Genomic DNA, 118415 nt, shown 5'->3' with positions numbered 1-118415 from the left:
GATGGACGGATAGATAGATGGATAGATAGATAGATAGATAGATAGATAGATAGATAGATAGATAGATAGATAGATAGATAGATAGATAGATAGATAGATAGATAGATAGATAGATAGATAGATAGATAGAGTATACAATGAAACTGTGAGCAGTTCAATAGCAGCATAAGAAAATAAAATATAAAATACATACACATTCATACCCATAAAAACATTCAAATATGTGTTGAATACTATAAATAAATATATAAATAATGGGCAATGATACATGACAGTTATACATAATAAAAAGGAGATACAGTATGTGTTAGTAATAAAAAATGTAGAGAATAAACCAGTGATGCTTCGGAACATAATCCACCTGCACAAGATTCCCAATGTAAAATGAAGATGCATGACACTGCCAGCTTTAAGACATATATAGTATATATCCTGTTCTCTTATATAGTCATAGAGGACTCTTCTGCTCCAAGTCTTATGAGATTTGAAAAGTTCATGTAGGAGCTGTTATTATTACTCAGATGTGACCTTTGGATAGTGATGAAAAGAAAGACTGAGTGTGACGTTGGTTCACAGCCTCATTTACACAAACAACAATTAGAAGCACAATCCTGACATTTAGAGACCACAATCATTTTCAGGTTTATGTAATACTGTGAGAAGGCTTCATCTTTATATATATTATATTGTTTAACCCTTACATACTACTTGGGTCAAATTTGATTCATTTTGAGATTTGACAGTTGTAAAAACATCCCAAATGTCTTTTACTTTGAAATTTGAATAGACCAAAATGCACAAAAATGAAAATATTTTAAAATGTTATACTTTTGTATAGGTGATACACATTTTTGTCCATTGAGGCTGTTCTGGGTCACATTTAACCCGTATCTATTGACATGTGTTTTAGTGAAATGAATAGTTTCATCCATCCATCCTCTTCCGCTTATCCGGGGTCAGGTCTCGGGGGCAGCAGCCTAAGCAGGGAAGCCCAGACTTCCCTCTCCCCAGCCACTTCGTCCAGCTCTTCCCGGGGGATCCCGAGGCGTTCCCAGAAAATGAATAGTTAATAGTTTTAAAAAGATAGTAGTTATGAGGATTTCTTTTTATGATCCAGATTCCATAAAGTTCTTGTTCATTTTCACTTAACATAAAATACATTTCCATCATTATTGCTATGTTATATTTTCATGTCTTAGGTAAAATAGGATATAGACATACAAACATAGACATTCCTGTACAATCTTTTCCACACATTTATAGTCAACAAATGTCATGTTTAGATCCAAACCAACAATAAACTGATCTACTAACAAGTATAGTGTTTGTATCACAGTCTGATATATATATATATATATATATATATATATATATATATATATATATACATATGTGTGATTCCTCTGTGCTGTAGAGCTGATCTTCCTTTATTATGACAGTTGGTCACATTAGTTTGTTTAGAAACTGCTCCAATCACTAATAATTGAGTGATCATAGTGTTGCTATGCTACCTAGTGGTTAATAAACTCCCAACACATTGCACATTGCTTTTTGAATAGTTTTTGGCCAGTTTTGATTATTTATTATTTCTTTCACATGTGATGACAGTGTCGCAAGTCCAGCTGTACATACTATAAATAATAATGTTAATGTAAACAATGGACAGTGACTGGATCAGAAGATAACTAACCCAGACTCAAACACACTGGGTCCAACTTGGGCTAAGCAGTCATTAAAGGTCAATCATATTTCTGATCTACTCAATCAATAATCATAATGTGTGTGTATTCATTTTCATACATACAGTAAATCTTCTGCTGTAGACTTATTTATAGCCACTATTTGTACACTGTGAAAAAGTGTTAATATGAAAAATATATGAATATGTTTCTGGACACAAGACACAAAGTCACAAGTTTCCTATTTCACTATAAAGTCCATCCTCAGTGTATGAGCACTGATGCTTCAAGTCTCCACATCACACTTGTGTAAGTAGATTATTGGACCAGGATTGGCTCCAAACTAGTTATGAGGCCATAAATTATTCTCACAGGCTACCTCCTTTAAAATCAGACTTTGAATGAGCACATGAGAAATGTCCCACTTTAATTTAGTAGGTGAGTGTGAAATTCAGTGTTAAACTGTGTACAGACATCACTCTGCTCAGTGAAGATCAAACAAGAAGAAAAACACCTTTTTGACTTTAATGTTTGGAAAAACACTGGTTTGGGTTAAATATTGCAGGATTCATCAGATTCATCAGAGTTATACTCCAAGTCCATATTGACATTAATATTTAACCATGACAATGATATTCCCCTTTACATTCCCTTTATATTCCCAGTATAACCTTAAAAACAAAACTACCTTTGAGCTGAGGTCAGGAATCTCAGGATTCAATTCAGAATTGGTTCTCCACTGAATAAACAGAGAGGGGGGGTGGGGGGCATATTTAAGCTCTCAACCATTGTGTGGCAGAAAAAAGATGAGGAAAAAAGAGCAGCATAGCCCTTTACATTCTAGAAGGAAAGGATAATGAAGTGGTGCAGGAGAGGAGATAAATGAGACACAGCAGTGAGCAGCATGAAGGAGAACAGAGAGCTGGTCATTGATGATGATTTTGTAGCTAGGATGATAACTGGGATTATCTTACTCATGCGTATACATTTTTATTTCCTAAAAATCAACAGGGGTCAGGACATTTTTTGTTATTCTCCTTTCTGATGCCCAAACTTTTGAACAATAAGTAACAATTTCAATCTCTCTGCCAAAAGTGCACTATGTGATAGACCATCTATGTCCTTAGTCCACTCAACTGAAACCTAACTGGTAGTTAAACTGCCTGATCTGGACTCAGCTCACTGTCTGACTAACAGTAACATAGTAGATAATAAGCAGATTTTTCATGTCAAACAATGAACTGCTTTCATTGGGAAGCATCTTCCAGTCTTTTGCCTTTATGAGAAGAATGAAAGCTTAAAGTCATTTACCCACATACAGGCATTAACTAACGTTATGTGTCCAGCAGTGGAAAGCATCTCTGCTGCACTGTAAATGTAAATGTAAACTGTACTTACATAGAGCTTTTCTAGTCTTTTTGACCACATTCACCCATTCATACACATTCATACACTGATGACAGGAGCTACCATGCAGGGAGCCAACCTGCTCATCAGGAGGAAAATAACATTCATACACAGTTGGCGCAATTTGAGGCTCAGTATCTTGACCAAGAACACACTGACGTGTGGACTGGAGGAGCCGGGAATCGAACCACTGACCACAACCACCTCACTAAAAAAACTATAGTGAAGAAAGCCATTGTTAACCAAAATACTGTACAGCTGCAGAATATGGAGCCACTCATTGTATTCACAGGTTGAAGTTTAGTAAAGTGCTGCAGTGTGTGTTGGTCAACCACTCTCATCTGTTAGTGGTGTTTGCTGCTCCACTGAACTAATGGTCAAGATCAGTCTCTGAGTGATGTTCTGACTCAGTTAATCATTAGACTGAAATCTAATGTGCCTTTTTTGAAGATGAACTATAAGATAACTTTCATTTGCTTGCTGTACTGTACACTTCTTCATTCGCTACTTCACAAGCACATTTTGGGCATTTGTGAATTGATTCTAAATCATAAAACAAATCACTCAGCCCTACTTTAAGTGGATATCATATGGAAACTAATTCAATTTGCAGATATGTTCATTAACAAAGTTTCTTCCCATTGATGATCTATGCAGCATTATGTTTCTTTCAACACATATTTGATAACTGTAAATATGAGGAGACATGGTCGTTATGAGGTCGTTCCTGCATTTTCTGATTAGGGGTCAGTGAATTATTCTCCTGATGATCTTTCTGATTATTAGAATTGTAGCAGGTTACAACACAGCTCTACTGACTTATGTTTAGGCATGCCAGTGTCTCCCATTGTGATTCGTTGTTTCTTAACGATGATCACCTCTGACAGAGCTCCATCATGTGGTGACATGCGCTTAACTCAGCAGCACACATAATAAGGTGTTACTGTTTGTCAGGCTTGTGGTTGTTTGGTATTATTTGAAGGCTGGCAGATCGTTAGACTTCATCTCCCCTCCTTCTTACTGTCAGAACACAGTGGCAGTGGCAGGACTGCTGGTTGTCATGGAAACAGTTGGGTAATTGCTCTCTGTGGGAGGGCATATGTGGAGGTGACGTCTCCAGGGGGGCAGCTGTGTTCTCCCACCTCCACCACCATGGCCCGTCACCACCTGCCCTTTAACGTCCACTGTAAAAGTTCTGATGTGAGAGTCAGGGGCAAAGAGAGATTTTAACTTCCATATGAAATTATTTTCATTGTTAATACTTAATTTATATCTAAATTCCATCCATCTTTGGGGTTAAGTTACTATTGGGGTATGTTTTATTGTGTCTCTGTATATGCTGGTGAGTGGCTTTTGCAATGAGGTTATTCATGCCTCAACCTTTGGGGCTGGTTTGGTGTCATTTATGATTTTTCTTAATTGTAGGAGATGTTTATTTTTATGTACACCACTAAAGGCTTGGCAATATGGGCAGAATCAAATATCACAATATTTTTGACCAAATACTTCGATATCGATCTTTTGACAATATTGTAGGGATGAGCTTTTTGATAAATAATCATCAGTAATGTGAATATAATGACTAAGTAAGGATAATAGGTAATAAAGGTAGATAATAGAACAATCTGTTAAGCTCAGAAAATTACATTTTAATGTAATGCAGCCTTTAAAAGCAGGAAAAGACACTTATTCCATATCACCATATTACCATATTCTAAATCTGAGACGATATCTATAAAATATCACGATATCGATATAATATTGATTTATTGCCCAGCCATAATGCCACTGATCATTTTTGTGCTGCCACCATTTTTTAAAAGTTGTTTTTCTCTCCGTCAATTCATATGCAAATATGAAGGTCTGCCTTTGAAGAATAGTTAGACATTTAGATCAATGGATTCTTCTGTGCACTTCCTGCTTCAGTGTGAGGTCACATGCAGTCAGTGAGGACAGGATTTGGTTTGGTTTGGGTGTGATGCTACTAAACATGTAAACCTCAACAACAAGACTTCAGGAAACTGCGCACAGTCACTGCACACTCATGAACAAACACGTAGTTTCAGCATGTATCTCCCACTACAAAACACCAGCTGTGCACCAGCTATTATCACATTCCTGTTTATGGATTGATAAAATGAGATTGGAAATTGAATTCATGAACTTTAGAGGTGTTGGTAAAGGCACCGTTGCCTTTTATTGGATAAATGATGGGAATAGAGGGGTATGACAACAACAAATGTTCTAGTTTAACAGCATGTAAAGAAAACACACACTACACTACATCATATACAGCTTTCCAAGCAAAGAAACTGCCTACTTTCTTACAGGGCACTGTGATAACACTGAGTTTGTTGGAATGTCCAGTCTGCTATCCCTACGAGCAAGAGCAAGTTTTTACTGATCTACACTGCCCATCTCCCTCCTCACTGTATTTTTAGCTGTCTGCATCCTCACATCCTGCAACCTTTGACTCTGTAAATGGTCAATAGACTGTACTTATATAGCACTTTTCTAGTCTTTTTGACCACTCAAAGCACTTTCACACTACGTGTCACATTCACCCATTTACACACTGATGATAGGAGCTACCACGCAGGGTGCCAACCTGCTCATCAGGAGGGAGACTAACCACTCACACACATTCATACACCTTTGGAGCAGCCATCAGGACCAATATGGGGTTCAGTATCTTGCCCAAGGACACATCGGCATGTGGACTGGAGGAGCCGAAAATCGAACAGCCAATATTCCGATTAGAGTCTGACCGCTCTACCTCCTGAGCCACAGCATATCTGTAATATCAACATGAGGCAGTTTGATTCACAGCCAGCTGTCAAAGACACACTGTATAGACATACAACAAGAATGAATCATAAATCATTGCTAATCAAAGGTTTTATGTATTATGGCTCATTGTCATGGGTTGATAAAAGTTTTGTGAATGCCTTTGGACTTCCTGTGCCTGATTTTAGAGAAACACAACCTGGTTTTCACACATCAGCTGTCTGTAAACACTCAACCAAAACTGCTCAAAGATCTACACTGCAGAAAGATTAAGGAGGACATTCACATCTGAGTTTTTGTATTTCTGATCCATCACTTTCTTAATCTGGGTTGTATATGTATGAGTGGTTCCAGGTGCCAAACTCAACCTACATTTTAAAGTGATTTTTAAAGCCCTTCTAGAAATCCTGTTAGGCCTGTGGAAGCAATGGACTTCTTTTATAAATGGCTGAAGATCTCCCCATCTCCCTGTTAATGTCCTGAATGTACCTGAGTGCTGCCTCAGCTAATGTCCATTTATCAATTATACAGCAAAGTCTATGAATCACGAGTCGTTCACAATATGACGTTATCATAACAAACTGCCCCGAAAAAACATACTGCTCATATACTGCTTAATCTTTTCTAACATAAACACAAACATTTTTAAAAACCTCTTAAATTCATTAATAAATCAAAGCATTGGGACAGAGGTATGGTGGACTTTTCACATGTAGTCCTTTTTTAACAAACCAAACTCCCCTTTAAGTGGACCAACAGAAACCAGACTCAACTCAACTCTGGTCTACTGAGTCCACTGTAGCTCAGACATTTACTGCTTTGGATTATGGGTAGTTTTCACATGAAACAAGATGACTGCAGATATACTGTACTTGTCTTATCCTATTTGAACACAAAAAGCAACCGAAAGCTGTAAAGCAGACAGGCATGTAGCAGAAATTTGCAGTGGCATGACAAACTGATCAGGGAACTTCTGATACTACTAACAACACTTCTGACACTACAGCTCTCACCTGCAAGGTACAGTAGGTATAACCAAAACATTTAAAAAGTGAATTCAGAAATGCATGCAGGTGTCGGAACTTGAGCACCACAGAACTTGGTACAGGATACCTTTGACAGTGGAGCAACACATTGCTGATATTATGGAGGAGACTACTGTTCCATCTCACACCTCTTCAGTATAGGCCTCTCAACTGCCTCCATGGTAGCCCAAGAGTTCCACTTCGTCCAAGTCCCAAAAGGGATTGATTTAAGGGAAATTATTCATGGATTCAGGCATAGATAGTGTTTCCCCAGTGTGTTGCAGCTATTGATGGCACACTTGTGCCCATCATTGCACCACATGTCAACAAAGCAGATTATTACAACCATAAGGGCCATTAGTCCAGTAATACTGCAGTCTGTAGACCAGTGGTGTCCGACCCTGATCCTGGAGAGCTAGCTGCTGAGTTAGCAGCAGAAAGCTCTCAGACGTAGCGTCCATGTTTCTGGTAGAGGTGGTGACTTTGATTGACAGGTGACACTTGGTAGGAGGCAGGGTTTCAGCGGAGTCGGCGGGCACTCCCACAGCGTTTGGGAGCAGAGAAAGAGGCTGAGTTTTACACAACTTTGAAGCCTAATTTCATATATTTGGTGATTTTTTTAATCATTCACATTTAGCAGGGTGGTTAACAACACACTTTTCTGTGGTATGTCAAACTCAGAACACATATTTATTCTTACTTTACACGGACTTTAACGGTTCATTAATCAACCAACACATACCAGCTTTATATCAATCTGAATGAACATATCATTCAATGTTACCCATTACCCATGGTTGCATTTCTCTAAGTTAATAAAACATGATGCTATAAAACATTCAAAATGCAAAATAGGGGTGAGGCGTCTGATTCTCCCCGCAGCGTTTTCCAAGTCTCTCCTCTGCTTCTTACACCAGTCATGTGTGAGTGTAGAACAGTGTGATTTACACACTGCAGTCAGGAGCTCTGGGTGGCTGAGCAGTGAATGCAATAACAATCATCCACAGTACAACAGGCAGGCTGACAGAAATGCTATGGAGACCAGGAGCTGGTTGCAGCAGATATTCATAAGTTCCAATTTGGCCTTGATATAAACATAAGCACGTGCAGATTTATGCAATATGAAACGTCTTATTTACACTTTTATTTCAGCTAAACTTTGATACAGGGATTTATTAAATCTACATTCATTTATTTACATTTTCCTTACATAGGATAGGATTTATTTAAATTACATTTTGTTAAAGTTACACTAATTCATATACTGTTTTTATATTAATGATGACTTTGTGCAATGTGAAGGTGTGGCTTGTTTTCAATAGAATTTGTCTGGTGGTTTACTTTGGCTTAGTTGTAAGCTTAAAATAAAAACAAATAGGTGTAATTTCCCTGCAAGTGTGTGTGCACAGCCTAGGAAATTAATGTTCCAATTGGTTCAAATTTGAACCAATTGAAACTAATAAGTCAATTGTTAATCAAACTCCCATTTAAAATGCATCTCAGATACAATTGGCTGTGATTGTAAAAGGCACATATGACCAGCAATGTCCATCCATCAGTAGTCAGTGTCTTACTGATCAGTATAGACTTTATATTATCCTTTGGGATTTCATCAAACTGTACTATGTGTGCTGAGATTAGAGTGTGGCAGAGTTGATGTTGCTCTGCATGTGTGTTGCCTTCACTGCCTCCCCTCTGTGATACAGCAGCTGCTGAGGCCCCAGGTGTGTTTTTGTTTTACTAAGTTGGCAAACAGCCTGATCTTTGTTGGTAATTTTGCCATCTGTGGCGTCGTCATTTCTATTTATTTGCTTAGTTTACTGATAGATCAAGGGGAATGCGATAGGTGTAGCTGATTTAAGAACACCCTCTGTCTATTGTGTTTATTGAATGTATGAATTTTAAATATTTAATTTTTCCCCACATTGGATCCGAAAGTTCAAATTTCAAATAATAGGGACTTTGCCACCTGTAGCGATGAACCCACAGAGGATTATGACCAATACTGACTGCAGTGCCCATCAGCCCAGCTGTGCCCAGCTGTGCCCAGCATCAAACAGCAGACAGACACAGTTAGATAGCTCTGTATCTGGTGAACATAGTGGAGCATTTAGCAGCTAAGTAACTAGATACCAAAATAGAGCCACAGGAGAGTGAATATTAGAAATAAACACGACTCCAAATGAATCATAATGTTTCTCTGTGTTTGCTGGATATGTAAATTAACACTTTCATATTTTTATATTTATTATCATTTGATCATAGGGACAGTGCTCATCAATCCATAGAAACAAAAACCTGTAAATGAGCCATTGGAGGCCTAAAATGCTCATCATCATCTGTCTCACTCATTTAACTCATGTTTACAGACTATAGGAAAATGACAGGATGATATGAGCATTGAGCAGGACAGAAGGAGAAGTCTTCCCAGAGAGTTGAAGGTGAGACAAAAATACCTCATGAGGAGAAGAAGAGTCAAAACTCGTCCTCCGTCTCGAAGTGATAACTCAGTCGTAACTCAGTCAGATATGATCATTCAGTCTGACTTACACTTCCTGAGGATAACATTATCTCTGATGTCCATCACCAATAAAACTCCATAAATGCATAAACCAGAGAAAACATATGCCATGACTACACTGCAAAAATGAACTGCTAATTCTATGCTTTAAATAGAGACTATTTGACTAAATGTAAACAGATATAGGTCCTCATCTTGTTCTCCTGGTGGTTTTATTATTTCTGCTGTCATGTTGGCTAGAAAGTAGACCTATCAAATAAACACAAACATTCTTTTTCACGCAAAAGTCAAGACTGAGCTGATAAAATGCAGCAGAGCAACCAGAGATCCACTTTAACATACAAGGATGTCACTCTGGATGGGATTTAACAGAAGGAGCAGTGAAAAACAGCCAGTCATTGCAGGTGTAATTATTGTTGGGGATGGGATGAAAATTGAGCCACATGCAGAGACTGGATTAAAATCACTGACCAGCAAGTAATGTTAAAATTACCTCTCCTCCCCTACAGACACACATCCAGTCTCAATGGTGCATAGGACATGATAATAGTTAGCTCCAATCCATACTAGAGAAGCACTCTCTCATCCACACTCTCTATGCACACATATTACACACTGCTGTATTCCTTAAAGGAGCTGCACCACTGTTACAACATTACTCTAAACAGAGGTGTCAAACTCATTTTCATTCAAGGGCCACATACTTTATTAAAAAGATGGAGGGAAGAAAGGACGGAAATAAGAAGGGAAGGAAGGAAAGACAGACAAAAGGAAGGAGGGAAGAAAGGTAGGAAGGACAGACAGAAGGAAAGAAGGAAGGACAGATGGAAAGAAGAAAGGACGGAAGAAACGAAGAAAGGGAAAAAAGAAGGTAGGAAGGACAGATGGAAAGAAGAAAGGAAGGAAGAAAGGGAGGAAGGACAGATGAAAGGAAGGAAGGAACGAAGAAAGCAAAAAAAGGAAGGTAGGGAGGAAGGACAGATGGAAGGAAGAGAGAAAGGAAGGAACGAAGAAAGCAAAAAAAGGACGGTAGGGAGGAAGGACAGATGGAAGGAAGGAAGGAACGAAGAAAGGAAAAAAGGAAGGTAGGGAGGAAGGACAGATGGAAGGAAAGAAGAAAGGACGGAAGAAACGAAGAAAGGAAAAAAAGAAGGTAGGAAGGACCGATGGAAGGACAGATGGAAAGAAGAAAGTAAGGAAGGACAGATGAAAGGAAGAAAGGGAGGAAGGACAGATGGAAGGAAGAAAGGGAGGAAGGACAGATGGAAGGAAGAAAGAAAGGAACAAACGAACGAAGAAAGCAAAAAAGGAAGGTAGGGAGGAAGGACAGATGGAAGGAAGGAACGAACGAAGAAAGGAAGGAAAAAAGGGAGGAAGGACAGATGGAAGGAAGAAAGGAACGAAGGAACGAAGAAAGCAAAAAAAGTAAGGTAGGGAGGAAGGACAGATGGAAGAAAGGAAAAGAACAAAGGAAGGAAAGTGGGCCGGATTCTGGCCCGCGGGCCACATGTTTGACACCCTTGCTCTAAAGAATAAGGAGAGAAAGGATTCTGGGATTTGATGGACTTGTCAATGGCTCAAAACAATTCCACAGTAATGTAAGGTGTGTGTGCTCACACAGTGTGTCAATGAAAACCATTAGCAGCTCATTGATATTAATGATTGCATGACATTTTAGTGGCCATGGGCATAATTCTGCAGTGGTGGTTATAATACATAAAGGGGAAATATTGGACTGTATCCCAACACACCACTATATGGATTATTTGTTCTACTGCTAATAATCACTCATACCAACCATTACTCCTCCCTGCTCAATCATCAGCTTCAGCCTCCACCATTCCCTCTCATTCACTCCATTTCCTGCTTCCACTTGAATGGTGTCTGGCAGTTAGAGTCTAGCCTAGCATGCAGCGGTCACCACTCTGTCACAGTGCTAACACAGTTAGACACACGCTCTTGTTCTAACCACAGTCTTAAACACACAGAGCCTGGAGAACAAAGACAGTCAGACACAGCAAGGACCAAGACCAGGACCAGGACCAGGACCCCGGGTTGTCATTGTTTGGGTTAGCGTGTGTGACGTAATCCCCGAGAGGCTGCCCTGTGGGCGGATCTCCAAAACTCACAACAAGAAAGCAGCAGACACCGGCGGTGCAGCTGAAGTGTTCAAGATGCCGAAGCGCAAATGCACGTTCACAGATGAACTGTGATACAAATTCCCAGTTTACCGACCCGGTCAGGATATGTGGGAGGCTGAGTGCACCGTGTGCAAAGCTACTACATATGTGTCTGTGTCCAATAAAGGTGGCGGGGACCTCACAGCTCATATGGACACAGAAACATAAAAAGGCAGTGCGAGGTGAGAGTAGTTCAGTAGCAAAGTTGACAATTTCAAAGACACTTCTTCCAAAGACGTTCACGCTTAAACCGCTACAACGCTTATTTGTTGAGCAACTGAAACTGCTCTACAGCAAAATATGGAGGATGAAGAAGATAACTAAAGATTTAGTTTTTTGTTTGTTGTGAGGGTACTTTTTATTATTTTACATTACACTGAACATTTAGTGAGAAATATTTAGCTAAAGTTGGATTTTCTAATACAGAAGAGTTATTATTTCATATTATTTATTTATTTATTATTTATTTATTTGTCCACAAAGACTTGAAAAGAGAGCTATTATTTTATTCCAGAGATTTTACATTTATTTTACATTCATATAAATATGTATATATATATTTTTTTTTACAATTGAGGCATAATAAAGAAAGTTCAGTAACCTCTGAATTTCTGTCTTTGAGAGATATTATTTTGTAATAACAAAATATTCTATCCATACATATAAACTTTAAATATATTAAGATTATAAGGAATCTTTGAGTAAACTGCGAGTATCATTTAAGTAGGCTATCTCGTGGCCGGGCCGAGTGTCCTCTTTTTTAGAAATCAAAATATGGTCACCCTAATTATAGTCTGTGTAAAATGAGTTTGACATACCACAGAAAAGTGTGTTGTTAACCCCCCTGCCAAATTTGAATGATTAAAAAAATCACCAAATATGTGAAATAGCACTACATCACGAAGTAGCTGTTTTTTGCAGGCTCAGAAAATCAGGAAAAATGAGAGGCTGAGAAACAGTTTAAGGCTCTATCTCCATAATTCAGTACTGCATAGTTATCAGCCTTTTCCAACATGTATAATATATTTAGAAGTAAATCAATGAATTGACTTTACACAGACTTTAAAGGTAGAGTCAGTGATTCTGAAGAAAGATCGTTCAATTGTTTTTTGTCAAATTCAGAAAATATCTCTTCATGGTCTTCTGTCCATTCTATGTGTGCCTGAACAATAACCCTGTGTTTCTACACAGCTCTGACTCTGTAAACAGGAAACAGACTGAGCAACATAACACTATTCCAGCCAATCAGTAATAGGAGGTGTGTATCATAGACATCGTAGTCTACAATACACGCTTGCTGCCTCTCTTTTATAGCCTACACACGGTGCTCAATTTATGTTCCTCCCCATAAAACTACATTTAATAAATAACTCGGAGCAGAAGACTGAAGTCACTGTTGACTGCTACTGTTTTAGTTATCGTGCCTCTCTTTTCTCTTTTATCCATCCGCTCTCTCAGTTCCATCATGCCCACACCCAAACTCTAGTTCATCACATACTGTTCTGATCCTTACATTTTCATTTTCACACACAAAATGAAAAAATAATTATTTCTTGTAATGTCAGCGCGTTGAACCGTCCTGTTAAAGAAAGGTTCTCTCACACCAGTACAAGTCTCAAACAACAGACCAGCTCTTTCTTCATCCAAACTCCTCACTGACCAGATCAACTGAACATACTGCAAACACAAATGATCAGGTAAGGAAGCCTCACTCTCCTGCACAGTCACTAAACCACAGACAGACCACTGACCTTATCCATCATTTATCCTTCAAGCTACAAGACCCAGCAAGAAAGAAAGATCACTTCATACCCCCGAGTGATCTGATAAACACTTGGATAAACAAGATGAGCTGGCATCAACTTTAATCTCACTGTAAACTGATTCTCAGGACTTGAATAACCAACATAAGAACTGATCACTGGACAAACCAGCATCAGAGTACCAGACTGCTCACAAGTCATCAACAACACACACACAAGATCAGCTGTTTGATTCCCGGCTCCTCCAGTCCACATGTTGATGTGGCCTTGGGCAAGATACTGAACCCCACATTGCTCCTGATACTGCTCCAACGGTGTATGAATGTGTATGAATGATAGTCTCCATCTGATGAGCAGGTTTCTGTGTGATAGCTCCTGTCATCAGTGTGTGAATGGATGAATGTGACAGTTGTAGTGTTGTAGTGGTCAAAAAGACTAGAAATGAGTACAGTCCATTTACCATATATTTACCATTTACATTTACACAGGCACACACCCACACACACTGGACAGCAGGGGACTTGATCACTGTGATTGACACCAGGATGCTTCTTCTGAGCAGGCAGACTGAAACTTTAAATGTCTATTATCTGAGACTCCAGATTGCTGTTTTTTCTTACTTTGTCTTTGTCTTCTTTCTGCCATGCCAGTGGAATGCTGACTCTTTGCTAGTCTGAAAATGTGAAACCTCAAACTCTACAGTCATGAGTTAAGGATCAAGACTAGGAGAACCTAAACCAGGAGCTGACCACCTTATGGATCTCAATCCATAATAAGGGTCTAGTTTCTTCTATCTATGCTGTGATTGTCTCTATAAATCCCTAAATACCAGACCACTTGAGACAAACTTGGGTTGGATGGGATGGAATACATGATGGAGTATATGGACTTATTCAATTTCAGGTCTTATATCGACTCCACATGACTCATAGTAAGTTAGCTGGGATCGATCTAGATGTTGACACTCACCATGCACTCTGGCTCATAAGTTCTGCTTCTGTCCAGTTCTGGAAACATTTTGGAAGACATTTTTTCAGTCTTTTAATGAGATAGTCTTAGTATAGTTGGTATTTACAACTCTACTCATGCCTTGAGTAATAATGTGTACTGTTATCACATTTACAACCTTACTGGCAACACAGTCATTTGTCCATATGGAAACATGCATCCTCTCCTACATAGCAGATGGGTAAAAGACGTGATGCTTCACATCAAACTGGAAAAAATCAATATATATATATATATACTTTCAAAGGCTCTGTGCAGAAGTCTCATAAAGCATGATCTCCCTTTTTATCCTATCATCATACACTACAAACTAGGGCTGTCAACCTTCCTTTTCAATCACATTCGAATTTCATTCATTATTTTTTTAAAAATTCAAATAATATTCAAATTTTTAATGTTAAAATTTAGCCTATTATTATTATGTATTACTATGTAGGTTACCTATACAGTGTAGGGCATGTGGTTGTTATACGTTTTGGCCAGTCGAGCACGTTCCGATGTAACCAATAAACATTTTATACCAAAAGTCAGGTGATATTTTTCTTACTAAGTAAATAAATTTGTGAATTTTAATGAGCATTTTGAGCAACACAGTCATCTCATTTTTCCTCCCAGCTTCTAACAATGAATTAAGCAAAGACTGCATCATGTACACAGGTCAACAGGTGTGCCCGCATGTTACTCGTCGTGGTATAATACTTCATTTGAGTCACACAGTCTGCATATTACCGTCTCTCTGTTTGTTATTTTTACTTTTTTTGACGGAAAATCCAAAACATTTCCATACCGAGCTTCTGTAATGCTCAGGAGTGGTAATCCCCGCCGGTGAATCCTCCTCGCTCACCATCTCTGATGCTGTGTAGGTTATCGTACTAGGGTATTGAAGTAACGTGATAACTCAAGTAACTTAACATGAGATTTTGATTCAGCCAGACTCAGAAAACTTTATATTCATAAGATGTGACAAAAGCTAAGGGCAAGATTCGCTATTAGGCTATGTAGTGTAAAAAAAATAAAAAATCGACTAGTAATTCCTGCATTCGAAGAGTATTGATTTTTTTAATAGTCGAATTATATTTGACTCCCGAAAAATGTTCCAACAGCCCTATTACAAATGTCAGTTCATACTGAGCTAAGTGTTAGTAAGTGTTGAGCTTAAAGAACATCACACATGCATCAGTTTGACTTGGTTTTGAGATACACACAGTGACATGTCTGACCAATCTTCTCCCTCTTTACCTTGCTCCTTCTTTCTCAGGTCTCCTTTTCTAACATGTATCATTATTACTAATGATGATACTTTTTAATCATTTTTATTACTATATTAATATTTGATTCATTTACTCATTTATCTCCTGCCTTATCTGTAACTGTCTCACTCATACTTAGAACATGTCTCTGCATTATAACTTATAATAACTATACGCTGCTGTTATTATTTTTGCCTATCAGGCTGTTACCATTAATTTTACTTATTATTGTGGTTATTATTCCCACAATTGCTGCCAATGGACTTGGTGCTAATTGTAATTTTAATGTATTTATTTCAATATCATTACTCTTCTTATTGTTATTGTAATTTATATGTATTTTATTTCTTCATTATTATTTATTTACTTATTGCTACTTATTATTACGTCTTCATATTATCTATTTATGAAGGCATATTGCATTCACTTGAAAAAAAATTAAAAGCTCTGTTTTTCTGAATTAACAAGATATTTTTTCCTGTTTTTCTGAATATTTTTTTCTGGATTAACGAGATACTTCAAAATCCTGCAGAAGCTCCCTATTCAGAAAAACAGAAAAATGATCTCGTTAATTCAGAAGAACAAAGCCTTTTTTTTTTTCCAAGTGAATGCACTACGCTTCCATGTCTATTTATGTATTGTCACGCAGGGTAGTGTGGGATGGGGAAGTGGGTTGGGGATCATACAGGGCTTGTTGTTATGTTTACTGTACTTCCATACTCTGACATTGTCATCCTGTTGTTTTTACAACCAAAATAATAAGATGATTAAAAATAAACAAGTTCTCCCACACACCTACTGACTGACTGATCTGAAATCAGCGTGATATCTGCAGACTGCTGTCAGCTATCATTAGTTACTATCAGACACAGACAGGAAGAAGAGTTCTCAAGCTGTTTAATCAGTCCAAAAAGTCAAAAACCAGGAAATCCAAATCACAGGGCAGAGGTACAAAATCACTAGGAAATGACTCAGAATCCAAAAGGCCAACCTGGTCAATAACAGTAAGAATATATAGTGAGAGACGAAGACTGGAACGCTGACAGGAATCTGACAAGACGATCTGGCACAGAAGGGAAAGAGCACACCTCATATATACACTGGATAACGAGACACAGGAGGCAATCAACAGAAGGGAAGGAAGCTAGACAAGACAAGACAAAGGAAAACACACACCAAAATAAAACAGGAAGTAGACAAGACACAAAACGTAAACCTACCAAAATATATTACAAAACTACCAGGCCCTGACAGTTACCCAGCAGGTAAAGTCTCCCAGAACTTCAGCTCTGTAACCAGAGATGAAACTTCATCAACCAACACAGACTGAGAGCACAGATCAATGTGCAGAGTCATTTTCAGTCTTTCCTTCTTTTAGATCTAATCCATTAAATTCACTGCAAGATGTTCAGAGCAGCTCAGCACCTGCAGTCACCACAGTCCTGTAAACTGCAGCAGATGAACATGTAGTGAAACTGTAACAGGACTGTCATGACTCAAGACTGCTAACATAGCAGCTAGCATCTATATTACTGTTGAATGAAAATAACCTTTTAGAGTATATCTTAGAAACTCCATTATAAGATTTAGACATTTACACTTTGCACAAATATAAATTCAAATGAATCAAATAAATGTCCTGTTATAGTACTGTTTACATGAGCTTGACCACTATAATTTACATAAAGTACACTGCATGGACCCCAGGAAGAGTAGCTGTTGCCTGGGTAACAGCTAATGGGGATCCAAATAAACTAAACCAAACTGCAGGCCTGCTGAAAACATACAAACATATTGTGAAATCAGACATAATGGGTCCATACATATGTTCCACTGCTCTGTGATAAGGACTACATTCATCTCATCAGATCTAGTTGCATCTTGAACTCATCATAAAATCTAAACACCTTTAACTGATGCTACATTTTGTGTGACTTCATAACTGACAGCCACTGTGCTTTTAGAGCTGGCCCTGCTTCAGGCTACCTTGAATACTGATGAGGAAAACTTTTACCACATGGATTCAGTATATCACCAGTTCCTAATGTATCTGCTCAACCTGAGAGCACTTCCACTGTGCAGGCCAGAGGATTGGTTGGCCTCTCAGGGGAAATCCAAACTGCTCACTGATACGCACACCAGAAGGAACCTTCCTGAACAAATAGAGATGCTATTTGCCAGTGGCAAAGGGCTCCGTTTCCATGACGGCCACAATGTCCACTTATTTTATCTTCCTTCTGCCTGAGAGGGCAGCTGCCTGCAGAATGCTGCAGCCACTGTCCACTGACAAAGACTGAGCCTGAGGATGAAACCAAAGCTAGTGAGCAGCAGTCAAGCTGTGTGCTTGTTACTGACCACTGGATAGAAAGAAAAATAATCCCACAAAGCAACAAACTGCAGTGTTAATGTCTGAGGAAAGTGATTTAGCTGAACATGCTCTCATCATTCCTGGGTTTCAGTACACTATTTGATCTTACTGCAGATAAATCTGTATTTGTGTTTATGGTGGCTGGTAAGAAACAATAAATGAAAGTAATGGAAAGCCAAATATATGTGTTTGAGTTATTTTTGTTTGTTCACTGGAGAGCACTATGACTTCACTGTTGTCAGCACACTAATCTCTGAGTTCATTAAAAGCTTCACAGCTCAGCTGCCCACTGCAGAGCAGAACAGAGACAGTGTTTGTGCATCTGTTATGTGAATTTGTGGTAAGGTACTGCTCTGTGAGTGAAATACATGACTTGAATGAGTACATGTGCAGGACTAAAAAGTGAAAGTCTGTCCACTCACTGAAATTAGCTCACGTGTTTATTGTTTCAACATGCAAATGAGCTAAATAAGCCTGACAGCAGTCATGACAGATATACCTGTGTGTTAGAGTACAGTGTTATAGTCATTCTTCCTAACTGATATAATGCTAAATATATACACAACTCACATTTTAGTTAGTTAGTTAATAGAGTTACAGTCAGTGCACTGGGAACACATGTCTGATAATCACCAGAGAAACTGTGTGAACAGCTGACGGCTGAGACACTGCACCTTTACAGAATGACTCTCTCCTCATCTAATGTCTCATTATCACATAACAAATCAGCTGGCTACACTAAAACAAAACACTACAAATAAACAAGCATGTTGATTTAACATTTCAACCACCGGTTGCAGTCTGCTGACATGAGTAGTGTTTGGAAACTTTTTTTTATAGCTTGCACCATTTCCATAGAAACAAACAAGAGTACTGGTAAATTGATAAACTAGATATTCATATTGGAGATTCATCCAGAGATGCTGAAGGCTCTGGAGATTGTTGGGCTGTCATGGTTGACATGCTTCTTCAATGTCCCATGGAGAGTGCGTGTGCATGTGCATGTGCCTGTTGACTAGCAGACTTGGATGGTGGTTCCCATTTTTAAAAAAAGGGGACCAGAGGGTGTGCTCCAACTATCATGGGATCATATTACTCAGCCTCTCAGGCCAGGGTACTGGATCTTGGATTCAGGAGGAATAATATGGATTCCATCGTGACCATGGAATAGTGGATCAGCTCTTCACACTTGCAGGAATACTTAAGGGGTCATGGGAGTTCACACATCCAGTCTACATGTGCTTTGAGTGGACTTGGAGAAGGTTTATGACCGTGCCACTCAGAGCATCTTGTGGACACTGCTGAGGGAGTGTGGGGTATACCATGGTCACTGCTGCTGTTCAATCCTTACAACCACTGTGAGAGCTGTGTTCTTGGCAGTAAGTCACCTCGTCATCATTGCCATCCCTTGTCACGATGAGCGGCCAGGATGAGAGTCAGCGCCTCCCAATCTGAATCTGCTCTGCTGGAAAAAGGTGGCCTGATCCCTCTGGGTTAATTAGGTATAAGAAGACTGGTAAGTTTGGAGTGGGTACTGGCTATGCACCCTCCTGGCTAGTTAGGTTTATCACCTAGGCCACACCTGGATCAGATGGTTGGGTCCTAATCTAATGACTGATTCCTCCTCTGGAATTACAGGAGCTGGAGGATGACACATGATTCTTCACTTCAATCTGAATTTCTCTCATTAAACTTCAGGGCTACTGTTGGAAAGATTCATATAGCTGTCAGAACAGACGTCCAGTAACATTACCCGACTACAGCACGTAGCTTCACCATCACACCTATGCATCCAAACATTCATCTATGTGTATTCATGTAGAGTCTCTTCTTCTTCCTAGAAGGTTAAGCCTCACTACCTTTGTGAATATCACTACCATATGGAACACTGCAGAATTTCAACAGTGAAAAAAACTGAATTAGATACCCGACCCTTGGTCCAGACAGTTCAGTGATGTCATCATGCATAATTAGTCATGTGATTCAGTTCATTGAACAGTCTAAGATTTGATGTAGATAATACACAGATACTACTGAGTAGATTCATTTAATTATAGTCTTATTTGGAATATTTGTTTGAATTATGGTTGATGTATTTGTGAACTTTGTTAACCATAATAATGATCTGAAGATAAAGGATTTTATTATTTGGGATATTTTCTTATAATGTTTTTGCCATTTCTGTTTATTTCCAGCATATTGGAATGAATTGTGAATCAGTATTCATCATCATCATCATCATCATCATCATTAACTTTATTGTCAGACTCAGGGTCTAGTTTAAAAACACACAGACGATACAGACACAATATATAAAAAAGACATAATATGCATAGAAAATTAAAGCATTGCACTCGCTATAAAAGATATTCATACCAGTGTTTCCATATAGGTGACTGGTAATGTATGGAACTATAGTTTGGATCTGACAACAGACTAACAATGTTGTTCAGGCAACAAATACATTTGTACATCAAACTCCTCAATAAGGCCTTGCATGTGTTGACTTCTACTCTACAGAACACTTGTACTACAGCTCCTGGGTTTCTGGAGAAAAATCCTCATACAGTCATTATACAGTAAGCAGTGTGAAGCTTCTGCATGCTCGCTTATTTAAACTTGGTTCATAAGGAAGCTGTACATACTGCAAGAGTACTATATGCCATGAAGAGCCTTATCTTAACATTGTCTGAGCACATGTGGAATTTCCTTGCCAACATATTAGCTCAGGCACATAATATGTAACGTAATATGTATATATGTCATCATCATCAGAGATGTGATCCGTAATGTAATGATAGGTATTTTGTTTTATTTCAAACACCTAACACTTGTCATCATAGACAAAAACCGGAAAACAAAGCTTTTTGTCCCCTTTCGTTTTCCATATTATGACAGCACATCATATTTCACCTTATGTTCACAACATATATCCAGTAGCTGCTATAACCAGCACTACTGGGAGATACAATGGCCATCAGCATACATCAAATCATGTACCAGGGTGTTGCCAATCATACAGCCAGTTTTGCAGCCTGTTATAAATATAAATCTGCTTTTGTCATCCATCAGCTATCTGAATATGGCTCACCTTGAAGAAAACGACTTCAGAGTTGGCATATGACGAGGTCCACAGTGAAACATCAGGATGGATGATGATATGGGAAGGGTGGAGGGAGGGTGGGGGGTTTGAAGTATCATCTGCAGATTACATTCATTAATTAGTCTTATTGGCCTTTTACTCGCAAAGCTTTTTATTGCTCTTACAGTAACGTAACAAGTGTAACTATCATCAGCTGGAGTACTTCACCTGGTTCACTGTGTAGCCTCTGCTCAACAAAGCGTGCACACACACACACACACACACACACCAAGCACTCAGCCCCGCCCACAGTGAAACAATGAGGAGGAGAGAAAAGTCATCTCCATCATAAATGACAGCAAAATGCAGTAGAAGCGTACACTGAGCTGAATGAAATGAGTACATGTAAATGGGGTAAATAACATAAATAAACATAGTCTCTATTGTGCTTTGCTGTCATTTATGATTTCTGTTGCAGAACTCCAAGAGCCCATTTCTTTTCTAACTTTGAGTTGACATGATCATTAGTTTTGGTCTCTGTGAGGTTAGAGCCAGAGGGTATGTGGATATTATGGTCTGTCTTCTAAAGAAGGAGAGCAGCTTTCATTGCTCTTAAGGACACAGCTTCACAGGCTGCACCCTTCAAAAGGAGTCATCCCCTGAAATAGGCCACAGTCAGCTTGTTCCACAGCAATGATGGCTACATGAGGGTCAGACAATCTGAAGTAATGTACTTTTCAGGTACTACTCAAATATGCAGTTAATAGATTTTGAGTTAAGGGGGCTTCACTGTCTTCACTGGCCGCATTGCTTTGGGCATTTCTGGATCTCCTGCTCTTTATCCATCCATCACCTCACATTCAGCAGTAGCAGCAGGTTTGTACCAGCTACAACACTGGGCCTCCATGGTGGTGTATCCTCAGTGCATATCAGTATGCATGAGGAAATGATACTGGAACAAATGGTAAGTCCACTAATGTACAGTCTGACCCCTTCCTCACACAATGCTGTGCATCAGTGCAGCTTTCACTTCTCTATTCAAAAGCTGCAAAACAACTGCTGTCCCTCAGTTCACCAACGATACTCAAACTAAATAGACTAGAGTCATGAGAGGTGTGCAGATCAGACAGAGAGAGATTCTTGGTCAAATATAGTTACTGTAGATGTTGTTAAACTGGACCTTAATTAAACATATAAATCCAATGTTCCTAATTTGGACTCAAAGCAGACAGAGGGCCTGCTCCTCAAACTGCTACTAGTTCAGGAAGTGGAGAACTGCCTTTTAACAATACTCAAATATGCTTTACAGGAGGAAGACAATTCAAAATGATAAAACTGTACAGAATAAATAAAAGCACAATCAATAAATCAATCAAACATTAAAAGCAGACATATTAAAAGCTTGTATATCATTTGCATCTAAGTCCTTCTAACCAAGGCTGCATGGAGAGATGCAGGGAAGCCATGTGAGGAGAGAAGAAACAAAGAAATCAAGTTTTTAGAGAAATGAGAAGTCCCTGATCACAGCTGGATCAGCTTTCACTCTAATTTAACACAAGTGCACTGCTAATAATAATAAAAGATGAACAGTTATCAATATTTTCATCTGTCCAACAAACACCTGCTCATGGATAAAAAGCTGCATTCTGTATTTATATTCTGCACTGCTCAGAGGTACATCAAACATTTCTACTTGTAGAATGTGTTTATATTATTCATTATTTGTGTCTGTATTTATTGATATTCTGATTGTGAATGCATTATTAATAACCCAGAATATAGATCATTTCCAGTGTTCAAAAGATATATTTCCCTGACTTTAATTTGATCCATAATAAAAGTTAATATGGGAGATAACAGATAATGAAAAGAAAAAAATGATGATTTATGATTCTTTTGTTGTTCAGACTGATTTTTTAACTAGATGATGAATCAGAATCAGCTTTATGACTTATGACTGATAGTTTATTGTATTGTATTGGTTGAGGGTGTCATTGTGTGTGTTGAATTAAAAGAGTGTGGACATCACACCATCAGTACTGAGCTGGTATTAGAGCATATTGTCTCAGCTGCTAATAATCATGATGCTGTATAAAGCTGTTACCATCGTCACATACTCTATTATGTTGGATGAAGCCTGAAATAGTCACTGCATAATATAGAGAGGATTACACAATGTGATAGCAGTTCTATTAGAAACTGAACATCTAAACTATCTGACACATTCTATATCTGACCTGCTCCAAATGATTCACAACTACAAAACTGATCAGGTTAAATTATCAATATCTCTGTTGGTCCTAACTGATCTACACACAGTCCACTCATGTTCACACACAGTCTTTGGATAGAGAGACCACATTAACCACAGAACAGCTTCACTTTTCATTGAAGCAAGGACAGAATTAACATTAATTAGCAACACTTATCTAATCAGCTGTGTTATTTAACAGGAAACAGTGATGGTTGGGTTAAAATGGAAAAGCCTGCGAGGTATATGTTACCTTTGCTTGCTTTCCTAATACATCAACTTAACAGCAGACGGATTCAATTCACTTTCTGGCTGTCTGAGTGCTGCTTTTACCACACTGATGAATCCAGCTTCTCCACAGTAGACTACTTCACATTAGCACTTTCATTTTAGCATTTAGCTCATCCCTACATGATTTACCATCACATCACATTTAACTTAATTAACTACACTTTTTATGATTTGATATGAAACATGTGTAGTTCATGTGGTATGTGTTCTTCACAGCAGACTTGTCATGGAAGGAAAAAGTCAGCTGTTAGAATTGATGATGGCTCTGTTTATTTATTTCAGTCCCAGGACCCTAAAAACTGAAGTAGCTATAGAATTCAACCATCATTCATTTTATTATTTACACCTGTGCTCCTCCTGCCATATCACATGTTTAACTGTTATCTGTGAAAATGTCCATCAGTGCTGAGCTATGAGAGCAAACCTGAGACATCCTGCCTGTCAATAAACAAGCTGCTACAAGAGAAATCTCTAAGACCTCCAGGACTCAAAAATCTGAAAACTGTAAAAAGAGGAGACTTTGTATTTCACAACACTACCAACCACTTCCTGAGCAAGACCACAGGAGACCTCCATCACCACTAGCTGTCATGTTTTCCAGTATGGCTCCTGAACCTGCATCTCCCCGGTGGATGGAGGTGCAAACTAACCAGCAGCATCTCTATCAACAACAAGCAGCAGTCAGTCAGGCAGGCAGGCAGGCAGGCAGGACACAGACAGTAAAGCTGGCCTCTGCACAACACACGTCTGACTTTAGCTGGTGCATCACATGACATGATGGAAGCCAAACCTTAGCCGTGCTTTGACACAATCGCAACCTAGAAAAGACTTGACCAGACGTGGATGCTGGTTCACCGTGATGGGACTCTGCACCTGCCAACAACAGGGCCTCTATGGGCCGTTTCATTCATGTCATCCAATGTGGGCGATCGCGCCTCAGCCCCCCGACACAAAGCCTTGTTACATACCAGCACTGTTGCGTTTCAATCCCGGTATGGGACTTGTTCTCTGAAACGCGCCGTTCTCTTTTCCTCTAACCGCTCCTCAAACAGTCAACAAACCGAGCGGCGACAGCAGCAGCGCGTCCCCGCAGCTCAACAACAACACAGCCGCTACAGAGCAGCTTCCTGCCCCGGTATCACCGAGCTCTGCTGCCGATGGCGGCGGACGCTGTTAGAAGCAAAGAGAGGCTGAGCTCACCTGCTTCCACTGCTGCAGGCTGAAGGTCCGATCCGATGCTGCCACACCGTCCTCCATCTTCCCTATAGCGGTTACTGTGAGTGCATGAGTGTGTGTGTGTGTATGTGTGTGTGTGTGTGTGTGAGTGTTGCCTCCCAGCCCCTCCTTCCTCCCATCACCACCGTCACATCATCACAGGACATAACAAACGGCCTGTCCACTGTTTGAATATTCAAGACATGCACTGGAGCAGTTTGCAGCACTTTGAATCAGTGTCGGGATGGAAAAGGATTCAGATGTATGGAAGTACATCAAAGTCCAAATTTATGACATTAAATTGACAGTGAAATCTTGTTTAAAAATGGTGAAAGTCTCTTCCATGCAGATAAATGCTTACCAAAATTGGACTTAAATGTATGCTAAATTATTGGTCAATAAAGGATAGTATGTCTTCTATTTCTAAACACAGAACATTCTGCTGCATAACCAAAGAATAACCTGTAAAATACCTTCCAATAACACTTAATACACCATGACAATACAGTCAAATTATTTATTTTATTATCATACTATTTAAAACTTTGACCAACACCATTACACATTTACACATTCACAGTTTCATTATTTAATTATATGAAAAACAAGGACAGTTTTTCAGTCACATTTGAAATGACATTGGACTCAAATTGGACTCTTTCACGTCATTGCAAAAAGGCCCTATTATATGAAAGACAGTCTGGGGTAAAAATGTCCTCTAATGACATGATATCATTTTTAAAGCCACTAGTATTTTTGTGTTTTTTATTAACTGCAAATTACTGTCAGTGTTTTCCAAAGACTGTCCTTTTAAGCTTGCATATTTAAACCCACCTGACAACAAAACTGCACCACAATAAATAATAAAAGTCTCTTACTCTTGCAAAGCAATACAGATGAAAGAAGGAATAGTTTTAAGAACTCTTTGTTGGCGGTGCAGTCAGATGAATGTGCTAACAGTCACTTTGTCTGGATGAGTCATTTAATCTATATCATTTCCAAAATAATGAGAAAAGCTCTCGTTTTGTTTGTTGGTCTTGTTGTTTGTTTGTTTTGTTTTATTTGTTTTAATTAATACTATGCAACATAACATTAACATAACAGGAGTTGACAAACAACAGAATAGAACATGTGTGAGCATGACTCATCTAAGTACAGATATAGACGGGGGACAAATTAAAGAAAAAACAACAAAAAGAGTATTATGAAGGTGTTGGACCACCACATGCTGCCAGAACAGTCTAAGAACTCTGCTGGAGGGATGAACACCATTCTTCCAAAAGGTAACTTTGTATTGATTTGAAGTGACTTCTTCCCTAAATATCACAACATCACACATGCTCTCACCCAAGAATGACTCATGTGACAATAACACTTTTCTCCACATCTCTGTAGAACAGTGTCTGTGAGTTTTGCACCACTGAACTGTCAAATGTGCATTCATCATTGTAATGAGGGTTATGCATTGCAACCCTATTATAATATCTGTCTCTGTAATTGCTGACAGACTGTTCTTGCTGACAGTCTGATCGCTTCCAGCATTCACATTCTCAGTCACCTGAGGAAGAGTTGCTCTTCTCTTTCTTACACAGTCATCAAACAGCAGTCTCATGTAGCATAGTCCACTTTTTGTAGGCCAAGACCCCAGCCAGCTGCCAAATCTGCCCATCCCAGCTTCCCTTCTCTCAGTCTGAAGACCACAAGTCCCATAAGTGGTCTTGCTGGCTGACTCTAAGAAATGGATCCTGGTACTTGGATTCCTGAACACAAACAAGCTTTTCCTGGTAAGAAGGTGCTCTCTAAGTGTACCACAGACCAAGCAATGAAGCTGGTGAAAAGGGAGACCCTCAGGACCCCTCAATGCCATGTGATCTTCATTCAGAAATTGCCTACTTCCAGGCCCAGGGACAACTGGAGATCTGAATGGAATCTAACAAAAAACAAGAAATAAACCTGATGTTACTGACCCTCAGGGCAACAACCATATGTTTAGTCAGTTCCCCCTGTTTACTCCACCCACCATCATTCATTAGAACAATTTTGGATTAAATCTGTCATGGCTGCGGTGGTGCATGCAGATGCAGCAGCCAGTTGCTCCCTTTGCTTTGCTACATTTTTTTATTTTAATTTGCTTAAGTGTGTCTTACTTATGAGTGCAGCGGACCTTGAAATGATCACTGCCAACGGTGTCTCCTGAACACCCAGCCAGACCAACTACACCAGTGGTCTCCAACCCTGCCCTGCATACCTAAAACATGCAGGGCAGTAGCTCTCCAGGAGCAGGGTTGAAGACCACTGCATTAGACCAACCGTCACAAGGCTAACCCAGCTAGAACCTAAGGCTATTTCTCTACCCATCTACCTCTGGCTAATTTCTGATTGCGAGAAATTAAAATGAGACTCTTGCATTCACAGCTAATTGGAAACTTAGCATTCTGGGCTTGAGTACCACACTCCACAACTGGGTATCGAAGTTCCTCACAAACAGACCCTAGGGAGTTCAGATTGGTGGTCACACCAGAGCCCCAGGGTTGTGTGCTCAGCCTAGGGGCGATTCTAGGATCAGACCTTTAGGGAGGATCAGCTCCTAGTGAGAAGTTGACACACAATGCCCTGGAAGTGTTCAAACCCCCTGCTAATTTACTCATTTTACTGGATAACATAAATTACTACAAGAAATATGAATTCACAGTTAATCGATCTATAGTGTATAATAATCAGAATAAACAATCACAGATTTCTACAGAGAGGAGCCTAAGATAGTTAATAAACCCTGAGGGAAAGACAATATTAATGACAGAATTATCCAGAGTACATTAAACCTGTTCAAATAAAACCATTTGAACCTGTAGCATAAGTCGTATAAAATAACTTTTAGGAAAAAAAACCCTTTCAGGGGTGCTGTGATCAAATTTAAGGGGGCTTTAGCACCCCCTAAAAGGGTCTAAAATCACCACTGGTCCAGCCCCCTCATATTCACACTGTACACTCACGACTGCAACCCCATGACTTGGAGAGAACTCTGTTGAGAAGTTTGCAGATGACGCCCCCATCATTGGCCGGATTTCAAACAATGATGAGAGTTCATCTCAGAGGGAATCAATAATATTGCAGAATGGTGGGTGCACAGAGCTCAAATGATAATAAAGATAATATCCAGCCCAGTCACAGACCTGTTCACCCTGCTGCTGTCTGGAAAGACATATAGACGTATTTGCTGTCATAGCACCAGAGCAAAACCAGAGCAGCTACTTTCCTCAATTCATCCTCTGCACTCCAATATAAAAAAGTTATTATTTATGAATCCATGTAATTTCTGTTTTTGTGAGTAGCATGACATTTCATTATACAACCTTGTAAAATGATGGTAATAAATACATTTTCCAACTTGAGATGAATCAAAGTGGCATGCAGGTGGTGCATTCCTGTACTAAGTTAATAATAGGCTCAGACTGTTAGAGAGATTCACATACTCTTCACCTTTTGGGTCTAGTGTATAATAAGCTATGCAATCACTGACATGAACCCCTCTACTATGTGCATTTACTGTCAAACAGTAATCCTCCCTTTCACACCACAACTAAATACATGTGTTCTTTAATCTCTCAGGTCTAATGGGACACAGAGAGGGGAACAAGTAAACTGTAGAAATTGAATCTTACTCACAGCTGGATCCCAGACAGTGGAGACAAATTCATCATGGCCTTAAACTCACCTTGCTGCCTTTATATTTTATCTTATTTTAACATGTTTGAAATAAATAAAACAGACTTGACAGGCTCCTTCTGCATTTCCTGCAAATATCACACCTCCAACAGGTAAACATCCTCTTATTTCATTTCTGCAAAACACCAGCTCTACATTCCTTTCTGTTGATCATCATGCAATGTTTCTCACATAGAAGAACATTGTTTTGGTGACGGTGCTGAAACTTTAATCAGAATCATGTTGACCCCAAACTGTCTATTGATTTGATCTGAGCTGACAGATTGCCAAACTTCTCAGACTGAATGTCAAGCTTAGTCTCTGTGCGGAAGCAAAATAATGTCCTTGGGTTCATCCAAACATTAATGTCAAATATGTACGTGAGGGAAAAGCTTTAGGATCATCCACCTCTTGCTGTGAGAATAGATTTTATGATACCTGATGACATCATCCAATGTCAGCATCTATACAGAGAAGAACCCCAAAGCATACATCATAAGTTCCTGAGACACTCAGAAGAAGGAATTTAATGCAAGTAATATGAGAGCAGAAGCTGCATTAACCCTCCTGTCGTCCTCCAGGGTCAAATTGACCCCATCTCTTTTGACTGTTCTTCTTTCCTTCCTTCCTCCCTCTTTCTCTAATTTTTCCTTTGTTCTTCCCCTCCTTCCATACTTCTTTCCTCACTTCCTTCCATACTTGCTCCCTCCCTCCTTCCTTCCTTCCTCCCTCCTTCCCTTCCTTCCTTCCTCCCTCCCTTCCTACTCCTTTCCTTCCTTCCTTACTCCCTCCCTCCTTACTCCTTTCCTTCCTTCCTTCCTTGACCTGAGGACAACAGGAGGGTTAAAGACCTAACCAGTTAAAAAATTTGGAGGTCAATATTTTCAAAAGCTGCACGTACAGCAAATAAAAGGTTATTTATATTATCATGCAGCTCACTGCTGTGTAATGTTTCACGAATGTCAATGAGCAATAAAAATCTTTAACCCGGCTAATACTACATAAACACCCTCAAGTCTTCTGTCAGAGCTTTATACATCAGTGCAGTGGTGCAAAATAAACAGCAGTAAAAAAACACTAGATCCCAGATGAACTTTATTTTCTTAGTAAGCAGATGACAAAACACTGAAAGTGAAGATAAAATACTTATTTATAAGTATTCTTAATTTTACACTTAATTCTATAAATAGAAAATTAATAAGATGCTAGGGATAAATTCATTAAGGACACACTCTCCACTTTAGTCAACCCCAAGAATAAATTAGAAAAAACAGAAGCTACATTATTCTTTTTAAAAGCTTGTTGAACCTTTTAAAATATTTCTGCATAGATAGTCTTGGATTCCAAGTTTGTGGTCTAGGTCTGCAAGGATGTTAAAATACCCCACTATACACTTCTGTTATGTCTACACCCCAATGGTGACCAAAACTAAATAATACATGGCTCAATGACTAGTTTCAAGATTATGATCATGTACACAGTGATTTGAGGTGATACAAGCATCTTACTTCATAACTCTTACATGGTAGTTTCTATGAGAAGCCAAATACAGCATGGTAAAAGGTTACATGGAAGCACAAGGAGAACCTGGAAAAACAATGTCACACATGTTACTGTTACAATGACAGAATGCTTAAATGGCTTTGTGTACTTGTCTGCTTTCACCTGTCTACCTCCTGATCTCACACTGGAAGGTGGTGAAGTTTAGTCAAGATTTGAACCTGTGGCTTGTTGAAATGAAGAATGTATCTTAAAAAGCAGTTAGAAACACTTATGGACATCTGTGCAGTGTCAGGTGGCTTTTATAGTTACAGGTGCAAACTGTGTCCTTCCAATTAGACTAAACCTTCCAGATTGACCTTTTCCTTCACACTGAGAGCAAAAGCATCACTCTCAGTCTGTGCTGTCTTCTATACTATTTCATTCAGCTCCTACATTTCAGTGCTAAATGTTGTCAACTAACCATCTTCATACAAGACAGTTAATACATTGAATCCACTTTGTCTATGAACATCACATGACATTAGCAGTCCATTTAGAAGTGATGATGTAATGGGTGAGATTTTGGCACCTCTGATGAGCTGACTTGTTAAAGCAAATGTAACACATCATGTTTGTCTTTAAAAACATAAGTCAATGTAGGGCAATCCAATCCAACCTCTATATACTGGCACTGCTTTGAGAAACCACTGCTGTAGTGAATATTATATTGTGTCCATGGTTACATAAATATATCGTCTGTGTGATTGTGTGCATTTGTTCACTTGTGTTCTGTAACAACAACCCATAACGTCTTTGAGTAACAAAGATGGATCTTAATTAAAATGTTTTCTAGCCAATCATCTGCTATACAGATAACTTCAGATGAAATAATACCATTTGTCCCTTAATCAATACAGCTGAGGTCATGTAGTGGGAGGAACATTATTGATGGGATGACCTGTGCAGATACAGCATGTTACTTTTAAAAGGAGTGCTACAAATTATTCCTTAACACAAACATTATGTAATGTTATGTAGATTTTGACCTTTTTAATTACCTCTATTTTTTTTTTTTTTAACAAGCTAGTGAAATAAAGCAGCTACGCTTATTATTAACTAGCCAGGTGCAAATAGCAGACATTTCAAAAATAGTTGTAATATTGTTGTTTGTCAGTGATACCCCACATAACATTGACTATTATGATCAAATAGTCCCAAAGTGCAGTTCAGTTTTCACCTGTTGCACACTCCACACCAGTAAGAGATGAAGTAGTTGTGGTAACGTTAGCATGTAGCACCAGTGAATGTGGGGAGGGGGGGCGACTCACTCCCCTCACACTAGATCCTTCTAAGTCAAACATCAGTACCACTAAACTGGTAAAGCTCACATTCTCTGGTTATGTATTTAGTGCTTCAGGTTGGCAGAAAGTAAGACTTGTTAGCTCAGACTTCTCACATAGCAAACAGAACTTACACTCTTAGCTAAGTGACTAGCTTTTTGGCTTTCTGTTGCAAGCTACTGTAACTTAGCACTTTGCTACATAGTAAGGTCTAACTGACTATATACACCAGTGACAGTAGAGGGGAAACTAGGAGCAGCAACCAAAGATCAAGAGAAGAGAAGACAAAGAGAAAATGACATGGTTAATAAACATTAGCTCCTTCAGAATGGAAATCTAAAGAACCTGTGTGGCTGTGCTTCAAACCTGCTGCTGCAACAAGAGACCAGAGGGAATTCCTACTAATTCATCTAAAGCAGAGCTAAAAGAATGCTTAACATTTTGTCAGAAACATATCATCCATGCTATTCCAAGGTTTCATTTAACATGTGCTTCAGATTTATGGAAGTCCATTATGGCCAATATTAAAAACAAACAACAAACATAAAAAAAAGAAAGAAAATGAAAAAAACAATGGATTAATAGTGACTTGAAGTGAGAAAATATAAAAATACAAATCACTCATTTTAGTAAAGATGTTACTGAATTCACTTTTCATTATATTATAGCTGTAGTACTAAAAATGTCCCTTTTTAAATGTGTCCTCTACCTCCAGCCAATTATGTGAGTAAAATACACTATTTAAAAAGAGGGCAATTTTAAAATAAAATATCTATAAAAAGTGAATTCAAATTAAACTGAAAATAAAAATATTAATATATTATTATTATTAATATAATTACTTCACAATGTAATATTGGCCATTTTGGCATTCTATACAATCAGATCCAACAAGTTAGTTTATAAAGAGCTTTTAGTGATTTTAATTATTGTGCTCTGCTCTCACATTTCTCCTCCTGCTGTGGCAGCTTCATTTAGTTCCTTTACTGAAATACTGGCAATAAATAAAAAGCAGTGGGAATTTGACCTGAGACATCGAGACACCTGAAATAAGAGTAGAATCGACTAACGGACATGTAGCGAGCCAGTATGCATTGTGTGTGCAGATTTCCATTCTGAAGGGTTCCTGGCTTAGACCAAGCTCAAGAGAATCCAGATGTTTCTGAGGAAGAACAGCCTTACTACGACCCCACCGTCTCTACTCAAGTGTCAGGAAGCGAGGAAGTTAACTAGCTTTTTGCCCCAGGAGTGGTTTCTAAAGTCATCACTGCATCTTACTACTGGTTAAAGTCAGCACTACAGGTAGGTAAGCTGATCCTAAATCTGTGTCTAAAGGCAACTTCAATGTTGAGAAAGGATGGGGCCCAACTGTACTCGCTCTCAAGGCTGCCGACCGATGACGGTGTCTAACCACTTCCTGTATGCCAAGGCGAAGCGTCTCTGCTCGGGGTTACAGCAGCTGTCCAGGATCCTGCTCACAAAGCTGTGCTCTAAGGGCAGCGTGGGGGGGCAGGCACCTCTCTTTAGACGCTTGCTGTCACGTGAATCTGGCAGAGACGCCCTGTCTACCTCCATATCTTCACCAGCGTGCCTCTGTCTGTTTACAACCTCCTCGTCTTCACAGCCCTGGACGGACGGCTTCTGCAGGCCCGGCTCACTGTCGTTACGGTGGACTGAGTTGCTGCCTCCGTTGGTGCTGTTGCAGTGGTGGTGCTGGTGTTTCCTCCTCCAGTGGTGCCACAGATAGAAGACATGCCGTCTGGAAGGGTGGAGAAATACATCCAGCTTATTCAACTGTACTGGACTAATACAATGTACTATAAAAGAGGAGTCCATATATGTTTAGCCTGAAGGCTTTTTTAACAGACTGGATTAAACTTCTTAGTTCAACAATCCCACATGGTAAATGGTAAATGGACTGTACTTATATAGCGCCTTTCTAGTCTGTGCGACCACTCAAAGCGCTTTACATGACATGTCATATTACCCTTTCACACACATTCATACACTGATGGGTGCCAACCTGCTCATCAGAGGGATCTAACCATTCATTCACATTCACACACCGTTGGCACAGGTATAATAGAGGGTGTCCACATACTTTTACCCATATAGTGTATATTAAACCTAAGGCTACAATCTGAATAGAGATAATAATAATAATAATAATGATAATAATAATAATTGGCCATTTCCCTGACTAGATTATTATAGTTTCATCTAATCAACATGATTAAGGAGGAAGAGTAATAGGACACAAGTCTCATCACATCTCATCTCTGACTATTAACCTTTGCACCTGTCATGATCAACAAAGCACCTTTATGCAGAAAGTTCACACCTTAAAAAGACGTTCATTAACAGCTGTTGTATGCCTCAAAGTAACGAGGTTATTCTAACTACATCTGCAGCTTACTACTACTGTCTCACCTGGAACAACAGCTACAATACTGTGTGTATTTATTGTGAGCAAAAAGCTAAACTTTGAGGCAGACAGACTGTTTCTGTATTGAACATAAAATATCAGTCATGTAAATGAAGCTACAGTATGTGATCTGGCCTTGATGGTGATGTAGGTACAAATAAGTACAACTGTTCTTTATTCCATGTGCATTCAATGCTATTCACTTGACTGCACTGCTTTTGTGGCACAACTTTAAATTCTTTTGTGACTGTGACCTTTTAACAGATGACGGAGTTCACTCTTTTGATACTTCTACTTTTAACTCCTCATTGTTTCTTATCAAGTTTGGTTGTGCTGTACGCTGTAATGATGTTCTATGTCACTGTTTATTTATTATTATTGTTATTATTATTGTTGTGTTAATTGTTTTTTGTACTGTCACAGCAAATCAAATTTCCCCTTGATGGACAATAAAGCTCGGAACTGAACTGAACTGAACTAATAGTCTTTATTCTCAACAGTACATTTCTCAATACAAGTAAAAGCTACTGTAGGAAATATAATGAAGGCACACTACTGCTTGATATAATTCCAATAATACATCTTGTGGCATAAATCTACATCACATGTTGTTCTCTCACTGTTGTGCAGTATGCACATTTAACACAAATACATCCTCTATCTAAAATACAAGGAAGCATCCTGTTTAGTACAGAACACACAGGAGGCTTCAGGGTATTATAACTATTCACATTCTTTACTTAGTAATAGTACAATGTAAAAATTGCATTACAAGCATTAAAATACAAATAAAATGACTGCACTGAAAATATGACTTTAGTATCTCTACTTTATACAGTATTTAAAGATTGTTTATTATATAGAGAATGTAGTGATTATTTATTGAATATATCTTATTTTATATCACTTATACAAGAATACTGTTGTGTCAATTTTGAAATTCCCCATAGGGGGATCAATGAAGTTTACCTTACCCTTATTAATAGATGTATTATCAGTTAATTATAGCTAAAGTATAATAAGATAGATTTATTAATATTTTCAGTGTTATTGGACTAATATTACTGATGTATTGGTGTATAAGTAGCATATTACAGCAGTACAAATATTTCAACCTATTTTGTATTTAAATTAACTGATTTCATAAAAGGCTCAAGAACAGGCTTTTTAGTTCCTAATTCTGGACGAAACCTTGATAAAAAAAAGTTTTCAGGTCTCACCTGTGACTCCAGAGTGTCTCATGTCCAGGAAAGGACTGGATCAGGTCTGTGCACAGCTCCATCTCCTGGTGGAAGAGCTGAAAGACAGCGTTGAGACCGAGCTGCTCCTCCACCTCGTCTGCTGCCTCTGCTCCTGACAGCTCTCCATTAGCCTGGCTGTGGCTGTGATGGTTAGGGCTGCTGCTGCTGCTGAGGAGGAGGACGCTGCTTGACCGGTGCTCGGGTGAACCGCTGTTGGTGGAGCTGTGAGAGAGCTCAGTGATCAGCTCCTTGAGCAAGAACTGGCGGTAATGGAAGCCGCTGTGGTCAGAGACGTGCATGGACACCCATAGACGCATAGAGGACAGCTCGTCATGGAAAACCTGAGAGGAAACACAGAGAACAGGCGATGATGAAGAACAGAAAGCTGCATATCAAGACGTGTGATGATCTGCAACAGATGTCTGAACAGACAGACAGCAACAGATAGCAACATCAGTTCTGTCAGAACGTGTGAGCAGAGCTGATGAGATTCAATAAAAACAAAGAGGAAATATTCAGAGATCTGTTCTTTACATTATAAAAACCATGCAGAGGAACTTCATTACTGCTACCAACCAAAACAACCATTTAAGCTCATTTGTACACAGAGATGGAGGAGAAATTAAACATCTGTAGAGCCACAACCATTTGTCAATTCATCTATTAGTTGATTGACAGAAAATTTAAATTAGCAGACATATCAAATGTTTGTAGCTTCTTAAATGTTGTTATTTATTATAATACACTGATGATCTTTAGGTTTTTGTACTGTTGGTCAGACAAAACAAGACATCATCTTCAACAGAGGGAGACTACAACAGGCATGTTTTACTCTTTTCTGACATTATATAGACTAAACTATTAAATTGATCAATCTAAAAAACAATCCAAAGATAATAACCAATCAATAATACTTATATGAAGCAAGGCTGCAGCAGGATGCACAACTGCATTCCAAATGAACAGCTTATGCTCCTGTGGACTGTCTCTATAGTGATACCTGGCTAGGACTGCATTACTCTGTACACTTGCTTTATGTAATATTACTACTGTTTTTCCCCCTTTTTTATAATGCATCTATTTTGTAAAAGTTATTATTTGTTATTATATTTTTCTCTGTATATCTTTTATGTATTTGGTTGTTACAATTATGTATGTGGTGAATGTTATGTGTGTAATGAATGTATGTGTTTTATATATTAAAACAAACTAGGAAAAAGAGGCTCTGTACACTGAGTGAGGATGAGGAGTGATAGAGCTGCTGCAGCTGAGAACTTCACACATCTGTTCTTAGTATTTTAATTATAAAACTTGTGATACAAGTAAATAAAAAGAAAAAAGGAAAGCTTCTGTTCCGGTGTGTACCTTGATGTTACCCATGGCCATGTGCTGCAGCACCCAGATGCGGTGGGACCAGGCGTTGTAGTTGCTGGGGTAACGAGCGGCAGCGTCAGAGCACACTCTCATCTCTTGGTGGAGTGTTCTGGCCAGATGTTCACTGAGCTGCTGACTCCTGCCTACATCAGCCTGCTCTGCTTCACCCTGCTGCTGCTGCTTCCTGCAGCCTGCAGCAGAGGACTGCCTCAGGATCTTCTGCAGCACCCAGCGCCTGCAGGGACATTATACAACTCCAGTCACCTGACATACGTACTGTTACTGTTACTGCTACACCAGCATCTGTCATTCAACCATCATGATCAAGTGATGCTTCTTGTTCCAGTCAGAGGCAATTTTATATAGAAACATGTCCTGTCCTTGAACACCTCATGACACAAGGTACAAAGTAATGTATACTAGTATAGTAACTGGGGCTGATGGGAAATCAGTCATTACTATAAGAACTAGCTGCTTATGTTGGAGGTGTGTACCTGCAGGAACAATGAATGTTACTATCTGAGAGTGAAAAAGACAACATTGGGTGATATGAGACTCACTAACATATAAGCTAGGCCAGTTAATAACTGGTATTTATTAGATTATTACAATTACAATAACATAGATGGTAGCTGCTACGTTAGACGACGAGGCATCATAAATGATGATGACATTACTTTCACTGCATGTTCACCTGCTGCAGTTTACTGTGGTGACTGCAGGTGGCCAGCTGTTTCTGGATCTCTCATAATGAATTAAAAAGGTCATATCTAAACGACGGAAAGACTGAACATGACTGCACACAGATCTGAACTCTCTGTTGTCTCATACACAAACACAAATAGCAGCAGATCAGTTAGTGAGCAGAACTTTCTGCTGTGTCTGAACCTAAACTAATGAAGCTGGAGGCTATGCAGCATCTGGCAGTCTGCAGCTGTGTGGGAGAACCTGCATTTTTTAAGTTAAAACATTAAAACAAAATAAATGATGCCCTCAGGAATAAGGTTAAGCAAAAGAGAATCTCCAGGGAAATGAAGTCAATGAGTGCTAAAAGATAAAAGACGACATGTGTACAGTAGGTTTTAGAAGAGATGTGTGAGCCTCAGATGCTCTGACAGGACCCTGACTGAGAAAACCTGGTGCTCATTTGTTATTAATGTGGAGTTTGGAACAGTAAGACCTGCCAGAAGTGAGTGTGTAGGGGAGCCTCGTAAACAGATGCAGTTGTCCATCTTAAAAGTGCAGAGCTTAAAAAGTATCCTCTAATTAAAGAAGCTCAGGTAAGTGCCTTAAAGAAGTCCAAGGCTCGACCCCTAACCCACACAGCGACTATAGGACAGTATCGGGTTTTTACCTGCCCCCATCCCAAATCTGCATGGTCAGGTCCAACTGTTTCATTTGTAGAGCTTTGTTGAGGCTTTTGTTGAACAACATAGCCAGAGCTATCAACTTTTCAGAAAACCTTGGAGTGAGATTGGTGGGAGGCTTACAAGAAACTTTCTTGAAGAAAGTTTGGCTTTCATGGTCACAACCATATTTCAAACACATTTTTATTCAATTTGTACTTTACGGACAGAAACATGATCATGTACAGCATGGAAGCTTTTGAAATGTGGGTTGGACAGTCAAATGGGAGAGAGGTCTGTTTTAACAGAGTAGATGTCATTTCCTGTATTGTGGAGCCTTTTAACAGCTGTTTTGACACTTTGAACTCACTAAATGATGGGTGCATTTTATAATTACATCCAGAGGAAGTGTTTGGCCCCACATCACAAATGAGAAGATATTAAAAAGCTAGATATTGAAATTGATGGTTAGTATATTCATATTAAATGAATCTACTGATTTATGACATGGTAAAAGTGAGGAGTCCATGTTCATGCAGCCTGTCTTATATCCGTTATCTTTGATATCAGATCTGGTCATCCCTAATTCAAAACATTCACCTAATTCCAAACCATTTCCAGGCCTGGAAAACTGTTTTTCTAATTTCATAACTTTTCCAGGAATTTCATGACCATGGGAACCCTTTACGGGCCTTGTCATCTACCGGTGCTCAGCAGGAACACCTCATCCATCTGTTTTATTAAGGCTGACTGTCACACTCGGGCCAAGACTAACAATGTTCATGGTCATGGTCCAGAATATATAAACAGAGGTAAGAAAAGTTAGTGGTCTAAAGAAAGTGAGACAGCGCCACAGTCTTACTATGACAGTCTCTTTTTGCTCTACTGTCTAAAAGTCATCTGACAGAAGCTGAAACACTCTATCTATGTAATCAAGCATTCAATATTTTAAAGAGTCATTATTAGAGCTGGACGATTAATTGAATTTTAATCGCAATATCGATTTTGGCCTCCCGCGATTATAAAAACGTAATAATCGACATAAAACGATTATTGTTCCGCCCGGCGCGGCGCACCTGTGACATAAATCCAACGCCCCCGTCTTTCCCAGCAAGTTCTGTGTCTCGCCCCTTATGTTAGACCCGCTGGAGGAACGGTGTGTTTCTGCGCAGATCTGGGAGATTTAAAATGACAGAAAGTGTTTGGTTGACAAGAAGAAAGGTAGGACTGGGACATCTTCAGTGACATCACACAGCTATCAGGACGCTGCGCTCTCACACGCGCTGCACTGAGATAGAGAGAGAGAGACACACACACACACACACACCACACACCACACACCACACACACACACACACACACACACACACACACACACACACACACTCTAGTGCGCGCTCTTGCGCGTTCGCTCCAGACTCCGGGAGATTGTGTGTCATTTGCGGGCGTCAGGGAGCCGCTATCAATATGCAGAGAGTTGGGATGTATGGATTACATAATATATTAATGTCTGTGCGGTGGGATCTATCACTTCTCAGCAGAAATGACAGGTGTGGCGTGAGAGCGTGTGAACTGCTTGACACAGTGGACACCATCATGGTGTCACCATGGAAACACGACCAATTTATTTAATAAGCTCGGCAGTCAGGGGATTTTTGTTTTCGTAGGTTTTGGCTATTTATTTTTATTTATTGTTTTTACATATTGCTATTATTATTTCCATTTATCATTATATTTTTTTTCTTGATTCTAATTTATTTCTGGTTGTGCTGTTCAAATATATTTTAAGTTGAGTTCTGGTGGTTCAATAAATGCTTATGTTTACACATCTATGAAGAATCGTGTTTTATAATCGCGATTTCAATATCGATCAAAATAATCGTGATTATGATTTTTGCCATAATTGTCCAGCCCTACTCATTATCTTAAGTCACTAATGAAGACCATGAATTGTGGTTGAAAGTCCAAGGAAAAGCTAGACATTAAGTTATGTCCAATCAGTTTGCATGTGTGATACTAGCAGGTTTGCTCCAGGTTGAACCTCCTCCATACTTTTACTATCACACACTAGGCCTGGGCGATAGGGACAGAATCAAATATCACTATATTTTTGACCTAATACCTCGATATCGGCATTGCTATAATATTATCGGGATAACTATTGAAGCTATCACTAAACATTTACACAATAAGACTTTTGCTTAATAATCTTCAGTAATGTTGCTATAATGACTAAGTGGATAAAGGCAGATAATAGAACAGCTAGATCAGTCTTTACTTTACTGTAATGCAGTCTTTGAAAACAGGAAAAGACAACACATAATGCCCTATCATGATATTATGATACCCAAAACCTAAGATGATATCTAATCTCATATCACGATATCAATATAACTTGTACTGCCCAGCCATAGCACGCTCTCATGTTGATATTTTACCTGACTGAAGAGAACTGTCAGGAGGAAAATGTTACTTTGAACTACACTAACTACAGAAAGCGGTGGCAGTTTCATATAGTTATTAAGTTAAAACTAATCTGAAGATTGTTTTCTTTTTTTAAAATCACCCTCAAACATATATTTAAATTAATTGATCAAACTGATTGATCACCCATCTCTCATAACTTGTCATTATTAACTGGTCAGTCCAGCTGTTCTACATAGAAAACATGAATCAGCTGTTTGGAAATATGAGAAAGTGAATGAATGACGTGTCTTGTGAGTGTTTAAATATTACAGTAGGGGCTATAATGAATAATGCCAAAGCTAAATCCTGTACACATGTTCTCTAATGGAAATGACAGTGACAGAGTTTGCCCTGCAGTCAGGTCTTACCGGTGGATCCATGTCTCTGGGCTCTTGGGGAACTTGGTGAGGGCCAGCTTGCCCAGGTAGAGGTCTTTCTCTGGGTTAAGAACTCCACATTGTAGCAGCTCCTTTCTGCAATTACAAGCAGCCAAGAATGAGCACAGATGTTTCCCTCAGGACTGTAATGTACTGAGCTGTGATCATATGGAAGCTCTATATATGTTTCATCTCCTCGTCTCCTTCCTTCTCTGTCACTGTCAGCTTTTCACTCCACCTTAGAGTGAAGCCATTTATATCAACTATGAGCACATTTGATGTCTGATGTGTTCAGACAGTCTGTCATAACAACCATAAATCATTAGAAAACAGCTGTTCACAGGTTTCCACTGCAGCACAACTAAACTTTTTCAGCAACTGTTTGGGCCAATGAGCTACTGATGATTGGATGTTTTCAAAATAAAAGGACCAACATATAATTTATCTATTATTTAAAATAATATTTTGGTCCTTTATTTTCTGCTCTACTGAAAACACACCAAAGCGTGACCATGATGTACATACTGAACTGTGAATGTTGTGTACAGTTACACCTCTATCTGTGTGAAATATATGATATATGACATATGCTGTGTGACAATAGAAAAACATCTATCATTTCAGATTATCTTCTAACATTTATTTTAATGTGATGCAAATCTCACTCTTAATGACAATATCATTTGGAGTCTGGTTCATCTTTTTCAAGGATTACATTAACATTACTCATCTTGAATTTCTACACTTACACACACTAGGAGAGTAGTGTGACAATATGACAGCAAAATGTAATAGAAATGTTTACTATGTGATTTATGTACACTGGTTTCATTTCAGTGTGAGAGTCTCTGCTGTCATTTATGATGGTGCTTCTCTCCTCTGCTCAGTGAGGGCAGAGCTCAGCCCTCTGTGTGAGTGTGTGTGCTACACATTGACTATTTTATCATTTAATTTACAGAAAATGTGCTAAATTGTGATATGTATTGATATATATGATTATATTATTACTGTTTCATATTAAATAAAGGTTAATGGAAAACAATTGTTCTAAATATTACATTTGATTTGGGGAATCATGACATGAAGTGTCTTAGAGTGTAACCACCATTTAAGAGGGCATTTTGCTAATAGTGAAGAAGAGCCTGCTGACCTGCTGACACTCACAAGAGTCAAATATGTGTGTAGTTGTGTGGCAGCTGTGTGTCTCTACCTGACATTCCATGCAGTGGTGAAGTCCGGGTTAAGCAGCAACAAAGTGCAGGTGATATCCACTAAAGCTGAGGGACACACACACATCACTACATTACAACATTATTACTGCTCTGTTTATATCACTCTGTCATCTACAGTGTTGATCACATTGTGCAGCAGCAGAGGAAAAGTCACATCATACTACTCCACTTCCATCACAGTTTGTTCATTATTACACTAGATTAGGTATGTTAACCTCTATAGGGTACCATGTTGTTTTCCTGTGTTGCTCTGTGTAAAATGATGCAGCTGAACCAAAAGAAGCTTTAATTAACATGATGTTGGAATAAACAGCCTGACTGATGTTTCTCTATCCTATCCCTGCTTTTAAACTCCCCACATCCTGCTCATCATGAGAAAGAAAAGCCTGCTGCCAGGACACTTTGTACAGATTTATTCTGGTCTACAATCTCCCAAAATAACATTATGTGCTCATCTTGCTGTAACCTTCAGGACTGATGGATGTAGGTAGATGTAGAGCGGGTTCAGTTACCTTCCCTGTCCAGCCAGTGCTTGCGCTGGCGGTAGAGCAGCAGTTTGTTGTGGACATATGGCAGAAGGAACTTGACACACCAGCTCTCAACACCCAGCTTGTTCTCAACCAGCACGATGGGGCTGCGGTTGTAGCGTGCCTCTGGACAGGGGATCACACCGATCTCATCACTGAGGGAATGGACAGAGAGAACGAGGGCCAAGGGAAGCTTTCATTAATCATGTAGGACACACACACACACGCACGCACACACACACACACACACACACACACACACACACACACACACACACACACACACACACACACACACACACACACACACACACACACACACACACACGGTGATGCTTCTCTTGTTGTTTCCAGTTACATTACTTTCACTCAGCTGGCTCTGTACTCAGGGTCATAGTGTGACTTGTGTCAGGTTATATCAATCATTCATAAATGTGGCACAGTATGTGGACACAGGTAGTGATGGCTTGTCTAACCCTGGAGAAACTAACATATAGTGTGAAAAAGAAAGACTTGAGAAAGACTCACTTGTGGAATCCTTATATACACTTTTTGGAAACTCAATTTAATTTAATTTTGCCAGATTGGGGGATAATGTATTCACTTAATTTGTTCAATGTTGATGTTAAAATTAATATGAAAATCTCAATAAAATAACAACAACAACAACAACAACTGTGGCAGTCCAGCTTGGTCTTCTACTGTAATGGACTCGTTTTTTACTAGAACTAGAAGACAACCTAATTGTTGGAGAATTTTTGTTACAGTGTTAATAAAAAAATAATATTTACAAGCAGACACACTTGCATGATCTATCTTGCATTGCTGTAATGTTTCATAAAGCCTTACTCACCTCACTGGCACTTTTTCTATTTAATTCAATATGTCACTTTCTACAGACATATACACAGTACAAGCCAGTGTTATCTACTTGTGAATGTGTCAGAATTTTGATGCAGGCTGTTTTGGGTCTCTAAAGCTTTACATTGCAAGACAAGTTAGACTTTATTGATAGAATAAAATATACAATAAACAATGTTCCTGGGATTAAACAGTAAGGACAGCCCCAGTCTTATTAGTGGGAGATACTGTGAGACACTTGTGTGTAGTTTGAAAAGTTGAAGTTTCACTGTACTTTTTACTATATATCAACTCCCTTGAGTTGAGTACGATGAGTAAGGCCGCAGCACATTTGTTACAGCTCCACATTCATTCAAATACTTGGGTGAGACTGTAGTTTTTCAATGAATCTAATATTTCACAAATATTGTAGTCCTCATTGTTGAAAGATTCAAAATGCTAGCACTAATTTATGAATGGTGATTATACAAAGCACAGTGTACATTCACCATAGCCTCTTAAATTACAGAATAGATCTATTCAATAGTCTTCTTTAGTTAAGGGTTCACTCACTATAAACAAACTAAGAATGCTACAGAGTCATTTGGTCTGGTAGGTAACAGTTTTGGTAACCTGTCATCTTGCATGGATCAATGAGGGACAATCTAACACAGCACATATCAGTGACTGGCAGTTGTACTTGTTTAGCTTTCATAAAGACTCATTATAGTCAGTTTAATAAGCCGTGTTGACAAACTGGATTTCACAGCTGTAGATGTAAAGAGGGAAAAGCATGATGCATCCTGTAGAGCCGCATAATGAGGGAATCAGGTCTTTAAGATTAGTTATGACTTTAGCATGTAGCTGCTGGTTGCTTTACTCAGCATATGAAGAAGACACACCATGCATCTATATTGAAATGGTCACAGCACAGGTGTGTGTTCTGCACCAACCAGCCAGCCTCAACCACTGAAGCTTCATGTGCAGATTCAACAGTCTTAAACGGATGGCTCCATTATAAACACACATGCATGTTGTATGGGCTCTAATCACTCACTCATTTGGTTATTACTGAGGAACTTGTCCGTGCAGACTGAGCTCAGTTTTAACACCCGCCATACTACGTTAAAAGGCTAGCGCGCTAAATACATTACATAACACACTGTGTGTTTCAATTCTGTCATTTAACGAGGAATCTGTTTAACAGCACTGTACCAACATGTAGCTCTAACCGCTCCGATTCCAGGTAATAGACCAAGCCCGCACAGCTGTAGTGTCAGCGGGGATAAACAGAATGTAACAGACACTGTTCCCGCGCCTTGTGTTCCCAGTAAACGCTACTCACATGTTAGGGTTCCTCTTGAAGGCGTTAGTGATATCTTTGACAACTCTCTGGACCAGGACGTCCACCTCCTCCTCCGACTCCGCCATTTTTAGGACGCCTAATGACGTCACGCCGAGCAAGAAGTTTTTCCGGATGAAGTGACACTGCTACGGATGCCCGGAGAGGCCATTTTTCTGTGCCGTTGTTTGTGATATATACAGTGGCGATTCTAGACCAAAATGACCAGGGGGGCCAGAGAGGGGCCAACATGTTTTGAGGGGGGGCCCATGTACCTTATATTCTTCGACCTACTTTTGACAAATATCGGCCTTTTTCTAAACCCAGTGTTGCCTAAAATACCTGCAGAAACACCTGCTTCAGCATCTGAAGCACATACAAAGCATGTAATTAATTGAATTAAAAGCTGAAAACCTCATCTTGCATTAGAACATATTCATTCAGCTCTAACATACCAACTTTCTTCATTAAAAAAAAAGCTGAATTTCATGAGTCTAAAGCTACATCATGCAGTACAGGGGCCATAGGGGGGGGCAGGACCAATTCTACAGGGGCCCTGGCCCACCCTGGCCCCTGTCTAAAATCGCCCATGGATATATAGCTCGCTTAACATGTTGAAGTATTTACACATATATTTTAACAATATAAATATAAAATACATAATGTAAATAGGCCTACAATACGACGACTGTAACAAATAGAACATTTACATTGCTATGATTGAATTTGGATAGTGTTAGGGATTATGTACGTGGATCAGCTTTTATTAACCATGAAGCTTTTTGCTAACAGGATTATTTGGAATTCTAAGTTTGTTCCTAACAGGAGTTATTATGGTATTCTTTGCTCTTAACATGAGTTATGGTATTCTTTGTTCCTAATAGGAGTTATTTTGCTATTCTTTGTTCCTAATAGGAGATAATATGGTATTCTGACTGTTGACAGATGCGTTTCAATCACATGTGACTCAGAAAACTACTACAGTCATAAGTGTGTTAGTTATCCTCTTACGCTGGGTGTGAAATGTAATAAGAGTTATCATGCTTAGGTAGGTGTTTGCTGTTGTCAGTATATGTATTTGCAGATGTTTTATATCCCACTATTATTATTATTATTGTTATTGTTATCATTTTTTTATTTCCTTCCTCAATTATATTATGTTTGGAAATGTTCTGTCTTTTTTCTCTCTCTCTCTCTTTTTGTTGGGGATGGGGGGGTTACATTAATGCACATGGATTTTTGTCTTTTTTGTATTTTTTATGGGACAAAATAAGTTGTAAAAAACAAACAAACTTCCCATGCAAATGGAATTTATTATTATTATCAACAACAACAGTATAAAAATCATAATAATCATAATATGTATGTATGCAATAACGTGTGTATACCGTAAAAAGATGGATTATTTCTCTGTGTGCCCTTTTGAGTATTTTCCGTCTGTGACTGCTGTTCATATTTTTCGCTGCAGTTGTGTTTGTAATGTGGTCATACTGTGTGGTAATAATCTTCCAGGCCTTTTCCTCCCATGATGCTGCAGTATGATCAGTGATGATATATAGCCTCTTTGGAGCTCTGTTGCATGTCAAGTGTTGCCCCACAGCAAAATTCAGCTGTGGACCTTTATTATATGTATCCTGTTGTCTTTAACTACCCATCAATTATAGTGCACATTGCAGACTGCATATGGCAGCTCCACTATAGTTTGCCCTGAGTCAGAAAGCAGTCTGCACTCATGATCCATCTGTGTGTGCAATGGTGGAAGAAATAATTGGACTGAGACTGATATATTAAATACATTTCACAAAATACATTATTAATACTATTGAGTCAATGCATATGTAGCATTTTATTGTTGTAGCTGCTTGAGGTGGACCTCGTTTGAAATGTCTTGTGGAGATATGAGACATTGGCATCTGAAACATGACAAGGACCCATAAGGACCCCAGGGATTAGAGTTCTCCATCAATTGGACTGCCAAACGCCATATATGAGATCAATGCATATCCGATGAGAATTACAAAGGTATAATAATAATAATAATAATAATAATAATAATAATAATAATAATATATAATGTGATAGGCTACTTTACATTATTATCACAACAAACACACAGAGCAGACATGGGCAGCCCACGTGTCAATTTCAAAATATCAATAAATTGTTAAAATAGTGTTGGAAGTAAGCAGACCATTACTGCATCTAAATGACTGAGTTAAGTTGTTACAAGTCTCCACTGCTGTTTGTCTGTTTCTGCTGCATATGGAGGGTTCAGCTCCACCCCCGAGACGCAGGACAGCAGCTAACATTAGCCTCTGCTGCTGTTTGCAGTCATCACGCTGCTCTCTTTTGAGAGAGCAGGAATGCTACTACTTTATTCTTTATTCCTCCTCACTGTTCTGTATAAAGGTCCGGATACTGAATTAGAACAGAGTTGCTCCGTCAGTAAGCGGCTACAGGACGCTGTTGTGTTAGCTGTGGTCGAGCGAGCTAGAGAGTGAATGAAGAGAGGGAGCGCTGGCAGTAAGAAAGCTGGTGAATCAATAAAACATTATTTTTCTGATTGTTTCATAGCGGTTACATTCAACAGCACTAAAAAACTTCCCCACACACCTCCACTCAACCCTGCAGCTCAGCATCAAACCTCTGAATCTGAAGCTGGTGTGTTTAAAAGCAAACAGCAGCAACATTATTATGCTGCTTTTGGTTGGTTCAGTCTAAAGCAAAGGCTCAATGAGAGATCTTTAAGGCTATGATGATGATCTCTGTATTAAAGAGCTGTATGTTTTACCTCTGGTGGAGCTGAGCATAAGTGTGTGCTGTTCACACAGAGATAGTGAACCAGGTGAAAACTGAAGGTGACAGCTACACTCTTTATGTTACTGTAAGTGAAATAAAATCTAAGTGGTTATTTGATTTTCGTTTTAAAATTCAAAAGATTAAATTGAAATACAAGCTGTTTTTTCTAATTCCTGGTCAAATAGTACATATGTATATATATATATATATATATATATATATATATATATATATATATATATATATATATATATACATATGTGCTGAAATTTTAAATGGTTTGATTTTCTTTTCATATTTAGAATAATAAAATGACCCGTTTTTCTCAGATTCAAGGCAAGAGTGCAATAAAGATCAATTAAAAAATAAAAATCCTCTCTGTGTCACCACATGGGTTTGATGGACCATTTGAGAATCTCCCTTAGGCCCTTATAATTTCAGTTCATCTTGAGCTTTATTGGTGCATTTCAGTCAAGTTGAGTTTTAACATTGATTTGACTTGTATTTGAATTGATTTCTAAAGTGTTGGCATCAGTTTCTACATCCTTTTTTTGTGTTCACATTTACAAGAACACAGACTATGTTAAAGGTCAGAGCTGCCAGAGGAGGGAGGAGATGACCCATATTAAAAGCTTCCTTTTGCTAACAGAGGATCTATATTAAGCTGATTTATATTATATCTATATGATTCATATTATCCAGTTCATTTGTACCACATAATGCAATCTTCCTAAAATGTACTTCTTGCCTTGTACTTCTGTTTGTGTACATTTGTATAGCCCCTGCTTTGCAATGTGTGCTCACTAGAGATAAGAGTAAAATAAATCAGACCCTGGTGTGAGAAAAAAGAATCCTTAAGTGATTAGGAAATGGAACAGTTTGACAGTCACTCTTTGACTCCTCCATCTGAAACTCAGTAAAGTCTGCAACTTTACTTTCAAACAATATTACACAAGAGATGAACATGTGGGAAAAGTGTGTTATCCTGATGTGGGGGAACCACATGGGGGAGTTGACTGTTACAAGTAATGAAAAGCAGTATTTAATATGTTGCTAGTTTATAATTCATATGTGCTGTTATGCCAACAGGATATCTGCAGGGACTTATCAGGGAAATACAAATTATTTAAGTCCGGAATGTGTTAAAATGTCACGAATAGAAAAATAAGAATAGAAAAACAATACACTTCATTTCCTCATGTATTCTTTTTTGTGCTGAATGTGTTATAAGTAACTGCTTTTGATATTGAAATCTGTTTTATTACACACTTCACATCCTTCAAACATTAACATCTTTCTCTTTTTCTGTTCAGTTTTTTCATTTTCATTTTGACTTGCATGAGATTAGAAAAAACACTATCTAGTCCAGCTCCATTTCTTAGGTTACCTTTGCCCTGGTACTGAATCGTTGGACTATAGGTCTGTAGGCTCATCCAATTCCAGCACTTTGGTCAAGATAAAAAATATCATGTAAACATGTAAACCACACTGCAAAAAACGGTATCAACTGAAATAAACCAGTACCAAGTAGTATCAAAACCACAGTCAACTATTCCAATCGACTATGTCGACATGGCAATAAAGTATTGAATCTTGAATCTTGACCAGTCACTACCACAACAGCTACAATCCATACACACTGTGGTGGTACAGTCGATCGTGGTGTGTTTGACAGAGTGGTCAATTTAGATGTCACAACATTTTTTTTTTTACAGATATCAGTACATAGAATTATAATTTTAATATACTTATATATATTTTTAAAGTTGCACTGTAAAAACAAACCCTGGACTCATGTCGCCATTTATGAGTATTATGATTATCACAATGTATTTTTTGGAATGTGATATTTATTGGGCTTTATTTGATATTCACATTGAGTTTAGGTTTCATTACCCTGCAGTATGTCCCTGTTGAAATGATCTGAGGGAAAAGTGAAGGGTAAACCATTATGGAAAGTTTTCTCAAGCCTCTCACTCAGCTGCCAGACTGTTCACTGGAATTACAGCTGTGTTTTGTTTCAGCAAGTTGTCCAACACAAATGGTTTCAATTACCCATTTAGATTTGATTACAGTATGAAACTCAAGACTACCAAATATGACAATCCTGATAAGCAGATTACAGTCTCAAACATTTTTTATTTATGTGTAGATTCAGTGATGATAATGAACAAGTTGTAATTGACCAGTGTGACATTCAGAGATGACTTAGAGAAAATCATTAGTCTTACAGATAATGTGATGAGAAAAACAATGTTCACAACTGTGATATTACAACCTGCTGTAAAAGGAAAGTGCCTCCCAGGTTTAGTGACTCTTATGTCACATTACATTAGTTGGACGATCTGCACCCATTCAGAGCAACTACGATTTTAGACAAACAGGTGATGGAACTGAGGAACCATTTCTGAATGATTCATGTGGAAAGATAAGATAGACTAATTTGGCCAGGTGGAGTGCATGTTATGGACTCTCAGTTGAAGGCCTTGAACTGACTATATTGTCCCAACCTTAAGCTCACAGCATGCAGCATCCCTCCAGTTTGAAGTTTGTTGAGTGCCTTCAGGAGATTATACTTTAAGCAATTCTTTAGACTTCAAATAGTTTCTAAAGCTATCTCTAAGCTCTTGACACAGATCTTAAAGGTTTAACTGCAGTGGATGGCTGCATGAGCTAGAAATGATGGGCACCACTGTAGTGGGATTCATTTCTTCTGATGAAAAGTTTGACACTGTTTCTGGAAAGACAAGACAAGCTGAAGTTTTTAAAATGTAAGTTTTCAATGCAGTGAACACAATCATTGAAAATCCATTCACCTCAACTGGGGTTGAGACAGACAATAGAAGTAGTAGCCAGTGTTAGGAAGCCTGTCTCATACAAAAGTCAGACACAGGCAGATAAGAACTGCTGCTTGTATTCTGCCTTCATAGAAAGAAAAAAAGTCATGTAAAATTGGTGCTGTGCTATGTATTAATTGTTGTCTAATTACATACAACAGTAAACTCCAAATGGTTTAAGCACCATCAATGCATCTCTCTCTGCTAGCTGTGAGAGAACACTTGCTTATAGCCTATCATTTATTTCTGTGTTCTTTGTTAAAGGATAACACATGGCATTTACTTACTTGAAGAGGGTTCAGAATATTCTCTCTATTAAGTTGTCAGGATGCTCTGTTGTCGTGGCAATAAACAAAAAACAAAAGGAGTGAAGTGAGAAAACATATAGGAAAAATAAATAAATTAAAAGGAGAGAGGGGTTAATTGTGATAAGAATAATACAAGTGCTAAACTATATAAAAATACACTTATGTGTATATGTATGTATTTTTAGCAGTACTGTACTAAACATGTGACAGGATCACCATGAGCATTAACAATTCACTTTAGCAAAAAATGATAGGTCCTGCAAAGACCATGTATGATAAATATGGTTCTGTCTCTTCCTGCCCAAGTACAATTAAAAGTCAGGAGTTACTCAGCATGGAAGCTTTAATAAATCCACTATTAAATCCTTGACAAAAACATAGCAAAGAGGTTTGAGGAAAAGGTTTAGACAGCTAAGGTTCATACTTCTTCAAAGCTTAATAAAAAAGAGCAATGAGCACTAATGGCACAGACTATAACACAACCCCATTTTGTGATCATGTGGCAGGGATTGACCCTTGGTGGCCATAGCGTCCCAGTAAAGGACCCCTTCCACAGCAAGGGGCACTGTCTCCATCTGGTGCACAACCAGTCTAACAGCAATGACCTTCCTCTACAGGCAGCTTGTAGAATTGCAGGAGAGACATCAACAAAGTCAGACACTGAAGGAGCTATTGCATTGCCAGCTGCTGATGTCAGCTATTCACATTCATTATTTGCAGGACTACTGGAGCAAGTAATTAAAACAGCTAAACAAACACAACCGACCCCTGCATTTTTGTGGAGTGCAGGAAAAACCAGATCAGAAGCGACTTATCAATCTACACCAATCTCAACTCCAAGCTTTTCATCTGTATGTGAAGGAGAACTCTTTCTTGGTCCAATGATGAGTGTCCCAATGGAATTAGGAGAACTGTTGTTTATACACTATGGGAATAACACTAGACTTTTCTCGTTGTTGTAGACATCTTTTTCAAATAGATAGAAGCTTCTTGTAAACATGCAGAAAATAAAGACCTAAACATTTCTTTTTGGAAAATGTTTCCATGTTGGGGAATTTCAGAGTAATTGTCATCAGACATGGGTCACATTTTGTTAACAACACAATTTCATGTTGAGCAAAACAAATGGGAATTGATTTCAAGCAACATTGTGCTCACCACCCTCAAAGTGGGATGCATCGGAAAGAGCTAATGAAGTGTTGAAAAGCAAACTCACAGAGATGGTGGATGAGACATAACTAGATTGTGTTTCTTGTCGTCATGTAGTATTGATGTATATGGCAGGAAGACATCATTCCACTGTAGGTTTATCTCCACATGAAATGTTGACAGGCAGAGTTATGCCAATGGGTCAGAATTTGTATAAGGGACATAAGAGAGATACAGATCAGATCCTTGCCTATTGTAGGAAGTTAACCCATTATTTGAGTTCTATCTCTGCCCAGGTGAAGGCTGCATTGTCACAATACCTGAGGGAGGGAGACAAGACCCACCATTACAACTTGAGGATTGGATTCTGATGCAAGATCTAAAGAAGCAACATTGACATTCCCCACGTTGTAGAGGTGCATACCAGGTCCTGCTTATTAAGCTGACAGCAGTAAAACAACTTGGATAACTTGGATCCACATATCTTACTGTAAGATTGCACCAATATCATAAAAGCAAGATGGAAGGATAAGTTGCTGTGAGAATCATTTGCAGCTTCCTGATACTGTAATCGACAGAGACATTGGAAGAAGATCCTAATATACCCTTAAAGAAAAAAAATATAGAACTAAAATACCCCTTCCACTTGAGACCAAAGAAACCCCTACACATATATTAAGATATATTTGATCTACTGTCAATGGATGTGGAAGGATGATGACTTACAAGATAAGACCTATATGGCCAGATTGGCTTGTATTAACAGGACTATTTGTTCCTCCCTGTGATAGTAGGGAAACATTTTTAGATCCTGTTTCACATCCAATATGGAAAAAGGGATTGAGCACAGTCCTGTGTTGGTATATTGGGTATCATATGTCAGAGTATGTATATGCCAAGAGTATCTTAAGTGTGTTGAAAAATTATGGTTCACTTATGTCACTTCTGCACTTGTGAATCAGTTGGCCTTGGGAAAAGACATCCACCTACTGGACAAACAAAGATATTGGGTAAGGAATGTTATTTTTTAGAATGATGACAATCCTCCAATTGCACCTGGAACTGATAAAATTCAGTGTTCATGAATAGCTGATTGTGATGAGTATGATCCTCTTACTCAACCCAATCAGTTTTCTTTTCCCAAAACCTAGGACTTCTTAGGAAATAAAACTGTGAAGGGAGGATTTGGATCTGCCTTAAGAAAACAAAGCTACTCTTGTCTTGCAGGATTACTTTCATGTGCAGTGAAAATTAGTATTATTTTTTCCTACCCAAGTTTTGGTCAGGTTGTTTTCATTATGCACATGTAATAATGCCTGTGGATTGAGTTAAAATGTCAGATGATGCAGAAAACACCTCTCAAATTAGAATTAACATTTTGCAAGAAGATCACAATAGAAAACTTGGACAGCTTTCTTTTGTGGACAGCAGACACCCAAAAGAAGACACAGAAGAGAAGATGGGGAGCAGGGAGGTTGGGGTTGTCTGGCTGGCAGTATAGGGGGAAAGTCCTGATCCATGAGTTGATGATGAAATGAGCTTGAGCAAGGGAGGCAGGTCGGCAGAATGAAATCCTTTCCAAAGGAGTGACACGAGGAGGCAGAAAAGCGTGGGAGATAAATTAGTGAGCACAAAGAAAAACAACTCAGAAGCAAACTCTAAGGCAAAACATAGAACAACAAGGGCAAGGCAATAAGTAGGTGGAAAAAACAGGTGTGGAGACAGCTAGGTGGGAGCAGAAACATGCCCATGTCAGTGACAGAGCAGAGAAGGGAAAGGCAGAGGGGCAGGGAGGAAAAAGAGAAAACACAGAAATACATGTTCACGCATCATGGCAGTTGCGATGACATTACATTTCTATAGATTTTAAATGTGATTGTATTATTATTTTGTTTTATCTAATTATGTATTATTCCTTACTTTTGTTCTATTTCTATTCTTTATGTTGCATGTGTGACAGTAAACACATTCTTTGCATGCTTACATACTGGGCAAATAAAACAGCTCCTGATTCTGATTCTGATTCTCCTCACCATCACGAAGATCTAATCAGTTCCAGTTTAATCAATTATTTTCTCCACACTTTGGAGGGACAGAGACAGACCTTTTAGGTTAAATTATGTTGATCCTTTAAGACCCTCAGGTTATTTTGGCCACAGGAATCTCTCTGGATTAATCCAGTACAAGGTATACTCAGACTTGGTCTTTTAAATGTGAAGAATGCAGGAGGTAGGCAACATTGCACTTTTGCTGTTATATCATTATCTTTGCAGAAGAAAACGCAACAAATATTTTTGCACTGTAAGCAGAAGCAGGCTTGTTGTATTATGTATTGGGAAGTGATGTTTTTGGACATAACCATATCCAGATGTATAATATGTTTCCACAGTAGGCAACTGTGGACATCTGAGCTCTGGGTATATCCTGCAAGGCCCACATATATTTCACATTAGATGTTTCATTCACTGGAAAAACCACTCTCATTTTGAAACAGGAAATAGAGGAATAGAAAGGGTTGTAGAGGAGATTGAATCCGTATGAACACAGTTTATCCTGTGATTTATTTGCACAGTGCTCTGAAGCTGCTGCTGTTTTGACAATCATATGGTGTAGAACGTTACATGATGAATGAGTTGTTCAGGAGGAAATGGAAGCTTTTCTGGGGCTAGAATTGATTATGTCAGTATTGGTGGTTGGTATGGCTACTGAACATCAATTGGAAACCATATTCAGTGTCTCTTTTTATTTCCAACAATAGCACTGCGTCTGTCCACATATCAAAGAAATCTAAGTGCCATTTTTTATGACTGTATATGACAGTGGAGACCAAAATCAAGTCGACAAAATAATCTTAACTGAAGGGCCATTTACAAGCTTTTTCCAGAACGTTTAACCACATTGCACAACCCTCACCAGCACATGTAATTTGCACAGTTGTCAAGGAGATAGCTCAGTTGTCATCACATAACTTCATGATATAACATGACTTCAGTCATGTGGTAACAGTTGGCTGCAAATGGAAGGACACGTACATGGTAACCTCTGTTTAAAGACCTCATGTATCAGGTGTGAATGACTTCTTTGATCTTTCTCCAGTTGACCACTGATGTTGTGAGTGGTTTGGGTCTGAGGTTCACAGACAGACTGTCTGTCTGGTGTTCATTGTGCTCTGACAGTCCAACCAACAAGGAGTCCTCCTGTGATGCTTCTTTGTAGCAGTGTTGTAGATCAAGTTGGCACTCTACTGTAACAAGTTGTTCTACAGCCTCTTATTATCACATGTTCTTTGTTCCACATTTAGGCCATATGATAACAACTAAACCCACATAAACCTTTATATTATTTTGTCAAACCACTATTCACAAGTTGGAGTCTTAAACTTTAATGTTCAGATATACCCTTGAGGCCCCGCTCCAAGATCCCCTGTTTTACAATGTAGACACACTACAAAAAAAAATGAAATTATGCTGTTAAAATACTTAAAATGACATATTCTTCAACCTCTTTAAAACATGCCAACAGTTTTCATTGCAAAACTTTAACAGATGTCTCCTTCTTCACTGTAAATTCCATTTTCATTATTTGTGCACTGGAGGCTCCAGGTTTCAACATAACACATGTGAAAGGTTCATATTGGACAGCGATTTGCTTCCAAAATATTCGGGATGCCACAAATCATGCACATTAACCCAGCCCTTACAACTGTATTTTCAGTGAGAACAGAAACATTGTCTCCTTTCAGATGAAAGTGAACTTCTTTAAATCATTTTCATTATTTTGCACAGTAAGCTGAAAGAAAAACACATTTTTGATTGAAAGGAGGCTTTAAACAAAAAGTTACTTTGACTATAGTATTTTACATTTCTTATACTCACAAAAGGCCAGAGACACTTTTCACCATTAATGGACTGTTTAGTGAAACATGTCATCATCAGTATACAGCTCTAGGCACTATTACTGTAATTGAGTTCTCAAACTAAACAGTGATATACCTCAGCTACAAGTCTCCATTAGTACCTCTAGGGGCCCTAAGGCACTGAAGCTCATGCCCCCTAAGCAACTTTATTTTATTCTCATTACTGCTGCTGTTGGGTGGAACCCTTGTAACTCCATATTTAGTTTTGGACATACTAGGTTTTCAACAGTGACCATAATTATCAACATCAAGAGATTTGGTCCAGTCCACTACCATATTGACAATCAATCAATCAATCAATCAATCAATCAATCAATCAATCAATCTCAATCAATCTTTATTTGTATAGCGCCAAATCACAACAAAGTCATCTCAAGGCACTTTATACATAGAGCAGGTTCTGAACCGAACTCTTCAGGTTTTAATTTTAAAGAGACCAAACAATGAGTCAAATGATTATGTGTCATGGTAACGAGGCTGCTAATCTTGATGAACATGGACAATTATAAAGCAAAATGCACTTCTGAAGAGCTTTTTAGCATTCTTCAGCTCCTACTTTAAGCCATAGGCTAAAAAAATGAACAGTTTTAGGCTTCTCATTTCTTTCATATATAGCGCATTTCATACACAATGGCAACTCAATGTGCTTTACATAAAACAGAAACATTAAAACATACAATTAACCCCACATCCTCCCACCCCCATAATAAAAACAAAGTACAGAGAAATAGAAAGACATACATGAAATGCTAGAATTAAGCATTAAATATAAGATTGCAGCATAAAATTATAAATTAGCTTTAAAATCATTAAAAGGACATAGAGTGCAAATGAAAGATTAAAATGTAAAGTGATTTAAAAGAGCTCAATCATAAGCACAGGAGAAGAGAAATGTTTTTAACCTGGATTTAAAAGTGTTCACTGTTGGGGCTGATTTCAGTTCTGCTGGTAGTTTGTTCCAGTTGTGTGCAGCATAACAGCTAAAAGCTGCTTCACCATGTTTAGTTTGAACTCTGGGCTCAACTATCTGACCTGAGTCAGTAGATCTCAGAGCTCTACTGGGTTTATATTCTACTAACATGTCATTCATGTATTCTGGACCTAAACCATTCAGTGATTTGTAGACCAGTAGCAGAACTTTAAAGTCTATTTAAATAAGGTTAAGATATGATTTCTTTTTCTTTTCTTCTCTTCTTCTAGAATCAGCTCAGATTGTGAAGCATACACAGAGGGGCTGTGTGCTTCACACACAGGCCCTGAACCAGTGTGGGTCCGGCCCTGCCTCTGTAACATGTCAGAGCAGCAGCAGCAGAAAGAGGCGGAGAATCACTGTGAACTGGACCTGCTGCGTGTCCCTCCGCCCCTGGAACCTCCATTCATCCACCCGGATAAACACTCCATCTCTCCTGCTGTTACAACATGTGAGAGACAACCAGTAAGGGTCTCTACGAGCTGGTGGCGCTGTCGTTATTTGGGGAATTTAACGGGAAACTATCACTAAACTTCAGCGGGATCTGCAGCGCGGATATGATGAACAGCGTTTTTCTCACTTTGCAGGGTAAATCCAAATCATTCACTTTGAGCGCATACCTGCAGTTCACTATGGATGTACTGCAATAAAATTGTTTTTAACTTTTTTCTGTGTATTTAGTTTCATGCGCAAACTTAAAGTTGAGTGAATGCACTGATAGGTTCATCAACTGTGCAGCATGGATGCTTGTGTGTTCTCTCCTTGCAGCGCTAGTACTGTGCGGATTCCTCAACGCGCAGCAACAGCTGTTGCCTGGGTCCTGCAACTTTGAGCTGGGCACCTGTGGCTACACATCAGAACCGGAATATGGCAGCTGGAGAATGAATGAAGAAGGTACAGTGTCATTATATGTCATCATTGACTGAAATAAACATGCTTGGAATACTGCGGTAGCCTACTGCATCAATATAGGGGAGAACAGGGTTGGTAGTCACACTTGTTACTTTCCTTTGAAATCCTCATGAACCTTATACTGAACAGATTCCCCTTTAATTTGTAATGAAAGCCTCAAGTGTCAGTTAGGAATAGAGTGGTCTTACTCTCCTTCAGCTAATTCTGGGCCGTCAAATATGTCTTGTGCAATTGTGGGGTTGGTAGTCTCACACTATGGGGTTGGTTGTCCCAGTGTTATTGTAATGGAGAAAAAGCATAAATGTGTCTTAAAAAATGATTTAAATGTTTAGTTTCATTGGAATAAAACAACCTAACACATCTCCTGCACCGAGAGAACATAAGCAGGAAAAATATTTTCTATAAGTGAATTTTTTGTCCTCATGTGACAGTGTTGTGCATTCTCACCTCCCTGACTGCTCTGAGCTTCACATCTGGAGGAGTCTGACCCATATTTGTCTTCCTAGTCATTTTGCTCTCTTAAAAGAAAGACAGATCTAGATATATCACACTATATATGTATATGCCAACATGTGAGAACCAACCCCAAAGAAAATGTGACAAACATCCCCAACTGGGATTCTTTGCTACCAGCAAAGCTAACAACATGTTTTGGCTAAGAAAAAAACCTTCCTATCACTCTCTCTTCATACTTTTTAATGGTAATGAATGTTTTATTATAATCTCTTTGTGTAAAAGCCCAGAAGAGAAACAATGAAGAGTTGGATATTTACATTTCCACATGAAAAACACTAAACATCCTCTCATCAATGTCAACAGTGTTGGGAAGATTACTTTGGAAATGTAGTTGGTTACAATTACAAGTTACCCTGTTGAAAATGTTTTTTTGATTTTGATTACTTTTCTTAATTTATCTTAATGAATGAATGCTCCTGACTGTTAACCATTTTCACATTTTAAGACCTGATAGTGTTACTGTTTACCTTCACCGCTGGCAAACTCTCTTTGCATTGTACTACAATGTTAGGGCCCTTGTGTGCTTTCTGTATGAAGTGGTGTTTGCAGACATCCCAACCTGCAAAAACTAATTTAAGGGAGTTTCGTTCCTGGGGGTGTTACACTTGGTGTCCGTCCGGGGGAGGGGTGCGATCGTTGTCGGTCTAATAAGCAGCAACACAGAGCTATAAGGACGCTTTGCTCTCACACGCGCTGCATTTATAGTCACACAAATACACACACGCGCAGACACTCTCTAGTGTGCACTCTGCTCACTCACTACAGATTCCAGGAGATTGTGTTTTACTTGCGGCCATCAGGGAGCCGCTATCAATATGTGGGAGATGGGATGTCTGTGTGTTTCTAACACAGGAACGTATTCTACTGCACCTCTGACATGTTGCTGAGTCTGACTGAATGGCACATGACCAGAGACAGCCAATCACAAGATCCAATTTGCGGCTTTGAAAGGTTGATATGAAAAAACTATTTGATAAATCCGAGCTTTTGCGGCGATTTTTCAAATGTAACTAATAATGTAATCATGGAAATTTCCAAAAGCAACTGTAATTTAATTACACTATTGTAACTATTATGTACCATATTTCATAGGATTAAAGTACTAGACTTTAACTTCTGCATGAATGACCCATTATATGCTGGAAGAAATTTTTCAGACTAATTAACAGAACGAAACATTGAGTTTTGTGGTTGGGGAGTTGCTGATTTTTTCCTGCAATAAAAGAACTAGTAGAGGATTTCCTGTTTGTAGACACAGTACCAGAGATTAGAATACATTGCTGTTGATCTCAAACTTAGCATAACTGGATACTGGACCATTGTTGTAAAAGTCTCATTGTAACTGAGGTCATTTCGTCATAAAATAGCAAAGTTTGACTTAATGTCCACTTACTGTTTTAAGTTGCATCTCAATACCTTTTCAAGAGCATATGAAGTTTGCGAAATTGTCATAGAAATGGTCCTATCGTCATCATGTGACCAAAGAGACTGACAACTGAGAAAACTCCATCTTCTCATGAAGACCACAAGATACAATTGAAAGCTCCAAAAAATGTTTCTGTGTGATAGTGATTGGACTGTGAAATTATGCATTTCAGTGAGCTTTGTTTAATGTTATTGAGGAGAGATTTTATTTGACCTTCAGTAATTGTTCCAATGAAGAAAGTAGGTATCTTATCACATTCCCTTCCGCAATGGTACATCCTGGATTTGTGAAAATACGCTGAATCTCACATTTTTGGACTGTGGAAATAAGTGGATCAGTATTGTGTATGCTACAGGCTTCAGTTGAAACTCAAATGTTGCAATTGTCCACAACACAACCAGGGTGTGTTACACTTCAAACACTTTGAGACAGAGGCATTTACACAATTATGAAGCATATTAGGAAAGATGGAGAAAACTATTTTATTTAGTGGTTTCTCATTACACAGTAAAAAACAGACTATATTTCCAGACAATTAAAAAAAAAAAAAGAAAAGATTCTGCACCAAACAGGATGGACAAGAGAAGGATTTAGGCCACAACCACCAGCCAGATAGCTTGATTTGTCTGCTTATTTTTGGACTCAAGTGATCAGACTTGAGTAAAATGCATCTGCTACTATTTGAATATCAGGTGTTTACAAGTGACAGAAATAGATTTTATAAGCTTCTCTTCAGTATGTGCAGTTGTCAGATTCACATTTGAGCAGTGTCTAATGTGAGCTGTTAAGGAAATGTAAACTCTCACATAATGTTTATACTAACTGAGTTCAGTAGAATGGCAATGGTGCTGTGGTTGTCACAGTCATGATGTCATTGGTTCAGTGTGTGTGTGTGTGTGTGTGTGTGTGTGTGTGTGTGTGTGTGTGTGTGTGTGTGTGTGTACACTTGAGTTCTAGACTGTAGGCTAGAAGACATTTTTAATAGGTGAGGGCATTGTTTTTGGCCCTCACTTTAGAACAGACCTTCAAAGTGTTTTTCTAGCATGGTTTTGGGATTAAGGTTAGAGGACCAGTTTAGGGTTAAGGTTGGAGTTAGGCATTTATTTTAGTTTGTTAAGGTTGGATTAAATGACTCGGGATAGTAAACAAGTCTAGTCTATTTTTAATATATTGTTCCATCCATCCATCCATCCATCCATTCTATCCATCCATTCCATCCATCCATCCATCCATCCATCCATTTTCCACTGAGTCATGGTGGGACCGAGTTGTGGTGGCAGTAAGGGAACCTAGACATCCTTCTCCCTGTCAATGCCTTCCAGCTCCTCCTAGGGAACCCCAAGGTGTCCCCAGGACAGGAGAGATATGTAATTCCTCCTGCATGTTCTGGATCTGCCACAGAGTTTCCCACCTCCAGAGTGAGGTGTCCAGGAGGCAACCTAATCAGGCGCCCAAACCATCTCAGCTGGCTCAAGGAGCAGCAGCTCTACTCCAAGCTCCTGTTAGTGGGGGGTACAAGGTCCCCACACTTTCTTTAAGTCTGACCCCAGACACACAAACTCTCTGCTTGTATCCACAATATCATTCTTTCAGTCACTAAATAAAGCTTGTGACCACAGGTAAGGGTTAGAATGTAAACTTAATGGTAAATTGAGAGTTTTGCCTTCAGACTCAGCTGTTTCCTGACCAGATACACAAGATACTCTTCCACTTGGGGCAGCAACTCACTCCCAATCCAGAGGGAGGGAGGTGCTGACTCTAATACTGGTTGCTTCACATTCGTCTGCAAACCATCACAGTGCCTGCTGGAGGTCACAGTGTTGAAGCCAACAGAACCACATCATCTGCAAAAAGCAATCCTGAAGTCCCCAATCTGGAAATTCTCCTCATCCTGGCTTTGCCTTGAGGTTCTCTCCATGAATATCACAGACAGAATCTGTGGCCAGAGACAACCCTGGCAGAGCCCAACACCCACTGAGAATGAGCATGACTCACTGTTGAGAATGCAGACACAGCTCTTATTGCAGTTATATAAGGACTGAATGGCTTGTAGCAATGGCAAAGTTGCAAAGTTAGTAAAGCACATGACCCCTCAAGTATTCTTGCAAGGGTGAAGAACTGTTCCACTGCTCAATGACCAGGACAGAATCCATGGTGTTACTCCTGAATCTGAGGTCCAGTCCAACCAGTCCAGGGCATCCTATTCAGCACCCTGCCATAAGCTTTTCCCGGTAGGCTCAGTTGTATGATCCACTGATAGTTTGAGAACACTGTCCACTCCCCTTTTTTGAAAATGGGACTGACTATCTGCCAGTCCATATGCCCTGTATCCAACCTCCATGTGATACAAGACGTGTGTCAATCATGATGCCCAACAATATCCACAGACTTTAGCAGACCTCTTCCAGGCATATGAGTGAGGCTTCCCTTGACTCATCCAATTCTGAGTCCTCCATAGAGGGAATTTCAGTCAGGTTAAGGAGACCCTCAAAGTGTTTAGTCCATCACCTGACAATATCCCCAGTCAAGGTCTGCAGTTCTCCAGCCCTGCTCGTTACAGCCTAGGCTAAGACCTACTTTCCCTTTCTAAGTTGCCTGACGGTTTGTCAGAACTTCATTTAGGTCAACCAAAAGTCCTTCTCCATAGTCTCCATGAGCTCCCTACACACCTGTGCTTTGCTTCAGCAACCCTTTTCGCCCTTCAGTACCCATCTGTCCCTTCAGGAGACCCCTGAGTCAGCCAGACCTCAGATTCCATGTCCCCAACCTCTCCTGAGGTAGGAGCCTGACAGATAGCGGCTTCTCTCAGAGGTTTCTAGTTCACCCTCACTACTCGTTTGGGTCTCCCAGGCCTGGCAGCCTCCTCTGCCACTTGATCCAGATCAACACCTGGTGGTGATCAAATACAATGTTACAATTCATTTAGCAGACTCTTTTATCCAAAGCAACATACATCTGAGAGTGGATACAACACAAGCTAGGATCTAGTCAAGAAAGCACAAAAGTTTGTCTGATAGGATGTAGGTGCCAACAGGCATTGCACAGAGGCAATGCATAGAGTACATATATGTACTACGTATAGCAGGAAACCCAACTGCATCTAGTTCTGGCTCTGGCTCCTTCCTTATCAAGGAAGTAATATTCCATGTCCCTAGAAATAGTTTTTTGCCCTCAACAGCACAGCTCCCAGGATCACAGGGACAAAACACATCTATCATGATAAGGTGATGATTCTCAGAGGGAAATTTAGTTCTCACTCTCTATGTTAAAATCAATTATTGCATTTATGTGACCACTGTTAAGCTCCTGTCACCCAACATTTCTTTCACAGATATTTTGAATGTTAAATAATAGTTTCACTGACAGTCACTAACAGAAATTGAAGGGGCCGCAAAGTAGAGATGAGAGTGACTGTTGTACTGTTGTAGTGCTGTGGAAATACAGTCTTTATTTACCATGTCAGCCATTGCAGTACAGTACATTACACCCCTTCTTCATAACCATCTAGTGACATTTTATTTGGTGTAATTATTTAAGATTCACATATTATTTGAGAATTTACAGTATGTATTTAGCTAATCAAGGCATTCATTGCAACAATAGTGCATCTACATTTAACAGTAAAATATCTGAGTTTGGCATCTAATGAAAGAATCTCTTGTCAGTAAGGTGAAGTGTGGGAGCAGTGAGACTCTTTAAATGGGTCAGACACACTGGAATGCCAAACCAAAATATTGCCTGGATAGCTATGTTACCACAGGTGGAGCTGCCAGGCAGGAAAATGAAGCAGCACTTGTTCAGGGAGTGGAGGGAGCTTTTCCGGAATATTTAGGTGGGCTTTGTAATAGTTTTTTTTTTAATGTTAACACGAGTTGAAAACAGAGAGAAAAAGTAAATTTGTGTTTGAGCATTTACTGTGGTAATCAAACGTACACTATAGGGACAAAAGTATTGGGACACACCCATTGCCACAGGTGTGACAGGTCTGATTGTGAATGAAACCTAGCACCTGGCCATGAAGTGTGAATTTAAAAACATTAGTGAAAGAATAGATAGTTCTGAAGAGCTCAAGGAATTCCAGTGTGGTACTGTCATAGGATGCCACATGTAATAAGTTTGTGAAATAGAATAGAATAGAATAGAATAGAATGCCTTTATTGTCATTATACAAAGTACAATGAGATTTAAGCTTCACCATTAAGTGCACACATTAAAAAGACATAAAATAAACATTAAATAGATAAAAAATGATGTACAATAAAAGTGAAATGAGGTAGGGAAAATAAGTGACTGTAGTGGTTAGTGCAAGTATGCTGTGCTATAATAGTGCAAAGGTAGATGTCTGAGAGCATGTTGTTTGTTGATATGCAAATGGCGGTGTTGAAACATTTTGTAGTGCAGTGACAGATCTTGATCGAGTCTGGATCAGTTTCTTAGTGCAAGCTTGAGTTGAGTATGGTGACGGCTCTTGGGAAGAAACTGTCTCTGAGTCTGTTTGTTTTGGCTGCTATGGTCCTGTAGCGCCTGCCAGAGGGCAGCAGGTTGAAGAGGTGGAAGCCAGGATGTCTTCCCTGTTAGATATACCACAGTCAACTGTAAGTGGTATTACTGAAAACTGGAAGCAATTAGAAATAACAGCAACCTAGCCACAAAGTGTCAGACCACGTAAGGTCACAGAGTGGGATCAACCAGTGCTGAGGCACATAGTGTGTAAAAGTCTCCAACGCTCATTGACTCAGTAACTACAGCGTTCCAATCTTCCTCTAGCATTAACATCTGTACAAAAACGGTGTGGTGGGAGCTTCATGGAATGGGTTTCCATGGTAGAGCAGCTGCATACAAGCCTTACATCACCAAGCACAGGTGTCCCATTACTTTTGTCCATACAGTGTTCCTTCTATTAACAGCTCTTTATTTCAGACTTCCTTACATGTTTCAGTGTAGTTTGTTTTAAGGTCTGACATTCCTGTCCCAAAAGCAGGTAGCAGAGGGAGCTAGCCATGTACCAGTTGTAGTAAAGTGACATTCAATCATTTGCAAGAGAAGAATTTAGGAAATGTCAAATCATGTATGTGTAACACAGTCAACCCAATTTTGTTATTTTCAGCCTATTTATCAAAATATTCCAGCTTAATTATCATAATAGAATGTCTTTTTTTCATAATAACTTGTACACTTTTTAATTGAACTTATAGTGGTATGATTTTTTCTTGTCTGGAAGAGAGCTGGCACACAGTATCCCTTACTAATTATCATACCACCATGACATTCTTCTTCTAAAGTTAGGACTTTATTCTGGATATACTACCATATTTCTAATTAAATTACAACTACATTATTTGAATATCATGACTTATCCTCAGGAAATTAGAACATTTACTCATCATAGAATGATTTTTGTTGTAAGAAATACTTTATCTTGTAGTTTATGACTTTTTGGTAAAATTACAACTTTGTCTTTTAAAACTTGAAATGAAACATCATTCTCTAAACTCTCTAGTGCATCACCATATTCTACATGCCAAGCCAAGACATTCTCTCTTTTGTCTTGTTTTCCACTCCTTGCACTGCTGTGTGCATCAAGCCACAGAGCGTCCCAAAGCAGTTCCCTCTGTTTATGATCATCTGTCAGCACAGTTTATACTCTCCCTGTTAAGATAAGAGGCGGTACTGGACATTATGTGTGCCATCTCTCTTCTTGCCAAGCCTTGAGCTCTGAGGGTGTATTCACTGTAGCTAGTATGCTGCATACAATCTGTGTCACAGAAAACAGAGTTCTACTCCAAACAGAAGCTCCAGTAGAAACATAGCATGATGTTCGCTAAACCACTAAGCAGACTGAGATGGAATAAGTTCTAGCCTGCAGCCCGGCCTTGGAGATGATGGTAGATTGCAACCACTGTTGCAATAAATAGGCTCATAAAAAAGAGGACGGAACCACGGTTATGTTTTCTGTTTGGTTGCTATGGCGATGTGGGCCCTAGTTGACGAGGCTGCACCAAAAAAAGAACACAGGCAGTGTTTGTGGTTAAAATGAGGATGAATGTACTAGGTTATTATGTTCACTAAACAGAGACATCAGAGACAAAGACTGTGCTGTGCTAAAATAAGATAAACAATCAGGGATAGATGGAGTGAGGTAAAGAGCTGTCAGGGCCTCACACTGCTGTCCCACAGACCACCATGACCAATACTTCTTATCACTCTGTCTGAACTGTTTACAACTTCTCCGGCCAATTTCTGAATATGTTGACAAGTCAAGGTGAAAAGTTCTGTTCCAGTCTGAGGAATATTCTATAAACACTTCTCTCCTCTCTTCTCTTCTCTTCTCTTCTCTTCTCCTCTCCTCTCTTCTCTTCTCTTCTCTTCTCTTCTCTTCTCTTCTCTTCTCTTCTCTTCTCTTCTCTTCTCCTCTCCTCTCCTCTCCTCTCTTCTCTTCTCTTCTCTTCTCTTCTCTTCTCTTCTCTTCTCTTCTCTTCTCTTCTCTTCTCTTCTCCTCTCCTCTCCTCTCCTCTCCTCTCCTCTCCTCTCCTCTCCTTTCCTTTCCTTTCCTTTCCTTTCCTTTCCTTTCCTCTCCTCTCCTCTCCTTCCACTCCTCCTCTCCTCTCCTCTCCTCTCCTCTCCTCTCCTCTCCTCTCCTCTCCTCTCCTCTCCTCTCCTCTCCTCTCCTCTCCTCTCCTCTCCTTCCACTCCTCCTCTCCTCTCCTTTCCTTTCCTTTCCTTTCCTTTCCTTTCCTTTCCTTTCCTTTCCTTTCCTTTCCTTTCCTTTCCTCTCCTCTCCTCTCCTCTCCTCTCCTCTCCTTCCACTCCTCCTCTCCTCTCCTCTCCTCTCCTCTCCTCTCCTTTCCTTTCCTTTCCTTTCCTTTCCTTTCCTTTCCTTTCCTTTCCTTTCCTCTCCTCTCCTCTCCTCTCCTCTCCTCTCCTCTCCTCTCCTCTCCTCGCCTCTCCTCTCCTCTCCTCTCCTCTCCTCCACTCACCTCACCTCACCTCACTCATTAAAAACTGTCGTAGTTCTTCCAGTAGCAGAACATAACTGAAGCAATGTGTTTTTTGTAAGCATGCACAGTGTTGCTGCTGAGTTCATAACAACACTGACATTGAAATAAGGAGGCAGAATAGCAGTTGGCAGCAGTTCAGGGAGAATTGCAGACCTAAAAGGGATGAGCTGTATCACTGGCCATTGTTTACTACTGTTTGTGCGGCATGTGTAGACATGTTTTGGGTTGAGGTCTTGAATGCAACACACTCTGGGCATGTCCTGTACATAAGACACACTTGACATGTCATACAGACAGAGGAAGTCAGTCAGGTACGTTAGCCTGGTGTTTCCTCTGCAGGCTGCCCCAAGGAGGAAGCCCAGCAGCAGAGAGGAAGGCAACAAATTGGCCCAAATATCAAAAGAAATTTTTGTTTCAGGCCAAAGCTGATGTTTCATTGTAAAGTCTTTATTGGCCAATACTGATAATGTGCCAATATTATTGCGCAACTTTTTACTCCATAGCCATTGCTTTCCATTCATATATAGACTATTGAGGCTTGATTCAGAGTTGGGAGGGTTACTTTGGAACTGTAATAGGTTACAGATTACTCTTTACTCTGTTTAAAATGTAATAAGTAATGTAACTATTTCAACAACTTCATCAAAGTAATGTAACTTATTACATTTGATGACTTTTCTAATGTTCTAACCAATGTTTTCAGCTGTTAGGGTAAATGTTCCCATTAAACACCAAAATCTAAGTTCAGCTGTTTTTCATTCATTCATTCATTTTGGAATATAAAATAAAGATATTTGATGAATAAAGTGGGTTTAATTGGTCCTGTGACTCCATTTAAGCCCATGTGTGCTCCAATGATTTATTTACTAAATATAACAAAATACTGATTTCAAAGAATTAAAAACAGCAATATATGTATTTAGTAACATGTTAAATGTTAAATATTAAATAATCAGGAAAAAACCCTCCTGACTAAAATCTTAAAGGTGTGACTTCAGATGTAACCTCCTTTGTAATCATCAACATCAATAACTGTAACAGATTACACTTACATTTATTTTGTAATTGAATTATGTAAATCTGTTACATGGAACTAGTTACTCCCCAGCAATGCTAACATCACAGTAAGTAAGTCAGCATACATTGTTAATACAGATTGATTTGAAAGGTGAGTAGGGTGGCTTTGGCTCCAGAGGTAGAGCAGGTCGTCCACTACATAAAACAAGTTTTACATGCAATCCATTTATACTTTCAAGTGTCTACACACATACATTCAGATTTCAACGACACAGGAGCATGAATGCAGAATGGTCAGCTACGATGTAAAGAACAAGTGATTTGTAGTATATGGGCTTATCTCTTCTCTCTACGAAAGGAAGGCATCTCGGTCTGTAAGTCTGTATATATGTGGTGTCTTTCATTTATCTCAACAACCGCTCATCTGATCAACTTCACATATGATAGAGAATTTTGTGCAATATAAATAAACTTTGAATAAACAAGGGATCAGCAAGCTCCTCTGCTCTGCAGCAGTGGGGGCTTCTGGGCTCTGTAACTGCAGATGGAGTTGTACAATCCTACCAGGAGAGAGATGAGGGGAGGACATGTGATGTTGTTTGATAGTGTTAAAAGTTAGATTTTGTTGTCAGCTTTGCGACACAATTTAAAAAAGTCAAGAGAAAAAGAGAGAGAGGGAGAGCGTGGCGGAGAGAGGAGAGGGAGCGTTGGAAAGCTTTCTCTGAAACAGACAGCCTGTGAATGATAGAAATGACTGATATTCTCCTTTTAGTATCAGTTCAGCTCAAGAAATGTTTTTTCACATGGTGTGCTCTAAAAAAAGAAAGATTGATATAATAAAACAATTTACGAGTCCAACATGTTTTATCCACTTTATTTTAGAATGCACATTTTTTCAAAAGCTGTCTGTTCTGTATTTTATTTTTAAATGCGGCCCTCATTATACTCACTATTCATTGTATTCACTATTACAGTACTTAACATCTGTGTATAATATAATGTTAGTTTTCTTTCATGTTAATATAGTTAATATATTCATTGATACCTCACATCTACAGTATTAAATGTCTAGGGCTGGGCATTGAAGCAGTGGCCTGGGCATTGAAGCAGTGGTCTAGGCATTGAAGCAGTGGTCTAGGCATTGAAGCAGTGGTCTAGGCATTGAAGCAGTGGCCTAGGCATTGCACTACTGTATGTAAAGCAGTGAATGAACATGGCTGACTGCCAGTGTATGTTTCATCCAGTCACACCAGCTGAGGATTGCTGAGTAACATGTTGGGCTGTCTGTGTCTGACTGCTCTCTCTGCTCCTGCATGGCTTGTCAGTTGAGCAAATCACTGCTCAAAGACTTCTCCTGCCAGTAAGATTCTCTATGATGTTCACTTGACCAAATAAGGGATCACAGATACCATCACAAATCCCCCTGCCTCCCCTCCCCAACCTGATTTAGAACTCAGGGCACCGGCTCTCCATAAACCCTGTTTATATCCACTTAATTGCATCTCTGTGCTCTTAGACTGTGGTGAATAGTTAAGAGGACTCTGTCCTTCATGTGGATTGTGAGGGACATAGAGGGAAGATAGAAACCTTATACCAGTGTGTCAGTAATCCAAATAAGCTTAAATTGACCAGCAAGTGATGCACATATCCATTTACTGAGAAATGTATTTCTGCATGTTCTCCTGTTACAATTATTGCAGTCTTTCTGCTTTCCTTGTTTTGTTGTTTTCAAAGTTTACACTGAAAGTTTCAGTTTTTGTATTTTAATGTGTGTTGTTTCTGTGTGTGTTGTGTTCTCCATTGCAAAGCTTATAAGCCCCCTCTGCTCCTCCTTTTTTTCTTTGTGTGAGCTCCAGTGATACAATCGATTGGTATTTATATGACAGTAATCTGTACAGCAATGCAGAGGTTGTAAGTTCAAGACTATCACCTTCTCTTTCTGTCCACGTCGATTCTTTATAATAAGAATTATTTTTTTACTAGACCATGAAGCACAGATGCCCGCCCACATTATGACACATTAAAATCTTGTTCACTAGTAACTGTAATATTCTATATACAAACAAAATGTACGTATGGGGTGGCTATGACTCAGGAGGTAGGGCTGTCATCACCAGTTGGAAGACTGGCGGTTCTTGATGTGTCCTTGGACGAGATACTTAAAGTCTGCGTAAAGTAAGAATAAATATGTGTTCTGAGTTTGACATACCACAGAAAAGTATGTTGTTAACCACTCTGCCAAATTTGAATGATTAAAAACATCGCGGAATATATGAAATTAGGCTTCAAAGTTGTGTAAAGTTGCTCCCAAACACAAACAGTGTGTGAATGTTAGTCTCCTCCTGATGAGCAGGTTAGCACCCTGTGTGGTGGCTCCTGTCATCAGTGTATGAATGTGTGTGAATGGGTGAATGAGACATGTAGTGTAAAAGTACTTTGAGTGGTCAAAAAGACTAGAAAAGTGCTATATAAGTACAGTCCATTTACCATATATGTATGTCTACAATGTATGTATAGAAATATGACCACTGTTAGTTATCTTTATATAATGTGAAAATAGTAAAGATAAGAAATTGCAAGATAATGGACCAGCAACTCTAAAAATGCATCAGCAACTCTCAGCATCTGTAATATTCCACATGTACATAATATGCCACATGTTCATTTTGTTGTTGTAGGGCATTTGATAACAGTGGACTCAGCCTTCTTACATGAGCAGGAGCAGGCAGTTCTTGTCAGTCCAGTTCTGGACCAGCACGAGTGGAGCTGTGTGAGGTTGGTGTACCAGATCACTGGAAAAAGTTCCCTGCAGCTTCATATCCGACCAGACAGTGATAACTTTGACTACAGGCTCTGGACTGCCAACAAAGCCTCTGACAGCTGGCTCATTGCTAGCGTGGACCTACCCAACACAACCATCCCCTACCAGGTATGAACTTCTGACCCTGGTGGTCACATTAACAGTAGTCACCAAGAGATCGATGAAAGAAAACATGTTTTATAGATAATCTAAAAAATGCTGCTCACTTTTTCCAGGACAGAATTATGTGCATCAGATGTAGTTTTCCTTCAATCAGTCATAACCCTCCTTTCATCTCTCACTGTAGTTTTAGCTCAGAAAGTTAAACCACCTACTTCAACTGCCCTGCATTTCTTTGGACTTGGATTTTTATTTTTTGGCAAAAGATCAGAAATCAAATATGTGTCAGGAATCAAATATGTTAATATTAATCCATCTCACAAAAGTAGTTTACCAGGATGATTTAGTGCAGCATTAAATGAATTGAATTGAAGGTGTGATGGCAGTAGAGAGAGATGTGTCGACCTATTTGGCTCCAGACTTCTGCGTCTGATGTGTTCTTCTTAACCCTCCTGTTGTCCTAGAAGGAAGGAAGAAGGAAGGAAGGTAGGTAGGAGGGAGGGAGGGAGGAAAGAAGGGAGGTAGGAGGGAGGGAAGGAGTAAGGAAAAGAGGAAGGAAGGAAGGAAGGAGGGAGGAAGGTAGGAAGGTAGGAGGGAGGGAGGGAGAAAGGAAAAGAGGAAGGAAAGGAAGGAGCGAGGTAGGGAGGAAGAAAGGAAGGGAGGAAGGAAGAACAGAAGGGGGGTAGGAGGGAGGGAGGGAGGGAGAAAAGAAGGACAGAGGAAAGAAGGAAGGGAGAAAGGAAGGGAGGATGGAAAGAAAGAAGGAACAGTCAAAACAGACGGGGTCAATTTGACCCAGGAGGATGACACAAGGGTTAAATTACATTCCAGAGAAACATGACAATTAAAACTTATCCTTATCACTTTAGTTCATATTTGACGTTGGTAAAATTGACAAATAATCTCACCTTAAGGTGCACTGAGCAACTGTTGTTGAACTCTTGATCATATCACATGATCTCTAAGTATGTAGTGTATGTATTTTTTTATGTTTTCATGTTTTTTGTTTTTCTGTGAAGCAGCTTGTGTCCCTGTGGAATTACAAGTGCAATATTAACACAGTTTTGCTAGCTAATCTAAATTTAAGGAAAGCTAACCACCCTCCTTTAGCACCGACTGGGTTTGAGGGTGAGGCTCATACGTGCTATAAAAGAAGCCATGATGTCATTTAAGCGTTTCCCTAAATTTAACTTGGTTCCTAATTGTTAACCAAAGCGCTTACCTCTAGTCTTTTCTTTTCTTTTATCTGTAAGGACCATTTCTTAAAATAAAAACACCTTAGAAGGAGCATGCCATAATTTAAAACTCTGTATTAAAGACTTTAAAGCTGTCCCACATGCCATACTGCACTGTGAGTGGAAAACAGAATTACACTGTGTTGGCACTGGTAGTAATGGCATTACAAACATTGGCAAACATCACGTTAGTCAGGGCTGGAGAGCAGCCTCAACCACAGCCCAGATCAGCAGCTGGGCTGCTCACCACAGCGTTGGGCTGGGAGTTGCTAGTTGGATTGGCGAGGCAGCTCAAGTTCCAAGGTCCTTGTGTTGACAGCTTTGTTGAGGCCATCAAGCTCCTTGAGGCAGGTGATCTTAATAGAGCTCACAGTTCCCTGGAAAGACCATATGTAGGCTAATGAGCAAAAACTGTCTAAGTACAGGGAGCTGGTGGATCAGTGCCAGAGGAGAGGCTGGAAGGTGTACTGTGAGCATAATGAAGTGGGGTGACTGCTCACTTTGTAAGGTCTACGGGCTACTCTGTATAACTGGGGCAGCCATCAAGTCCACCATGGAGGCTGCAGAGAGGGCCTCCAGATGGCTTTGGATCAGGAGGAACGATCCGTAAGCCAATGCTGCTAGGACCCAAGCCAGGGTCTGATCAAGCCAGGGTCTGATCAAGCCAGGGTCTGATCAAGCCAGGGTCTGATCAAGCCAGGGTCTGATCAAGCCAGGGTCTGGTCAACCCTGGCTGAGTCAGCAGAGTGAGGGAGTATGACAGGTGACATTTGGAACATCAGTGATGATGTGTCCAAGTGCATCTGATGATATATCTGTGAATCCAAATAAATAGACCTGAGAAAGAACATGCCATACTGCACTATGAGTGTAAGACAGGACTACACCATGTTGGCACTGTAAGTAATTAAGCATTCAAACTATGTAAAGGCTGACCTCACAGTTATCTCATTTTATTACTTAAAATTAGCTGCAGACTAGACATGAGGTGGTGTGTTAATGTGATCGTGAGTCTAACATAAAGTGGTGGGATGTGATGTAATATTATGTGATGTATGCTGTGATGTGATGTGTGATGTGATTTACATTGATGTATTATTGCTGTACATTTACCTATTTTCTCACATATGTGCTAGTACACTACATGTTTGAATGCATGATGGGGCCTGACTGATGCCTCATAGTGATGTGACCTGACATGAGATAATGTGGACCTTATGTGACTTGTGATGAAAAGTCATAAACATCATGACCCAGCATGATGTTTATGTGATGAGCAGGAATTTGTTCAAATAGTTTTATGATTTTTATGAGGGAATTAAGAATTATACTGCACAACATGAAATGATGCTTCCAGCAATATAAATCATATTATAGTATGTATGATAATACAGACGAGAGGTCAATTAATTTGTGATTGTAATTTATTTGAATTATGATTTTGTAATGGTATGAGGACTTTTATGGTTAAGTAACTGAGATGCAAGCACAAGAAAAAACACCAAGAAGTCCACTTTAGTTATATACACAAGTACTGCTACAAGTATTAACAGTGCTACATTTTAATAATAAGACACAAGAGGGAAAGGGAAACTGGTACACATGGCTATGGCCAGTTAATGATTGAATGCATGATGCGGTTGTCTAGTGTGTAGTTTGTATGAGATATATGATAAGCAGATGAGAATACCGTTACCTGAGAGCAGCAAGTCAAACAGTTTAGTTCTGAATTGTCAATTGAAGTTACAAATGAAGCACCAGGGTTTAAGCAAGTTCATGAAGGTTTTGTAGAAATACTTGTCCAATAGGATGGCTGGTATGAATGTGCTGGGGTGAGAAGCTGGAGTCTGGATCTTGTAATGATGAGTCAGTCAGCCAGTCCTGATTTGAAGATTTTGCATAGAATGAGCTCCTGGTTTAGGTTCTCCTAGTCTTGATCCTTAACTCATGACTGTAGAGTTTGAGGTTTCACATTTTCAGACTAGCAAAGAGTCAGCATTCCACTGGCATGGCAGAAAGAAGACAAAGACGAAGGAAGAAAAAACAGCAATCTGGAGTCTCAGATAATAGACATTTAAAGTTTCAGTCTGCCTGCTCAGAAGAAGCATCCTGGTGTCAATCACAGTGATCAAGTCCCCTGCTGTCCATGAACAGCCAGGTCCAACTCCTGAATACAGTAACTCATCACTAATTTTGGTAGTATCTTTACTGTTGTGAGAGTGAAACAAGCAGGATGGTCCTAAAGAAGATGTTAGTTTTATCAATAATGATAGATTTATGTCAGTGGTATTTTGATTTCTTGGCTTTAAGACAGTGGAATAATGGGGGTGGTGGGGGGGCTACAGATGTGACATGGTGACACAGTCTGGGTGATTGCTTTCTATCACAGTTACTTTGGTATTCTCCTTTTTTTCCTGCAGATATTGTTGGATGGTCGACCTGAACGTGGCTCAAACAACGGCGTGGCCATCTTTGAAATTCACATTGTTCCTGGTTTTTGCATAGGTCAGTGTTTATTATTTATACAACATATGTACGATTTAGAGACTAATCATGTTTAGCTTGATAGTCAGCATAAAAAACTGTATTGTTTATGGTCACCAGAGTGTAATTTTGAGGAGCATCATCTGTGTGGCTACAGCAACAGCTGGAACCCAAATGTCAACTGGTACGTTGGGGGGAGTCTGACTACAGAGACAGAGTCTAACCTGCCTGAAAACACCACCAACAGTAACCTGAGAGGTAAATGCAGACTGTCTGAACTCATTGCATGCACACATCCATAGCTGTGCATGCAGGTTTTTATATTTCAACAGATAGATCTATTAGACCAAGTGTGAGTTATAGTTGAAAATCAAATTGACATTTATATTTATGGTTTTGTAAATCAAAATCCTGATCACAGCGAACTTGCAGCGTGTCACTAACATCATACTCCACTGCATAACTCCCAAAAATGTAGGTAATTGAGTGTTGTTTAGATTGTAAGATGCACAAGGTCAGACTGTCAGCAAGAACAGTCTGTTGGATATTATAATAGGGTTGCAATGCATAACCCTCATTACAATGATGAATGCACATTTGAGAGTCCAGTGGTGCAAAAACCACAGACACTGTTCTACAGAGATGTGAAAAAAGTGATATTGTCACATGAGTCATTCTTCACCTTATTTTTTACAAGAGGTGAGGGTTTGTGGTGTCCACCAAAAGAACAGTACAGGTCTGAACATTTGGCCCCTACATTGAGGGGATCAGGTGGCTCTGAACTGCTGTGGGGGGGATTTTGCTGGTACTTTTAATAATATACAGTAGCAGAAGGAAACAGGTGTGTTTCCTCTGTGTGTCTGAGACATTAAGTATTTGGTTGTAACCCTACCAAGCAGCAGCCAGGAACCTGCCAGTGATAAGCAAACAGCTGATACATATCATCATACATCGTAAAAGGGATTAAAGATAAGTAATCGTGAGAAAAGTTTTAAGAAAAACAGTAGTAATAAAAAAATCACAAAAAGAAGTATATTACATCCTGTTGCAGCAACCAGATAAGTAACCAATTGATTTACACACTGAGAAAATGCATTTATGGACACATGTAAACTCATTCATGTGCAGAACCGCCATAGAAAATATAAATACATGTACATCAATAACATCGTCCATATTCATAAAAACAAGAGAAAAAGCCCCTTGAATACTCTGTAAGTGGTGTATCCAGTAGTAGTAAGTTTCCTCTCACCTTCTCCTCCCCTCAGCAGTGGCCTAACAGCCTCAATACCCATATATCCGTATCTTACAAACTCCTTAAATGTACTAAGTGTCTGGTTACAGGAGATGTCTCATCCTTAACTCTGATGGTACTCTTATGCTCAGAGACCCCAATTCTCTATTCCCTTTTTGCCCACACAGCAAAGCCCACAAGGACATTTCAATAGGTAGACTAAATGTGTGATGCCACATGTAATTCTACTCCTGACTTTAATTTTTCTGTCTGTATGGGGATGTAAAAAAAATGGCTTCCTTTGATCATGGAATTACAATTAACATAGTTTGAAAAAGGAACATTTCCCAGGGGAAAGTGAGCTTAAAAATGTGTTGGTCCACCACAGAGATCTGTCTTTATGAGTCTGTCCCTCAATTTACTCTATTGCTTAATAGTGAATATGGGGGGGGGGGGGGGTTGAGCATAGCTCAGCGGGTAGAGCGCCCATGTGTTGAGGCTATAGTCCTCGTTGCAGGCGATCCCGGTTCGAATCCCGAGCCGAGCGGTCTTATCCTGCATGTCATTCCCCCTCTCTCTGCCTCCTGTTTCCTGTCTATCTCCACTGTCTTGTACATTAAAGGCAAAAACCCCCCAAAAAATATACTTTAAAAAAAAATAGTGAATATGGGGGGGTGAAGAAACTCTCAACCAGTAATGGGGTAACTAGACAGAACACGCCAAGCGACAAACAGGTGAAAAGGTTGGAGTTAAGACCACCAACTATTGTTTAAGAGGTGGAGGATTAGATGCTCAAAGACAAATGTGGTTTAGACAAACATGCATGTAAAATTCTATAGTCATTATTCTTTTCTTAGAAATGGACACACAGGTGTTATACGGGAAGGGTAGTGACCCTGACTGGCAGTGGCCAATCAGTACAAAGTTGTGATCACCTTTATCTTTTGATGAAACATTTCTATGTTAATGGAAGTGGTCTCTTCTAGGATGGCAACACCTCCATCCACAGGACATGGATGGAGGTATTGGTCACTGAATGGTTTGATGAGTGTGAAAATGATGTGAATCATATGCGATGGCCTTCACAGTCACCACATCTCAACCCAAATGAAAACCTATGGGAGATTTTGGACCAACGTGTTAGACAGTTGCTGTCGTCAGCTCACCAAACGCATGAGGCAACAAAGCAGACATACAACATAAAAGGTCCCATTCCACATTAAAAACAGCTCATATCTGTAGCTTGGATCTTATCAGTCACTCTGCTGTGTTTAGGATGCTGAAAGCACTTGGAATGAAGGATTTCTTAAAAGCATTTTTAGTAGCCAGAGGGACTCTATAGTGTCTTCTGGAGCTCAAAGGCTCAAACTGGCTATATAGAGGATCTCTTTGTCCTTTCAGTGAAAAGTGATGACAACGCCTTTTGAGGTTTGCCAACAATTTAGCTGGTCATTGACACAATCATGGACAATTTGTTCTAATATCTGTGTTGTATGTGAGTGTACCAGGCAGGAAGGTGAAAAGTTGAAAACGCTCTCAACAATTGTTTTATACACCAGTTCTAAAAATCTGTATTTTCAGAGAGGTTCAGCTGGGAATCCAGAACTCTACCAAGACATTTAAAATGATTCACAGTTTCAACCTATTGGCCAGCTAGCTATTACAACACCATCATCAAAACACCAAATGAGGGAATATGTTCTAGAAGAAAGGTGTTCATCCCTCTAGCAGAGTTTGCACACTGTAGAATAACAAGGAGCACTGAAGCTGTTCTGACATGTGTTGGCCCCACACCTTACTAACACACTTTCTGTTGGTTTGTCCTTTCATTTGTTGTTCTGTACATACATACAGTACTAAAACAATCCATAAGGGAAAGTGTGGTGTTACAGCAGCCACGTTACATACTGTAAATGTGGAAACAAATAAGGTAGCTAATAAACAAAACACAATTAAAAAAACGTAAAAATAATGAATAAATAAATAATACAATAAAATATGAGTAGACTTTTGAACATACAATTTGCTTACTAATATACCACACATCAACAATGCTGATGCAGTTTTTCCACAAAGAAAAGTCTCCTATAAACTCTTCAAACCATCACTGTAGCATAGGCTAATCCACTTCTCCTCTGTCAGTGTACCTAAATATACAGCTTCTGTTTGTCACTGCTGTGGTTAGCTGCTTGCGTCTGTTGCTTGAACTGGTTATTATCGTTAGGTATGCTGTACATTTCTGAGGTCTGACTACTGCAGCTGACTGTCCTGACTGCCACAGCATTCATTGTGGCTATTGAAAATGAGAGCACTTTGGATCATAGCAGGCTTAGCACTAACATTTCAGAAGTCGCTGGATCAGAGGCACTTCTATTGTTTTGATATTTGGCCACGTAGTAATGTTGATTTAGTAGGTCTTAAAGACTGTGTAAAGTGAATTCAGACATTTTCTTCTAAACACATTAAATAGGTCATAAATGTATTTCTAAAAAAGGTGTAAAAAGCATTTCAACCAGTGGTCTCAAGTCTCACGCAATGGCCGAGTTAGCGCCAATCAGAAGTTTCACGCCACACTGATCAACCATTTAGATTTGAATTGTGGAGCTAGGCTTCACAAACTGTGTTGATTAGCATAAACCCGCCCCTGCTGCTGTAGAGATATAAATACATTCAGCGCACACTACTACTACTACTACTACAGTCTACAGTTAGCCAGTTAGCTGAGTTAGCCGCCGAGCTAGCCACGGAGGTAGCCGCCGAACTAGCAGCCGAGTTAGCCACCAAGCTAGCAGCTGAGTTAGCAGCAGAAAGCTCTCAGACCTCGCATCCATGTTTCTGGTAGAGGTGGTGACTTTGATTGACAGGTGATACTTGGTAGAGGGCGGGGTTTCAGCGGACTTTGAAGCCTAATTTCATATATTTGGCGATTTTTTTAATCATTCAAATTTGGCAGGGTGGTCAACAACACATTTTTCTGTGGTATGTCAAACTCAGAACATATATTTATTATTCCTTTACACAGACTTTAAGGTTAGCACTTTGACCAGTGTACACTTTGGAAAACCAGAGTCATGTAGCATGTATACTACTACTTGAATAGGTCGGCATGTTGATGCTTTCCTCCATCTAAATTGCCATGTATATCTAATTGTCACAGAAACCATGATAAGATGGACACATGCAACAGTATCCCTGTTTCTTTCTGAGTACTCCAGCTGGCATACTCAGGTTAGTCAAAACCAGGATTAGAGTTTATCCAGATTTCTTAAATCAGGATATGATGTTTACATGCGCAAACACAAAAACGGGATGCTTCAAAATCGAATCAATTGCTGACATAATAACAATAATAACAATATATTTTATTTGATGGTGCCTTTCAAGTCACCCAAGGTCACCTTACAAAGAATAACAGAGAATAAAACAACAAACATTATTAGAACCAGACATCAGACTAAAAAAAACTAAAAACAGGTGTAGTGCACAGTGTTAAAGTGAGTATGACAGTTTGAACAGGTATGTTTTGAGTTTGGATTTGAATGTTGTGATGGAGTCTGACTGTCTTATGTGTGGGGGGAGGGAGTTCCATAGTCTGGGTGCCGAGCAGCTGAAGGCTCAGGCACCCATGGTGCTGAGGCGTGATGTGGGGATGGTTAATAGACCAGCAGAGGTTGAGCGACCTCCTCCAGGAGGTAAGAAGGGGCTAGATGGTGGAGGGCTTTGTATGTGAGGAGGAGGTTTAGATGTCTTAGGATGAGGATGGTAAGTAGTCCAGAGTCAGCTGCACAGAGGAGGTCATTGGTGATTTTGACCAGGGCTGTTTCAGTGCTGTGTTTTGGACGGAAACCAGATTGAAAGGGTTCATGGAGGTTGTTGTGTCAAGGTGGGACAGTAGTTGTGCGGCAACCACCCTTTTAAGTGTTTTGGAGATGAAGGGAAGGTTGGAGATGGGCCGGTAAAGGTTGAGGTCTGTTGGGTCGGCACTGGGTTTTTTCAGGATGGGTGTGATAGCAGCCAATTTGAGAGTGGGGGGTACAGTGCCAGTGGTGAGGGAGGAGTTAATTATGTTGGTGACCATGGGAGAAATGGATGGCAGACAGGCTTTGACGAGGGAGGTGGGAAGAGGATCAAGCTGACAGGTTGAGGCTTTGGCTTTGCGAATGAGTTCAGAGATGGTGTTCTGATACTGGGGTGAAGTCGGAGAGGGAGCTGATGAGAGGTTGGTCGGTGGTGATCATCCATGTTGGATTGTTAGAGGAGGTGCCAGAAGAGGCCAGTTGTTGGTGAATGGTGTTGATTTTAGAGTTGAAGAAGTCCAGAAAGGCACTGCACTGATCGGTGGAGATGTCTGGTGGGAGGGTTCTAGGAGCCTGAATTAGGTGGCTGACTGTTGAGAAGAGGACTCTGTTGTTACCTGTACCAGTGTTGATGAGGTTGGAGTAGTATGAAGATTTTGGCAGTGTTAAGGGCGTTTTTGTAGTGATGTAGGTGGTCCGAGTACATTTGGTTGTGTACAGTGAGTCCAGTCTTTTTGTACAGTCGTTCCAGTCGGCGGCCTGTGGCTTTGAGCTGGCATAGGTCAGGGGTAAACCAAGGAGCAGTGTGAGTAAATGATACTGAGCGGGATTTCAGGGGAGCCAGGGTCATGAGGGAAGAGGAGAGATAGTTGTTGTAATGAGTCACCAGGTCGGCAGGGGACGATGCTGGGGGAGGGCTGGGGTAGGAGCCGATCAGGGTGGAGAGATCTGTGGTGTTGATATGTTTAATGTTTCTGAAGGAGATGGTCCGTTGCATTTTGGCTTTGTGTAATTGGGTGTGAATGTCAAAAAGTACAGCTTTGTGGTCAGAAATGGGGAAATCCGTGATATCAAGGTTGGTGGGAGTGATGTCAGTGCAGCAGATTAAGTCCAGTATGTGGCCTTTGTTATGGGTTGAGAGGTTGACGTGTTGTGTGATGCCGAGACAGTCCAGGAGTGATGTGAAGTCATTGGCAAGGGTACTGGATGGATTATCAATGTGGATGTTGAAATCGCCGAGGAGGATAACAGTGGAGGACATTACACATACAGATGTTAGTAGTGATGAGAATTCATTGAGGAAAACAGCGGAGGGTTTTGGTGGCCTGTAGATGGTAACAATGATGGTGGGTTTGGGGCCTGTGAGTTTTACAGCGAAACATTCAAAAGAGGAGTGATTGGGTACAGTGACAGCGGTGACTTTGATGTTGTCACGGTGGCCGCCCCCCATCCTGTAGCATGGGGGTCTACTAATAAAAGAAAAACCTGGTGGAGCAGCCTCATGGTTATATTTGTTTCAAACCTTTACTGATTTAGGAAACATATTTGTACTCAGGTTAATATTTATGCAAATGAAACTTGACCAGGATCTCTGAAAATGTTTAATCTTCAGTTAAACACAGTTTCCAGTAATATTGTGATTGTGGGAATATGGGTTTTGATGTTTTTGCTGAAATATTTGGTTTAAAAACAACTCTATAAGGTGACTCATTAATAAATTGTGTTATAGCTGTGTTCTTTTACTTCTTCTCTGTTTCTGTATGCCTTTAAACTGATGAACTAAACCTCTTGAACTTGAGCTTGAAAAGGTGAAATCCCATTGAGATTATAAATATCATTTACAAGAGAAACCTGACCATGACAGAAGGTGTGTATGACAAACATATCACCATTTGTCAGTGTTGATGTCTGAAAAAGACCAGGACCCAGGGACATACAAAGTTTACATGGGCTGATGGTTTTGGAGACAGAATCCAGTGAAAGAGCCAGGGAATAAAGATTTTCTCTGCTCTTTTTCTTCTTTACATGCCACAACATAGTCAAAACCCACTGCTGCCTACCTGAAAGTCAAGGTGAAACTTGACGTCTGTCTGAATGACTACACATATTCCATTTTAACAATCTGTTATGCATTTTTTCATTGAATATCTTTTGATAACATGTAACCTACACACATGAATATGTATCAGCTTCTAGCCACCTTCAGCTCATCTGTATCTTTCACTACTCCAGGCCACTACATGTATGTGGACTCTGTGTATGCCAAGCACTTCCAGGAAGTGGCCAAGCTGACCTCACCCATGACCACAGTGCCCATGGCTGGCTGCTTGTCCTTCTACTACCACCGGGACCAGGAGAGGGGAAACATTTTCTCTGTGTTCACTAGAGACCAGCTGGGCCACTTTGAGGAGATCTGGAGACCAGAGGTGTATGCCACCACTGGCTGGACTATGGTGGGCATTGACATCAAGGCCCCACACCCCTTGGAGGTGAGTGCTGGAGCTTCCATACACCATTATAGTGAGACACCTAGTGTGAAGGATAGGTTCAGGCTTTTTCAAGTCTGTCTTAATACAATACTGTCATGCCATTATGTATGTGGAATTAGTCTTGGTTGTTACAGCCCTTGTTCTGTAGCACGGGCACACAACACAAATGAGGAACCAACGACTGATCTTCCAGCTGTGGTCAGACCAGCACAGAAATCAAACAATGCTGCGTATTGTATGGAGAGCTAATACCATAAAATGGCACTCTGTTCATCATATTGACTTCTTTTCAAAAACATGGGATCTCTGTTCAAGGTTGGTGTCTCATAGCCTCATAGAGACCATCTTTAAACAGAGACAATAGCATACTACACATGATGACAAGTAAGCAAACTAAAAACAGTAATGAAGATCACGAGATGCAGTTGAAACCTACCTCAATGTTCTTGTATTGATGCATGTAAAGTGGCTGCTGTATCACTTAAAGTCCCTTTCAGATTAAAAATGTACTCCATCCATCCATCCATCCATCCATCCATCCATCATCTATCTGCTTACATAGTGCTGTGTTACTGTGGACTTTTAACTACAGTATGTAACTTTTTCCCTAATATTTTATTAGTTGAAATATGCTCCAAAACATATCTTAATATGGAGAAGTGTTGTCAAAGGCTGTGACCTAAAATGACAAGCACGATAAGAGGAATGCAATGAACAACTACCGGATAATTCAAAAATATGAAGCATCAGATCACTCCTGTCCAGAGTCTCTCCGAATCACAAAAAAATAAATGATTTGCAAGTTGGTAGTCAGAGGTGGTGACAGTGAATAGATGGAACATTCATAACACACCCAACCTTAGGATTAACAGTTTGATCACAAGTAAACTTTCTGTGCAAGGACTGCTTTTCTCATAATTTCCACACACATACACACGCACACACACACACACACACACACACACACACACACACACACACACACACACACACACACACACACACACACACACACGCAAATGTAAATTATTTATAGAAGAGACTAAAAAAATAAGGGCAACAATGATACAATATTATTTATTTAATATAAAAATATAAAATATAGGGTAATAGTAGCACAGGTTAATTCACTTCTGCTTTGGGCGGAGATGTTTGACAGTGGAAAGTTGTTCCACATGCCCCAATAGAAAGTGTGATTGGTTAAGGATTCCAAATGGAAAAAGAAAGGTAAATGTTTGTCATCTCCAACATGGAGTTTTGTTACTTGTAGGCCACCTGCATGAGCAAAAGCACTGTTCTCTTGTCACAGTATCCTTTGCACTCAGAGTCACAATGTTTTTGGTTCCACCCAACATGATGCCACGACTGACCACAACAAGTAATGAATCCACCAACACTGAGCATTCAACTTGTCTAGGTTTGGCGTTAAATGATTTGTATAAGCTAGAGTAGTAAAGCTGTAATGATTGATTGATATATTGTTATTAATTATTATAAACTATACAGAATGTCCATAGAAAACTGAAACTAATCAGGATATCACAAAGTCACACCACTTCTTTCTATCGTGGTACTGAAATCTAGGTCAGGAGGCAGGCAGGAAGATGGAGTGACATTTATACGCTTTTTGTTCCCTTTTAAAAGAAATGGTAGGTGTGCGAACAATTTGGACTCTCAGTATTTCCATCTGGGGAATTGTGTGTTAATGAGGTTCCAGCTGTGATGACTGGAGTTTATGATACTGAATGCCAGTGCTTTCTACATGAGCACATGAGTGAAAACAGGGGAATGGTATTTATAGTTTTGAGGAATGGGTCTGTCCTTTGGAAGATGGTGTCATGGTTTGAGATGTTTAGTTAATAGGTGCAGTTAGTGTGGAAGCGATCAAGAGAGACTGTAAATTAATCGTCAACTATTTTAATAAGTGATTAATCGTTTTCAGTCATTTTTTAAGAGGAAAATGTCAAAATGATCCGATTCCATTTTCATAAATGTGGATATTTTCTGGTTTCTTTAGTCCTCTGTGACAGTAAACTGAATATTATTGTGTTGGTTATTGTTGGTCAGGACAAACAAGACATTTGAGGACAGCAGATTGAGCTTTGGGAAACAGTGATTGACATGTTTCACCATTTTCTAACATTTTCTAGACCACACAACTAACTGATTAATTGAGATCAACCAATGATGAAAACAAGTAATAGGAGTAAAGCTTAAGTGAAGCATAAAGAAAATGAGATCAACTAACGTTATTAAAGTCAACATATGAATCATATCAGACATGATTAAATTAAGTAAAACTTTGATTGAATTGCATCTGCAGTAATAGTCAATGTCTAAACATTTTACAGCCTCTTCTTTTTTAGGTATGAGATAATATAAATCATAGTAGAAATCAACTATTTGGACAGTTGGATGAACAGACCTGATGTTCCTCCACAAAAATTACAATTTGACTCTGCAGTGTGTTTAGTTGCCAGTAATCAGCATCCAAAATGACAAACAGTTACTAATGCTAAATGTCTCATTCATAAACAAAGGCCATTTAACCAGGAACTTTGAAAAGCCACATACTACTTCACATATGAGAACACACACAGAGCTGTGTATGAGCTGTGTCAGGCCAACAGCCATGTTTGATTGTGTGAGTCATTTAAAGACTTAAGAAGTTTGGTAAGTGGGAGAAGACTTTGGTGTGAAGGTGTGAGCCAGGACGAGGAGAACATTTCAGGACCTGAGGTTCCCTTCATAATGATAAATATGACTCTGGTTCCCTCTATAAGACACAAATATACCACAATTATTACAACAGTATACTGTCACAATTTTTAATGAAAGCACTAATACACAGTTCATCCAATTAGTATATTATTAAAAATGCACACACCCACACACCTGCATTTATCTACAGTATAGCAATACTTCCTCATCCAAGTTATATCCTGTTATTATTATTATTATTAGACTCAACTTACTTCAAAGTTTTCTAAACCTTGATTTTGTGACGGTTGTTACAAAGGACATGTAAATGTATCAATTAAATGTTTACTTTGCAGAAAACTTGCATAGTGCAAAACGTTTTGTAGACTGTTGGAAATAATCTACAAAGCATGTTCTTATAATATCATCATTTCTAATAACTGATTTGGATGGCTCACAGGTGATTCATGATATACACTATATTGCCAAAAGTATTCACTCACCCATCCAAATAATTGAAATCAGGTGTTCCAATCACTTCCATGGCCACGTGTATAAAATCAAGCACCAAGACATGCGGACTGTTTCTACAAACATTAGTGAACGAATGGGTCGCTCAGGAGCTCAGTGAATTTCAGCGTGGTACTGTGATAGGATGCCACCTGTGCAACAAGTACAGTCATGAAATGTCCTCGCTCCTAAATATTCCACAGTCAACTGTCAGTGGTAACAAAGTGGAAGCGATTGGGAACGACAGGAACTCAGCCACGAAGTGGTAAAGTGACGGAGCGGGTCAGCAGATGCTGAGGCACATAGTGCACAGAGGTCACCCACTTTCTGCAGAGTCAATCACTACAGACTTCATGTGGCCTTCAAATTAGCTCAAGAACAGTGCGTAGAGAGCTTCATGGAATGGGTTTCCATGGCTGAGCAGCTGCATCCAAGCCAAACATCACTAAGTGCAATGCAAAGCGTCGGATGCAGTGGTGTAAAGCAGCCACTGGACTCTAGAGCAGTGGAGAACCAGTTTGTGGGAACAGTTTGGGGATGGCCCCTTCCTGTTCCAACATGACTGTGCACCAGTGCATAAAGCAAAGTCCAAAAAGACATGGATGAGAGAGTTTAGTGTGGATGAACTTGACTGGCCTGCACAGAGTCCTGACCTCAACCCGATAGAACACCTTTGGGATGAATAAGAGCGGAGACTGAGCCAGGCCTTCTCGTCCAACATCAGTGTGTGACCTCACAAATGTGCTTCTGGAAGGATGGTCAAATATTCCCATAAACACTCCTAAACCTTGTGGAAAGCCTTCCCAGAAGAGTTGAAGCTGTTATAGCTGCAAAGGGACCGAATTCATATTAAACCCTATGGATTAAGAATGGGATGTCACTTAAAGACTGTGTAAAGTGAATTCAGAGATTTTCTTCTAAACACATTAAATAGGTCATAAATATAAAAAAGGTGTAAAAAGCATTTCAACCATTTAGATTTGAATTGTGGAGCACAGCGTTTGGGAGCAGAGAAAGAGGTTGCTTTTTACATCAGTCCATAACACCTTCTTCCAGTCTTCAGCAGTCCATTGGTGGTGTTTCATGGCTCAGGCAAGCCTCTTCTTCTTATTCTGACGTCTTAGCAATGGCTTTCTTGTTGCAACTCCACCTGTCAAACCTGCAACTGCAAGTCTTCTTTTCACAGTTGAAACTGAGACTTGCTTACTACGACCACTATGAAGCTGTGCTTGAAGCTGTTGTCATGTGAACCACCTATCACGCAAGCTGTTGACTCTCAGAAACTTGTCTTCTGACTCTGTTGTGGCTTTGGGTCTGCCAGACCTCTTCCTTTCAGTTTCCCCCAGTTTCTGAGTGAAACTATACTCACTGACACCTTGACTTTCTTCGCAATTTCTCTGTAGGAAAGACCTACATTTTTAAGTGTTTTTGTATAATTTTCAGTTTTGGGTAACCTTACCTTTTTTTAATCTCTGGCAGTTCACCACTTACCTTTGTACCATTGCAAGCTATTCATTGGACTTGAACTGCTTGAATTTCAATAAAAAAGTGGAAAAATTGAGGTGTTCTAAAACTTTTGACCGGTAGTGTAAATATACATGCAAGTGAGGAATATATAGGGGGGTCAGACATGCTATTCTGTGTAATATGCATACACAGATTCAGGCATAAAGTGGCGCTCTGTGCGGTGGGATGAAATGACATGTTACTTTATATTATTATTAAATATTATAATGTACTATAGAAATATACATGATATTTGTTGTTGTACAAATTCAGGTAAATAATGAATGAGATTTTGAATATTACAATATGGGCTGAATTAAAATATAAAGCATAATACTAGTGAAACTAATAACCCAGATGAATTTTATTCTCAAAATTTCTCAAATGCTTCTCACCAGTTTCTGTTGTACATATGAAAAATAGCCATTCACCAATATCACCTAAACACAAGAGCAAGAAAGGCTTCTTTTTATTATCTCTTTGTTTCTTAATGATGTAGTTTTGCTTTCTAAATAACTTTTTCGAACTTGAATGAACATCATTTAGCATATAATTCAAATTCACAGAATTTTCTCACAGCAGACATTTTGACTTGCTACAGCAAGAACAGCACAACTTGAACATGAATGATGACTCTTATCAAGCATTAATGCAGGGCAATGGAGAAATTCATCATTTATGTCATTACTTACGCCTGTTTTTGGCAGTTAATTTTACTCATAAAGACCTCTTTACTATTCTCATGAGGTTCTGGTATGGAGGAGCTTTGACAAGTCTGAGATAACAACTCTGATATGTGCAAAGCAGTGCATGTGTGATTCAACCAACTGTATCAGTTGTGTCTCTGTGTGTTGTTTGCTGCTGCACATTTCTTGCAGTCATCAGCAAAGCTTATTGTGCCGTCTGCGCTGGCCTGACTGCAGAGGAGTCAGCCTGACTGCAGCTGCGGAAAAAAATTATTGGTGGGAATCCCAATGTCATGGCCTGGTATAGATGCAGATGCAGAGTGATACAACCTCTAAAGATGTGTTCATCCAACCACACCCTCCCCGCAGGACTTTCTGTCATGCCTCCTGCTTTTCTCTTTCAACATTATTAGTGCAGTGCGCCACAGTGGCTCTGCTTCCTGTCTCTCTGCACTCACTCAAATACAGGCAAACATGCCAAAATAATAATCTTGTGCAGTTCCTGTTGAGAACGGGCTGATTGTTTTACCTCTGGCTGCTACTTTAGTGCATATAAAAACAGAGACATTATAATAAGAGGAGACATATCACTGAAAAAATCTCCCATTGAAATGCATAGGGAAACTACGTAACGCCAAGATGGCCGGTGTTTGCACATGTCCCGCCTCTTCTGGTGCCGTTGCTCCAATCATTTTGCTGGTCCTACGCGGTCACGTTTTTTGCAACACTTGGAAGTCATTTTCAACAGAGACATTTTAAAACACATGATCAGCAGTTTATACTACTTTGTGTACATATATTTTGTAATGCTTTATCCAAAATTGTGGCATGATCTGGGAAAGTTGACTGTGAGCAAACTCCTGTCTCTGCTGTGAGCTTAAGATGACGTCTTGCTGTCAGTGCCTGCCGTAAATGAAGACTGTCGTGAAGTATTGCGCATGCGCAGTCCAAGATGCCTGTAAGGAAAAAGGCTTTTAAAACATTAATTTGATACCAAACCATCAAACCCTTTCAGCGATTATAGTTTGATTTTCATTGTGATTTCAAAACATATTTTTTATGTCCCTTAGACCTCGGAAAATGGAGATACAGCTCTCTCCCTATTCATTTAGATAGCCGGTTGGTCTTCCTATGGCCAAATAGCTGCCCGGAGGCGTGGCCAATTTTGAGATGACTTGCCTTAGAAGGACTTTGATAAAAATGAATAAAGTTGTTATAAGTATATATAACAATACAGTAACATGAAAGAAGCTAACATTCTATTACACACACATGATATAAATAGCCTAATAGTAAATACATGTTATTTCCTCATTTCAAGTAAAGAAATCATTTTGGGCTCTTAGATGGTTTATTTTCTGTGCCTCTTTCTTTGTTTTATATAGCGTGATATTCTTTAAAAATCACTTTCAGCGTGACATATTTATTTAATTTAGTAATTCGGAGGATGATGTTCTATTTTTTCCTCCATCAAAACTCAAAACTCAAATACACAGAGGTCAATAACACTATGCATTCTGAGTCCCACAGTCCCACCAGGGCTGGGTATCGTTACTCGATACCTTTAAGGGATCGACCAAAATAAATGGATACCAAGTAGTATGGAAACATCTCCTGTCAAACGATTCCTGCTATCGATCCTTTTTGCTCCCAGAGCTAGAAAATATGACTATTTGTATGGACTTGCTCACAGCCAATCAACACAAGCGGTCTTCAATTTAATGTGACATGTGATTGGCCCACTGCAACAGCAGCTACAACCCATCTGTGGTGGTGAAGTCGTGCTGAATTTGAGTTCAGCAACTAAGACGCCACCTAAACACTCTAAAGTGTGTTTACACTACACACCTGTTACACTGGTTAAAAATAAGTGCACTAAATGTGGAATGGGTATCAATGAAGTTGGTATCAGTATCACTTTAATGGTACTTGGATTTGTACTGGTATCGACATTCTTAAACAGTACCCAGCCCTAAGTCCCACTGTATTTGAACACAGGATAGAAGTTGATGAGTCATAGAGTTTATCTCCTGACAGTGTTCCCCATGATGAATCAGTTTGTCCATTCTCATAAGGATGATAAAGTTGCTTGTTCTTGACATCCTCCCAGTCCACTCAACAGGAACAAACAAGGCTAGATCTCAATAACAAAATGTGAGCAATTTTCCAACCAACCACATGACACAAGTGGAATACTTTATAGTACATTACTTAACAGTCAAACCTAATCATGATATTTAAAAGTGGCGTTATACATACTGACAACAGTTGTATAGTTTTCCAATCAGGGTCATGACAAACACCTAATACTGTAGACAACACTGTGGCTAACATTAACCCCAGCCCCCTGCTAGCTGTCTGTCATTTACACCTACACGTACACTTTCTACCTGCTACCTGTCTGTTACAGATGCGAGACCATCAGCTGGATCTACAACCATCTTTGGCCAAGCAGGCACATACATGCATCAGGTAGATTAAACATACTACAGCAAATCTTTTTTTTAAATTAATAAATCAACATTAATAAAGTTTTTTAATAGATTTTGTGGCTTTATTCTGCAGAAAGATGTCAGGAAATGAGGGTGACATAGCTTAATAGATTCGATGGAACAGATTTCTCTGACATCAGATGTGACTTGCGGCTGGGTATTGATGTATGTCAGACTAGCATCTTAATACGAATGGCTAGGATGCATGTTTGATCAGTGTCCAACAGTCTGTCTCAGGTCCAATTTGCGTCACTAAACATGAGTCATAGACACATCTGCTATCTGATATCTGATGGTATAATTAACTACAGCTTAGTGAACTTGCTGGTATTTTTAAAACCTCTTTAATTATATTAGTCATAACCCAGATTGTGTTGATTTAAAAAAAAACACTCCTTCAATCACACTTTCTATATAAAACTGATTCATTAAGGGCAGCCTTGGCGGCCTGATAGTAATAGAAGAGACCTCATGTTTGTGGACTGCAGGGTCTTGGCGCCAATGGGAAGTAGTAGGGTCTTTAGACGTGAGGTGCGTTGGTTTTGTGAGCGTTTTTTTCTTAAAGTTCTAGTAGTGTAGTGTAGTCAATCTTTATCAATCAATCAATCTTTATTTATATAGTGCTAAATCACAAAAATGTCATCCCAAGACACATAGAGCAGGTCTAAACCGTACTCTTTAAGTTATTTAACTTATTTTTTAATGGGAAGAAACCTCAAGCAGAACCAGGCTCAAAGTGGGTGGCCATCTGCCTCGACTGGTTGGGGTCGTTTGAGACGGGAGAGCACAGGGAACTCCAGGGATGAAGTTTTGGTTAGTGAATGCATTAATTGTACATGGGAGTCCCCCGGCAGTCGAAGCCTTTAGCAGCATAAACTAGGAGCTGGTCCAGGACAAGCCTGGTCAGCTCTAACTATAAGCTTTATCAAAAAGGAAAGTTTTAAGCCTACTCTTAAAAGTAGAGAGGGTGTCTGCCCCCCGGACCAAATCTGGAAGATGGTTCCACAGGAGAGGAGCCTGATAGATGAAGACTCTGCCTCCCATTCTACTTTTAGAGATACTAGGAACCACAAGTAAGCCTGCATGCTGGGAGTGCAGTGTTCTAGTAGGTACATAAGGTCAATCATCAATCAATCAATCTTTATTTGTATAGCGCCAAATCACAACAAAGTTATCTCAAGGCACTTTACACATAGAGCAGGTTCTAAACCAAACTCTTCAGGTTTTAACTTTAAAGAGACCCAACATTCCCACATGAGCAACAGTGGCGAGAAAAAACTCCCTTTTAACAGGAAGAAACCTCAGGCAGAACCAGACTCAGAAGTGGGCGGACATCTGCCTCGACCGGTTGGGGTTGAGAGGAGAGAAAGGAAGGATAGAGGAGAGAGGCACAATGAAAATCAACAATGGAGCCAGATGGTCCGGGACTGGAATCCGTCATCCGGTCGTCTACAGGCCCAGATTACCTGTAGGACGAGAAAGCAGAGCCAGAAACCAGAAACCAGAAAGACAACTTCCGGGGAAGAAGTTTAGGTTATTGAATGCATTAATAGAACATGAGTGTTAATGGATATAGATAGGTAGAGAGAGAGAGAGGGAGGAGGAGGAGAGAGAGGCCCGGTGCATCATGGGGGTGGGGGTCCCCCGGCAATCTAAGCCTATGGCAGCATAAGTTAAGAGCTCAAAGAGCCCTAACTATAAGCTTTATCAAAAAGGAAAGTTTTAAGCCTACTCTTAAATGTAGGGAGGGTGTCTGCCCCCCGGACCAAATCTGGAAGATGGTTCCACAGGAGAGGAGCCTGATAGCTGAAGGCTCTACCTCCTGTTCTACTTTTAGAGATATTAGGAACCACAAGTAGACCTGCATGCTGGGAGCGCAGTCTTCTAGTAGGTACATAAGGTACTATCAGTTCTTTGAGATATGATGGGGCCTGACCATTAAGAGCTTTGAAGGTGAGGAGGAGGATTTTGAATTCTATTCTGAATTTTACGGGAAGCCAATGCAGTGAAGCCAAGATGGGAGTAATATGATCTCTCTTTCTAGTTTTTGTCAGAACACGGGCAGCTGCAGGTACTATAAGCTCTTTAAGATATGATGGAGCCTGATCATTAAGAGCTTTGAAAGTGGCACGCAGGTGGTTGAGTGGTTAGGAGTGCGTGCACAGCGGGCCCCGGTTCGAGTCCCGGCTGGGGGACCTTTGCTGCTGGTCACACCCCCCTCTCTCTCCCATGACTTCCTGTCTGTCCACTTTCAATAAAGGTGTCTGTGCCTGAAAAAAATCTAAAAAAGAAAAGAGCTTTGAAAGTGAGGAGAAGAATTTTAAATTCTATTCTGCTAAAATGGGAGTAATAAGATCTCTCTTTCTAATTTTGTCATTACACGTACAGCTGCAATCAATCAATCAATCAATCTTTATTTATTTAGCATCAAATGAAAACAAACTTCATCTCAAGGCACCGGGCCCATATGTAGGCAACCTTCTACCTCGACCGGCTGGGGTTGAGAGGGAGAGAGAAAGAGAGGGAGAAGAAGAAATAAAGAGGAGAGACAGAAAGGAGAGAGAAGCACATTTAACATCAGCACTGATGTTACATAATGTTTAGATGACATGAACCTGTTGGAGAAGCTAACATTTATATTAGCTCTTTAAAGCCATGTGAAGCAGATTGTTAATATCATGAATGAAAGTGAAAACATAAACCCCTTGTGTTGGTACTGACAGTGTTTGATTTTAGTGACTTGTATTGCCTTCAAAAACCTTTACATGAAAAATGGAAATTAAAAACGTTATGCTCCTTCATAAAATACAGTAAGATCATGTTCAACAGCATATTAGCTGACTATTTAATGTTTGCATAAAGTTGTATCCTACTCTGACTTTTTCTTCCTAAAGTTTAAATGCTAAAGTGTGGTCCCCTCTAGATTTCAACCTCGACTTTGGAACAGCCAGAAGGGCCCCACCCGAAGATCTAAGGCTGCGGGCTGGCGTGTACGGATCCAACATATCTGTTATAAAGCTTTGAACCAGACCCAGACGTGCTTTAAAAATGACCATAATACATTTACATCTGCTCAATAATACTTGAACATTTCACTCTCTGTGTGGCTTTCTTGGGTTTTTACTTCATGTGTAGCAGATTCTTTACACAGAAAACAAAGTTACCTTCTCATTCTGAGCAAAAAGGAGTTAAATTAACTGTTCAATAAGCAGCCTGTTTGTGGTAGAAAACGAAGTGACACACCTCACAACCAAAGGAAAACATCCATGGTTAAACTCCTGTCTGGGGAACTTCTGTCTCCCTGCACTGACTGTTCCTGGTCTGGTTGGCTTGTGATAAATGGCTGCTGCTAATACCTTCTCTCATTTTCTTCATAATAAATGTTTTGTTAGTGTTTCTGTCATTACTCTGTTTGATCCAGTAATACAGGTCTGTTGATGTAAAGGCAGATATTGCTATAAGGATTCTTTTCCCCAAGAGCTCTTTTAATGTTTTTTCTTCTTGTGCTGCAGAAATATTTTCCAAATATCATTCAAGAAAAACATGTGGTGGTTCTCCCTCCACATTGTTGTGTGTGTGTGTCCATGTGTGTGTTGCATGTGTGTTTATGCTCTGATGTGTGTAGCTGCGTAGACACACACACACACACACACACACACACACACACACACACTCCTCTGTGGATTTCCTGTGAACTTTCAGATGTGTGTTCTTGCCCATGACTCCATGGTTTCCTTTCCTTGTGCTTTCAGCCAGAACACCTCCCACAGGCTGCTGCATGCTGTCACTGTGGAAAGAAGCTTGCATAACATTACTAACTGGGTCAGTTCCTCTTCTATGCAGCTGAGCCAAGAGTCGTACAGAGCTTTTCCATCAAACAGCGCCCCACTGACGAACCCATGTTCCTGAATTTATCCTTGCACTGATGTCACTGTCTGGTTTCTACAGCTGTCTCATCTCTCAATTCACATCATGTCTTTAACAGTTCACAGCACATGTTCTCAGGATTAAAAGGCATAAGTCATACATTTCCCATATGTTAACGGTTGCTGTGTGTCTGTTTGTTACCAGGTGGTGTTCGAGGTAGCGTTTAACAGTGCCAGAGGTGGATACGTGGCCATAGATGACATCTCCTTTTCTCCTGAATTCTGCTACACAGACACAGGTAAGAGGAAACCTTTAGATTTTTAGGGGGGTAAATCTTGTTGTTCTGTTCCTCCATCCTGGTTCACTTTGTCTGGCTGTTAAATATTCTGTACTCCAACTCTGAAGTGCTACTTGTGGCCACCGGATGCTGCAATGTTAATTACAACTCAACTATGGTGATAGAGTTCTTCTCAACAACTCCCTCACCAAGCATACTGGGGAGACAAAAAAAGCAAGAAGAGTGAAGCACAGGAACAAAAGGAGAAAGAAAGTGCCAAGAGGGAAAAGGAAGCACAGAAAGAGGAGAGAAGAACAAGGCCAAGGAGAAAGAAACAATAGTTTTTTGTGTCTATTTTTACAAATAGACACAAAGCACAAGCGTCAAAGGCACATGAATAATGAAATGAAAAAAAGTTTAAGAAAGGTCAACTTTAATTGAAACAGAACATCTCTCAGCCATCTAGCAGGGTCTAGGCCATTTCCAATTGAACAGAATGAGACAGTATGCCAAAAGAGTAGTAAATGCAATGACATTATGTAGATTAGATGACCAATTTACATTCACAGCAAACAGAGCAGTAACAGGTTGCCCATCAACAGTAACACCATATGCTTCACTTAAGGATCCAAACATTGCTTCCCATAAAGGATGAAGGCTATGCCAAGCCCAAAATATGACGCTGATGTTAGGAAATGTCCTGGCCAATTTAGTTGTAGAAAGGTAGGAACGATGGACTGTTTTAAATTGAATGAGGCCATGTCTACTACACAGGGATGATTTATGCACTCGTTCATGAGGTTACTAAAGTGTACTACACCTCCAAGTTTCAGCCTAATTCTACCTACTGCATCATTATGGAAATACCAAAAAGTAGGCAAAGAGGCTGAGAGGGGGAAAGGAGGGGCGGGGGAAAGGGGAGGGGAAGGGGAGTGTAATAATAATAATGATGACAATGATGATAATAATGATTTAAAAAATAACAATAATTAGAAGAAGAAGAAGAAGTAGAAGACGCAGTGCAATGGCATTTTAAAGTCAGTGTAAAGTAAAAACAAATATCTGAGTTTGACATACCACAGAAAAGTGTGTTTTTAACCACCCTGCCAAATTTGAATGATTAAAAAAATCGCCAAATATATGAAATTAGGCTTCAAAGTTGTGTAAAAATCAGCCTCTTTCTCTGCTACCAAACACTGTTGGAGTGCCCGCCGAGTTCTTTGAAACCCCGCCCCCTACCAAGTGTCACCTGTCAATCAAAGTCACCACCTCTACCAGAAACATGGACGTTAGTCTGAGAGCTTTCTGCTGCTAGCTCGGTGGCTAACTCGGCGGCTAGCTCAGTGGCTAACTCAGCGGCTAACTCAACTATCTGGCTAACTGTAGACTGTAATAGTAGTAGTGTGTGCTGAATGTATTTATACCTCTACAGCAGCAGGGGCGGGTTTATGCTAACTTTCAGACCCGCCCACTAAATCCTGAACACAGAAATCTTGAAACACAGTTTGTGAAGCCTAGCTCCACAATTCAAATCTAAATGGTTGAAATGCTTTTTACACCTTTTTTAGAAATACATTTATAACCTATTTAATATGTTTAGAAGAAAATGTTTGAATTCACTTTACACAGTCTTTAAATAGCCAGAAGTCAGAGCTGGTAGCCACAAAGAAACAACAGAACTCCTCCTCTCATCTCTTTAACTTTCTGGCTGTCTGTTCCTGCAGTTATCAGCTGGTAAAATCTTTTTTTTAAACATTAGCTAGTGGTGTAACCAGAGCTATTGAAGCTGTCAGACCACAGCTCTGCTCTGCATTGCACAGCTGCAGACAGCAGACAGGGAGACCCCTCACTATAACTGCTGTTACTAAAACTGTTTCTCACTCAGCATTTTTGACAGTGTGCATGAGGCTGAGTGAGACGGGTGTTATCTTTTACCATTTATATACATCTCATGACATAGAGAACTCCCTTTTTTAATACATTTGGTGTCAATGTCAACATTAATTGTAAGTATCAATCAATCAATCAATCCTTATTTATATAGCACCAAATCACAACAAAAGTCATTTCAAGGCACTTTACACATAGAGCAGATCTAGATCGTACTCTTTAAGTTTCATTTAAAGAGACCAAACATTCCCACATGAGCAAGCACTTGGCGACAGCAGCAAGGAAAAACTCCCTTTTAACAGGAAGAAACCTCAGGGAAAAACGGGCTCTAATAGTGCGGCCATCTGCCAGGGGTTGAGAGAGAGAGAGCGAGAGAGATAGAGAGAGAGAGAAAGAGGGAGAGGGAGAGGGGGAGAAGGAGAAATAAAGAGGAGAGAGAGAAAGGAGAGAGAAGCACATTGAGAATCAACATTGAAAAATAGTAGGTTTTAGTGCGTGATACATCTTGAAAATCCAACATGTTATAAAGATGAAACAAGTTAGTTAGTTAGTTAGTTAAATAAAATAACACATACAGTAATATTACCTATTCCATGGATTTGATGACTAACAGAGCTCAGTGCTCAGTAAAGAGCTTCACATTAACAACACATGCAAAGCATCAAGAACAAAATGCTTCAAATACTGTAAATAAACACACATAAGACATACAGAAGGGCTCACACTGAGAGTGTAGCCAGTATTTTTTAAATAATGTCAGAAATATGATGGGAACCAAATCATCACATTAAAATAAACAACACTAGCTTATTTCCCAGCATTACTGATGATGCATAGTTGACCTGCAGTATTAATGTCTCTATAATTTGTAACGGTTTCTGTCTCTTTCTTTATCTTCATCTAAACAGCCAAATGCTTTGTTTTTATTCCAGAGCCGCCCTTCGATCCATCTATAGCCAACTGTGACTTTGACAACGGGCTGTGTCTGTACTATCAGGAGACAGCAGAGAGTAAAGTGTGGAGCAGAGTTTCAGTTAAACCTAATGCTTACAGGATAGGAGACCATACTACAGGAGCAGGTGAGTCACACTGAAGCACACGCTGAACAGTGGCAACACTGATTGATTGACATTGATTCTTGGATTTTATAAATGGCTGAAAAGGTATGAGGTTCATAAAAGCAGAACTGATGGCAGGGCTGTTGTATTGTATTGCAGTGCATGAGTGTATGTGACACCACAGTGAGTACTGATGTTGCAATGTTGTTAAATTGTTCCACTCTTAGTATATATATTCCTTGCAACTGTACATCAGGCAAGGATATCAGTTTCCTCACTCACTGCTAGTGCTGGAAAGTAACTACGTTTATTTACTCCAATACTTAAATTGATGGTTCAGCGTAATTTATCTACATCAATCATAATACTGGAGTACTTTTACTGTAATACTGCATACTACATCACTCATAATACTGTAGTACTTTTACTGTAATACTGCATACTACATCACTCATAATACTGCAGTACTTTTACTATAATACTGCATACTACATCACTCATAATACTGTAGTACTTTTACTGTAATACTGCATACTACATCACTCATAATACTGTAGTACTTTTACTGTAATACTGCATACTACATCACTCATAATACTGTAGTACTTTTACTGTAATACTGCATACTACATCACTCATAATACTGTAGTACTTTTACTGTAATACTGCATACTACATCACTCATAATACTGTAGTATTTTTACTGTAATACTGCATACTACATCACTCATAATACTGTAGTACTTTTACTGTAATACTGCATACTACATCACTCATAATACTGCAGTACTTTTACTGTAATACTGCATACTACATCACTCATAATACTGCACTACTTGTACTGTAATACTGCATAGTACATCACTCATAATACTGCAGTACTTTTACTGTAATACTGCATACTACATCACTCATAATACTGCAGTACTTTTACTGTAATACTGCATACTACATCACTCATAATACTGCAGTACTTTTACTGTAATACTGCATACTACATCACACATAATACTGCAGTACTTTTACTGTAATACTGCATACTACATCACTCAATACTGCAGTACTTTTACTGTAATACTGCATACTACATCACTCATAATACTGCAGTACTTTTACTGTAATACTGCATACTACATCACTCATAATACTGCAGTACTTTTACTGTAATACTGCACACTACATCACTCATAATACTGTGATACTGCATACTACATCACTCATAATACTGTAGTACTTTTACTGTAATACTGCACACTACATCACTCATAATACTGTAATACTGCATACTACATCACTCATAATACTGCAGTACTTTTACTGTAATACTGCATACTACATCAAGCTCATAATACTGCAATACTTTTACTGTAATACTGCATACTACGTCACTCATAATACTGCAGTACTTTTACTGTAATACTGCATACTACATCACTCATAATACTGTAGTACTTTTACTGTAATACTGCATACTACATCAAGCTCATAATACTGCAGTACTTTTACTGTAATACTGCATACTACATCACTCATAATACTGCAGTACTTTTACTGTAATACTGCATACTACATCACTCATAATACTGCAGTACTTTTACTGTAATACTGCATACTACATCACTCATAATACTGCAGTACTTTTACTGTAATACTGCATGTAGGAGCCATGCAGAGAAACGAGCTACAGTAAAAGTTTTAAAGGAGTATGAGAGATCTGAAGATGGCATGAATAGCTATGTCCGATCACATGTAACAAGTGGAGTCCAACGAAAGAAAAGTGAAAGGAGACCATTTTCACTCACAAACCAGCCTGCAGCTGAAATGAAGATTCCTTCCAGATTGTTTCACACGGAGCCACAGGTTGGTAGGACAAGACACACGGACAACACTGACAGACAAGAGCGTGACAAAAACAGTGATGGCATTCTCCAAGTAATGCAAAAACAGAATATGATCACAGAGATGTTGGTTACTCAACAGAAACAAGCTCAGCTACCAATTAAAGATGTTGCAGTGTTCAGAGGTGATCCACTTACCTACAGATCGTTTATTAGAGCCTTTGAACAGGCTATTGAACAGAGAACTGATAACGATCAAGACAAGCTGTATTATTTGCAACAGTACACTGCAGGAGAACCACAAGAGCTGGTGCGAAGCTGCGAACATATGCCACCGCGCAGAGGATTCACAGAAGCAAAGCGACTGCTTCAGAAGCATTACGGTGATGAGCTAATGATGGCCAGTGCTTACATCAACAAAGCTTTGAAGTGGCCACAGATCCGATCTGAAGACGGAAAATCACTCAATGCATATGCTGTGTTTTTGACTGGTTGCCGTAATACAATGGAAGATGTCGAGTTTATGGAGGAGATGGATAACCCGACAAATATGAAAATAGTGGTATCCAAACTGCCATATAAGATGAAAGAAAAATGGCGGAACGTGACATATGAGATCCTGGAAAAGAGAGGATTCAGAGCAAGATTTGCTGACTTGGTTATGTTCATCGACCGTCAAGCAAAAATAGCAATGGATCCACTGTTTGGAGACCTCCAAGACAGTCGCACATCCGCTTCAGGAAAAAACAAAGTAAAGGAGAAACCTTTTACCAGAAGTGGACAGAAAGGAAGTACTTTTGCCACTAACATGTCTGTGGAGAAGAAAAAGACAGATGCAATGGTAAGACCGACCACCTCCTTTAAAGCAGCAAATGCCTTTGAAACACCGTGTCTCTTCTGCCACAAGAATCACATGTTTGAATTCTGCATGAAGTTTAAAGAGCTAACCCACAAAGATCGTGTTGATTTTTTGAAGATGAAGGGGTTGTGTTTTGGATGCTTGACACCAGGCCATCTTAGCAAGACCTGCAAGAAAAGAATGGTGTGCAAGCAGTGCTCACAGAGACACCCAGACATTCTTCATGTGGACAAAGAAGGCAAAGAGAGTACAAATACGTCAACGAAAGATGATAACACTACAAGTGACGAGATCTCAGGCGCTCAGAAGTCTACAGCTCAAGAAATAGTTGGCTATACTGGGGCCGGAGAAGTTGACTGTTTGTTGTCTATTGTTCCAGTGAAAGTGCGGTCTCGGAAAGGTGGAAAGTCTATCGAGACATACGCCTTCATGGACCCTGGCAGCACCGCCACTTTCTGTACACAGGAGCTGCAAAGGAAACTGAACATAAAGGGAAAGTCAACTCAAATCCTGTTGAGCACGATGAGTCAAGACAAACCGGATGGACAAAAGCTGATGAACAGTTGCATGCTCTCAGACCTGGAAGTATGTGGGTTGGAAAACACAGAATATCTACATTTTCCAAAGGTTTTCACACATAACAACATTCCTGTTCAGAGAGAAAACATCCCCAGACAACAACATCTGGAAAAATGGCCATATCTGAGTGAAGTGAACTTGCCACACATTGATGCCAATGTGGATCTGCTTATAGGAGCCAACAACTCTAAGGCAATGGAACCATGGCATGTAATTAACAGTCAAGATGATGGACCATATGCCATTAAAACAGTTCTGGGTTGGATGGTTTGTGGACCTGTAAACAGTAAGATCAAATCCATGGAGAATACACCTCACTACAGTGTGAACAGAGTCTCCGTGGCAGAAATAGAACAGCTACTGGTCCAGCAATATCCTTTCCTGAACGTTGCTACGACGACAAGGAAGAGTTGTCTCAGGAGGACAAACAGTTTATGCTGGCAGTGCAAAGAACAACAAAATATGAAGATGGATATTACTGTGTGGGTCTTCCTTTAAAGTGTGACACAGTGAAAATGCCCAACAACCGCTGTATGGCAGAACAGCGAGCTGCTAGTATAAAAAGAAAACTACAGAAAAATGAAGTTTTTCTTGAAGACTACAAGGGGTTCATGCACAGTCTACTCGACAAGGGCTATGCAGTTGAAGTCCCTCAGGAGCAGCTTAACCAGAATGACAACAAAGTCTGGTATGTCCCTCACCATGGGGTCTATCACCCCAAGAAAAAGAAGATTCGTGTGGTCTTTGACTGCACCGCCACGTATCAAGAAGTATCCCTGAATGGTGCATTACTGCAAGGCCCTGACCTCACCAACTCGCTTATTGGTGTCTTAGTCAGATTCCGTGAAGAGCCAATAGCGATGATGGCTGATATAGAATCAATGTTCTATCAGGTGAGAGTTCCTGAAGCAGATGCCAACTTGCTGAGATTTTTGTGGTGGCCGGATGGCAACCTGCAAGCACCATTGAAGGAGTATCGCATGGTGGTCCACCTGTTCGGTGCTACCTCCTCCCCTAGTGTTGCTTGTTATGCTCTGCGTAGAACAGCCGAAGATAGAAAAGACACAGCTGCTCCAGAAGTTGTTGAAACAGTTCAACATAATTTTTATATGGACGATTGTTTAACATCTGTGAGTTCAGAAGAAAAAGCTGTTGCCTTGGTAAAGAACCTGCGAGACCTGTGTGCAGAAGGAGGTTTTAACCTGACAAAATGGGTGAGCAACAGCAGAAAGGTTCTATTATCCATTCCTGAAGAACACCGAACCAGTGAGCTTAAAGATCTTGATCTCACTCATGATACTCTGCCCGTTGAAAGAGCTCTCGGTGTACATTGGTGCACAGAAGATGATTCATTCACCTACAGGATCCAGCTACAGGGCAAGCCAATGACCAGAAGAGGAATTCTGTCCGTCGTAAACTCCATCTACGACCCTCTTGGCTTCCTGGCGCCAGTGGTGCTTCCTGCTAAGCTTCTGTTGAGAGATCTGTGCAAAGAAAAGCAAGGATGGGATGAAGTAGTAAGTGGATGGAAAGTTGATCAGTGGTGTAAGTGGTTGGAAGATCTCACTCACCTCTCAGACTTCAGCATACACCGATGTGTTAAGCCCCTGGATTTTGGAGAAACATCAGAAGCACGGCTGCATCATTTCACTGATGCAAGTGAAATCGCCTATGGCGTAGTGTCTTATCTTGTGCTAGTGAATCATCAGGGAAGAATCCATTGTGCTTTTGTGTTTGGAAAGTCTAGAGTTGGACCACTTAAACAAATCACAATTCCAAGACTCGAGTTAACTGCAGCGGTCATCGCAGTTAAAGTGGACAAGATGCTGCGAGAGGAAATGCAAATTCCACTTCAGCCATCTCTTTTTTGGACGGACAGTACAACGGTCCTTAGATACATCAACAATGAAACAGCTCACTTCAAGACCTTTGTGGCAAACAGGATTACTCTCATACGAGAAGCGACCAAACCACAACAGTGGCGATACATCAGAACGTCAGAAAATCCTGCTGACCAGGCCACAAGAGGAATGAAAGTGAAGAGCTTGATCCAAGGAGAAACATGGATAAAAGGGCCACAGTTTCTGTTACAGCCAGAGAGTGAATGGCCAGAGAGACTGGACAATGTAAGTCAAAGCCTGCAAAATGATCCGGAAGTGAAAACCATCACAGCGAATGTCATCAGTGCTGAAGAAAAGTCTGATCCTGTAAACAAATTGCTCCAGTATTATTCCAGCTGGGACAGACTGAAAAGAGCAGTTACATGGCTTCTGAGAGTTAAAGGAACATTGATACACCTGAAAGAGAAAAGAAAAGAGTTGCAACACTCTATTCAGCAGACAGAAAAGGATCCTGAGAAACAGAAATTGTTTGTGCATCAAAACATGAACAATTACAAATCTGTCATGGAAAAGAAAACATTAACCTTGGATGAGCTGATGGCTGCAGAATCAAAAATCATCAGACACAGTCAAAACCAATGGTTTCCTGAAGAAGTGAATGCTCTTCAAAATAAGTTGCCTGTGAAGAGAAATAGTCAGCTATACAAGCTTGACCCGGTTTGGAATGAGAACATCCTGAGAGTAGGAGGCCGGTTGAGCATCTCTGCTATGCCACAGGATGCAAAACATCCAGCTATTCTCTCAAAACACTCCAGAGCTGCCACTCTGATCCTGCAAGATGTTCACAGAAAAATTGGTCATTGTGGACGCAATTATATGATGTCACAACTAAGACAAAGATTTTGGATACCTCAAGTATCCTCGGCCATCAGGAAACTCATATCAGAGTGTACAGTCTGCAGGAGACTACGAGGTCAAGTTGGAGAGCAAAAAATGGCAAATCTCCCGAAGGATCGTCTTTTGCCAGACAAACCGCCTTTCACGAATGTAGGCGTTGATTACTTCGGACCTTTTGATGTGAAACGGGGCCGGGGAACTGTCAAACGCTATGGTGTAATGTTTACATGCCTCACCATTAGGGCAGTACACATAGAAGTAGCAGACAGTCTTGATACCAGCTCTTGCATCAACGCTTTGCGCCGTTTCATAAGTAGAAGAGGCCAGATTGAAATAATGCGCTCTGATAACGGCACAAATTTTGTTGGTGCAGAAAAGGAACTAAGAGAAGCTATCAAAAACTTGGACCAGACAAACATTGAAAAGACTATGCAGAAGAAGGGCATAAAATGGATCTTCAACAGCCCTGCCGCCTCTCATCAAGGAGGAGTTTGGGAGCGGCAAATCCGCAATGTACGGAAAATCCTTGCTGCTTTGGTGAAAGAACAGACTCTCACAGATGACAGTCTTCAAACCCTCATGTGTGAGGTGGAAAATATCATAAATAATCGGCCGATCACAAGCATTTCTGATGATCCAAATGATATTGAACCCTTGACACCTAATCATTTGCTACTGATGAAAGTGCAGCCCAGTATGCCACTGGGAACATTCAACAAAGATGATCAGTATGCCAGAAGACGATGGAGGCAAGTGCAATATCTTGCCGACCTGTTTTGGACAAGGTGGACTCGTGAATATCTGCCTCTCCTCCAAGAACGCCAGAAGTGGTCGCAGTTGAGGAGAAACTTCAAACCTGGAGATGTGGTGTTACTCGTCGACAGTTCAGCTCCACGTAACACATGGATAATGGGAAGGATTCTCCAAACCATGCCTGATGCCAGTGGAACAGTTCGCCGAGTGAAAGTACACACCAAGAACACCACTCTGGAGAGACCAATAAATAAACTGTGTTTGCTGCAAGAAGCAATGTGAAGACAAGAAGATCACATAATGAAAAAATGTGAAGAAAAAGGACATATGATACATAAGAGTTTGAGACAATGCTTTATTGAAGTTTGATTACTTATATAGTTTAATGTAATATCATGGTTGTTTCAGTTTATGGCTCTGTATTTGAGTTAATTTGATAATGCTTAATCTTCCTGCTTAATCATTAGGGGCCGGATATGTAGGAGCCATAATGCATAGTTAAAAACCTAGATGGTAATTTATATTTCTAAGTTTATTTAATTTATAGGACTGCATGTTATTCTGCCACCTGCTGGTCAACAGTGTTAATGTAAGGTAGATGACGTCACAGACCGCCTCAGTCTAGATGAGAGCGGCGAGTTGGAGACAGTTTTTCTACGGAAAGAACGGAAAGAACGGAAAGAACAGAAAGTAAAGGAAAGAAAAGGAAGAAATGGATGTATATTGTTTGTTTATTTTTCACAAGTAAACCTTTTTTGAAAACAAGACAACGCCTAATTCTTTCCAGTACGAATACCTCCCCTCACCCTCTCATGTGGCTTTTGAAAGTCAGAAGAAAAGCCACGACACTGCATACTACATCACTCATAATACTGCACTACTTGTACTGTAATACTGCATAGTACATCACTCATAATACTGCAGTACTTTTACTGTAATACTGCATACTACATCACACATAACACTGCAGTACTTTTACTGTAATACTGCATACTACATCACTCATAATACTGCAGTACTTTTACTGTAATACTGCATACTACATCACTCATAATACTGCAGTACTTTTACTGTAATACTGCATACTACAGCACTCATAATACTGTAATACTGCATACTACATCACTCATAATACTGTAGTACTTTTGCTGTAATACTGAATACTACATCACTCATAATACTGCAGTACTTTTACTGTAATACTGAATACTACATCACTCATAATACTGCAGTACTTTTACTGTAATACTGCATACTACATCACGCATAATACTGCAGTACTTTTACTATAATACTGCATACTACATCACTCATAATACTGCAGTACTTTTACTGTAATACTGCATACTACATCACTCATAATAATGGAGTACTTTTACTGTAATACTGCATACTACATCACTCATAATACTGTAGTACTTTTACTGTAATACTGCATACTACATCACTCATAATACTGCAGTACTTTTACTGTAATACTGCATACTACATCACTCATAATACTGGAGTACTTTTACTGTAATACTGCATACTACATCACTCATAATACTGTAGTACTTTTACTGTAATACTGCATACTACATCACTCATAATACTGCAGTACTTTTACTGTAATACTGCATACTACATCACTCATAATACTGCAGTACTTTTACTTAAGTAGGATTTTTCATGCAGAACTTTTACTTGTAATAGACTATGTTCAAATTGTTGGTATTGCTTTTATTTAAGCAGAATTCTTCTTCTAGCACTGCTCACTGCCTCAATGTACACACTACACAGTATTACTGTGCATGTACAGTAACTGTACAGTTGTAGAGTATTGTAGCATATTGTAACAAACAACACCCCTCCTGTTCTTGTTGACTTTTTTCTCCTATCTTTTAAGGCGGTTACCTCCTGGCAGACAGTCGATATACTTCCAGGCCTGGTTACGTGGGTCGGCTTCATGGACCCCTTTTACCAGGGAATCACAAATACTGTCTGAGGTTCTACTACCTTCTCTATGGTTTTAGGAAAGTAGATAATGCTCTGGCTCTGTACATTTATGATGAGAACAACGTGGCTCTGGAGAAGGTGTGGAGTCTGACTTACTCTTCCAAGGCTGTTTGGACAAAAGTGGAGATCACCTACATGAAGCCCATGCTTTCCAAGGTAAGAATCATTAGATGGTTGGTGTACGTGGAGGTTGAATGGAAAGACTTGAGAGTTACTCAACTGACCATATACAGTGATTGGCTAAAGCTTTTGATGCTGAAGTAAAAGAAAGGATCGATGCATGGATGATGGATGATGGATGATGGTTGATGGATGAATATTAGTAGTATTCAGTCTTTTTCTCTGTTTCCTAGATTGTCTTTGTCAGCATATGTAAGAACTTCTGGGAATGTGGCCTGGTAGCCATTGATGACATCACTGTCAGTCTGGGGGACTGTCAGATCACAGCAGGTAGAAGACTCACTAAAACATACAGTGACTGCATGTCATACTGCCACACACATAACAGCAGGATACAGTAAAGTTACCCTGCTGAGGATCTGCAGCTGTTCATCTAACAGCTAACTGTGAATGCTCCTGACTGTTCCATCACACCCTGTACAAACAATCTAAATGATCTGCACACCAAAATGCCCAAAAAGCCATTTGTTGATTTATGATTGTTGTGTTTCCTGTGGCAGTAAATGAGGCTGCTATTAATGAGGTCAAATTACAAAGAGTAACACTGTTACAAACATGCATTTCCTCATTATTGTTCCCAGTAACCTAAAATATAATGGTTCATACACAAACTTTTTCCTTTCTCCAGGACGCACTGTGAGAGGAAGTGTGATTTTCAGTACAATGTTCTTTTGGGAAACCTTGGGTCCTGGCATTCATGTCAGTGTTACTTAGACATGAGCCACCTACCTAAACACTGTTTTAGACCAAGTACACTGCTTCATGGCAACTGTATTCCCTGATGGCAGTGGTCTCTTTCAGCAGGATAGAGCACCCTGCCAGTTCAAGAGTTCAAGGTGTTGCTTTGGCCTACAAATTCCTCACATCACAATACAATTAAGCATCTGAGGGATGTGCTGGAAACACAAGTCCAATCCATAAAGACCCCACCTCACAATTTGCAGAACTCCGTCTTGGTCGGACACCTTCAGAGGTCTTTTAGAGTCCAGGCATCGAACGGCCAGAGCTGCAAAAAAGTACTATTAGATTAGAAAAACACAGCAACGTACATACTACGTATTTGTTATTCAAGACTGAGTTTAAATCACAAAGTGTTGCAAATAAGGCACATACAGTAGCAACAATCATTAAATGCAGACATCCAACTAAAAATGAAAACAGAAATAAACAGAAAGATAAACAAAAGCCTAATAAATAGGGCTGGTAATCAATTAAAATATAGATATCATCTAATCACATGATTGTCATGCGTTAACTCACGATTAATCACAAATTAATCACACTTTTTTTTAATGTACTTTAAAAGAATATATTTTTTATTTTTTCAAAGAAAGTTTTTAACACTCTCATTAACATGGGATGCATATGCTTGCTTTATGTAAATGTATGTTATTATTATATTATTATTAAAACAATTGAACAATTAAAATACTGCATGCTACAAAAATCTGCTAAAAGCAAAACATGACAAACCACCTGCTGGCCAAATAGCTGATACAGAAAGCCCTCCTCCCTCTTGCTAAAGGCAGACTTACACTACAGATACATGAACAACTCTACAAGTAACAAACTTTCTCTGTATCAGCTGTATGCTTGGTCAGCAGGTGGTACAGTATTTGAAACTTGATGTACTCCGGTGGTAACTCAGTTCTCGTCAGCAATAAATGCAAATGACTTTGGTCTTATGGATAGAACATCTGTCACGGTCTTGAAGCTGAATTTGCCGTTCATAAAACCCTTTCCTTTATCCATTTCTGCTTGTTATCCAAAATGTTACTGCTGCATCACGTCCTTATTTCCAAACAACAGGAAATAAACAGCACGTCAAATCACCAAAGGTCCAAACACCATGTGTGTGCATTAATAGCACGTCAAAAAAGTTAACATGTTGTTAAGACATATTAAACGCATTAATGTTGACAGCCCTACTAATCTCAGCCCAAAAGGTTCTTCCCATTAGAGTCTCTGGAGCACCCCTTTAAAAGTTAGTTTTACACCTCCATGAAGATGAGGAAATCACAAGGGACAGATTTAAAGCATCAGGAGTCTTTTGCCTAAAATTGACTTACTCCGTGCATGGATTGTTCAACATAAACCCAACATCATCACACTCTCTGAGACCTGGCTCAATAATAGCATCTCTGATAATGAATTAAATATATCAGACTATGTATTGTATAAATCTGATAGGTGCTCCAGGGGTGGAGGTGTTGCTATTTATGTTTCTTCTGATCTTGTGAGTGAGCTAATGTAATGAACTTGACCCAGACAGAGAGGACTCAAATGCGCTTCTCAAAGAATTTAATAAGAACAAAAAACGCTCCCAAGGAGGATGAAAAAACAACAAAAAACACTCACTAGGAGGAGAGAAAAACACTCAAAGAACAAAACTCAAAACTTGACTTTCTACACTCAAAAACCAGAACTCAAAACTTGGATTTCTAATGCTGCATGACTGGAACTAGAGACAGACAAAAACGAACTGACAGCAAGCAAAGGGAGACCAGGACTATTTAAACATGAGGTAGGGGAACACAGGTGGAACCAATTAGGGGCGGGGTTAACAATCACAATGGAGGGAAAGTACACAAAGGGGGGAAGTCAGGATCTGAAATGAGAGGGGAAAAGGTGAGTAAAAAATAAAACAGGAAGTGCATGACAGGACTGGACATGAGTGACTTGACTAAACAGAAACATGCAGGACCCACACATGAACTAAACTAGACACGATCTGACATCACCATAATTAACAGATTTGACGAGACATAACAGCTAATTGTCCCAATTGTTACAATTGAGCCCTTACATTTTGAAAGCATATTCATTAAGTTAAATTTTCATGTAAATAAATGTGTCACTATTCGTAGCATATATAGGCCACCCTCATCTCCAGCTGTGTCCTTTAACTCCATGATCTCTACCATTAACTCCATCTCCGGTAGCAATGAATTAATCTTACTTGGGGATTTCAACAAAAACTGGTTGGATAAGTCAGCAGATAAAGAAAGAAAATTATTTAATAGTATAAATCTTACCCAACTAATTAAGGAGCCAACCCGTATTACCCCCAGAACACAATCATTGCTTGACTGGATTCTTGTGTCACACCCTGATAGAATCCTAAAAGCTGGTATCATGTCTGACTGCTTCAGTGACCATTCAATAATTTTTTGTGTATGTAAAATTGAATTAGCTAAACTACCCCCTAAGTTAATCAAAATTAGACAATATAAGAAACTGAACCCTGCTCTATTTATTAATGATTTGATTAATATTAACTGGGACAGATATCAACTTATACCGAATGTTCAGGAAACTTGGGATTTTCTGTATGATGAATTTACTGATGTTGTTGATGGACATGCACCTTGGAGAACTGTCAAAGTCAAGGGCAAACATCTCCCATGGATCAACTCTGATCTTATAAGTCTCTTTAGAGAGAGGGACAAAGCGTGGGCAACTTATCGTCGAACTCGTGACAATGCTGATTGGGAAGTGTACCGGCAACTACGTAATATGAGCAAAACAAAAACACGTAACGCAAAATCCAACTACTATAAAGAATCTCTCACATCCAACTTTAAGAATCCTAAACAATTCTGGAATCAAATTAAAACCATTATTAATACATCTGACAAGCACTCTATTAATATAAATTATAAATAAGAGCTGAGGATACTATAATCCATGATTCATTAACTATTGCCCAAACTTTCAATCAGCACTTCTCGACTGTATGTTCCTCATTGCTACCTGAATCCAATATTATATCCTCCTCTAGCCATATTTCAGCCTGTCCCAGTTCCAGTTCCTTTTCATTTAGGAAAATCTCACCATTAGAAGTTCAGAATGCCATCAATGACCTGAAGGTGAATAGCAGTCCAGGACTTGATGGTTTAGAGAACAGGTACATCAAATTAGCTTCCCATGTTCTCATATATCCACTTGCTGATCTATTTAACCTTTCATTGTTCACCTCTGAGATACCAGCTGCCAGCTGTCTGAAAATGTGCTCGCATCACCCCACTCCACAAAGGAGGCGATGTACTTGACACCAATAATTACAGACCAATCTCTATCATATGTTCCATCGCTAAAGTATTTGAAAAGTTAATTTATAATCAACTTTCTCACTACCCCACAATTAATAATATATTATCACCTTTCCAGTCGGGTTTCAGGTCAAACTTTTCAACAACAACTGCTCTTTTGAAATTTACAAATGATGTGTTCGCTGCTGCTGAAAATGATGAACTCACTGGTGCAATCTTTATTGATTTAAGTAAAGCTTTTGATTTTGTTGATCGTTATCTTCTATTAGACAAACTGTACAATATTGGTCTCTCTCTCAATGCAGTCCAGTGGTTTAGCTCTTACCTTCACAACAGAAAACAGTGTGCTGTCTTAAATGGATATCATTCTGATTTTCTTATGCAACAATGTGGTGTCCCTCAGGGGTCAACTCTTGGCCCACTTCTATTTTCGATTTATGTAAATAATCTCCCAACAAGTCTTGCTAAATGCCATGTTCAACTTTATGCTGATGACACCGTCATATATACATCCCAGTCTGATATAACTCAAATTCAGTCCTCCCTTCATTTTATTTCTGTCCAGGAATGGTTGTCTTGTAACAAACTCCTTCTTAATAAATCAAAATCCTATATTATGATATTTGGTACCAGACAAAAACTTAAATCCGCCCCTGGTTCTTGTGTTATAAACTGTAATGACGGCTCTCCACTACATAAAGTTGACACCTTCAAATATCTTGGCGTAAATATGAGAAGACACATGCACTGGTTACAGCTGATATACAAATGTATTTACTTTAATTACCCATCCTATCTACAGCAGTATCTTACACCATATACAACAAGTTATCATATTAGACATTCATCGCAGCCCTTTTTTTCTGTTCCCAATGTCATTAAATCATTTGGTAGAAGAGCGTTTATGTTTAAAGCACCAGCAGGTTGGAACAACCTTCCTGCTAATATCAGATCCAGTTCCTCTCTTGGTATTTTCAAGCATGCTCTGTCTTCTCATCACATGGTGACCTGTTCCTGTTTTCACTGAAGATGCATTTCTGATTTGTTGAACCGATACTAATCATTATATACTGTCATTTTAGTCTCAGTGTTGACCATGGTGGCCTTATTATGGTTGTTTTGTTTTGTCCCAGGGTAGTTACAATAACTGTGGTTTGTCCTTGTTTGCATTATCGTTTATGTCTTTTTTGTTTGTTTGTTTTTTTGTTTTTGTTTATTTATCTATATTGTTGAGAACATCTATGTTTGTGATGTTTGAATCTATGTTTGTCTATATGTTTGGACCCCCTCGAAAACGAGATGGTACATCTCAAGGGGTTTTATCCAAATAAACGAATTTTCAACAAAGCTGTAGTGTCTGAGATATCCTGACTTTAGTCCCTGGTATGAGTCAGGTCTCATAAATGCCTGGTCCTACAGATACAGCTGAACTCAAGACAATGCTTGTGACATCAGACTCAAAAACTTAACCATGTCAACAAGCAACTATGTTGTTTATTATCTGAGGTTGATGGTCTCATAGAAATGCCACCACTGACCTGATCTGCTGGGCTCTCCTTCATTTGCACAATGATCCTGGAGCTTAAATAAAAACTGCTGTGCTGTTACTAGCTATGTGTGTGTGTGCTCCACAGACTCCCTCCCAGCCCAGTGTAACTTTGAAACTGGAATCTGTGGATACATCCAAGAAAAGGAAGAAGACAGGGCTGACTGGCTCAGAGTCAGAGGATACACCCCCACCTCCTACACAGGACCCAGAGGAGACCATACCACTGGGGTGGGTGAGTCATTCACTGCTTTATTCAATTCCATGACAGAGATGGAACCCTGTATAAGATGACACATCATTCCACTGTTAAAGATTTTAATATCAACAGCCATTCAGACACAACTGTGCTAAAGCTGTCTGAATGTAGGAGTTGTTAACTGTGTTAACTGTGTAATTAATACTTTGGGTTCCTCTGTTCTCAGTACTACAGTATTATGTGTGTTGTATTTTTACAGCTGCAAAGTCTACACTGGGATGAATCTACTTTCATACTCTAAAATGTTATTTATGGATTTGTCTATCGTGTCCCTCCTCAAGGTTATTTCATGTACATCGAGGCATCACTCATGCGTCCAGGTCACAAAGCTCGACTGCTGACTTCTGAGCTTCGGGGTTCCTCCTCTCCTCAGTGTTTAATCTTCTACTACCATATGTATGGATCTGGCACCGGCATACTGAGCGTGCTCCTGCGCCACAGTGGCAGAGAGCATGATACGCTGCTGTGGAGACGGCGTGGTGAGCAGAGTGTCAGTTGGATGAGGGCAATGGTGGACTACCACTGTGATGGCCGACACCAGGTACACCAGTGTGAGGGTGATATGAGTAATAGCACAAATAGTAATAGCATAAACACCTATAGCAGCAGCTTGGGGGGGTTCACTGCTTTTGTCAGCAGTTGTCCCAGTTGGAGCATAAAGTACATTATGGTCACACTTGTATCCCCACTATTTGTATCTTCTGAGTACCCACAGTAACTTTCAAACAAACCATAGCTCCTCATGAGCAGTCAGGTCAGATGGTGTCTGTAGAAGGTTCTTGTTCAAGGCTTTTTGTTGGTGGTTGTCAAAAACTGAAACAAGTTAGCAGTAGTTGGCTTCCAGTTCTCGAGGCCAAAGACAAAGGTTGCTCAGGTGTCAGGTCTCAATCTCATCAGAATCAGAATCATTTGTATTGTCACTTCCAAATATGCTTTGAGCATACAAGGAAGCAAGATGTCGTTCTCAAACTGATCAGTCATGTCCACATGATTGCACGCAACCCCCCCAGCGGCTACTCTGACTAGACACTGTTCATTTAGGGCGCACTAGGTAATCGTACCGTTCCCAAGGACGTTTGCCCCCTAAAATCCGGATTATTTGGCTAGTGTGAGTGCAAGTGTACCCTGCTTGAGGGAGAAGAAGCCAATTTTCCAGGGAATCCCGGGAAATCGACGATTTTTTAAAAGGCAACACTAGCTGAGCCCTGGTCATTTCAAGCAACACTAAATGCAACTAGGAGACATTATGCATATGGGTTCCCAATCCGACCATTTATTGTGTATTATTTTATCATTATTAAGGCAAAATAACTGAATTTATGTCCATGGACATTATAATGAATAGGCTTTAGGTTTAATATTAGTTTGCATCCAGCGTGCTGCGTGGACTTCATTACATCTTCTGTACCGCTGTTACCACAATTATGAAATGCTAAGTTTATTGTCTGTGACTGTGACCCTCATAAAAGTAATATTTTACAAATCTGCATTATATAAACTAACGAAATTCGTTAAAGTAAGTTATTTGGCGACTTCTAAGTCATTAAACTAAGTCTTACTTTTACTAGAGTAATCTACCTCGTTCACACCTGTCATTGAACATCTTGTATTGGAAAACTTACCTACTGAGCGAACTCTCCCGTTCTCTCCTATGAACGAGTCAGACAACAATATGTATCAAACATGAAGCAAAGTGAAAAAATAATAAAGTACGTAACAACGCTGACCATACAGCCTTCCCTGAACTAAATGGAATAGATACATTTGAGCAGCACACAGGTAGGAAACGCTTTTTCAATCTACTGCTGCAGCTGTAAAATTAGATTATAATGTGACTGAGTGACTGACCACTGATCTTAATGTGAACGTGAAGTGAAATGTTTTATTTGTGAGTTCCCTACTCGTGTAAGTGGAGCTGCGCCGGCAGCGCCGCATAATATTAAAATAATTAATTAATTACCGTCACCGTGAGCTTGGAAATCTCACAGTGTCACCACCGTGGCTTCACACCACCGCGGTATACCGAAATACGGTATACCTTTACACCCCTAGTCTACAGTTAGCCAGTTAGCTGAGTTAGCCGCCGAGCTAGCGGCAGAAAGCTCTCAAACGTAGTGTCCATGTCTCTGGTAGAGGTGGTGACTTTGATTGACAGGTGACACATTTTTACATTTGAGAGAAGGAAAAACACCTTAAAATCTTTTCTTTTAGCCAGAAATATGATGATATGATATGATATCCTCATGTGACTCAGAATGTACAAACATGGAAATATTCCAACTTTCTAAAAAATGTTTTTGAGCGGCAGACACGTTTTTGTTGTGGGTTTGACTAATATTTATTTAAAAAATGAAAAATAACATTCAAAAATAGTGTTTATTCATCATTCATCATCATCATTCAAACAAAGCATTATATTCTCCAGTGCTTTATATCACTGGACCATTATAAAATATGACTAAGTATTTTTTCTCAACTACAAGCGTAAAATCTGAAGATTACACTCTCTCTGCTCTCTGAAAGCTTCATTAGGAATGAAACACCAATTTATTAATGACTGATGAGGTACACATGAATGATTTGTGGTTCAGAGATTATTTATAGAGACTAATTATGAGCGGATATTTTGAAATGACTCAATATGAACAGTATGTTAGGGTATGCTGTAACACAATATAGTAAAACACAGTTATTTTAGAGGTTGTTTATTATATATTTAATTATATATTATTTTATTTTATTTTATTTTATATTATTACAAGAATACTGTTGTGTTCATTTTAAATTTCCCCCTGGGCGATCAATAAAGTTTACCCTTACCTAACCTTACCCTTAATAATATAAAATGTCTTCATAGGAGAAATTATAATTGTCAGAAAATGCTGTACATTAATAAATTAAAAAATGACCTTATATCTGCTTATAACTACAGTGTAGTGTGTTATAAACATTTATTAAATACTAAATAGGTTTTTTTTTCTTGCAGATTGTATTTGAAGCAATCCGAGGTCCATCACTACGAAGTGACATGGCTATCGATGACATCAGTTTTAGAAGGGGACCATGTGAAGGTTAGTGTAAAGCTTTATTGTACCTGTTCAAGTCTAAACAGATAATTCATGTTCTTCATTCACATGAGTGTTTTTCTTGTCCTCCTCCTCAGATCCCGGTGACACTACTTCATACTCAGGCTTCTCAGAATACTTCAATGAGATTGAGAACTGATACTGACAGGGAGTCTTTCTGTATAGATGCTTGTTAGGTACTCAGTGCTTGGCTGGGTGACTTTCAGGGTTAGGGTAAGGGTTAGGGTTGTGTGAATGTTGCTGCCAGGTCCTCTACCAGAATGCACTGCTGTCTCTCTTCTCTTTCCAATCGTCAGTGTTTCTTTTCTTACTCTTAAAGATACATGGATTGTATTGTATCATCATTTCTAACAACATATTACTTTTCTATATGACATCACTTTACAGTCACACCTCAATTTCATGACACTCAAATACAAAATCCTAATCAAGATTTAGGCTTTGTAACTCATTTTCATTGCAATTGGTGATTTAAAAAGATAAATCAGTGAAAAACCATTGCTACATTCATACAGTGATAACATTTTTGATACACATGGAAGTTTGGGCTGAGCTCATCACAGCAGGACAATGCCACTGTGTTCGTCCTTTCAAGATTACAAGCAGAACTACATTCAGATGATCCTGCCTATCAAACCATTGGAGACAGCTAATACAGAGTATCTGCTCTTTGTGAGAGGATTTAAAGGCAGTTTAAAGGTTAGGTCAGTGCAAGAAAATGAATCACCTGTCAGAAGACTCAGTCTGATACACATTGCAGGGTCTAATGACAGGTCAAAATACGATTTAACATGAAGAACAGAATGTTCATCCAACATTTGTCACTTTTCACTGTTTTGATAACTGATAGCTTGACTTGCGCCCTTTTGAGATGTAATTCACACCAAGAAAATGCTATTTAAAAATAATGTCTTTGCTTTTCCTACCTCTTTGAGGCCATGACAACATAAAACATGGATTTTTTTTCTTATTGACCCTAAATTTTATGTTTTACAGACCTCATTTGTTCAAAACATTTTTTAGAACATGTTAGAGACTCTTTCTGTTCGTGTACAAGATGAAAAAAATGAAACTCAACTTCAAAAAGGTCCCCAGCAGGATATCTTATGTCAGCAGTGATTTGTGTTATTCTTCGTTTATACACTAGCACAACCTGTATCTATAGCAACCATAACACAATCTGATGGTCTGCCTGTGCATTACATACCTCATACAAGTGGTAAAGATTACCCAAAAAGTTAAATGGGCTCAATAGATGTAGTTCTTGACCAGATATCATGACCTCTACCAAACGTTTGAGCAGACCTACAAAGGGTTAAAGAGTACTCCTTTTGCTCCTCTGTAAAGTTGTGCTCACAGGAGGCAGACTTAAAGAAAAGTATAGTCCAAATCTGTGCTGTCTGTGGTAGTGCCTAGTATTGGTCAAAGTCTCACGTTGGCCACAATTCAGCTCAATGGTATCTTTTATGACCATCTGTTCCTTCAGACTTTCCTTGCAGTCTTTCAAACTCCATCTGGTGCATTTGTAACTCAGGCAGAAATGTATAGTCTAGTGTTTCCTCATAACTCGCATCATCAGTGTGTGTGACTATTGCACCAAAAGTCAAAAATATGTAAACTTTCTACATCAGAAAAGCTCCACCAATACAACTTTATTGTTAGACCAATGTGTTTGGGCTTGCGGCCTTCATCACATTCATCATGAAACACATTACAAACAACATTTAAATAGGTTAGGTATGAAGCAGGGGGAAAAAATCAAAAAGGTGAAAAAAATCGATCAATCAATCAATCAATAAATAAATAAAAATATACAAATGGCGACCAGTGTTGTTACACCCTTGTACATGTATTAGCCAATGGGGCATCTACAAAGATGGGTTGGGTATATGGTATATATGAGGAGGGTTCTTGAGTTTGTACATAAGAGGCTTTAATTCAAGATGTGCCTATTTAATGTGCTTTACAACGATTGGCCTGAAGTCATATGGTCATATTGGGTATATGACCATCTACCCATCTATGTAGATGCCCCATTGGCAGATCTCTGGATGTACATGATTGGTTTCATATTTTTCGATTTGTTTTTTTTTTCTTCTTCCTATGCTATTTACATGTTGTTTGTGTGTCATGAGCTGAAACACATTGGTCTAACAATACAGTTGTTCTAAATGCTAGAACTGTTGTTAGACTTTTGATCTGTTTAGACTATTCTCCCTTCTCCATGCACCTTGGAAGTCGGTGAAGTTGTGCCAGAAACTCCTACTCTGCTTCTATAACTTTACATATCAGGAAGAGAATACACTATTGTAAGAAGAGTGTGTTTGCTTGGTGTCCCATACCACAGAAAAACAAGGAACCTCTGAATGTGTTTTAATATGAAACATGTGTTGAGTTTGCATTTATAGAAAACAAAGGCGACAGCCAAGGAGAGAAGACCAGAAAAACAGGGAGGACATTGATTAAATAAACAGAAGAAACTATGGAGAAAAGCTTGTCCATCATAGTCTGTCTCAATTAAAGATGTATCTGCATTCCAAGAAAATCAAGGCCTCTGCACTGTACTGTTATACAAAATACACTTGGAGCTACAAGAGAACTGCTCAATCTGCAGTGGTGTGTAAAATTAGATATGTTCATTAGAGTTGAGAGATAATGACAAACCCACTGTTTTCTATGGGAATGTAATATTATATATTGTCCAGAGATCACCTGAAAAGATACAAACCAACAATGATAGTCTATTTCTCAATAACTGAGTTTCATTTAAAAAAAGGCTCAGTACATACAATGCATAAATGTTAAAACAATTCAGAGCAAAACATTACTCAAACAGGAGAAACTGTACATTTGTAGGGGGTTATTTTCAGTGTCAGAGTAATCTACATGTGTTCTAGTTTTTTTGGCAGCAGAATGGTGTGTGTGGGATTGAGAGACAATAAATTAGTATGTGTGTTTTCATGGTAATGAAGGAGCATGTCACCCAGTGCAACGGTGTGGCTCACTGATGTGTTTTTAATATTTTTTGGACAGCAGTAGAGCTCTATGACACAGAGGGATATTATATATCAGGATTTGAAACACATGCTACTTGTCAGTGAAAGACCAATTCATTGTTGGCTTGGAATATATAGAATATCACCAGGTTAGATTCCTTTAAGCCAGATATTATTTCATTTCTGACTTAATCATTGATCATCCTAACTGGGCTTTGGGACTGATGCCATGTTGTTCCTCTGGCAGGAATCAAAGCATGTAATCCATTCAAAGATACTACTTACACATTAACAGTAGGTAAAACACTATGGTAGATGAGGCTTGGGCCGTACCATTCTGTGATCTGAAATAAAACTGGCCATTCATTTTGAGAAATTAGAAAGATCCTTTGACATTATACAGTACAATATAATGTTTTTATAATAATATTTTGTGTTCTAATGTTGCACTGTTGTCTCTGTTCTGTATATATTTGTTTGTTTCCAATATCAGATGTTAGCATTTAGAAATAGTGCCACTTGATAGACATATTGTAAAAGCTTAGCTATGTGGACAAGTTACAAGTTTGAATACCAATACCATATCATTTTGAAGATATTTCTCACTACATATATTATCTCAACTCTGAACCTAATATATAACTGAATATAACCAAGGCTATGTAGGCAATTTCTTCATAGAATTCATGCAGTTGTTTTATGTAAGTTCCACTTTGACAAAGGATTTGAGTCCAGCTTCCATGCAATGACCACTGCATTTGGTATGTCAGTATCTTTTTCAGAAAATGGATTTATTGGGGTGCTGGAAACCTTTGATGCTTACATCAATATCATCATACTGTTCCTGTAAGTGTTTCAGCAACACATTCCAACTTTTCAAACCTCCTGTCTTCCTAAAGGTCCTCTGCTGGCATTTAGAGATGTCCCTCTGCACACCACAGCTGTATTGAGCTGTTATTAAAATTATTTGGTCCTCCTGTTTAGCTTGACAACCAGACTGAACCAACATTTGGT

The 118415-nt window shown here is 39.4% G+C and overlaps 2 protein-coding genes across 2 annotated transcripts; one reads left to right on the top strand and one right to left on the bottom strand.

The window, feature by feature from the left end:
- Positions 1–32027: 32027 nt before the first annotated feature.
- ptar1 (protein prenyltransferase alpha subunit repeat containing 1) lies at positions 32028–44627 on the bottom strand. Its single transcript, XM_053325950.1, has 7 exons — positions 44528–44627; positions 42328–42497; positions 41794–41860; positions 40575–40679; positions 36386–36629; positions 35000–35361; positions 32028–33113 (listed from the first exon to the last, which is right to left on the bottom strand). Exons 1-7 carry the CDS (start codon positions 44611–44613, stop codon positions 32735–32737), a joined length of 1413 nt encoding a protein of 470 aa, XP_053181925.1. The 5' UTR covers positions 44614–44627; the 3' UTR covers positions 32028–32734.
- Positions 44628–57012: 12385 nt separating this feature from the next.
- Positions 57013–114544, top strand: mamdc2a (MAM domain containing 2a). The gene is made up of 14 exons (XM_053325617.1): positions 57013–57091; positions 57272–57397; positions 70051–70301; positions 73948–74032; positions 74132–74269; positions 81275–81531; positions 93497–93590; positions 96392–96538; positions 105173–105438; positions 105636–105756; positions 111149–111295; positions 111601–111860; positions 114306–114390; positions 114483–114544. The coding sequence occupies exons 1-14, from the start codon at positions 57061–57063 to the stop codon at positions 114542–114544; spliced, it is 2070 nt and encodes a 689-aa protein (XP_053181592.1). The 5' UTR covers positions 57013–57060.
- The last annotated feature ends 3871 nt before the right edge of the window (positions 114545–118415 follow it).

The sequence above is a fragment of the Scomber japonicus genome, chromosome 9 (assembly GCF_027409825.1).
Source record: "Scomber japonicus isolate fScoJap1 chromosome 9, fScoJap1.pri, whole genome shotgun sequence".
In the NCBI taxonomy this organism is placed as follows: Eukaryota; Metazoa; Chordata; class Actinopteri; order Scombriformes; family Scombridae; genus Scomber; species Scomber japonicus.
The sequence above is the reverse complement of the archived record's forward strand: the minus strand, read 5'-3'. Positions and strand labels throughout refer to the sequence as shown.

Coding starts and splice junctions, on each gene's coding strand:
- ptar1 (XM_053325950.1), bottom strand. CDS start 44,613: ATGGCGGAGTCGGAGGAGGAGGTGGACGTCCTGGTCCAGAGAGTTGTC. Junction 36,630..40,574: donor CCAGAGACATGGATCCACCG/GTAAGACCTGAC, acceptor ATGTCCCTGCAG/GCGCTGGGTGCTGCAGAAGA. Junction 35,362..36,385: donor TGGCCATGGGTAACATCAAG/GTACACACCGGA, acceptor GTTTCCTCTCAG/GTTTTCCATGACGAGCTGTC.
- mamdc2a (XM_053325617.1), top strand. CDS start 57,061: ATGATGAACAGCGTTTTTCTCACTTTGCAGG. Junction 70,302..73,947: donor ACACAACCATCCCCTACCAG/GTATGAACTTCT, acceptor TTTTTCCTGCAG/ATATTGTTGGATGGTCGACC. Junction 81,532..93,496: donor AGGCCCCACACCCCTTGGAG/GTGAGTGCTGGA, acceptor GTTTGTTACCAG/GTGGTGTTCGAGGTAGCGTT.